Here is a 119051-nt window from a genome sequence, read left to right as displayed (position 1 = left end):
CTTATCGGATTCTAAAATCAAAAAGTTTTACCCAGAATATTCCACTCCTACTCCTGGAGTGTCTATGTAAAACACACGTTCTACTGCATTTCCAAGAGCAAAAGAATTCTTTACTGCTGCTACATTCTTCAGAAGATATCTCTAATACTGAAAAACTAAAGTCCTAAAAAAGAGACAAAATCGATCATTTAAATCAATCAACTTATTTGAACACATCCACATATAGGGTTACTACAGTCACTTGAACCAAATTCAGTGGCAGACAATTTTATTGGTAAATGATACTTAGACACAGATCTTAAAAGCAAACTTAGGGGGACAGCATCAAAGGCCCCACTAAAACTATGTTGCAAAAGGTCATTTGCTGAAGAGTGACAGTAGATAAGTATCGTCTAAATCTTCTTTGAATAGTCTGCTATGTCAGTTACTTCATACACAGTACAAGAAGAGTACACACTGAAGCATGGAAATTAACACTGTATACATAAAAAGAAAGCATTTGCAGAACTGCAGAACTTGACATGGATAGATTCTGTGTTTACACATATACACAGTCAGATGTTTCTTTCCTCATCTTTTTAGAGTATTCATCATTTCTGAAAGTTAAGAGGAATGTGTGTATTTAGGTACTTTCTGAATATCTATGTACATGTGCAAGAACTAAAAGCCATATGATGGTTTCAATTTAGGAAGTGATTTTTCTAGAACAAAAGAGTTATCCTGGCTCTCTCAAGTGATTCTGGGGGAAAAAATATAGAGATGGGCTCCAAAGAGCATGAAGAAGGAGATGAAAACACCAAGTTTTTCTTCTGTGGAGACACTTGTGGCAATTTCTACAATACTATACACAAAACTCAACTTCAAACAGGATTCTTTACCCAGGAGAGTTTGCTCAGTGTGTATTGTTAATGCTCCATGTAATCTCCAGAAGAGGATAAAAGAATAAAACTTTCCTAACTTACTTAATCACAAAATCTGTTTTTCCACAGTACAGCTCTTGGTACTGCTATTGCTGCAGTTGGGGAAATATTGTATTACCCCTATAGCATAAAGTGTTCTCTTCCTATTTTATTTCATTACAACAAAATTAGTATAAGCGGTAGAGAGACCTTATCAGTGGAATACTAGCTCTGCACTGTCCAATATGGTAGCCAACCTACATGTGGCTCTGTATTCCTGACTAATGCAATAAATGTAAAATACACACTGGATTCTAAAGGCATAGTAAAAAAAAAGGTTAAAATCTCATTAATATTTTTATATTATAATTGTATTGAAATGAGAATGGTTTGGTCCAGTCAAATACATTATTAACATTAATTTCACCCTTTTTACTTTTTAAATTTGGCCACTAGAACACTTTAAAATTACATATGTGGTTTGCATTTATGACTCACATTACATTTGTGTTGGACACTGGTGCTGTATTTGTGAAACTCATGGCTATTATCTTCAACAGATGGCAACTAATGGCTTTAACCTGGCAGAAGTTTTAATAAAAAGGAGAGCTTAAGACAGACAACTGGAAGTGTGACTAGGGTCCTTATTAATTGTGTGCAAATTTATTAGAGAGAGCAGTTTGCATGTAGTTAAGACCCATTCATTAAACAATTTACGTTTGAACATTATCTGTTCACTCAGGTATTTCTAATAGCTAAATGTTGGATTTTATTCCATAAGTGACACTCTCCTTAAGCCAGTCTTTTTCCTTACACTGATTATACAGGGGCGGGGGAGGGAGAGAGAGAGACAGACAAGCAGAGAGAGAAACTGTTTTCCACAGGGACTAAGAAAAACCAAAGAGGAAGCTCACAAGAAGTCCTTGCAAACCGTTTTCACAACCCTGGACAGTTATGTTTTCCCCTCTTCTTCAGGATCATGCAAGGAGGAGAAAGGCAAGAAATGAGGATAAATAGGAGGAATTCTTTCTAGTTTTCTATAGCACAATAGGGTCACTTTTGTCTATGACAATTTTGACATATTTAAAAATAACTAGAAGAGACTGATGTTTTCCAGCACATAGAAATGATAAATATTTGAGCAGATCAATGTGCTAATTAGCCTGATTGAATCATTACACATTGTATACACATATTCAATTATTGTACTATCCCCCATAAATATGTACAAATATGTCTTAACTTAAAATAAAAAGAAAGGAGAGGATAATCTGTTCTTTTAACTCATACAAAGCATTGACCTTCCCCCTAATCCAGACAAGAACAAAACTGTAGATAATTTGGCTTTCACTTTAAATGATTTTTCAAATTCAATTCAGAGGGGTAAATTACAGGTCTACAAAGGCAAAAGAAGATACAGGGAATCCTGCAGATAAGGGCCTTCACCATTTGTAAAGGACTCTAGGTGGCAACAACCGGGTTGTATACTTTAAGAAAATGAAAGCAAATACCCTTTTAAATTCTAAAAGCATCATCCATCAGGCTGCAATTCATTAGCACTTTCAATTAAAGAAATGAGAGACTGCACCTCCAGTATAAGATTTATCATCATGGATGAAGCCTAAGCATTTAATATAGCATCAACTTTGGCTTTTTTTTTTTTAACAACAGTAAAAATAAAATGACCTCCATAAAAAAAAATGGAGGAGGGGCAGGACAAATGCAGCTACCATCCTATTCTTATGCACAGGCGCACTTGTGGTGGGCAGTCCTGGACTTGTGATCTGAATACAGAATAGGCCCAGCTCCTGCTGACCTTGAGGTCAGTCCTTCTGTCCAGAGGGGAGTCTGACCTTACAGAGCCTGGAGCTCTTAGCTAAGAACAGACATGGAAGGAAGAGATAAGGAGAAAACCTTCCCTCCCATGAGAAAGGAGGTCACGTGATTAAGCAGACATAGGAAAAAAACATATCAGAGTGAGCTGTTTAAAGGAGAAAGAAGACAAAAGGCATTGGATCAGGTTTAGGATTACAGGACCCAGGAAGCAGTAAAATCCATGGGTAATAACATACTGGCTTTTTGCACCATTAAATGTATGTCCACAACCCACTTTGAGATGTTGAGTTTCTGCAAGCTTTCCCTCCACCACACATACACTCCTTTGTCTGCCTTCTCGTTTGCTTTCCTTGCCAAGTTTAAGCTCAACATTTTAAGGCCTTGGCAAATTTGAGTCTTGGTAGTTTTAACTACTAATTTGAGACAATGTTGAATAAATAATCCAGGTCCCCCAAAGAAGGCCTCAAAGGCTGTTAAAAATGTTTCTATTCTTTTATGTCATGCAGCTCTGAGGCCCGATTTAAAGTGCAGATCAAACTCAATCCAAAATTACCCTATTTACTAGTTCATTTTTGCTCTGTAGAACTGGACTGCCTGCCCCTTTTCTTGAGTTACTGGCACTGTAACCCTTTGTTTCAAATAAGCAAAAATAAATGTTTACATTAAAAGGGAGCTCCTGGGTTAGACCAGCTTATCTTTATGTAGTAAACTGGTAAATCAGAAACTTTGAAGTCACAAACGCAGAAGTCCAGACTGGTGGTAAAATATAAAAAATGTACACTTGTTTTTTACCTATCTAGTGATCCAGATCTCAAGAACTACATTCACATATGGTTATTTCATGTGACTGAAATGTTATTGGAAGTCACAACTGAGCATGATTTTCTATGCATATAGTATGTATAAAAATATAGCATCCTTTTTAAATATATAAAGGACCTGCCCATTACAAACTCTTCTATATCCATTATATCATCGGTGACACTCATGACAACCCTATGAAGTGAACAGGATGATTATTATACTATAGTGGTCCATGGAAATGGCAGAACAAGGCTTTGAGATTTCCAACTCAGGGCATTACTAAATTTTTTTCTTGTAATTGTTTTTCTCTCCCTCCCTCCCTCCCTCCATCCCTTTCTGTGTTGGGGATTGAACCCAGAGCTTTGTGTGTGCTAAGCAAGCACTGTACCACTAAGCTACAAACTGAGTTACAAACCCAGCCCTGTGTATTTTCTCAACATGGATATAAATCACAAACTTACATTTGTTGCACCAAAATTATTGATGTACTTTCTACAGAAGTTGAAATAATTTACATACCACCTTGATTAAAATCTTAAATCATGTTAAATCAAGCTAAATAGGTTGTCAGAGGAGAGCTGAGATTAAGCACAGAACAAGAAAATTATTCTATTTGTTTTCTGAGTTATGAGTAAATGAATACTATTATCTTAATAACACAGTCAATTACATGATGAAGCACAGGAAATATATGCTGTCAAACTTCTGTTCTCAAATATCAAGAGTTGAACAAAGGCTGGCTGCAGTGGCACATGCCTATAATCCCAGTGGCTCAGGAGGCTGAGGCAGAAAGATCCCAAGTTCATTGCCAGCCTCAGCAACTTAGTGAGGCCCTAAGCAACCTAGTGAGACCCTGTCTCTAAATAAAACATAAAAAAAGCTAGGGATGTGGCTCAGGGTTAAGTGCCCCTTGGTTCAATTCCTGGGACCAAAAAAAAAAAAAAGAGTTGGACAAAAATGTAAAAAACTGAGAAGTGAAATGAGATTTGAGTAAAATGTAGATATTATTTGGTGGCTGTGTGGAAGAGAAGACATATAATTGTGTTAATGAAGCAAAACACAGAACTGTAATGGTTTACAAAATGTCCTGTCATCAAAGTACAATCCAGTCTTTCCATTATCAAATGACTTAATGTATCCTCCAACATTTCCACAATTACCTTCAGGGTTCATAATTGTTTGGGTCATATCTAGTAAATAATATTAAAGCTAGATTAGGGCCTTCAAGAGGCAACATACTACATCAAGAATGTTGCTACCTAGAAGAGAACAAGTTGGATAATTAAATAGACAGTGGCATATCACTTTCCTATGACTTAAAGGTCTTTCTTACCCCTTCTTGGGAAAACAAAATTGAATACCTTCCCAAATCTACAATTCATTCCCTTAGGAAAATGAAAAGTTTCAACAATACGTTTAAGTCCTAACAACCTTTACCCTTGTTTCTAATTTACTGAGGTGTCATTTCAAAGACAATACCCGAACATGGACTTTGTTTGGACCTGGCACACAGAAAGGGTTACCTTTCCAGAACAGTCAGCACCACAACATCACAGTCACCCTACCAGATCCTAAAAGGGCATGTAAACAGAAAAGAGGTACAGTTTTTCTAAAGTTCATAGAAATAGAACTGAGGGGATGGGCTTGTCCTTCAGGTTTTAGGTCTCAAAGATGAATGGTGGAAGGATCAGCAAACAGAACGTAGCTTGGCGGGAAGGGGGATTTTGTTCACTACCATCTCACCAGAATCATTCTAGAACACTGAACGGATAGTGAAAGCCTGGGTTTAAATCTTTGTTCAGCTCTCTCCTAACTATGAGATTTTGGAGCAATTACCTAACACATTTCAAAGGGGTTGCTGGATGATGAAAAGAACATGTATTCCTTTAATAAAGCCCTAATCTTGGGTGGTTATTATCGTCAGCTTATAGGGGCCACGCAAAATGATTTTTAAATGAGATTGTGAAAAACAGTCCTATCATGCCAAAAGGAGACTCCACTTTGTAAAAGACATCTTGCCTTAAGACTATCCAAGAGGTGCTTGTCTGTTCCTGAAAGAACTTCTGGAACTCTATTTTGGAAGTGATCTGAAAGCTGCTATTTATGTGGTATTGCCTCAAACTGAGTATTTTCATAGATGAACAATGGAGACCAATTTTGTATGCTTATATCTGAGGACGTGAAAATGGAATAAGTGAAAAAGATGCGTGCTTTTCCAAATCATCTTGTCTTAGGTTCCCCCCGACTGCTGGTACTGGGGATCAGGCTTAGGGCCTTGTTCATGTCTGGGCAAGTGCTCTACATCCCCAGTTCCCCCACCCTTTTATTTTATTCTTTTATTTTGAGACAGGGTCTCACTAAGTTACCCAGGTTGGTCTTGAACTTGTGATTTTCCTGCCTTAGCCTCCCAAGTAGCTAAGATTACAGGTGTGTGCCTCCATGCCTGGCTATTCTAGTTTGTTTTGATTAGTGCAAACATACAAAGAGTCGTAAAATGTACAACTATCAGTTCTTACCTTTCTTTGGTAAGATTCTTAGTGAATCTCTTGAATATTTCCCCCCAAAAGGAGCACTGAATGCATACACTCATACACACACACACACGTACAAACACAAGGATGTGTGCACCTAAACACCCCAACATACATACAAATGCTTTTAGGCAACAGAGTATTCCCTAACTCCTCCCAAAGTCTACCAATGACCCAGCTTAGGAACTACTGAACTACAGAATAAGTGCTTAGGTTTACATGGGGATAGATGCAGCATATATACACGTATATATATATACACATATATATCCAAATATCTAATGACTATTTAAATAATTAAGTCCTATATGGTACAATTTCCTCCTTACTGTGAAATATGAAAATGTCCAGGATCAAATTTTAGGATAGGGGTAAACTCATGCTCTGCAGATTAAAGTGACAAATGCTACTATAGTGTTCTGTAAACCACTATTTACTTGAAGCAGTTTCACAACTTCTATGTGTTTACAGCAGGTTTAATTTGATATGATAACTTGGCTCAATGGGTATTGTAACCAATTTCTAGTGGACCCTGTGTCTTGGAAGGTAAGGTGACCAGCCAGGGAGTTCACTCATCTCTTAAACTAATAGTATAAAATTGAGCAACATTCCTTCCACAATCAACTGGTGCCTTTCTCAGCCTGTGTCTGTCTGTCCCAAGGGACAGAGTATTACACCAAAGGCAGAAATGACACACCTTTGTAGTGGTTACCCTGATCTTTGAGATGAGTGATTTTTACCAAGAGCAAATTTTACAGTTTGACTAATAGCTTTATAGAGATTACATACATAAAGGCATTTTAAAAATTACCAAAAACAGACAATATACAGCTCACACTTGAAATTCAGAAAAATACTTGACAGTAACGCTTGCTACAATTTGCTAGACTATGAGTTTTTCTTCATTTTTATTTGTGGTTCTGGGGATGGAACCCAGGGCCTTGTGCAAGCTGAGCATGCATTCCACCACCAAGTTACATCCCCAGCCCTGCCTGAATTTTACTATTCTAATTGAGCTTTAGGAAAGAAAAAGGAACTAGGAAAAAAGATATTCTAAGGCCTAAGGAAATGTGGAATTTCAGTGTTTAAGTTATGATATGATGTCTTTAAAGTGCTCAGGGCAATGATTAAAAAATATTCATATGCAAATATCTCCATTCAGTAAAAATCATGAATTTCAATAAGTAAAGGCTTAGGACAATCAAAGGTTTTCTTTTATGTCCTTCATCCTGACACTTCATCCCTGCTAACAGTTTTCAGCAGGGCAAATTAATTTTTGATTGTCTATACTTCTGAATTTAGGGGTGGAAAGCACCCACAGAGGGCCAGATTCTCTCTCCAATTGGGAAGGTACTAATATTTTATTGCCATAGTCCCCTTTTCAGTTTTGTTTTGTGTCATCAACTGAAAAATAGATCATTTCTTTTTCCCTTTCCCTTTGATCTCTGGTTTTACACCTATTCCCTGAAACATACATTCGCTACAGTTTTTAGATGAATTGTGGTGTCTTATTTGGCAGTCTGCTATCATGCTGTCTTCCCTGCCTGCTCCCATCCTTCTGGCGGCAATGTTAAGGCTCATGGTCGTGATACCATTGAATGTGGCTTATGTGGAAACTGCCTTGGCAGGCTCAGGAAATCTCAGGGGACTTCTGCAGGGCCACAGTGGGAGATGGAACCTTTTAAACAAAGACGCTGAAGAGAGGGAATTCAGCCTGATTGGGCTGCAGCAGGTCGATCAGAAAGCACACGGTCCCGGAGAAGCCTTCGTACAAGCTGTATATACTTTCAAGGACCCGTGACCCGGCCTTGAATTCCTCGGTAAATAAGAATTGAGCAAACCTAAGAGGAGAAGAAGAAAATATGAACAGTTACAACATGAGCGTTTCCATATCACTGGCCTTGGCTTCTTCCTCCTCTTCTGCTGAATCAAAGTTGGTGTTTTTTGTTTGTTTGTTTGTTTTGTACCAGCAATTGAACCCAGTGGCACTTTACCACTGAGTCACATCCCTAGCCCTTTATTTTGAGACAGGGTCTCACAAGGCTGGCCTTGCTACATTGTTCTCTTTTCAGAGTTATGCAATTAAGTATTTAAGAAAGACTTTTTCTCTAAAAAAAATAAAGAGGATCTGTTATATAATTGTTTTATGTTTCACAACAGATTGTGTTGGCAAGCAAATCCAACCATTTTCAGAGTCTGCAAAAGCAAAGCATTTTAGTATTTTCTGAGGATTTCATTCCTTCTGTCATTCAATAATTAAAAGCAAAAAAGACAGATAAATTGACCTACTTTTATTAATCTTCAATAGAACCAAACTGATATATCGCTGTTCCTTTAAAAACAAGTAAATATGCTGTTTCTGCAGGCATATTATTTCTGAGCTAAGTTTCATTTATATATGACAAAGAGAAGAGACTGTGAAAATAAATGGCCAAGATTTTATACAATCTGTGCTTTGGGCAAACAAAGGAAGAAGATGAATGAGAAAAGGCAAGCAACCTTTTATAATGATGACATCAATAGCAGACTCAGCTACAAGACAGATTATGTTTAAGACACCCCCATTAAAAAAACCACTGGTCTCTAAATTCTCTACGGAAGACCTTTTTTCTTTTGCTTATATTTGCCACAAATTCTATTCAGATTATTGATAACAAATAACATTTTAAAAGCAATTTAGAGCTTTAACTTTCTTTTTTTTCTTTTTTGGTGCTGGGAATTGAATCTGGGGGTGCTTTACCACTGAACTACATCCCCAGTCCTTCTTATTTTTTATTTTGAGACATGGTCTCACTAAGTTGCTTAGGTCCTCCCTAAGTTACAGAGGCTGGCCTCAAATTTGTGATCCTCAGATTCCTGGGTTGTTAGAATTACAGGCATGTGATACAATTCCCAGCTAGCAATTCACATCTTTTAAAATGCCATCATCTATGTTATTTATTTATTTATTTTACTGACTTTCTCTATTCATTCTCATCAACAAAAATAATCACCAGTTCAGAGGCTGCAACACACAGCTTGGTTAGGCCTGAGAGTTGATATTGCCATAAATTTACATTATTGCTACTACACCAGGGGTCCTATGAAGAGTAATTACTTATTTTATCTTTTAAGGGCTCTTGGAATTACTGATGGCAGCTAAAAATAAATCAGCAGGGAACAACACAATTCTGTTTGGTACATTTTTTCTATCAATTGTTTTCTTGACTATGCAACAATTTTCAATGGAATTTTACATTCTAAACAAGTAGAAAAATAAAGCATCCTTAAATAATTCAAAATTTATAGTTATATAATAAAGTCAACTTCATGTTATAGTCAGGGAGGGCCTTTGTCTTTTTAGTGCTACGGATCATTTAGCAGTCTGAGTTTCTCAAAAAAGTTTTCAAATGCATAAAATAAAATACAAAAGATTCCAAAGGAAATTAATTTTATTAAAAGCACATAAGTGAAATATTTATCTTCTTTTTCTGTCTTTCTTCCTTTCCTTCTTTTTTTTTTTTTTTTTTTTTTTTTTTGTTTGTTTGTGCTGGAATCAAACCCAGGACCTGGTGCATATAAAACACATGCCCTGCCACTAAGCTACACCCCAAGTTCAAGTAAAAATATTTAAAACCAAACCATTACAGCTCTGGTTTGTAATACAATAACATATGTATTCTTCATTGAAATATTCAATAACAAGATATAGTAGTGGGTTTAATAATTTCTGACATTTCTAAGTAGCGATGAGAATAAAATATATTTCACAATATCTGCAATAAGAACAGTTTAACCCATTAAGTCCCAAGTTTTCAATTCTGTGACTATTTCAATGAAATTGACATAGGTGCATTAAAATGGGTTGGAAATCATTATCTATGCCTTCTATTACATATGTATGTGTATATCTATCTATACATATATATGTATACATATACATTTATATACACCTATACATATATAATCAAACATCCTAATCCAATCATCTATTACTTTTCTCAAAAGAATGCACCTCTAAAAACAATAATTATTTCAAAGTTACCATAAGTGGTATACTTGTTGCTCAATTTAAATTTTTATAGCTGTTTCATATCTGGGACAGTAGGAAAAAATGAGTTAATATGAAAATATCTAGTATTTCTGTTGGTTGCAGAATTGCAGCTACTGATGATAATTCTGTGACTTACTGTCTACATTCTGAATGGGAAGAAATTATCCTTTTCAATTTAAGATGCAATCTTTTTCTTAAAGAAGTTTACAAACTCCAGACTAAGAACTCCTGGTATAGTAGAAAGAGAAAGAAAAAACTTTGGAGTTGAGATAGATATGCAAACTTGAGACAGATATGCACATTGCTTAATTTAACCTTAAAATGCTGAAATTGCATAATGGCACAGAATTTTCTGTAAAGATTAAAGATATCGTATATCATTTTCTGAGCATGCAGCAAAAATTAGATAAATAAGAAATATTTTTTCACATAAATGTATTGTAGCAGAATATTCATATCACAAAGAAAACCATTATCTCACACAATAAAAGAAACCCAGTTAATTTTGCTCCCTCTTCCAGTCTTTTTCCCCCAAGCACTGGTTTATTTATTTTAATATTAGACATTAGTGATTATTACTTAATATTCTACATGTGTTTACTTAAAATAATATGAAGTTTTCTCTGCTTTTTAAAATAATTTCTAAACAACATGTAGCAATTCATAAGAGAACTAGCAACATATGAGAACAGCAATTCCCCTGTTTTCACACAATATGTGTGTTAATGTTTCCAAGAAATTTTGTTGATATCAAAGTGAAAAGATTGTTTCAAAAATCTACCCAATGATGCAGAAATCAAATTAACAAATTCATTTTTCTGAAACATTCTCAGTCAAAATAGAAGTCAGAATGGCAATTATGAAGCTGAAAAGAATGAGACTGAGAGCATTATACCAAAACCTACTAATTATGACCAAATCTGAAGAAAGAGGAAATTTTTAAGATCTATGAGTTATTAGTATTAATAGGAAGATGGAAGGTTTTCTAATTAAGCATTTTTAAACTCTAGAAGGTAACAAAATTTAAAGAAGCAACTTTAGGAAGCCAAGATACAGACAGAAAGCAATAAAGTAGGAAGCAAAGGAGAAAAGCAGAATTAATAAACAAAACCAAGAACAAGTTCCTTGAAAGGATGAATAAGATAGGAAAAAAGTGGTGATGTGTGTGACCAAGAAGAAAAAGTACTCAGAATGAGAAAGGGTATATAACCACAGATATGGGAAATTAAAAATATTACAGAACTATACTATTGAAGCTCCATATCAAAAATTTTAAAATCCAATGAATGGATGGTTTTGTAGAAATATTCATTACTATAAAGAAGAGACAGAAAACCAGAAAAAATGAATAATCATAGAAGAAAATGAAAAGGTTGTCAAATTTTTTGGTAGCCTTAAATTCTAATCATACTTTAAAAGAGTAATAGGTGATGGTCAAGTAATATTTATTGCAAAGAGGCACACCTTGTTTGACATAAAAGTTTGGGAAATTACCAAAATTAGGGAAGTCTCCTCAATCTGAGCCACATCATATTTTAACTTTGAATTATACTAAATTGAAAATTTCACTATTCTAAGCAATGAAATGCAATACCCAAACTTGACATTGCATAAAATATTCCAATATTACTGGCACACTTTCAGTCTTCTACTTGTTAGTAAGAAATTTAAATTTTCTAAAGATTCCTGGGTCTCAGAATTTTATAACCAAGACTCTGTAAGCTAGGACTGGCCTAGCAGAAAATAGAGGAATTGTTCTGGTACTTTTACATATAATTTCTAGGGCAAGAGAATCTCTGATGAAATTTATCCCATAGGTAAAACCCCTAGCCTACATAAGATCCAACACTACTTTTTTTCTTGCTATATTTGGGAAACAACAGGTTTCTTTTCACCTAAATGGATTAAGGTACCATGAATCAATTTCAGCAGAATTCTTAAAACAATGGAGATTCAAACAGAGGACTTGCAAAATTAGTACTTTTCCTTCAAAGCACACATGCAAAGATCATAAAGGATATTTTATGTGTTGTTTTATTTTATTTTTTGGTACCAGGGATTGAACCCAAGGTTGCTTAACCACTAATCCACATCCCCAGCCCTTATTTTAATGTTTTACTTTGAGACAGATTGTCGCTAAATTGCTTAGGGCCTTGCTAAGTTGCTAAGGCTGGCTTTGAACTTGGGCTCTCTTTCCTCAGCCTCCCAAGCCTCTGGGTTTCCAGATGTGCACTACTGCACCGAGCTTCTATGTTTTATTTTAATATTGAATATTGGATAAATTGGCACTGGACTTTTCTGGGGGGAAAAGATCTGAATGACCTTTACTCAAAACAGGTAGGTGCCAGGAGATAAATGTGGAAAGTGAGCATTACAGGTGGGGGAAATTAAAACTTCAAGGGACTTGAGGTGAAGTGTATCTGGCATCCTAGTGGAATCACAAGGAAGGCACTGTGGTAGGGAGAACCAGGAGAAAGGACAGGAGATGAGATCAGAGAGGTAAAGAGAGGCTAGTTCCTGTGAACCTTTCACTCAGATTTTGGCCTTTACTCTGAGTCGTATGGGAATCCATTGGACTACCTTGAATAAAGGAGTACCATAAACTACCACAATATGCATGATATGAAGTGAATATATAGATGATAAGACAGGAAGCATTTCTAAAATTTAGCATAAAAACAAGGATGTTTGAAAGAATAGACTAGGATAATTAATTTGTTTTGCTGGATTCTTTTGAGTATGATTTTAGTGTTTGTTAGTTTGTTTTGTACTAGAGATTGAACCCAGGAATGCTTTACCACTGAGCTGCATCCTGGGTCTTTTTATTTATTTATTTATTTAGTTAGTTAGTTAGTTTTGTGACAGGGTCTCGCTAAGTTGCTTAGTGCCTCACTAAATTGCTGAGGCTGGCCTTGAACTTGGGATCCTCTTGCCTCAGCCTCCCTAGTTGCTGGGACTACAGGCGTGTGCCACCATGCCAGGCTAAATTTGACAAATTGATTCTTAGGTACATTTGAAGAATAAATGAGGGACAGCAGCAAAGAAAACTTAAAAGTAATGAAATACTGAACTAGATAAACTGAACAAAAGAAAGTTCAGAAACAAACCCATACATTTATATAAATTTGGTTTGTGATAAAAGTGAAATTTCCAAATTTCAAATGATGAGCATTATTGATCAACAGATGCTGTTGGAAAATTCTTCTTTTCAGTCAACAAAGATAGATTCCCATTTAACACCATTTTTAAAAAGTAAGTTCTAGCTAATAAAAATATTAATGTTAGATAATAAAACCACAAAGGTACCAATAGTAGTGTAAATTAATCTTTTGGAATCTTGGAATGGGAAAGGTGTTTTTAAGCATAACACAAAGTCCAGGAGTCTTAAAAGAAAGATGAACAACTTTAAGAAAACTTTTAGTTTTAACAAAAATACTTAAAACTTTGGTATGATGAAAGACCATGAACAAAGTTGAAAGAGAAATGGTAAAGTAAGAAAATATTTACAGCACATTGACAGTTACAATCTTTACTATAAGCATTGCAATAGGGAAAAAATGGGAAAAGAATAATGACGGACCAGTTATATATTGAGAAATACTTATGGAACTAATTATTTCCATTATAAAATTTTCCTACAGAAATGCAGGCACAAGTGCACAGAAATGTACATATTGGATATTTGGGGTAATTTTGTTTGTATTAATAAAGATTGCACATTTGGAGATTAGTTAAATTAATTATGGTATATCCATCATGAATAATATACAGTTAGTTAAAGCAATGAGCTAGAGCTATGCAAACTGAAATGAAGGATGTCCTTTAAAAATTGCTCATTTAACATTATAAGCTGAAAACAGTATGTATAGTATTATTGTACATATTTAACAGCAGGAGCCTACTAAAATATACATAGGGCTGGGACTACAGTTTAGTGGCAGGGTGTGTGCTTAGCATACATGAAGTCTTGGGTGCCATCCCCAGCACCAAAAATAATATATATACACACAAGAAAAAAACATGTACTCACAGATATATAAGCCTACACTTTATGCGTAGAGGAAGTCTGGAAGGATAAAATTCAATTTTGCAATAATAACACTGGTGGAATACTTAATTGCAGTTACTATATGCCACACATTGCATTACTTAAGTTTCATAAGTTAACTCATTTAAACTACCCAATACTGCTGAGGTAGGCACTATTTTCCACATGATGTGGCAGGGCAAGTTAAGTGACTAGTTAAAGGTCATGCAGCCAATATGATAATCATTAGGTGTATTCCTTTGATGGAAACACTCACAGCAGTACTAGGGCTATTCTTGAGCCTCCACCAAGTGACAGCTCAGATGCAAGGGTATCAGACCACATGGGTGGTCTCCCTGGCTTAGAAGACCTAAATGCTACACAAAAAACCAATACCTCCTGTAACAACTTATGGACATAGCTCCAAGTCCCTTGAAGGGAATGCCAGTTTCATGCTACTTGGCATTCAGGGAAGTCTCTATTTGTGCTTTCTATCAGATTATTTATACTTCATTCATAGTCTCTTTAGTCCAATTTACTCAGTTTACCAGTAAGAACTTACTTCTATTAAACCAATGTTGTTTATTATACAGCGGATCTTTCATCTTTATCAGGTTTTCAGGGAATAAACTATAGAGAACAATTTAGCATTATCTGTCAAATTAAAAATACGTGCATTTTTTGGTTCAGTAATTCCACTTCTAGAAATTTAGCTTTTAGGTATATCTATATGCATACAAAATAATACAATACACACAAAATAACATACATTTGTATGCATTTTAACGAAAATAAAATATTTAACAAAATGAAGAAGTCCTTGATATGTTGATTTAGGGTGATCAGTAAGATAGTAAGACACAACCATTTGTATAAAATTAAAAAGGGACAAATTTTTACATATATTCCCATTTGCTTGTATGTACGCAAGTCCTTGGGGAAGATAACCAATAAACTGGTAATAGTGTCTCCAGGGAAGTCAGTTAAATGGCTGGAAGGCAGTGTCAATGTAATCCTTTTTGTACTTTTTAAACTATGTGACTATGCTACCTATTCAGAACATTTAAAATATTAAAATTAAAAAATACATGAGAAGAATGGCTGACCTTTGGGCACGGTATATGTATTTTGAGTTTCCAGTCAGCCGATACAGCAGCAGGAACACATAGGCACTGCCAGCTACACCATGGCAAATCCCTGGCCCCTTCTTCAGCAGGCCCTTCTGCCACGTGAGCTCCCCACAACGGATACATGTGTCCAGGTACTGTGGTTTCTTGGAAACCAGATAAGCTTTGGCAAACAAATAGGCAATTCCTGTGAAAACATCAAAGACATAAGAGGTGACTTTCAGAGCTTATGCTAGAGAGAACTTCTCCAACTGTAAAAGACTCACAAATCACCACACAGATTCTAATATGGTAGGTCTGAGATACTGCATCTCCCTCTGCCCCATGCTGGGGGAATCCAGGGTCTCAAGTGTGTTAGGCAAGCATTCTACTACTGAGCTTCATCCTCAACCCATTTCTAATGAGCATCCTTCCAAGGACCACACTTTGAGTAGCAAAGGCTATAGAATGTTCTTTAAGGGAGTCTTTTTTCCCTTGTGGGATTTAGCTTACATTTTTAAAATTATATTGTGGAAAAAAAATTATATTGTGGGGTTGGTCCCTGGAGAAAGAGCAACATTTTAATTGAAGTACATCAATTGATAAAATCCATAATTTAATTTACAAATGGGTTAATAATTAATGATGCATGCACTCTGATAGGCATTATGTATATCTGGCTCTTTGAAAGGGCTGTTTATAACAGCTTACCCATTCCTCCATAGAAGGTCAGAATATGCAATGTTTAAGTACTTACAACAATACACTTTTTCTTAAGAGCAAAACTGGGAGTCTCTCCAAGAACAACAAGCTCACAAACAACCTAAGCCAAGACTTCTACTCCAGCTGTGAACTGAGACCTTCCCAACTTCATTGTTCAAAGGAAAGAAATGTTCCTTCAAAATTTGTCAACAAAGGTAGTATCAATTACAAAGGCAGGAACAGAAACAAGAGAAGTAACAGCTATTAATAGAAATTATTTCCTCCAGATTCCAAGTTCTGGGTACTTATATTCAAAGAGGAAGTTTGTAACACAAGACCACTCTCCTTTTTGCATAGCCTACCTACACCCTAGATAAAAAGTGGGCAAGGGTTGGGGTTGTAGCTCAGTGACAGAGCACTTGCTTAGCATGTAAAAGACCCTGGATTCCATCTCCAGCACCACACACACACACACACACACACACAATATATATATATATATTTTTTTTTTTTTAATTTATTTTTCTAATAAAGCTAAGTATCTTAACTAGCTCATCCATCCGGGTGATCTCTGCCTTTCATTTCTTTGACCAGGCTATTTTATAACTCTGTAGAGAGAGAAATTACCCTGTAGAAAACCAATAGTAATGCATATGATTCCTGTCCCTAGAAGCTTACATTCTGTCCAGTAGAAGATGACCTGGTTTCTCTCCACCTCTGTGGGAGAAGCCAGTTTTGCATCTATGAAGCAAATACATTTCTGCATTCTTAATGGCTATAAATATATCTGCACTTTGGACTTTCCTTTGAACCAGTTGTGATGCCTTTCTGGTTCTCTTAATCATGAATGAGTTAAATAAAATGATTGATACAGTCGGGTGTGGTTGGTCATGCCTGTGATTGGACTGCATACTGTAGGCAATAGGGAACCACTGGAAGTGTTTTCGTTGTGAACTGGTTGGTTTTTATTTTTGCATAATGATATGATCTTTCTCATAGACGTAATGTACCTGTAGTGCTCTCAGGAGAGACCTCCAGGGCAACGGGATGGTTCAGAGTTGATTATGTAGGCAAAGAGATAAAAATAAAGCTAATAAGAGTTGCCTCACAGTTTGGATACTAATTGGGTATCTAGTATATGCCAGGCACAAGTTTTGAAAAGCCCTTACCTTCATGGCATTTACAACTTAACTGGAGGTATTAATTAGGCTATGTGTGGAGAAATAGAGGCGCACAAAGGAGGGCCCCTAACTCACAGTAGGTGGCAGGAAAGGCCTACTAGAAAGAGTGACACCATCTAACCTGAGTACCGGAGGCTGGGGAGGTGTTAGGTATACTCAATGCTGTGGGTGCCCAGACCGGATCCTCTTTATCTTACTTTGCCCTGTCTCCCAGTTCCTGTGAGAGCTGGCTATTAATAAAGCTCATAGCTGCCCCCTCCTTGGGAGATTTGCCTATAGCTGAATGGAAGCCTATGTTCTGCACCCATCCCACAGCAGATTTTAATCATACAGGGGCACAAAATTTACCTCCCTTGCCTCAAGACAGAACCAGAGTATTGGTGTAATCTGTGCTTCTTAACTTCCCCTCAGAATCAGGGAGAAGCTAGTTTCTTGGTGGGCCATGCTCCACTCAGTTTTTTTCCTTTGCCCTAGTCTACTTGCCTGCTGCCTTTCAGGTTCCTCCTGAGAGCAGGCTCTGCATCCAGACACCCGGCAAAGAACATGTAGAGAGAGGTGTTCCTGCCATGGCAAGGCTAAATGTTTCCCTAATACCCAGATGTATGACACAGAACGTCCTTTGTGATCCAGCTGCTGCTCTGTTCCCCCACCTCTCCATTCTCTGCTTGAGGCTTTTCACTTCAATACAAGCTGAACTACCCACAGAGTTTCCATGACTCTGCGTGCCAATGTTTTCACTCTTGGAACAAGCTTCCTATCTTTCTTGACCCACCTTACCCCAGGCATCACCTCTTCCAGGAATCCCTCATCTGGGGCTCCAATAACTCCCTATACAAATCTTAGCACATACAGAATAGGATTAAAATGATCTATTTCTACGTCTGCCTCCCCTAACAGAGTACAAACCACCCAAGGACAGGAACTGTATCTTACTCATTTCTGGTTCCATCTTCTGTGGCATGGTGTTTGGCACATGACAAGGGATCCATAAATGTGTGTTGACCCCATGATGCCTCATTTCTCACCCCAGCAGAGGCTGACACTGGGGTGGAGATGAGAGGTGTAGAAAGAAGAAGGGCTGAGATGGTACCATTGCCATACTAGGCCATTACCCCCAGACAGCTTAAAAGGTACTGATCCTGTGGTTCCAGCCAAAGGAATTAAAGGACCTGGATCACAGAATCATACATGGAAGGAACCTTGAAAAACTTCTAAGTCTATTGGCTCTTAACCTGACCTAATGGAATTCATGATGAGGCTACTTAATCTAAAAGGAAGGGCTGGGTACATGCCCGTAATACCAGTGGCTGGGGAGGATGAGGCAGGAGGATTGAAAGTTCAAAGCCAGACTCAGCAAATTAGCAAGGTCTTAAGCAATTTAGCGAGACCCTGTCTCTAAATAAAATATAAAATGGGCTGGGGATGTGGCTCAGTGGTTAAGCACCTCTGGATTCAATCCCTGGTACAAAAAAAAAAAAAAAAAGGAAATAATAAGGAAGGAATGTAGGAAATGTAGGAATGTTAGGTCTGATTTGGGTGGGAGCCATATAATTTCTTCATAGGAACACTAGTGTGGATTGATCAGAAACCCAAGTCAGCAACAATTATGTCTTTGCCAAATACAACAGAGGAAAGGACTTGGTTATCACTTAATAAAGATGGTTTGCAAGACAATCTCTGTAAACATGGGATCTAGCAGAGACTTGTGACAGTTGCATTTAGGGCATGTACTTTCAACATACTGGACAATCAGCACCTGGGTCTATTCTGGGATGTGTAATGTTACTGAGGCACTACAAAGCTTAGTGGCAAACCTGTGCTTCAAAAGCTATGTTCTTTAGTTAAAGTCACCTAACTGGACATGGGGGATATAACTCAGTGGTAGAGTGCTTACTAAGCACACACGAGGTCCTGGGTTCAATTCTTAGAATCTCTCTCACACAAACACATGCACACACACGTGCATGTGCACACACACACATACCCACTCTCCAAGTCACCTATGCACGAGCCTTTGTGAAATGAGTTTTAAAAAAATGCTCACACCTGTGTTTCACTCACAGAGTACAGGAAATGCAATGTCAGTGTTACCACAGTAATGATGTAACCTGATGCAGTAGGGAGTTTATTTTAGCCTCAGCATTTGTTTTAATGATTTTGCAAATGGCTTTCATCCTGTATTTCAGAGTCATCAAAGCTGTGAAAGGGTCATATAACCTTCCTGCAATACTTTATTGCATTTAGTGAGAAAAAGCTATATGCCACTGTAGATATTTATAAATGTGGGTGTTTGCAAAGCATCAGGGACATATCCCTCAGAAATGGTAAGGATCCAACTATAAAAGGGGTCTATGGTGATAAAAAGATTGAGTTTCACAACTCCTTCCCAACAAATTCATTTCACAGATGAAACAGTGAGTTTTTTCAAGGTCACCTAGCTGGTTAGTGTTGGAACTACAGTTAGAACCCAGAGTTATTAACCTAGAGTCAAGAACTATTTCTACATTGCATAAATGATAACTAGGGCTGTCAAATGTAGAGGTGAGTTGAAGGAAGATCAATAGGAAACAAAGGGAAAGATAAGGTAGTATTAATGAAGTTCCACATTATGGATTATCTCTGGCAGGTTTTTAATCACAGAATTGGTCTGCTGCTCCAAACCATCTGTGCTATTCATAAATCTACTATGAAAATTTTTTCCTCAAACAAATGAAATTATTTTTCTAGTCATTTCCTATTTTAGAATTTGGGGGGAATTTACTATTGCCAACTTCAGCTAGATCTTGATCATCTTTGACTTGCACTTATCAGACTTCTAGTCACTCTTGAGGCTGTTTTTAGAGCATCTCTTAAAAGGAAGAGCAATGCCCTTGAGGTGGGCGTGGGGATTGGCAGAAATAATGGGCTCCATTTTTTTTTTCATTTGCAAACTGGTTCATTTTTGGTAGTTCACCAAGTACAGGTATTGAATGACTTTGCTTTGAAAACTATGCTTAATCTTCTCAAGACACTTAATATGAATGATAAAGGAGGATAAATAAGGTCCCCAGGGTGATGAATCCTATGCTATACCATTACAGTACATGATTTGCAGACAGATGGTATTTGGTATACAGAAAGGATGGAATAACTGCCCTTCAAGACACCTATATCAATTAACTGGCTCACTCACTCATTTTAGTAGATTATCTTCCCACTCTATTAAGAGCTTTTACTAGCACATTGAGTCCTTTTAAAATATTTTGTATTTAATTTGGGTCATCTCCAAAATTCAAGGATCCTGGGATGATTGGAGGAGATCCAGAGACCATCATTGAGAATGATTAAGGGGAATGGGAAATGGAAGTATTGGGCATAACAAGAAGAAATATAATTTCCCAGGTTGTAAATAACTGTTATGCTTTTTTTTCCAAAAAGGTCACAGTGAGGAGAAATAGGCACAAATTAGAGTTGGCAGGAGTTAGCATGGACATAATGTACAATGTCCTGGTACTGATACAAGCACACACTTTGAATTTCTTTCTGAAAGTAAATGTTGCAGGCAGAGAAAATATGGCAATAGGTTATATTATTCATCAACTCAAAATATACCAAGGAAAAATGGAATTACAGTTGAACTAAAGAAATTAAATAAGGAGAGAAAGGAGGTAATAATCAGGTAACAATGTAAAGAGAAAGCAAATCCAGTCTAAAGCTGTGCTCTTGTGATTGAAATATAGTCTTGAAAATTAAATGCACTTGTAATCCAAAAATTTTGTTATTTGGGTATTTTATTCTCTTCCCAGGTCAACTAAAAAATTTATTTATTTATTTGAACTTAACTTATTTCAAATTACCCCCTCTCCAAAGGCCTAATTAGAAGTGTAATGGGATTTTTAAAAGGTATGTGGAGGAGGTAGGTAATGGGATCTGATAAGTTTGTAAACTCAATTCCACAGCATTAAATGGGGATGGTTTTTCAGTTTTTAAGACTTTTTATTAGATACTACTAGAAATCCTCATTTGAAAAAGAATTTTAAAACATGCATCTTAAAGATGCATACAAATTGACTAAGGATACTATTAAAATACCTATTCTGATTCAGTGGGGTGGAGCCTGAGATTCTGGATTTCTAACAAGCTCTTAGTTGTCCATGCTAGTAGGCCAGGACCACAGTATGAGCTGCCAGGCTCTAGCTCTGCATATTTAATGTAGCTAGTGAGTTTTTGTTTTGTTTTGGGGTCAGGGATTGAACCTAGGGGTGCTGAACAACTGAGTCACATCCTCAGCCCTTTTTATTTTTTATTTTGAGACAGAGTCTCACCAAGTTGCTTAGGGCCTCACTAAATTGCTAAGTCTGGTTTTGAACTCGTGATCCTCCTGCCTCAGCCTCCAGAGTCACTGGGATTAACGTGTGTACCACTGTACACGGTTGCCATTGAGTTTTTGAAATATGGTTGGTCTGAATTAACATGTGATATAAATGTAAAATAGGCACTGGATTTTAAAGATTCAATATTTTTAAAAATGTGAATTATCTCAATTTTTAAATCAGTTTCTTGTTGAAATGATAACACTTGGGGTATATTGGATTATATAATATATATCACTAAAATTAATTTCATACATTTCTTTTTACATTTTTATCTGGGACTACTAAATTTTATTTTTTGTGGTGCTAGTGAATGAACCCAGGACTTCCAACCTGTTAAGTACATACTCTACCACTGAGCTATAATGGCATCCCCTGAAAATTTAAATTACATGTGTGGTTCATAGTATATTTCTATTGGATAGTGCTAGTTTAACAGTATGTATAAAGAAATATGCATTATAATTTTTTAAAAATACAGAATTATTTCCAGGCTTCTCTTACAGATGAAGACACTTTTGGTTTTGAAAAATTTCATCTTTGCCTTCTTCATCTCACATAGTAATGACCTAATGCAAAACACCCTCACATCTCAGAAAAACTCCCTCTGACTAAACTAGATGAAAGGCCATGTTTTCAAACAGCGTGTTCGAGACCTGGAGCACCGTGGCACCAGTGGACCAACTCATTCTCTCTCTCGATAGTCTCGCCGAGCTCAGGTGGCCAGTTGCAATTCTGTTCCTGTTCCATGAGGAAGTCCACACTCTGCCACACCAGCTCCCGATCTGAGGGCTTGAGGTGCTCATGGTAAGAAAGAAGCATCTGGAGAATGGATGACAGGCCATGAGCTGCCCCTGTATGGAGAAACAAAGCACAATTCATCCATATAATAGGGAAGAGAGGTGTTTTGATTTGGTGAAAAGACAATCACAAGACACACACGCACACGCGCACCCACACATAATATTACTTGAAAGCACACACAGTACTGTAACAATTGAGTTGCCAAGTAACTAGGCTATTGACAAACTGTAGCCTGCAGGCCAAATCTAGACCATTACCTGCTTTTGTAAATAAAGTTTTATTGGAACACAGGTGGAGTCATTCATTTCATAATGTCTATGGCTGCCTTTGTGTTAAGACAGCAGAGCTGTATTTGTGACAGAGACCATATGACCCACAAAGCCTAAAATATACGGTCCAGTTTTTCATAGAAAAAGTTTGTTGTTCGAATATGTAACAACAAATTCCATCATTATGTACAAATATAATGCACCAATAAAAAATATAGAAAAAGAAAAAAATTGTTGGCAATTTCTACTTCAGAGATTTTTAAAAACATTGCAATTAACATGTCAATACCTTTTACAAAAATACTCCTAAAGTACTTGACAACAATTTGGTCTAAACATTCATTCATTTATTCACTACCTAAATATTAAGCATCTACTATGTACCAGACACTATTCTAGGTGCTAAGAATAAATCAGTAAACAAAACAGTATAAATCCTTTTTTTCTGTAAACATTATTAATTAGTCTAAATTTACTTAGTTCTTCACATTTAACACTTGTGTATTAGGCATTGTCTTGTCCTGGGATAGAGAGATGAATGTGTTTGTCCCTACCCTTGAAGATTTCCTCATCCAATCCAAGGAGAGAATCAGGTTTATAAATAATTAGAACATGAGATGCTAAGTGCTCTATGATAGGTGTGTATCAGGAGCATGACGATTAATATGTGGCAACTTAACTGGGTCGCATGTTGGCCCAATATTTGGTTAAAAATGATTTCTGAGTGTATCTGTGAAGGTATTTCTGAATGAAAATAATATTTGAATCTATAGAGCAAGTAAAGCAGATTCCCCTCTTCAATGTGGGTGGGACTCATCCAATTCATTGAAGGTCTTAATGGAACAAAAAGGCTAACAAAGAATTCTCCAGCTAGGACATTAGTCTTTTCCCTGTGGACATGGACTCAGACTACAACTTACAACACTGACTTTCCTGGGTCTGGCTTTTTCAGCTTCCATACCATTGGAGCCAATCCCTTTCTGCAAATTATTAAAAGGAATTAGCTCAAGTGATACATACAATCCATTTCTCTGGAGAACTTTGACTAACACAAGAAGCTAAAAGAGACCTCAGAAGGAGCTTAATGTGACCTCAGGGTTGGAGGGGGCCCTGAAGGTTTTGCACAGAATCTTGAATCCCTGACAGTTCTAACAGAGGATCCTGAATTAACAAGCGCCCAAGCCCACTTTTGGAAAAGGATTCAGCTTAACAAAGGGGGAAGGCAGCCCAGTTCCTTAGGAGTTTTCATTCATTAAGAGAGTCTTAATTAGTGGTACTGGGGTTAATATATTCCAAGGAATTGCTATTAAAACTCGGCTTTCTAATTTTAAAACTTTTTCTTTGCATTCATTCACCTTTCACTTTGCCATACTTGGAACTCTCCAGAAACAGTCTTATGGTTGTATCTGGTAAAAAATTCTATTGCTCTTAAAATTTGGTCATGATGTAGTAGAGCATGCCTATAATCCCAGCAGTTTGGGAGGCTGAGGCAGGAGGAGTGCGTGTTCAAAGCCAGCTGCAGCAAATTAGCAAGGCCATAAACAACTCAGTGAGACCCTGTCTCTAAACTAAAAAATAAATATATCAATAAAACTTAAAAGGTCTGGGGATGTGGCTCAGTGTTTAAGCATCCCTGGGTTCAGTCTCCAGTACCAAAACAAAGTGAAAAATTTGGTCATGAAGTTTCAAAGTACCTTTGTTTCACTGGATTTGGAATTGTCAGGAAAAGTTTGCTTTTCAGGAAAGTGTTTATGCTATCTGGTTTGTGCTAGCTACATCAAGGGCCAGAATGCTAATTTTTGGGAGAAATCCTAGTTCTTGGCTGGCAGCAGTGAATGTCTCAAGTATGTAAGGAAAACTTGCAGGGAAGAGCGTTCTGCTTTGGCTACCTAGGAAAGTAAACAACTGCCCCAAGTTGACCTAGTGTTACCAAGGGAACCCGTATAGGAACCTGGTGGTCTGATCCCCTGTGGCACATTGTGATTGGGCAAGAAACCTATAAAATGTATAGCTGTTACTGCAATAAATGAGTTACAGGCTGCTCCCCACAAGCCTGCTTCTACCCACCTCCTGGAGTCTGGATCTTGACTCTGCGCCCTTACCTCAAGTATGAGCTAGCCTGACACAAGAGAATCTACAGCTAATTTCTCTAAAAAAACAAAAATCTCAAAACTGAAAGGAATAGCTCTATCAGGGGACCAGAGCAGACACTATCAATGTCCTGCCATGCTCTCCATTCAAGTACACCTGCCTGCCCTTCCTACTTCAAATACCAATCATTCTGCCTGAGGCCTTCTCTGGCCACAGAGGTATGCCCAGCTCAAGGGACAGGGCAGAATTACTAGGGAATTAACACCTCTGGAGCAGCTGACCAATAAAGTAGGGAGTTGGTGGATGAATAGCAGTTTCCTCAACTCTGCAGTGAGACAATTTCAGAGGCCTGTTCTATACGTTCTCTAAGAATCCCCAGGGGAACTGGGCCTCAGTTGGCCACAGATGCTCATTATTGCACACTCAGTATCCTTCCCTTCCTTGTTTCATGTCCTCACTCCTCTATCCATGCTTTCTGGAATCATCTTTCAAATAAACTTTTTAAACTCAAATCCTTCTGTCTTGGGGTCTCACTGCAGGCAAACTTAGACGGGAACTGAAAGGTGTTTTGAGATAACTCTCATTAAAGTGGTTCATTAGCCACTCATTCATTCATTTGGGTATCCTCATTATGTGCAGGTTCTGTGGCAGAGGTCTAGGGATCACAAAGAAACAAAGTAAGCGCTGGGGATATAGCACAGCATGTAGAATGCTTGCCTGTCAAGCACAAGGCTCTGGGTTCAATTCCCAGCACTGCAAAAAAAAAAAAAAAAAAGTAAGTCAGTCCCCATTCCAGAAGAGGCCCAAAGCCCACTAAGGCAGTTGGACCAGTAAGCCACTAATTACAGTGTAATATGATGAGGAGCCCCAATAAAAGTGTGGGCAGGATGAAGTAATGTTACCCAGTTTGCTTCAGTGGAAAACCTGAAACACATGAATGTTTTTCAACACCCTGTTTGCCTGAAGCACAGAAAATATCTCAACAGATCTCATGACTTTGGTGCAGAGTCTTGAGGTCTCTGTAATAACAGGCAGATGAAGGGGTTGGAGGAAGTGTAGTGTTCTAGGCAAAAGGAACATGCACAAAGGTATCAAAATATGAGGACACTTTGTATGTGGGAGACTGTTGGACAGAAGCTTGAGTCTGGAGAAAGAGGCAAGTGGTCTACCTTGTAAATCTTGCTCAGGAGTGCAAGGACTCTAAAGGGGAGTAACTAATTTACCCAGTTTGTGGCTAAGAGTTCAAAATTACTCCCTGTGATTCAAGAGTCTACTATTAATTGACTAGTACTAAAAACTTCAAAATGTTAATGACCGAATCCCATTTCCCTATGCAGAGACACTACTTGCAGTCAGTGTGAAAATTGTTCATAATCTTTCAGCAAAGTAGGCTGGGCACAGTGGTGCACACTTCTAGGAGGCTGAGGTGGGAGGATCTCTTGAGCCCAGGAGTTTGAGGCCAGCCTGGGCAATGTAGTGAGATCCTGTCTCAAAAAAAAAAAAAAGGCTGATGAGACTTTCAATATCGGGTGAAATTAATTGTTAAAATAGCTCCATTTCTGTCCAGCAGACTATGAAACCAAATACTAAATTATTGTTTGTAATATTCATTGATATCTGCTTTTCTATTTTTATTTGTTCTTTTTAGATATACATGACAATAGAGTATATTTTGACATATTACACATACACGGAGTGTAACTTCCCATTCTTGTGATTGTACATGATGTGGAGTTTCACTGGTCATGTATTCATATATGAACATAGGAAAGTGATGTCCCATTCTTTCCACTGTCTTTCCCATTCCCATCCCCTCTCCCTTCCCTTCATTCTCCTTTGTGTAATCCAGTGAACTTCTGTTATCCCCCCTACTCTTATTGTGTGTTAGCATTCACATCAAAGAGAACATTCGGCCTTTGTTTTTTTGGGATTGGCTTATTTCACTTAGCATGATAGTCTTCGGTTCCATTCATTTACCAACCAATGCCATAATTTCATTCTTCTTGGTGGCTGAGTAATAGTCCACTGTGTATATAAACACCACATTTTCTTTGTCCATTCATCCTTTGAAGGTCATCTAGGTTGGTTCCATTGCTTAGTTATTGCAAATTGAGCTGCTATTAACACTGATGTGGCCATGTCACTATAGTATGCTGATTTTTAAATGCTTTGGGTATATTTGCTTTTAAATGACATTTTTAAGTATTCCTTTTAACGAATCTAGTGATAGTCTATGGCAAAAACAAAACATCCAGTGTCAACATTAGAGACTCCCACTACACTATAGAGGCCTATGCCAACATCCTCACTCACCCAAGTATTCAGTTCCATAGTAAGAATACATCAGGGGGAATGGTTTCCTCTTCTTCGTAGCATATTGCTTCCCTGAGTCCAGAATTGCCTGGCAAAGTGATTTGATCTGTGCCGGGGTCAGTACCTGAGTAAGGAAATAAAGAAGCAGAAGTCAAAGCAGGATCCTTTATCTCCTCAGACATTAGATTTTCTTGCTTCAGAAATCCATCAGCATACGCCCAACATTCTTTCCTATACCTAAATAAGCTCAGACCATTGCAGCTATTTTTTTTTTAACCAGTGAGTCTCCCCTTGAGGTTAAGTTTATCTACCCTCTTCAGAAAATTCACTGTTTTGATGGAAAACACACACCTTTACTGCTGTAGGCTGTTACAAAATGCAAAGACCACCTGATGGCTGTTCTATCATTAATCCTCGTCACAGGAACAAGAATTTGCTCAGAAAAGAACAAATAGTGGTGCTAATGGATCATGCTTAACAAAGCTGTTACTCCTAGTATACAGTATGGTGCAGGTCTAGCTCAATCAGCAGGCCTTCAATTTATGTCATTTGGACTGTGCTTATAAAGCCATGACTCTATGACAAGCTGCTGCATGACAGACTCACTGCAGCCATTTGCATTCCCTGAATGAAACCAGAGCCCAAAGGTGCTAAGGCAAAATAGCTTCTAATATCAAAAGGATGGAATAGACAATGACTAAAATGCAAGCACTTGCAGCGCTCCACTTTTTGTTCCATCTATCCACAGTTTTAGGACTACAGAGGTTAAAATGTGCTCAAGTCTTCAAAGTATCATGGAGGGCATTAAGATTCTGCTCAGGTTCGCACTGCGCTGTGTCCTGCCCTTCCTCAGGGGCAGATTGGATGCTCCCTTTGGCAAGCTCCCATATCACTAGGCCTCTTGCTCTGGTGAAGCACTTACCACCTGCTGTGTTAGGTGTCTCCCACTGGATGATCAGTTTTTTGAGCGCACACGGTGACATCTCATCATTTTGTATCTAATGCAGAACATGAGGGGACCATTGGCAACTGATGAGTGAGTAAGTGGGTGTCAGATTAATTGGTATGGAAAGCAGAGCCCTCCCACCCTTCTTTCCTTCATTCTGTCTCTCCTTCCCTCTTTCTTTCTTTTTTAGTTTTTTTGTACTGGGGATTGAACCTAGGGGTACTTTACCACTGAGCTGCATCCCAAGCCCTTTGGATTTTTTATTTTGAAACAAGGTCTTACCAAGTTACTTAGGGCCTTACTGAGTTCCTGAGGCTGGCCTGGACTTGGCAATACTCCTGCCTCAGTCTCCAGAGTCACTGGGATTACAGATGGGCATGTCCATGTTCAGTCCACAAATATTTCTTAGGCCCCTACTCTATTTCCCAAAGCCTGTTCTAGATATTGGCAATACAATAGTGATCATGATGGAGAATACTCCTGCTCTCATGAAATCAACCTTTCCAAAAGTCAGACTCACAAAGGAAAGGTACTAGTCTGATTAACCAGAATAAAACAAGTCACCTAAAGTTCAGCTTGATCGAATGAATCTGGGATCAAGGAAAAGTCCATTGGATTGTGGTCTCTCTCCTAAGACTCACACATCTCATTTTCCTACCTGAAATGTGGCATGAGAGCCACCAATTCCTTTTGAAATAGGTCCTAATGATTTAAGTCACAACTTCCTTTCTTAATTTACCCAATATTAAAAAGGTAAAATATTCAGGGTTTTTTGGTCCTCAAATATAGCACTTGATTGGGGAAAAAATTACTTGAGGAGGAAACTATTCATTAATTATGCCATATACTTTTATTGAGCTACTATTCTAATAAAACCCCACCTTAGGTATTATGGGGAGATTGTAGAAAGCAGGGGACACATTACCCTCCCGCCACCAACACACACACTCACAACCTACTATCCAGTGATGGAGATGGAATACAGATAAAAGTCTAAAACAGAGGAATTAAAATTCATAAACCTAGAGATGGAAAGAAATAGTAATGTAGGGAATTTAATGTTGACAATGAAATATCGCTCAACTTCACCAGCATTTTATTTTCTCCTCAGTTTTCATCCCTCTGCTCAGAAACAAGTATATCATGGTTTTCCACCTACCATTCTTTTTTTTTTTTTTTTTTTTTTTTTTTTGGTACCAGAGGCGCTTAACCACTGAGCCACATTCCCAAGCCTTTTTAAAATTTCCATTTTGAGACAGGGTCTCGCTAAGTTGCTTAGGGTCTTGCTAAGTTGCTGAGGCTGGGCTCAAACTTGCCATCCTCCTGCCTCTGCCTCCCAAGTCACTGGGATTAGATGAATGCACCACCATGTCTGGCTTGTTTACCATTCTTTTTTTGCTTACCATTCTTGAAGATCCTATCTTCTTATACATCCTCACTTTAAAGTGGAATAAGTCCCAGGTCTTTCCTTAGTCCAATAGCAAACTTCTCCCAAATGATTTCCTACCTTTACTCATTCAAATTCTTACCGAATTTTCATTTGCTATTGAAAACACTAATTTACTGTGCTTTTATCAGGACCAACTCATCTTACATTGAGTCTTACTCTACTTAAAATCTTACATCCTTAATCTCAAATCAACCTCTCCATCCTGTGTAACCTCCTAGAAACCTGCCAGAGCCTTGAAGGACATGCACTTAATAGGATTCTATCCTGGCTCCATCCCATATTTTTCTGGGCAGATAGCTTCCTCTTCCACCGTATGCAGGTCCTGCTTGGCTGATATTGATTTTGAATCCACACGACAGAAGCAGTTTTTGTAGTAGGAAACAGTCACTGAATTTTCAGGATGTACTCATTTGTATTACTAAAATTCTATTTGACTTTCATTCCTATAACTGAAAATTGGCTTATTCTTTCCTCAGTTGAACATTTATTCATACGTTTTCCATGTTCATATGTGTTTGCTTGCTTATTTTTAATCCAGAAAAAAAAAGTCAACTTGTTATTATGTGTTGTCCTCCCCCATTCTTTCCATCCCTGATGCACAGCCCAGAATGGGGAATGAGTTTATAAAATATTATTTCAAAACCTCCTCTGGTCATGCATCATGTCTGGGTGGTTTCCTCTTATCTCTCAGAAACACTGTGAAAAACAAAGAGAAACCGGTGCTTGTTCGGCTGGATAGAGACCAGTTATGCATGCAGTTCTTTATCTCTGGAAACAGACAAGACCTACCCTTGAGTTTATTGATCAGCGAATAAGAACAGAAAATAGTGCTCATTAAAAGTCTGTGTGTGGGGAACACTAAGAAAGAATGTGCCCCTCTTTTCCCCCCTGAACAAACAGAACAGAAAGAAAAAGGGAGATGAGACTCAGGGGTAGGGGCTGGATCTTGTTCTTTCATTTGCTTTCTCAAACATCCCTCCATTTCCTGTTCAGAGCACACAGGAACTCACGCATGAGCACATTCATTCCCTTCAAAACGATGGCCTCCGTGCTTTCAAACACTCTGAGGTCCTGGGAATGAGGGAGTGGCACTTCCTGGGGGTTAAAAGTGACTGCAGATGGCAGAGGGGAGCTCCCTTTGCCAAAACAGGTCCAAATTCTATCTCCTGTGTCTATCCGTGTGTCGATATTTTGGATAGATCACATCCTTTAGAACTTATTTTTTTGTACTGAATTAAACTAAATTAAGAATCTCAAAAATACAAAGCCAATCTGTGGTGCTTTAGTTTAAACAGTTTCATTATTGTAACTGACCCTGTAAAATATTTCTATTAGGCTGATCTCTATGTATGAAGAACCCAGACAGCAATAAAGCACAAGTATGTTTCTTGGCCCTGCCTGAGTCACCTCCATGCAGAGGAGAGTTGACCTTCAATTAAGGAAATGAATAAAATGGACCAAGCCACAGAAAGCTTGCCTCACTGCTAACCCCTTCCCAAGACAAGTGTCCTACCCACAGCCCTCTGGGGTGGCAAACTTTGCTAACTATATTTCTTTTTCTAGGCATCAAATACCTACTGCTCGTCCCTGATCAGTACTGAAGTACTGATTGAATCCACAGATAATGGTAGCCAAGGCCTGGGTGTGCCAGTATCTCAAGGCATACTATGCCAATCGAATTTCTTTCTCAACAATTTGAAATGAGTGTTCAAAAAAAATTATGAAGCTGTCAGCAATCACAGCTGATGGTGAACACAGGTCAGGAGGTGGAGCTGGGTCCATGTGCAAACTGAGGTTTAGTGGGATTAGGCAGGAGCTGAGAGGGGGAATGACAGAGTAAATCACCCAATAGTGAAAGTGAAAGGGGACTAGGGAAGATACACTAAGAGAAACAAAGATACTGAAAGAACTTTAGAGAAAGGCAGCTGGTCCTTAAAGCTCCCTTAGTTACTAACAGTTTAGTGTTACTTCCTTTAGGGCTTCCTGCCAAGTTTCCATACAACACATATCCCTGTCACCTATCCCTCCTCTTCAGTCATTTGAGAAAGTCTTAGGATTTTTGTGGTTGTTGTTTGTTTTGTTTTGTTTTCTTTGTTTTTGTAATAAGAGCCTAACTAGAACAGGCACAGACATAAAGTCAACACTTTCATTTTTGACTCTTCCACCTTCCACATACATATATGAGCTCTGCTACCTACCATGCTATTCTATTTCCACAATCCCACAGTGCTGAGGACTCGAACCCGGGCCTCCAGCATGAGAGGCAGGCACCATACCATGCTATTCTTTCAGCCCAAATAACAAAGATGCCTGCATCAAAGTTCATGAAGGGACTTATTATTATTTATCCTCAAACTTCTGTCAAAAGCCCCATTGAGGTAACTGAGATCTGAGAGGTATCTGCTTCTCAAAATGTGGTCCATGGACCATTAGCCTGGGCATCACCAAGAAGCCTGGTAGAAATGCAGATGTCCAGACCCCAGTTCCACTGAATTTTAACAATATTAGCAAGAGGTATGCATGAACATTAAAGTTTGAGAAGTACTGAACTAAAAATGTTATCTATGAAATCTTAAATTTCCCCAATATTTGGTTAGGTCCCAACAACACTGCATATTTGGATCATATAAAGTTGATTTCCCATAGATTTTTTTTTCTAACTATGGGTTTCCTGGGTTTCTATATGAAGGAAAGGTTGATAGAAGAAATAGACAAATTTTCATTAACTGTTATTGAAGATATTGCTCACCCCATCTAACAAATTGATAAGCTTTGTTTTTTCACACAGGGACAAGCAAGAGTTTTGTCTTAATTGTGAATGCCAAGAATCAGAGTTAATTAGTACAGTGACTTTCTTTAGAGGTTTTCCTATAAACATTTTTCTTCCTAAGCCTTAATCATTGGTTGAATGGTTAATGGTTTCATTGTATTTATACATTTTTGTTGTAAACCACCCCCCCATTCTTTTTTTGGGGGGGGGGGTGGGGAATAGGAAAAACAAAACTAAAGATCTTTATGATATAGGGAATAGGTGTCTTGGGGTGGCAATTCAGGGAATATGAATTATTAGTGTTGTACTACATCTCTCAAGCTATCCTGGCAGCCAAATCCTTACTGAGTCTGAAACAACTGCCAGGAGATTCTAGACTTCCCATCCCAGGTCGTGCTCAACTACCACCAACATTATCAAGCAATAGTCCCCAAAAGCCTCCAGTGCCCATCTACATAGAATGCAGAAAGTCACTCCACTATCACACCAAACACACATGTAACAGACTAAGAATTTGCTATTTGCTTAGGTGTTTTTCTCAAGCAATTTATTTCATCCAATTACTTTTTATCTCTCCATTTTGGTGGTTGTGAAGGCTTCTGCTCAGATAAAGAAACAAGCCACTTGACCACTGATGAACATCTTGATTTCCATGGCAATAGTTTCGAGGGAAAGGCTTTTCAGCTGTAAGAGCCTGGGTATTTTTAGGATTTCAAGTTGATACCACATGACAATAGCCTTGCAGAATATGCAGAATCAGGATGGACATATAAGCTGTTTAAGGTGGGAGGGGTTGACTTGAAAAGGAAGCTGAGAACTTGAAAATCAATGTGGAGTTCCTGTTCCCCTACCTACACCTTTTTGTGCCAAGTCCTAGAAGAAATGCTCTACACCTCCAGACAGGTTTGAGATCTACAGGTAGTTAGGATGTATGTATCCCGCTCCTTCCTAGAACTCAGGAAGATGGAAGCCTCAAAGTCTGGTCTCTTGTCTCAGGGCCTGGGACCAGTAAAAGAAATATCATCATATGGCATGACCTACATGAGAGAGCTCAAGACAATCCTTCATTTTCTGTGGGCACCAGGGTAGAGTAGAATAATATCCCATCCCCCCAAATAAATTTATTTAAAAAAAATTGTCAGTCTAAATTATTGCAAATTAAAATAATGTTAGGGAATTTTTTTTTGCAAAGTCAATGTTCACAAGTGGTTATATTTTTATTTTAAATGTCTCTTTGGGGTTGTAGTTCACTTGGAGCTCACTAGGTTACAGGGAAAAGCCAGACCTTTCAGGACATCTCTAGAGTGGGAGGGGGTTTATTTAAGGCATTAAGAAGACAGAAACTTGGAAGAGCTACTTTAAGGCAAAACATCAGGAGTACAGGAAGTGTGGAGGAAGCTTAGAGAGACAAAATAAGGTTAAGTGAAAATGTTCGAGCAGGAAACGATCTTAATAAACAGAATAATTCTTGAGTCTTAGGCGCAAAGCTTATGAAAGGCACTTTGGAGGTACATGCATTCTAAATAATTAGACGAAGTAAAAATGTGAACCATTTAAATAATGGAACATTCAGCATTCATTTAAATGTTAAAAGCAGTGACCTATAGGAGTAAGAGGCTGGCAGTAAATACTGGGGGCTTCACAAAGGAAAAGAAATATGAACTGAGTTTTGGAGGATGAGTAGGAAGTGGATAAATGAAGCAGTGAGAAGGGTGGGCATTTTAAGCTATGAGATGATGGGGGAAACCCTATGCTAGCACAATGCTTCTCAAATCCCAATGTGTAGGGGAATCATGTGAGGCCAGGATTCTAGTTTCCAACAAGCCCCTAGATAATGCCAAGGCTGATGCTGCTGGCCATGGACAACACTTGAAGTAGCAAAGGATTATGGGAATACCGAGGGTGGCTGCAGCAGGGAATTTCTCTAGGGAAAGGTGAGAAGTTCCCAAAGACAATTGGGGAAGTAAGAAGGAGCACCAGGCAAGAATGTCGCATGCTATAATTTAAAAGATTAGATTCCCCAGAAAGGAGAGCAGCAACAATGGGAAATTCTCTACCAATATGCTGCATGCAGGAGGAAACATGTCCGAATTTACAAACCCCAATGGGAGCTCTCTTAGCCAATGTGGCCAGGTTTGTTATTTTCTTAATTAGTCTCCAAATGGGGCGTGTGTGCTGGTGCAGAATGAGCAAGTCCCTTCCATCTGGTCTTCCTGATGGTTCCTGACCATGATTATGCTGGACTATAAGAAATGGGGGCAGGTTTTTGAGTTGATGATCATTCTTCAGTCATTAAAGGAAGCCAGTGGGGAATTTCAGTGATAAACAGTTGGTCCCAGATACCATTTCACTGTTGTTTCTTTTCCCTCCTCATGTTAAGAAACACAAGCCAAGAAAACAATGGAAACCGGAAAAGAAAAACAGGTTTTACCCCATTCTTGCAAACTGACTGCTGACTTCAAAGACTCATTAGAAGTGCCTGTGCTAACTCAATCCACATAGCACTAGATAGTTTCCTTCTTCTGAGACCCCGCTGTCTGAGGGCCTGAGCTTCCTTATCTACAAAAAGGGGATCACAGCACTTGTCCCACCTATCTCTTCAGGTGGTGGTGAGACTCTTAGGAAAAAGCAGTTCCCAATGTTTGGTTGCACACTGCAGTCACCTGGGGAGCTTTGAGAAATCCTGATGGCATGGCCACACTCCAAAACAAAGACATTCAACTCTCTGGGTGTTGGGATCTGGCATCGGAACCCTTTTCAAGCTCTTCAGGTGATTACAAACTGCAATCAAGGTTGAGAACTACTGCCATGAAATAGTACAGTAGTTTTTCAAAGCAAAGTGATAATAATATAATTAAGATGAGGAGGAGGGCAGCTGGGGTCGTGCCTCAGTGGCAGAGCACTTGCCTAGCATGTGTGAAGCACTGGGTTCGAGTCTCAGCACCACATATAAATAAGTGAATAAAATAAAGGTCTATCAACAACTAAAAAAAAAAAGATGAGGAGGAGGAAGAGGATGACAATGATGAAGAATAAAAGGAAAGACAAACAGAAAATGTCCTGCGTATAGAGAAATGCCTTTGGTGAGAGTCATGGAGGAATGGAAAGGAGATATCAGATGTTCACATGAATGAACATGCCCTGTTAGGTCAGAGGTCCATTAAACACTAGCCAGTGTTTCCAACCCAGGCACCAATGCACATTTTGTGGGAGGGTAATGGGGAAATCACAGAACACAGTAGACAATGCACTAGACTAGGAATCAGGAGATCTGGGCTTGAGATCCAACTTTGGTACCATTACCATAGTTAAGTCATCAGATCTGTTCCCTCATCTATAAAATAAAGGGGCTGGGCTAGAATCTGTTCACTATGTCAGTGTGCGTCTTAAATTTTAATGTGTCTAAAAATCATTTAGTGAGCTTGTTGAAATACAGCTTCCTGGGCCTCGCTCTCAGAGATTCTGGGTTAGAAGCTATGGAATGGGATCTGAGATCCTGCCATTTCTAACAAGTTTTCAGGTCATGGTGGTGCTGTTGGGGAGGAACCTCAAGGGTTGCTCTGTACTAGGGGGCCTCTAAGGTCTCTCTGGGCTCCAAACTCTATGGTTCTCTAAGGTATTGGAGGAGTCTGGCTTTTGAATATAAGAGCCTAGCATAGTGATCAAAAACATGGGTTTTGGAGTCAGATATAGACCTTATTCCAAGATTTAGCTTCACTACTTTCTAGTAGTGTGGATTTGGGCAAGTAGCTTATCCTTTCTAAGCCTCAGTTTTCTCATTTGTGAAAAGCTGTGATAATAAGACCTACCTCATTGAGTTGCTGTAATGATTCCATGTAGACACTTAGTGCAGTTCCTGGCATAAAGCACATGAAAGCACTAGAGAAAAGGGACATCTAAAGTCCAGTAGTGACTCACATTCAACCATACAGCCTTGGAGGTTTGCATTCAGGAGATTTCTCAAAAAATAACTATTATTGCCCACCTTCCTTGCCTCATTCTCCTCCAAGGACTACCTTATGGTCTCCTGCATTCCTAAATTGTGGTAAACCTGTAATTTGAACTACTAATGCAAAGCCCTTCATGTCTGTGTATTTACTTTTATTTTTCCATTGCCACACTTGTAGCCTGCGATGTCCCACTTTTGTCAAAAGCACGTTCCTCTGCTCTTTCAAAATACCTCTCAAGTTTACCTAATTTCTAGATAAGTCTCTGTCACTAGCTAACTATGTGACTTCAGACAAATCAAGCAATCTTTCTGGACCTCAGTTTCCTCTTCGGAAAAAACAAGGAGTTCAACTGAGGTGGTCTTTAATGTGCCTTTGGTTTTAACATTTTGTTATTTAGTGATTCAATATTTTATGGCAAATATTTGCAAACCTACATATACACATTTGGGCTAGACTTCTGGAATGTGATTGTGATAGTCCATTTCAGTGGTTAAATTTCTTAGAATAGGCCAAAAGTCCTTTGCAATGATACTATATCACATGTTTAATTTGTCCTGTTCTAGAACATTTTATTTTAACAAGAGACATATTTTCTTAATACTTTCTTCCTAGTTAAAAGCTTAAAGAACAAGAACTCTTTTGGGTGGGGTACTGTGAATTGAACCCAGGAACACTTTACCACTAAGTTTATATTCCCAGCCCTTCTTATTTATTTTGACACAGGTCTCACTAAGTTGCTGAGGCTGGCCTCAAACTTGTTAACCTCCTGTCTCACCTCCCAAATCTCTGGGATTACTGGTATTTGCCACTGCATCTGGCAGGACCAGAACTCTTTTAGTCTCTTGACATCATTTGTTTAAATATCTGGAATTACTAGTCTTCTGATACCCCCAAAGTGAATGACTACATTACAAACCTGGATGTGTAAGTTGACCATTTTACACCAGACCCTTCTCTAAGCCACTATTGAATCAGTACACCATTACTATATTCTCAAACTATAGTACTATGGTTCAACTTTTCAAGTGCCCACTGGGTGCATGATACTTTGCTAGAGATAATAAAAATATAGACACAAATATTCGCATGTATCCAGATAAATAGTAAATGTTTTTCTTATTTGGAAAGACCAATTCTGATTACATATTTGTGGCTGACGTAGTTGGTGAAATACTCAACATCCATTCTCTTCTTATGCCTTGCTAACCAAATCTCAATTTTATTGGGGTGACAGTTAGATCCAACCCTAAGCTATGGCGATTAGCCATAGCCAAACACGTCAATCCTATTGTTCCTTACCTTCTTTGTAGGGAGTTGGCAATGCAACTTCATTTTGATCAATGGGGAAATCTGCAGGAACTTCATGGAAAGCTTTTTTTTTCATAATAAATGGAAACAATATGGATGGATTTGGCTGTTACCACTCCTTCCTTTTTTGTTGTCTTGAATGTACATGTGAGGCCTGAAGTAGTAACAGCTGTTTCTTAACATGAGGCAATTAGCATGTGGATGATAAGACAACATTCAAAAAACTATGATGGAGGGTGGGAGAGAAAATCCTAGGGTTTGTGGACATCATCAAGCATCTGTAACACAACCAGACCACCCATTTCCAGACCCTTGCTTTGAGAGAAAATGCAATCCCTTTTTTAAAGACATTTTTCATTGGGTTACTTATAGCCAACCTCACATCAACTGGACAGCCATAAGGTGCCAACCTAATAACATTGCAAACATTGCATTTCCCTGCAAAGCAATTTTTCTTTGCCCATGTACACCTCTGTTTCCACAGAAACCTAGCTCTGGAGCTCTTTAAAGTGGGGCTGGCTACCTGAGTGGGCAAATTCAAAAATACAATTTCCAGTTCTGTCTTTACTTGTGATTGATTTTTCTCATTAAGTGCTATCCTAGAGCTCAGAGACAAGAAGGGAAAACACGCCATCACCTTTGCTGCCATTGTCCTGGATGACCTCTCTATTCCTTCCACTTATACTGCTTCAGGTCAGAGACAATGGACATTCTCCAACTATCTCCATGACAGTGGATCTTCAAATCCCCAAAGCCATAGAGGCCTGGGCAACAAATACTGTGAAGCAATTATCTTCTTTTGAAGCAAGGGCTGTCTCCTCAACTTAAGTGACTGCATTACATACTGCCTATTCTGTCATCTTACAGAGTTATTCAGGAAAATGATCCTAGATGAACAGTAGTTGAACAATTTGCAACATCTTAAACTTCAATAGCTCCTTCACCTAGATGCTTTCAACAGATCCAGCTGAAAGGATTTCTTTTGTTGAGCTTTTTTTTTTTTTTAAGTACTGAGGATTGAACCCAGGGGTGCTCTGCCACTGAGCTACAGCTCGTCTTTTTTTGCTTGTTTGTTTTTTGAGACAAGATCTCGATAAGTTGCTTAGGGCCTCGGCAAGTTGCTGAGATTGGCCTCAAACTTGCTATTCTCCTGTCTCAGCCTCCTGAGTTGCTGGGATTACAGGTGTGTGCCACTGCACCTGGCTTGCTATGTTCTTGACATGCACCTGTGGGAATGAAGGTCAGACATGGGAAAGGGGAAGTAAAGATTCTTTAAAACTGCTTGCATCTCTATTCTCCCCCCCCCGCCCCATACCTTCAAATACATTTTAATAAATGTAATCCTCAGGTTAGGGGAAGCAGTGTGATCTAGTGCTACTTTGTCCACAAATGGTACCTTGTGTGTGTGCAAAATGAAACCTAAAGCTATTGGGGGGCAGCTGGGTATTCATGGTAGGGAAATTCCAAACTTCTAGATTTGTCATTATATCATCTTGAGTAAATGATTTATAGATATAGACATGTAGGTATCCCATTCCTTCTCTCTTATTTAAGTATTATAGGTAATCTATCCTTTGTGTGATCCTGTCCAAAGCAATTTTGTTATGGTGACATTATGTTTTCTGGCATTCTAAAGGTAAAATTATGCCAGGCATGGTGGCACACGGAGGTGAGGCAGGAGAATCACAAGTTCAAAGCCAGCCTCAGCAAAACTTAGCAGGGCCCTAAGCGACTGCATGAGGCCCTGTCTCTAAATAAAAAGGGCTGGGGGCGTAATTCAGTGGTTCAGCCCCCCTGGATTCAATTCCTGGTACCAAAAAATAAATAAATAAATAAATAAAGGGAAAATTATTGTAGTTTCTTTTAGGAAACAGTATTAGCCAGGGATCTTTAGGAGAGATAGACAATAAAATTCAGATAGAACCACTTTCTACTTAAAGGACATATTGGAAAAGGAGATCTGAGGTGACCTGAGCATGAAGATGCGCTGAAGTTGCCACCATTATCCCCTGATGAGGAGCCAGGCAGCCATAACAAACAAAAGTGCCTCTGTGGCTGATTTCACTGTTCGTTTTATGCCTAGGGGAAGGAGAAAGGAATAGAAAACTTCCGGAGGAGCTGGCTCTATCACTAAAGAGGAGAGAAGAGTCACAAATTGACAGCTTCTCTCTGTTAAGGGCAACAACTCCCGACAGGCTCTTTCTTAGATTTGAGTTTTCACAAGTTCTAAGTGGTTTTTCAAATGAACAAAGCTGGAGACTTCTGGTCCTTAGACAGGCTTGGGTGAGCAGCTGGAAAATATAACCAGCACTAAGCAAAGCAGGATTTATAAACTGGGGAGTCAGTATCTTAAAGTCCTTGTCTTAGACCGAGTGTTTAGTATGTAAATATTTATTGAGCCCAGCTGTAGCTCAGTAGAACACCAGTGAGCAAAACAGAGGAAAACCCTTGCTATCATGGTGATCTAGTGGGATAGTCTGAATAAATTCATATCCTATTCCATATTTTATTTCCCCAAATATCTCATATTCTGTCAGTCTTCATAATTTTCTATTATTTTAATGGGGCTTTTATTTTCCCTCCCAGTACCTGGGATTGAACCTAGGGGTACTTAACCACTGAGCTACACTCTCAACCCTTTTATACTTTAAGACAGGGTCTCATTAAGTAGTTTAGGGCCTCGCTAAGTTGCTTAGGGCCTTACTAAGTTGCTGAGGTTGTCCTTGAACTTGAGATTCTCCTGCCTCAGCCTCTAGAGCTGCTGGAATTACATGTATGCACCACTGTACCAGCACTAATGGGGACTGAATTTATAAAGAAATCAGTATTAACTGAATCATTAGCCTCATGTCATGTTGCCCAGGGAGAGTTTAGAAGAAGATGAAACACATTCACAGTCTCCAACATTCAACTGAGGGCAATCACCAGAATTTTAAGGATGGACACAGGAAAGAAGTGGCCAGCTGCTATAGCACATAATTACATGGAAATTCTCAGAAATGGAGACCTGGCTCCAGACCAAAGTGTCAGAGGGGTGGGGTAGGACTGAACACTCATAAAACACAACAACAACAAAAAACTCCATTTGTGTTGCTGGGACACGGACACTGTTTTACAGGGTTTTGCATTGCAAATCCAGCACTATTTAGTATTGCAAATAGCACAGGTGGCTGGAACATGGAACACAGCTTAATCTTATGTGGTTCACAGAGCTTGCCTGGATTTATTCCTAGTCACAGACTAGACTTAATAAATACAAACTTAATGCCAGGTACCCTCCATATGAATTCGCTTCGATAGTTGTTACACAGAATACTACTGACCACTTACCACTTCAATTTATTTTATTGGTACTAGGAATTTAACTGGGGGGAAGGAGGTTGTTACCATTGAGCCACATCCCCAATCCTTTTTATTTTTTATTTTGAGACAGAGTCTTGCTAAGTTGCTTACAGCCTTGCTAAGTTGCTGAGGCTGGCTTTGAACTTGTGATCCTCCTGCCTTAGCCTCCTGAGCCGCTGGGATTATAGGTGTGCCACCGTACCTGGCTCACTTACCACTTTGTAAACAAAAGCATGCTTCTCTATGATACTAAGAGAGTAACCTCATGCTTTATATATAAACAGCACAGGTACATTAAACATGTAAATAGTTAAGAAGTACTTACAAAATAAGTACCTTTTATTCTTTAATTATTCTATGAAGGAACAACTCAAAACAAAATTTATCTAGGTTTGTGCATATAATTAAGTGTGTGTATATGTATATATAATTTATATAAAAAGTAAAGATGTTTAGTTTTGACTTCTACTACAGTATATCAGTGTCCAAGGGAATGAAGTACCTAGGTCCACTTGTATAAGAATGTCCATAGGTCCAGTCACGGTGGCCCATGCCTGTAACCCCAGCGGCTTTTGGGAACTTGAGAGGCTGAGGCAGGAGGATCACAAGTTCAAAGTCAGCCTGAGCAACTTAGCAAGGCTCTAAGCAACTCAGTGAGACCCTGTCTCAAAATAAAATACAGAAAAGAGCTAGGGATGTAGTTCAGTGGTTGTGCACTCTGGGTTCAATTCCTGGTACCCCCCTCAAAAAAAAGAATGTCTATTGGGGTACAGCACTTGCCTAGCATGCATGAGACCCTAAGTTCAACTCCTGGCATTGAAGAAAAGAATGAAGAATGTCCATAGTGGCTTTATTCATAAGAATGAAAACCTGAGAAATCCTAAATGTCCACTAACAGGTGAATGGATGAATGAATGGATTGTGGTATTTTCATACAATGGGATACTGCTTAGTGATACAAAAAGCACAAATTACTGATATGTGGCAACAACCTCAGTGGATGAATATGTTGAGCAAAAGCCAGACACAAAAGGGTAGCTGCTATATGATCCATTTATATAAGAACAGGCAGAATCAAACTATGGTGATGGAGGTGAGAAAACAAGTTCACGTATGCGGTAGGGGAGGGCAAGTGACACTGATTGGGATAAAGGAACCCTCTGGATTGATGGGAATGTTCTATATCTTGATCTGGTAATAATAATATTAAGTATGCAGTCAAATCATCGAGCTATACATTTAAGAGTTCTACATATTGCTATATGTAAACTATACTTCAATTCTAAATAAGCAAAAATAAATCAGGGTGTTGAGCATCATATCTGTTAAATGGTAGAGCAAATGGCTTAGCTGTCTTGTTAATACACTTTGTGTGAATGTCAAGGTCCTTTGGCTGTAAGTAGGTAGCACCAACTTTACTAGTTGTCCAGAGGAAGGGCTTTCTTATACCTTTGGGTGAAATAGAAAAAGTGAGCTTCCCTCTGAGTGGACGAAATACACAGAAAAGTACATGACCCCTGGGCTAATGCAGCCCCAGATCAGGGTTTAGTGACCAGAACACTGAAGCAGGATTTCACTTCCCTGCCCATTTTGGCCCTTGTGCACAGCACAACCTTACCAACCACACAGTGCTGCCCCAATTTCTGGAAGGAAGCTGGAAAAGTTCCAGGGATCTGAGAGCAACCAGGACTCAGAAAGACACCAGGAGGCAGGTAGTGTTCACTCGCCCTTTCTTTCAGTTTCAGCAGGATTGTTTTCTTTACTTCTTTATGGCTGAAGGTGACATCCCATCACAACATAACACACACACACACACAAAGATACTCATTCACTCACCTTCCAAGTTTTAACACACCTCTCATTTTTGGCCATACAGCAGTATTAACTTGAAACCCAACTTCAAAATCCTGAGAGAATCTAATTGGCTCCGTCAGGTTTATTTACCTAGTTGTAACTACTCCAGCTGAAGGAACAGGGCCAAGTAGCTCAACATGGATGCCAAGACCCAGAGAAGGAGTGGAACAGTATTTTGCAGAGAAATGAGGTTATTTTGACCTGGGAAGGCATCCTCAGAAGTAAGTGTCCAGAATAGAAATAATAAATAGAATATATGACTTCCACTGGCTTACTCATTTTTTCTTATATAACAAGTCCAGATGTGATCAACTGCTGACATTGTTTAGTGACTTGTGATATCTGACAGGATGATGCAATTCCCTCTTCCTTCTCTCCTGTTGGCACATAGGAACAAAATGGCTGCTGCAACTCCAGATATTATGTTTACATTCAAGGCAGGAAGGAATAGGAAAGGGCAGCACCAGCCATATGCATTCTCTTTTATCAAGAAAGTTAGAACCAGTTGTGGTGGTGCACACCTGTAATCCCAGCGACTTGGGAGGCTGAGGCAGGAGGATTACACACAAGCTTGAGGCTAGTCTCAGCATTTAGAGGCCCTAAGCAACTTAGTGAGACCTTGTCTCAAAATAAAACAATAAAAAGGGCTGGGATTGTGGCTCTGTGGTTAAGCACCCTTGGGTTCAATCCCTGGTACCAAAAAAAAAAAAAAAAAAACAGTAAAAAAGCAAACCAGAACTCCCAAGCAGACTTACACTGCCATAGGGCAGTGGTGTTTGCCATGGCAAATCAAGTCAAAACTTAGAAGTTGGAAAATCAAGTAATTATCATCAAACACTGCAACACCAAATGAGATCTGGGTTCCATTAGTGCTGGCAATGTGAAAAATGGAACTTTGGAGGTTCAGTGTGTCTGTCATCACACTGATAGGAATCCATATTCTCTGAAAATTTACATTAGCTGTTCAGGATCATGTCTGAACACAGGTGATGGAAGGCACATTTAATTCTTTTTTTAATTAATTGCTTCTCACCACACACTCAGCCACTATATATTCAATTTTGCGCTCCACCACCTAGGAGCCTTCATCTAGGATTTGCATTCTATTTCAAAAGCTGTCGTGCAGGTAATTGGTCCAGGAAGGTTTCTCAGCTCCCAACCTGACTATCTAACCACTACACAAATGCCTTTTCTACCAAAGTAATAGAAGATTATAGAAAGCATATTTAAAGGATACTCAGCTTTCTCTAAATATACTGTTATTTCAGAAGTGCTTGAATGATAATTATTTCAATATATGCAAATGGATAGTACTCCAGTTTAAGTCTGTTCCTTACTGTGAAACAGGTGCCAGAAATGAAGGGCGGGGGTGCTGTTTAAGCAAGCAACTGCAGGCAGACTTCACCTTTAAAAGGAATGGGTGGGACTAGATGGCTTCTGGGCACCCCTCCTTACCTGATATTACACTTTCTAAATGGACTGCAATCACAGTCTCCAAATCATGAGGGACATTTCCAAGAATTGAGTCTAGATTAGTGTTCCTTTTCAATCAAGAGTCACTGTATTCTATGAAGTGAGAAAAATGCCATGGAGAAAGACAGAATGTACCTACTTAGATGAAACAGGGAGAAATTCAAATCTTCTAGCTGATTTTTATATATCAGTTAAGATTGGAAGACAATCACTGATCTTTTGTATATTTAAACATTTTATTTCTCATCTGCACATTTGAGGGCAAAATTTGGGGTGGAAAGACCATGCTACTGAGGGGAGATGTTTAGGTATTTGTTTGTAGAGTATATATTCATGTTATGGCATATTTGTCATTTATGTTAATTTTGTCCTTACTTCAACTCAAAGTCTAACTTAAAAATGTAAGGAAGAGAACAAACTTTGCAGATCCCTTTATGTAAGTACCAGGTGCTGCATGGACTATACCACTGAAGCTCCTGAGGGTCCTTTTATAAGCCAGTATGAAAAGGAGTCCTAAATAGCTATAGTTGGAAACTATATTAATTGGCTATGAGTCCTTGGGCAAATTGCTTTGGCTTATAAAGTTCAGTTTTCTCATTCATGATGCGGAGATATTCCAAGGACCTTAAAAGTCCTTTCCTGCTCAAAAGTTCCATGTTACTACTACTCCCAAAGAAGATTATTTAGATCTAGTTCGTTCCAGTAGCATGAAGCCTTCACTTCCAGTTCAGAAGGTTCCCACACTCCCCTGAGTATTTATTTATTTATTTATTTATTTATTTATTTATGGTGGTGCTGGGGATTGAACGCAGGCCCTTGGGCATGCAAAGGAAGTGCTCTACCACTGAGCTACATCCCCAGCCCCCTACCCTGAGTCTTATCACATCTCTTCACTTTATTCTGTGAAGTTTCCCAGTAGTCTGCTAATAATTCCCCCTTTTATTTTTATACATTTTTAGTACATAATTCCAAAGACTTGCAAGAATGGTACAAAAATTCCCATAAACCATCTGCCCATGGTTATCTTTTGTTAATATTCTGCCGCATTTGTATTTCATTCTATTTGGGAGGCTCCTTTATCCAGAACTACTTCAGTATTGTCCCTGAAACAAACACAATCTCTTTACCTAACTACAGTGCACCTACCAAGATCAGGAAATTTGGCTGGGGATATAGCTCAGTGCGTAGAGTGCTTGCCTTGCAAGCAGTCAAGGCCCCGGGTTCAATCCCCAGCACTGCAAAAAAGAAAAATAAATAAATAAATAAATAAAAAAGATCAGGAAATTTAACATGGATATAATATCATTATCTAATATCCATTTTTAAATTTTTCCAATAATCCTGAAGATGTCCCTTGAAAGCTATTTCACTTTCTGCCACAGGAGCCAATCCAGAATCACACAATGCATTTAATTGTCATGTACCTTCAGACTTCATTAATCTGGAAGAGATCCTTAGATTTTCCTTTCTTTCTTCCCCCTGACTGAAATTTCTAAAGAGTATGGGCAATTTGTTTTACAAGATATGCCTCAGTCTGAATGTTCCTCACGATTTGATTCAGCTTATATATTCGGGGCAGGACAACCCTAAAGTGATGCTCTGTCTTTTGTGCAATGCCATATTGGGAGGGATATGATATCTGACCCATATGGGTGACCCTCATCCACCCCTTTGATATTAAGCTACTTTAAGTTGAATCTCTGTTGCCTGCAATTTTAAAAGCTGTGACTAATCTAAGGCTTTTAATACTGAAGACCTATAGGCTTTGGTAAAATACTGCTTCAACAGTAAGATGTGTCATCACTTAAGCCTGGCTATATCCCAGCTGGAAAGGTCCAGAAATTAGGAGTTTGGACCAAAGACAATCAGTCAATAAGTTAAATATATTATGGTAGCCAGATAAGTCAGCCAAGTCAATGGTGGGGTAGACAGGTAGGTGCAGGAAGTCAGAGTCCATGAGGTCAAAGTCAGTAAACCCCAGCCTAAAGGAGAGTCAACTCTGATTTCAGGGCAGGGGCTGTGGCTCACTGCCCAGTGTTATAAAGCTAATGGGTGGGGCTGGCCCTGCGCCCATGGGTATTACTCATAGACCTCGGTGGAATGCAGTAGTAAGACATTCCTGGCTATGGCAGTCTGAGGTGCCAGCACTATTGCCTATCTTAGTGTTGGCATTACTGTGTTCTTTCTCCTTCCTCTAAACCAGTGCTACTCAAATTGTTATGTGCATGCCAATTCCCTGGCAATCTTGTTGGAGTGCAGCATCTGATCCAGTAGGCCTGATGTTTGGCCTGGGATTCTGCATTGCTAAGTAGTTCCCAAGTGATACCAGTAGTGGTGATTCAGACTATCCTTTGAGTTCCAAAACTATAGGAGACCACCATTTTTAGCTATGGTAGAAATGGAATTGCTACTATGGATTCACATAGATTGGAGCCAGTGTTTTTGTGAGATTCCTCTCTATACCATCAGATAGAAGCTTCTATGAATTGCTTAATTCAGAATTCACTGAACACTTTACTAAGTCATTTAAATAAAAAAAGAAGAAGAAGAAGAGGTAGGAAAGGAGAAAGAGACATATATGGAATGCTGCCAAGCCAGAAATAAAATGAAACTCCATGAACATTCCACAATGAATAATGACTTTATTTTGTAAATTAACAGAAATCTCATTTTGATAGTCTTGAGGATGTGCATGTCCAGAGAACAGGCAGTTCCTCATGGCAGGGGAAGTGCTGATTTTGCATTCATCCTCACTTTTTCTATGAAAAATTATAGTCCTCCTACAAAACCTAACAAACCTGGTGACTCAGGATAATTTCCTTTTAGCAAGCACCTCTAAAGAGGCCCATCACAGCCTTCCCATAGTACTCCCAGACGTTCCAAAACTGAGAAGGTTAGAACTGAAATAACAAGGGCATTACTCACAGGAACTGAGAACCTGCTTATTATTAACAATTCACATCTCTCACAAATTCTTTAAATTCGGTGCCTTTGTAAGGTTCTGTTTTGAAAAAATACAAAGTCCCAGTTAGTATTATACTTCTGTGACTGGTAACTTTAGGACACAGCAGCAGAAACATTATACGAAGACAGTCTAGCAATGCAGCAATTTGTTTATTACATTTGCTTTCAATTAAAGGCAAAGCGTCTTTAAGTCTTAAGAACAAGGATGCTAATTTGCTCCAGCAGAGGGAGCCTGTAAGTCAAAATCAACTCTGATCTTGTCAGAATGAATTAAGGGTCATTTGCCAAAAAGAGAGAGAAAAAAAATACAGTTTATTGAAGCATGAAAGCATGAAAATGACCTTGAAATAATGATTCCAGGTATTTAATCAATACCTGCTTAGTGAATAAATGGTTTGCCTCCTTCCCCAGGGAGCCATTGTCTCAGTGACTTCCCATCTACTCATGAACCTCATGGAATGCCAGCATTAAATCATACAACTGTCTTTTGAGAGAAGCTCATTTAGTAAACAATCAGACTTCTTGGGTGGGAATGAAGGGCTATCTTTTGTTGAGGGTCTCCAAAGGCAGATGGCTTATGACTAATCTTCATACCAACCGGGAGAGAAGGGCTCATCGCCAAGTTGAATATGAAGAGACTACAGTTCTGAAAAGTTAGTGACTTGTTTAGATTCACACACCTAGAAGGTGAGAGGCTGGAAAACTATTCAATGACTCCATTCTACTGTACATCCACATTTTTGCCATGTAAACAAGGTGTTTCCCATTGCAGCTGGAGCATCTGTCTCCTAATAATGGTGTTGGTCATGTGAATTGCTTTGGTCAAAGGAATGTTAGTCACATAAGAAGCTTCAAAAGAACTGGTAACATCTTTATTGTCCTGAAGCAATGAAGTTGAGCTGAAACCTACCCATAGCTTGAAGCAGAGCTACCCCTGATGACCTGTGGACCTAATTAGCAAGAAAAATCAATATTTGTTACTGAACGCCATTGAGACTTGAGATTGTTACAAAGCAAAAACTGACTAATACAACTACTCTGTGAATTATACTTAACCTCAATTTGTAGATGGGAACACTGAAGTATTAAGAAGTTAAGTGGTTTGTTCAAACAGGAAATGAAGTTTGAAAGCTCTCAGGGGTATCCAGAAGAGTTCTCCTGATGTCTGATTGGCCAGAACTATGCAACATGGCTATCTCCAGCTATAAGGGAAGCTGGAAAAAAAATTTGGCACTGGGAGCCTCTGCTGTGGGCATTGGGTCCACCACCAAGAGGAGATAAATGTTTTTTTAGTATGAATCCAACAGTGTCTGCCATCCCAGTGTTGTCAGGTTCCTAAGCCCATATCTTTACCAGTACCCTATGTCGTGTTCTATCATGGGCAGGAAAAAAGCAACTTGACCTTGATGAGCTCAATATGGTGTTATGGTTTGATTTGTCCTTTGGAGCTTCTGCATTTTCCATGAGAACATGATTCAGGCAACAATGAGAGTGAGAACACACATGGAACCACTTAAATCCACACAGAGCTGCTCCACAAATGAGAAAAACATTAATGTTTGCTATTGTGAGCCACTGAGATTTAAGGACATTCATATGTATTTAAAATAACAAACAGGCCATAATCCCAGCAATTTGGGAGGTTGAGGCAGGAAGATTGCAAGTTCAAGGATAGCCTCAGCAATTTGGCGAGGCCCTGTCTCAAAATAAAAAATAAAAAGGGCTGGGGAATGTGGCTTAGGGGTTAAGCACCTAATTCCTAATTAGCAAGAAAAATCAACAACAAAACAAAACCTATAACAGTGTTTTAAAGTTCACTCAGGGGCTGGGGAGATAGCTCAGTCAGTAGAGTGCTTGCCTTGCAAGCACAAGGCCCTGGGTTCAATCCCCAGCACTGCAAAATAAATAAATAAATAAATAAATAAATAAATAAATAAAATTCACTCAGTCCCATGTGGTTATCAATTCCAGACTCCACACAAATGGTACAGGTGAGCTTCAACTCAGGGGTATCTGCGCATGACACTGCATGGTAACTACTAGTCAAAGAAACTTACTGTCCATACAATCACGTGGATTTTCCTCCACATGGAGATCGTTGAAAGGTGGCCAAATCCTACATGGGCATCACAGGAAGGTGGTGAATGTGAACTGATACATTTGTCTGGATTACCCAAGGCTGAGCGCGGTAAGGAGGAAGCAGTGGAGACCAGGGTCAAGACTGACTCCTTGACCATCACCATCACCTCCACCACTGTGGCCCAACTGATGATGTCGCAGTAAAGTTCGCTATGATCTATTATCCATCATAAATGGCAGGTTAGAGAATCTTCTCAGAGGAAGCTGGGAATAAGAGCTAAGAAAATGTTGGAAATTTACTACTGATCATATTTTAACCACAGCTGATACTAAATTAATATGTTAGACACTAAGAGTACAACAGCCCCCAAGGAAACTTGGCCTCTGTTCTTACAAGAATTAAAATGAGTTCAAAGGTATTATTTCTATAATAATTTAGTGTAATAAAATAATTTCCAGATGGATAAAATAGTTAAGCATCAAAAAAGTAACCATAAAAGTTGTAACAGAAGAAAACACAGAGGAATGATCTTACATATTTTGACAAAATATATAATAGATGATATTAATATTTAAAATTTCACAAACTAATTAGAAAAAGAATAGCAATTCAATGGAAAAAGACTCAAACAAGGAATGTGCATGTAATGATATGCAAAAAACTTAAACCATATGCAAAAATTATCTTCATAGTCAGAAACAAGCAAATTAAAATGATAGCATTTTTATTCTGGCAGAGTGGCAAAAATGGGTAAGTTAAATTTATAGCAGAGGCAACTGATAGGTAAATGAGCATTCTCATACTCTGATGAGGGAGAGGCAATAGGTGATGCCTTTTTGGACAATTTGGCAACATTGATCAAAAAAAAGGTTTTTTTGTTTTGTTTTGTTTTGTTTTTGGTACTGGGAATTGAACCTGGGAATGTTTTACCATTGAGCTACATTCCCATCCCTTTTTATTTTTTATTTTTGAGACAGGGTCTCACTAAGTTGCTCAGGGCCTCACGAAGCGGCTGAGGCTGGCCTCAAACTTGTGATCTTCCTGCCTCAGCCTCCTGAGTCACTGGGATTACAGGTGTGAACCATTATACCCAACTCAAAAATTATCTTAATATCTCTACATCATGTACAACCACAGAACTGGGAGCCTAATCTGAATAAGATGTACTCCATGTTTGTAGAAATACGTCAAAATATACTCTACTGTCATAGCTAAAAAGAATTTTAAAAATAAATTAAAAATTATCTTAATAATTCCAGTGAATATTTTTCCTCCAAGCATACAAAGATAGTGACTTACTCATGGCAGTGTTGTATACCATGGCAAGACTAGAAACAACCAAAATGCCTGTTGATACAGCACTTATTGAATGAAGTGTAGTGCATCCACATGATGAAATAGTTAGCCATGAGAAGAATAAAGTAGGTCTGTATGTGTTGATGTGGAAAGGTCCCTAATATACACGGTCAAATAAAAAATGGTGCATACAGCATGCATCGCATGCTCCATTCACACATGCATGTTCGTGGATATCTTTAGAATGTTCCTGGAAAGATTCAGAAGAAGTAGGTTGAATTGGTTGCCTATGGAGATGAACTAGAGACTGGGAGTCTGAGGGGTGAGGAAGTCATACCTCTCATTTTACATCTGTTTGTACATTTGGGCGTGTTTTTGTTTTTGTTCTTACCAAGTACATGCATTACTTTTTAAAATGAAAATCCAGTTAATAAAAATAAATCACATAATAAACAAATGACTGGACAGTCCCAAAGGTATACAGGAAAATAAACCCCAAACCTAATAGCCTTCCTATTGCTCTTGAAAAATCGATGCTTTTAAAAGGGTAACTTTTTAAAACAGTGATCTAGAGATTAGACTGGGAAAGGTTGAATTTTCAAGGACTATTGAATTTCACTCAGTGGACAGAGAATGACCTGAAAAGTAAACTGATGACAGTTTTTCAGTTAGTAAAGGAAGTAGGGTTATTTACATAACTCTGAGGACATAGGAAAGATAAGTCTGCATTATGTTCACGGCTCATCTTCTACTGTAGACACTGAAGGGATAAGACCCTCAGTTTACACCTATAATATGGCTGGTCCAGGAGATTTAGAGTGTTCTCAGGCACTGAGCCATTATGAAGTTTCAAAGTAGTCACTTCTCATTGAATTTGAAAAAATAAACCCACAAAATTCATGATGGGGATGTGGCTCAGTGTTAGAGTGCCTGCCTAGCACACATAAGACTCTAGGTTCCTTCCTTAGCACCACGAAAACTAAATAAATAAAGTAGAAATAAATGTATTGCACTTTTGGGGAGGTAAATGCAGCATAGGTACATTCTCAGGGAAGAACTAAACAGTACATTGTTAAGGAAACTAAACTCAATGCAGAAAAATGTCTGTCAAAAGATGCTGTTTCTAAACATCCTTGTTACCCATCAATTAATGAAGAGGTATTTAGTTTTGTTGTTGTTTTGGAGATGGTGGTCTTGCTATGTTGCCTAGGTTGGTCTTGAACTCCTGGGCTCAGGCGAACCGCTCACCTCCTGAGCAGTTGGGACTACAGGAATGCACCATAACACCTGGCTATTTGGTGATTTTTTTTTATATTCTTGAAGGGAACTAAGGAGAAATAGCGCTGTTGATGGGATATGGCCAAGCCTTATGGGAATGTACGTTTGTGAGGACAACATTTGGTCTTAATCTGGTGCAGAACCAGAGACCGAGAATACCCAACCAGAGAAGGGAGAAGTCAGAAAAGGCTTCACACAAGATTTGGAACATAAAATGTGCCTAAAATTAAGGGGAAAAGGTAGGTAAAATGGCATGCACAAAGGCTGGAGCACCTTAAATTGAGCAAATGGGACACCAGCACATCAGATTGTGAAGGAGAGATAATGTTCAAGCTGAACAGAGAAACTCATCCCGTTTGCCACAGGCTTGCAAGATATGAGGAAGTACAATCCACGTGTTAAAATCATGTGTTTACAAAATTCTGTCACCAGATGATAACAGGTAATTAGTAGAAGAAAGGACAGGGAGGTTCTTGTGGTTAAATACTTGGGAAATAGTAGATTTTGAAAGTTTTTTTTTTTCAATGTGGGATTTCTCAGTATAGAATGAACTTCCTAGAGTAGGTTACAATTTGCAAAGAAATTATGTGATGCGAAGTCCCTCTTCTTGCAATATCATGATTAACATGACATTCTTGTTTGGAAGGTGCCAGAGAGGGAACAGAGAATCCCTACTGATTTCAGAGAAAGGAAGTGATCTACAAGTTGGGGGATGTAAAACCAGTTAAAATAGCAACATGAGAACACTGAAAATTCTTCCTTATAAAGTACACAGATTTCTTCTCAACTTGAGCTCCTCCCATGTACACATAATTCTGACACCTTTCCACCATTATAAGAATGATGGGCTGGGGCCAGGCACCATGGCCTACTATGCCTGTGAGCCCAGAGACTCCAGAAGCTAAGGCAGGAGGATCACAAAGCCAACCTAAGCAACTTAGCAAGAACCTGCTTCAAATAATAAAGGAGTGGGGGCTCAGAGGTTGAGTTGAGTGTCCCTGGTTTCAATCCCTGGAGGGTGGGGAGAGAGAAAGAAATGAGTTATGGGCTAGGCATGGTGGTGCATGCCTGTAATCCCAGCAGTTTGGGTGGCTGAAGAGGGAGGATCCCAAGTTTGAGGCCAGCCTTAGCAACTTAGCAAAAACCTATCTCAAAATAATAAGGGCTACAAATGTAGCTCAGTAATAGGCCTCTGGATTAATTCTCAAGTACTGGGGATGGGGGAGGTGGAAAAAGGATTATGGTTCCAGGAAATGCTAAGTGGGGGTAGGGCAAATTTTTGGATAGTGAGGCTCTTAAAAAAGGTAATTAGGGGGTAAGACAGAGAGACTTCGGCTATGGCGTCTTGGTAAAAATGAAGGAAGATAAGAGTCAGCCCAGGTTTCAGAACTTTATACTGTCCTCAGGGGGGTACCTGAGAAACATGTATTAAAGGAGAGTTGGTGCTTTGACCTAAGCTATGGGACCAGGGTCAAGGGTATGCTACCAGTTAAGTGGGGTGGAACAAAAGCTGAGCTGGATCAGAATCAACACGGCTTATTCCATCTCAAGCTTCTAAGTGCCTTCACATCCCTGGGGTATGGTGGTTCATGAAGGTCGACCACATGGAGTTCAAGGTCGACTACCTCATCATAAAACCATAAAGACTCTGAACATTTGGGCCAAGATGAGACGTTCCACGGTTATCTTTCAACAAATTAATATTTTCTGCAACAAAACCAAATCAATTAATTGAAATGGCAGGGTGGAAACAATTCTCAAGGAAGCTGAAGAAAACAGAAAAAAATAACCAACCATTATCAATTTAAGATGATAAAATGTTATTGACATTCTCTTTATTTAGAATGCCAGTTTTAATGTTTTACTTCAGTGAATGTAAAAATACTTGTAATGGGTTGCCATTGATCTGCCAACACTTATTTCCACCATAAAGGTGACCTTTAACTAGAATTTTCTTTAGCAGAGGGATTTTCTGAAACTGAATGCTTGCAGCTACAGAAAGACTTCAGAACTGATGTCCTTTAGAATCAACTAAATATCTTGAAATCACTTGTCAAGAAATAGTATCTGTGTGTCCAGCAGATGCTGCGTAAAGCTCTGGGAAAAAAAAAGTGCATGTCAAGGGATATATAACTTGACAAGAAGGGCAGGACCATACAAATATTATAGGTTTCCTGAGGAGGGAAATATTGGCAGGAAAAAGATAAGGGGAAAAATATGCAAATCTGGATTTGTCCAATTTGGAAAGGATGAAATCTTGTGTTACATGTTTCTTAATTTGGACATAAATGAGATAGGGGTGCTATGGATGCTACAGTAACTAGGCTATGATCTGCACTGAGAAATTGTGACCTGAGAGTCTACTGTCATTTCCCCAATCCCCAGTGTGCTGGGGAGAGGAGAGTGCACGTGACAGTAAAGGGCCTCTTAGTTTTGGAAGGGACATCCCTCTAAGACAGGAATGTGTGGTTCATTGTTAATGAATAGATAAGAAGTCAGATAACTGTTCTGGAGCCAAGACCTCTCTATGAAGTTCCATGTGGCTGCCATCTCTGGGATGAAAGTACTGAGAAAAGTAGCTAAGTCTCCCAATCCTGATCATGATCTCATGGTGAGTTCTACAGTCTTGGTCTTATTTCCAAGTTCCCTGAGGCACTGGGAAGTAAAATAGCCATAGGAGTGCTGGGATTTCTGGTTCTAGAAATGGGGCCACTAGCAATTAAGAACTGCATGATTGGGGTTGGACTTGAGGATATGGCTCAGTGGTTTTAAATTTCATTTATATCTCTAGAGTCTCACTTATTGTTTTTCTCCCCTTGCTTGGGTTTTGTTTCATTGTTACATGAACTGCCTAGCACCTGCCTAGCACATGGAAGGCATGGATTCGATACCCATCCTTGCTAAAAGTAAAAATTAAAAAAAAAAAAACCTGCAGCATGCAGGGAGGAGTCTGAACAGAGTGATGTCCCAAATCTAAGTCACATTGGATTTAAAAGTCTTTGGAACCTCTCTGCAACTTGCCCAGCTTCTGTAACATCATGTAGACTCTGGAGCTGAACCCATTTCCCCAGACTTGTTGGAAACTTGGTATTTGGAATTCATTGCCTCCACCACTGGCTGGATTATCTGTCTCCTTTTACTTAGAAACAGTTTCATCCTCCAGCAGCCCAGTGGTGCCGGTTGTCTTTCCATATTTGAGACCCCAAGAGTCGTCTGCTCTCTTGCCTTGGGTCTTTCCTTCAATGGAGACTTCCATACTCTGTATTTCACCTAAGAAATCAGCTGGGTCTTAGGGGAGTACAGTTCCAGAAAACTCCAACTGGTCAATAATGATGAGCACCTCAGAGATGTTAGAATATGGGGGCTCTGGAGACAAGAGGAGAAAACCAAGCTGTGTCACCTGAGGCTTTGTTTACCTGCCTTCCTAGGGGCTTCTCCATTTTAGGGCTTCCCATGTGTACTCCAGAATTCTCCCTGATCAAGTTTGGAAGAAAGAAGGGATACATTTTGGCAGAAAATTGAGAAGCAAAGGTATTCCAGGCAGGAGTGACAGTGTGAGCAACTGCTAAGTGCTTTTGTGAGGACAGGGAAGTCCACACTGAGGGAGGAAAATATTCTGAGGAAATGAATGGAACTTGTTGACAGACTAAGGTAAACAAAGGAGAGGAGTCAGATGCAGCAAACAGGAGTCTTTGAGAACACAGAGCTGAATGGAGGTTCTGCACAGCTGTTTTCCATTTCCAGGCAAAATGGGGTAAGAGGAAATTTCCACTGAGTGAGAGGAAATAGTCTTAACATATGATCAAGAACAGATTGTGAGCCAGGCTCAGTAGCGCACGCCTGTAACCCCAGCAGCTCAGGAGACTGAGGCAGGAGGATGACAAGTTCAAAGCCAGCCTCAGCAAATCAGCAAGACCCTAAGCAACCTAGTGAGACCCTGTCTCTAAATAAAAAATAAAAAGGGCTGGGGATGTGGCTCAGTGGTTAAGTGCCCTTGAGGTCAATCCCTCAATGCATGGCACCAAACAAAAAAAGCAGATTGTGTTTAATAATAAGGTATATTACAAATTATGACCATATACTCTAAAATAACTTGGTTCAGCTAAATTTTTAAACCCTTCCTTGTAAGTACATTAACACCCCCACACACAATGAATTATGAATTTTAAATTTCATTTTATATTTCTTCAGAGTCTCACTTACTGTTTTTCTCCCCTTGCTTGGGTTTTGTTTCATTGTTACACGAACTCTGATAAATTTAGGAACATTCTGGTTACATCTCTGAATAAAGGGTTTTCTGCAGATAATTTTGTCAGGAAACATTCACAAGGAGAACTTACAGAGCAAAAGTGGATGTCAAAGGGATCTTGATCACTATCAGAGAGGGATGTACTTCCAAATGAGAATCTGTATGCAAGTGCTATAAAAATGGTAATATTGTAATAATTATAATAATTATTATTCAGTTTTGATTCTTTTTTATTCAAACTCAGAATCTCATGCACCAGATTAAATATAGGCATATAGTTTAGTTTGGGTGTCTCTTCTCATATACTGTCGTACACAATTATCTGTTCGAGCAGAATGTGGGGATGAAACTTTTTTTTTTAAACCAGGGATTGAACCCAGGGGTGCTTTACCACTGAGCCACATCCCCAGGCCTATTTCGTATTTTATTTAAAGACAGGGTCTCGCTGAGTTGCTTAGTGTCTCGTTTTGGCCGAGGCTGGCTTTGAACTCACAATCCTCCTGCCTTGGCCTCCTGAGCTACGGGGATTACAGGTATGCGCCACTGTGCCGGCTGGAACTTTTCTTGAAATGATTCAACTTCCCTGCTAAATTCTACTGCAGTTGAGTGTTAAATGACTGAAGCATGGCCTCTGGGATCAAGAGATGGAAAGAAAAGGTTCCAGAAAAGGGGAAGGGAAGGTTTGGAATATGGGTTGAGTTGTGTCCTCTGAAAAAGAAATACTGAAGTTCTAACCTCTAGTATTTGTGATTATGACTTTTCTGGGAAATATATGATCAAGATGAAGTCTTTAGTGAGGGTCTTAATGACTGTCTTACGAAATGAGAAACACAGAGACAGATATACACATAGGAAGTATTTCATGTGAAGATGCAGGCAGAGATCTACAAAGCCAAGGAACTTTGGCCAAAGATGGCTAGCAAAACACCAGGAAAAAGAGGGAACAGATTCTTCTCACAGCTCTGAAGAGGAGTCACACCTGCTGGTACTTTGCTCTTGGACTTCTGGTCACAAGAATCATAAGACAATATATTTCTGATATTTAATCCACCCCCTGCACAGTACATGATACTTTGTTATAATGACACTGGGAAATGAACACAGGGTACCATGGGTAGGAAGTGAAGGAGGTAAGTCACTCATCACCAGGAATAGAACCCTGCTTCATGTGGTTGTTTTCAAATGATGCTGTCCTCAACCCATTTCAGCAATTCAGTGTCAGGAACAGAAATAGAGGCACAAGGCCACATGTGGCATTTGCAAAGAGTGACACCATTAAAACAAACACAAACACCCAACCTGGATCATTATATTTTCCATATATTTCTGTGAAGTTACAGTTTGAGGCCAAATGGGTGACCTTGATAAATGCCTTATGGTCTCCTGTAAGGTGATGCCCCAGAGAACCTTGGATGTAGCAGGGTCAAAGCAGCAAGTTTCTGGGACATTGTTCTTTGGTGTGGCCTTCAAAGAGTCCTTTCTTTTCTTTTTCCTTTTTCCGATACTGGGGATTGAACCCAGGGGTGCCTAACCACTAAGCCACACCCCTAGCCCTTTTTATTTTTGATTTTGAGACAAGGTCTCACTAAGTTGCTTAGGGCCTCCCTAAGTTGCTGAGGTTGGCTTTGAACTCGTGTTCCTCCTGCCTCAACCTCCCAAGTTGCTGGGATTACAGGTGTGTGCCATAGTACTCAGCAAGCATCTGAATCTTAAGTCCCCAGATGATGTTTATAGATTGGTCCAAGGGTCACTCTCTGATGAAACACTGCTCTATGACTCCATGTACCATGTATCATCCTTGTCACATACAATCTCTAACCGGTAACCTTGTTCCTGTTTGTATTGAATCCCCAGTAATTGTGTGAATTCCTTAAGGGCAGAGACCATATTTCATGTTCTTTGGTGCCCCCCAGAGTACCTAGCCCAGTAGCATTCAAAAGCCTTCACTGAAGTGGAGAGTGTTGTTCAGTGGTAGAGTGCATGCTTAGCATGTGCAAAGCCCTGGGTTCAATCCTCAGCACCAAAAAGAAAAAAAAAAAAAAAACTTTACTGAATAACTGAATGAATACATTCATGAAATGAGTACAGCCAGGTCAGCCTTGCTATTCCTAGCAGTGATCAATGAGACAAATCAGTACCTCCCTGACATTTCTGTAGAATGATAGTCAGTAGTAACCAGCCAGAAGTCCTTTTCTTAATATTGGATCCCATTACAATATAGAAACACTAGTATTTCACCCCTGATTTCTGTTAGGTGAAGTCACATAGTTTTAGGAGTTACATATTTTATATTACGCACTTTGTTCCCTCTAGTTCTCTGAACTGGAAGTATCTCTTTAAATAATCTAATAAGTAAATAAATTGTTTTCTAGGCAAAGATTCTGTCACATATATACATTATCTGGTTGGAAAACATTATCCAGAATGGTGGGAATGGGTAGAGTTCTTCCTGGATTATCTATTTATTTTTGGTGTGGTTCTGGGGATCGAACCCAGGGCCTTAGGTAAATTAGGCCATCTTCCTGGAATACTAACACTTGAACTGTTGCAGGGAACCTGACATTTGATTCTTATTTCAATGGGTCTTGTTCTCCTGAGGCCCCTCATGGAGAAAGTCTGTGACCTCAGGACACATTGGTGGTGGGGGAGGGGGGTCCAAACCCAAATCTCGTGCCTTGCACAATTGCTTGAGGCTGGTGATGGGCATATTTCCTTTCACCCCAAAAGTGGAAAATAAATCCTTTTGCTGATGACAAAAACTTAGGTTGTGAAATTATTTGTGAGTATTCTTTCTCTATTTATTGGTATTGCTGTTCAGACAATGGAAAAGGAAATATTCATATGAGCGGGATGCCAGACCTGTGGTACTTTTTCAAAATCAAAGGCAGTGTAAACAGACACACAGAATGATACTGCTAACAAAAACTTGCTGAGCTATTTCCTTTTTGTTCCCTCCTAGCAGCAAGGGTCAAACAACCTGTTTAAGGCCATCAGCAAGAAACCATGGAGAAGATAATGGTTACTACTAGATTGAATTCCAAGATGTAAAAAGTACCGATGAAAGGTATATAATTACTTGGGTTCTATTCATCACATTTCAACCTTTGACTATATGATGGTGGCCTACTGGTCGTGGTGCTGAATGTCAGTTTATTTATTCAACAGCCATTTACCAAGCCCCCAAACATAGTAGTTTAGCAATCATCTTTGAAACCCATCTGCAGGAATTCTAAGCACAGCTACATTGTATGTACTGAGAGAAGTTAGTGAACTCACTGTCCTCTTTGAGTCTCAGAGTACTCACCCGAAAATGAGGACAATAATAGCAATTATTTCAAAGGTTTTGTCTTTGCTTCTCAAAATGTAGTCTTTGCTTCTCAAAATGTAGTCTCAATCTGCAGCAGCCACACCATGTGCAAGCTGGTTAGCAATGCAGGACTCTTAAGCCAACCCCCCCACACACCTACTGAGTAAGAATCTGCATTTTAACAAGATCCCCAGGTAGCTTTTATGCACATTAAAATTTGAGAAGCATGGTTTAGGTGATAAGGAAGTAGACTCTGAGGTTGTACTGCTTGAATCCTAGCTCTACCACTTACCATCTGTGAGGCCTTGGCATTGTACTTAACCAATTTGTGCCTCCATTTCTTTCCAGGTTTTTTGTTTGTTTGTTTGTTTGTTTGTTTGTTTGTTTTGGTACCAGGGATTGAACCCAGGGGCGCTCAAACACTGAGCCACATCCCCAGCACTTTTTATTTTTTGAGGCAGGGTCTTGCTAAGTTGCTTAGGGCCTTGCTAAATTGCTGAGGCTGGCTTTGAACTTGCAATCCTGCCTCAGCCTCCTGAGCCTGTGAGATTACAGGTGTGCGCCACCACACCTGGCCTGTGCCTCAGTTTCTTAACCTATAAAATGGGGGTAATAATAAAAACTAAACTCATAGGGTTGTTGAGAGGGGTAAATGAATGAACACATTTAAAGAGCTTACAACAGAGCATAACAGAGGAATGCTCAGACTGGTGCTGTTATAGTGAGGATTGATTGAGTTGTAAATGCCGAGCAGAAAATACCAAAAATAGAAAGTGCTTGGTAAATGTTAGCTGCAGTAGACAAAACAGATTTGGGCATTGTCAGGAAAAAGATGATTTAAAAAATGAACCCTGGCTGGGTGTGGTGGTGCACACCTGTAATAGGGACTCACCTGGCAGATTGAGGCAGGAATATCCCAAGTTCAAGGCCAGCCTAGGGAACTTTGAGACCCTTAGCAACTTAGTTAGACTCTGTCTCAAAGTTTAAAAAATTCAAAAAAGGAAAAGGATTGGGGATATAGCTCAGTGATAAAGCATCTCTGGGTTTAATCCCCAGGATACTGCCCCCCTCAATGAACTCTGACCTCCTAATACTTGTAACCTAGTGCAGCAAAGTCTGCTTATATGTGGTGTTCACTGTAAAAAGATTACAACCGTTTTTCAGAAGTACCTATTCAATGGTAGGTAAGGCATCCCTGCCACAGTCTGGGGTTTAAACGAGGGACCTAAACTGTCATGCATGATCCAAATTTTAACTAATATTGCTCTAGACACCATGAAACAACTACCATGATAAAAAAGCCACAATCCTTGATGTCCCCATTTCTAAGCAGTTTTCATATAAATTGATCCCTGAGATTTATAAAGTAGACAGCATTTAAAAGAATCCCATCTGATAAGATGTATGGAAACAAACTTGCTCCGCCTGATGAGGGAAAGGGAGTGATTCTACATGTTGGCACTATTTTCTAGAATATGCCATGGCCTGCAATGGTTCTCAACCTTGGTTGCTCATAAGAATCACTAGAGAGCTTTTCAAAAATACTAATACCTGGGTTCTCCCGACCCAGAGATGCTGATTTAATTGCTTTGGAGTAAGGCCCAGGCATGAGTATTTTTAAAAGTTCCCCAAGTGATTATAAAGTGTAGCCATGGTTGAGAACCACTGCTATAAAACACATTAGACCCAAAGGTGTCCCCAGTTAGTGGAGGGAGCTAGCAGAACACCAACAAAAAGCAAGGACAAAAGAGGAAACGAAGGGAAGGGTATCAGAAGGGATAGGGGACCAGCACTCTGCTTCTATGTCCTGGTGTAACCGAAAGCTTGGTCCTTGTCCCCATGCCAATTCAATAATGAGGACATGGTTTTGAGAAAAAAAGAAAAAGTCCTATTGCTTTGCTAGCAAAGGAGGAACACAGGGAACTCCTGTCCCAGAGACTGTGATTCTGCCCATCAGCAGGAACAGGGAGATTTTAAAGAAGTTCTTCAAAGGCTACGTTCCAGGTGTGCCCTGACAGGGGGTCCCAGGGCGCTCTGTTGGTGTGTTAACATTCACTTATTAATTTGGGAGATATTCACTTCCTAGATTCTCTGGCAGATATCTCCTTCCTGTGGAGCACAGATAGCTCAGGGTAATCTTGTTCCCTGCCCCCAGGTTAGAGAGTGGGAGAGGGAAAGGAGAAAAAGGAAAACTTGTCCCTTTTAAAAATAAGCCTCAGAGCTATATTCAAAAGGTGAAGTGGACCACTGTTACACTGGGGCGAACCAGCAGGAATATGGGTTTCCTCCACCACCAGTCCAACTAGGGGTTTTGCTAATTTGGTTTAGCTCCAGGTAGACATCACAGGCCCCCAAATAAATCAGAACCCTTGAGGTAGCATGAAGAAAGGGCACAGTTAGGACTGACAAAATGGAGTAACAAGGAAAACTATCTGAAATAGTTGCCCTCAAATCCATGCCCTTTACTCACACAGCCTTGCAGGAACTTTCTCCAAATCTGTCTTCTGTAATAGCCAAACCTGGAGGAAACCATGTGTGAGTAGAAAGAATGGATTAGATATGTTGCAGTGGGTCTTATAAGCAATGATGAAACAGGGACTGCTCCAACACAGCACATGGATGAATCCCACATATATACTGTTGAAAAGGCTGAGATTTATGAGCATAAACAACATGACTCCACTTATGTGAACTTCAAGAGTCGGTAAAATTAATCAACGACAACAGAAGTCAGAAGACTGGTTATCTCTTGGAGGAGGTCCTGACCAGGAGGGGTCTGCTGGGTGGGTGCTGGAAATGCTCTCTATCTTGGTCTGGGTGGGGGTTAATATGTGTGCACCCATCACCATATTTGTGGGGTCAATACTTCAGGTGGGTGTGTTTTATTACATGCAGGTTATACCTTAATTCGAAAAAAGAGAAAAGGGAAACTTACTATCATTGTTACTCATTTCATAAGCATATATGAAAAGTCTACTCTAAGCCAGGTCACATTCTAGTTATGGGATACTGAGGTATACTAAACCGACAGAGCCCCGGCCCTCCTGGCACTTGTATTCTAATGCAGAAGGCAGACCATAGAAGAGAAACAAACATATGGCACATAATGCCGAGTAGTAATAAGTGCCACAAAGGGTAACCAAGCAGTGCGAGGGGTACAGAGTTTGTGTGTGTGTGCGGGGGGGAGGGATGCTATTTTAGATGACAAGGTCAAAGAAGGCCTTTTTGAGAGGGCAACTTTCCAGCAAGTTCAGGGTATCTGCTTTCCAGTCCACAGCAAATTAGAAGCAGTGCATTAGATGAGGATGGGAATGTCATTTGAAGGAAGACATACTGATAGAAGGAAGGAGTGTCAATTGACAGCAAAGGAAGGACACAGGAACTACAGACTAACAGGTCCAAGCACCTAGTGACCCAGCATGAGAGCAACATACCTTCCCACTTTAAAAGCCTTTAGGACATCCCTGTGGTAAAGCTCAAAACATTTTTCTGTCATGACTTTTACAGTCTTGTCACCATTTCCTGGCCTCTTACATTAGACAGTGAGTCAGCAGAAGGGAGGGATCTGGTTTTGTTCATCTTGGTATCTTTAGTGCCTATCAGAATGAGGACACCTACCAAAGCATTCAATAAGTATCTACCACCTATTTGGCTTTCTGATTATGCTGAGTCACCCCTAAAGTATTGCACCATCATTTCCAGAATTTACTGTGTAAGAATGTGTTACCATTTTGAGTTAAGAATGAATAATATGCCGGTGGGTGTGGTGCACACCTGTAATCCCAGCAACCCGGGAGTCTGAGGCAGGAGGATGATGAATTCAAAGCCAGTCTCAGCAACTTAGCGAGGCCCTAAGCAACTTAGCGAAACTCTGTCTCTAAATAAAGTATATAAAAGGGCTGGGGACATGGTTTGGTGGTTAAATGCCCCTGGGTTCAATTCTCAGTACCCCAAAATAAAAAATAAAAAAAGAAATAATATATCAATTTTAACTTTTGAGATTGGGTGTTTAAAACAAGAGGAGAGTCTCAACCATCTGAAGAATTGACCTGCAGGAAACCCCTCATTTCCCAAAGATTCTGAAGAAATGAAGTGTTACTGTACAAATCGATCTTGTCTTGACTCCACCTGACCTCTCTCCCCGACTGTCAGCCTGGAGCACTGGTGTTCAAACTTCAAGATGTATATAAATCTCGTGCAGGGGTGGAGGGGCCCTGGTTAGAATACTGATTTTTGAGGCTCTGTCCCGTGAGATTATGATCCACTAGGTCCAGTATATGGACTAATAATAATAATAAAGGCCAGGCATGGTGGTATATGCCTGTAATCCCAGTGGTTCAGGAGGCTGAGGCTCTAAGCAGCTCAGCGAGACCCTGCCCCTAAATAAAATATTTAAACAAAGAGCTGGGGATGTGGTTCAGTGGTTAAGCACCCCTCAATTCAATCCCTGGTTCCCAAAATAATAGTAATAACAACATTAATAATAATAATGAAACAACTAACATTACTGAACACTTAGTAATTGACAATCATTCTAAATTCTTTTTATGTTTTATTTCATTGAATCCACAAGACAATCATATGACACAGGTACATTTAACAGATGAGGAAAACGAGGCACAGAAGGCTCAGGTCACTTTCCCAGGACATACAACTAGTAAGGAGCACTGGGATTCAAACTTGAGCACTCTGGCTCCAAAGTTTATGCTTTAAAGCCCCTCAGTCTATTGTTTCTCCATATGTGTTTTCATCAAACCATCCAGTTATGCTGATGGCCTGGGAGCTTCACTTTTAAAATACTGGCCTATGTCAGTCTTTTCCTTCACTTCCTACATCTCCAATCTATAACTAAGGTAACCTTGGCCCTGAGCATTCAGGGAACACTGCCACTTCCCACATCAGAAAGGGACTACAAGCCCTATCCCTAGGTATAGAAGGACAGGATGACTGGGCCCACATCTATGTCAAGGAGGGAATATAATACAAATCATAGTAAGTTAGGAAAGCAAAGGCATCTCAAACCATGACTTGGGATGGGAGACAAATAAAGAAACCACCAGAGCCATGGAACAGAAGAGATGGCCAAGGGAGAATGGAAGGAGAGGGAGTTCATCAGCATTCTGCTTCTGTCTTGGCCTGCCCAGTGGGATCCTCTGGGAGATAATGCAAAGATTGGCACTCTTTATCCAAAGACTTTCCCTGTCTTCAACAGTGCACTTAACCTGGGCCTAGGGCAGGCTGAAAGTGTCAGAGTTGGCACCTTTAATTAATGAGGGACATGAAGTGGTGAATAAATATTCTACCATCCTCATTCTTCTCAGGTGACAACTCTGGGTGTGTTCTACATCATGTATCAATGTCCCCATGGGATTGAGGCCCAGCTGCCCACAGGGGTAACCCACTTATTAGCACATATTTTATTTACTGGCTTTTTTCCCCATCTACTGCTCCCTCTACTCTGTCATTGTCCCTCCTGAGATTACCTGTCAAATAAACTACATGTTTTCAAATCCTTGTCTCAGGGTATACTTTGGAGAATCCCAAAGTAAGATGAAGCATACATATAATAAATGTAGAGCCAGGCATCATGGTGCAAACCTGTAATCCCAATGACTCAGGAGGCTAAGACAGGAGGACCACAAGTTTGAGGTCAGCCTCAGTAACTTAGCAAGGGCTTAAGTGACTTAACAGGACCCTGTCTCAAAATAAAAAATAAAAAGGACTAGGGATACAACTCCGTGGTAAAGCATCCCTGGGTTCAATCTGCAGTATCTAAAATAAATAGATAAACAAATTAATAAGTAAATGTAGAGGCTACTACAGGTGAAGTTTTAAACTTGGTGAACCTCTTAATGTGCCAAGGAAGGCCACTGCTGGTTGGAAAGACCAATGGTTAACACTTGCCAACTTCCACTTCTCTTCTTTAATCCTTTTTTGACCATCTCCACAATATATTTTGTGGCCTGAAATATTTTAAGAGAGCCAACACTGGCCTCTTAAAAAAAGATGGGGAGGAAAAATCAGGATTGTTTCTGGGACTGACCTTTTAGTAAGGGTCAAGCGTTCTGTCTACAGAGAGAAAGGAAGAAAAAGGAGCCAGGTGAGAAAACACTGAGTCGTCTCTTTGACTGTTGTAAACCCTAATTTGAAACCCAGAACATGTAGCCAGGTGTGGAGGCACATGCTTGTAGTCCCAGCTACTAGAAAGGCTGACACTGGAAGATCACTGGAGTCTAGGAGTTCAAAGCCAGTCTGCGCAGCATAGTGAGACCCTATCTTTTTAAAATAAGAAAGAATAAAACCTAAAGCATGCCATAGGTTTCCCGAGGTGGCAGATTGTATTATCCAAAAATGTTCACAATAACCCATCTACATGCTTTTCTAGCAACTTGCCACTCCCCATCCCCATGAGCTTCTACGGTCATTGTGACTACTTTGACAGACTATAGCAGAAGTGACATTATATGACGTTTGAGATTAGGTCATGAAATGTCATGTACTTCTGCCATATTTTCTTTGGATGCAGAAAGGCCAATGTAAGAGGAATCAAGTTTCCTACTCCAGCTGAGTTCCCAATAGACATCCAGAATAGACCTGTCACCCAGGTGAATGAAGCATCTTGAAAATGGTTCCTATAGCTTCAGGTGGAGACCCTCTGGCTGACAATGGAAGCAGCAGAGGTAGGCCTGCTGAATCCTGCCCAATCTGTATATTTTTGAGCAAAAGTAAATGATTATTTTTATTTTTAACTACTAGGTTTTGGGGTGGTTTGTTATGCAGTTGTAAAAAACTACTATATTTGGTTTCCCAAGAATGGAAAGCTAACTCTGAGTTTTTACCAAAAAGCCACAATATATTTTCCTGTTATGAAGTCTGTAGTCTCAGGTTCTCCCCTGAATCTGTATGCCTTTACCTCTCTCACTGAGTCTGCTATAGCAACAGGGAGTTTTGTATCTCACCAACAAGAGCTTTCAAATGATGATAAATCTTTGCTAAATGAGATAAAGCACAGCATTCCTGGTACCCCATCCACTCTGGTTTCCTTGGAAACTCAATTTTCCATGGATTTTCTTGATTCTCTCTGGAAAACAAATTTTATTAGAGTAGAGATTGAGTTTTAGGTATTTTGGGTAAACAATAAATCCAAGGACCCATGTGGCCCAATCTTGGAGCAGTGTCTCTTTTCGCAGCTATAGATAATCAAAAAGCAGCTTTTTTCATTACTTATCTCTCAAAGCACAATAGAGATCCACACCCCCAATAATACTTCCATAGTCCCCTTCCCCATTCTCCAATTCCTTTACCCTCACAGCTGCTTCAGAGCCTTTTACACATCAATGCTTTTTCAAGGCCCAGAATCCATCTGTATTCCTCCCCGCCTCTCCATTTTCTTTCTCTTTCTCCCAAAACCTCTACACCAAACAAGGATTTTTTTTTCCACCTAGGAAGGTAAAAGGGACAATAAAGAGGGATTCTGAGCAAGCAAGCATGGTTTTCTTTTTACAAGGTAGAAGATTTCTGGAAGGGGGTGGGAAGGAAGGTTACTATCACCAATTTACCTACAGATTTGTCTTGATATATATTATAAAGCATCCATTTGAATGTAACTACCTAATGAATACTGACAAAAAGATAAAAACTAGAAATAAGTGAATATAAAATGTATGTTAATAAAAAGAGGTGCTTAGATTCTGCTGTAAGAATTTGGCTCTCAGATATTAATTTAATGTCAGAAGTTCTTCCCATTCTGTAGCACCAAGGAAAGCTTAAAGCATGTTTCTGGCAACAAATTTGTTAACTGGCCCGGATAAACAAAATTTGGGGAAATTAAATTCCTATTTTAAGTTCAGTTTTCTTTGTCAACTCAATTGCCCATTTTTCTTACTTGTTTTCAGTCATTTCTGGCTCTCTTTTTTTTTCCTATGCTAATGTGAATATTACAAATGAGTAAAGACTACCTAAGAACTTCCTGGGGGGGATCTGGGTTCTGAAGAGGTATTTACAATTAACCACTATCATTTATCTTAACATATCTCCTAGTCAGGGATCTCATTTACCTGAGCAATGGTTTGCTATAGTCCCCTTTACTCATTCTCCAGTGTTATGGTTTAGATTAGGTGTCCCCAAAAAGCTCATGTGTGAGGCAATGCAAGAAATTTCAGAGATGAACTGATTGGGTTATGTGAGCATTAACCAATCTGTGCATTAATCCACTTGAATGGATTAACTCAGTGGAGCTGCAGGCAGGTAGGTTGTGGATGGAGGAAGTGGGTCACTGGTAGTGTGCCTTTGAGGTATATATTTTGCCCTGCAGAATGGAGCTCTCTCTCTCTCTCTCTGCTGCCTGGTTCCATGTACTGAGCTGCTTTTCTCTGCCACACTCTTCCTCCATGATATTCTGCCTCACCTCAAGCCCAGAAAAGAGTGAGTCGACCATCTATGGACTGAGACCTCTAAAACTGTGAGACTCCAAATAAACTTTCCCTCCTCTAAAATTATTCTTATCCAGTCTTTTGGTCACAGTTGTGAAAAAGCTGACTAAAACATCCATGTTCCTAGTGGCACACAATTCTGAGTTGGGTAAGGAATTAAGAAGGTATCTATAATGGACAGTAGAAACCTTATTTAGTAGTAATTATAAGTGTGATAGACAAAGTAAATTTACTACCAGACTCTTCCATTTCCTGAGTACTAAGATGTTCAGGACTTGCTCTAATCAATCATTCAATCATTTCCCTTCCCCTATAGGAAACGCCACACAAATATTTAGCTTTCTTATTATTCTCTGGACTCTCTAGACCAGTGGTTTTCAGTATGGTCCCTGAACCAGTGCTACCAGCATATCACTTAGGAACTTTATAGAAATGCAAATTCTCTGTTCCTATCCCAGATGTTTGCAAATAAAAACTCTAGGGCAGGGCCTGACATTCTGTATTATCAGGCTGTCCTAGAAATTCAGATGTCTAGTGGATTGTGAGAACCACTGATTTAGAATATAAAATTGGGCCAGAATGGTACAATAACCCCAAAACTAAAAGACCTTAGTTCTTTTCTATGCTTTGCTATTAGTTTATTGGTCTTCAATTCAGCACACCTCTCATGATCTGTTTTCTCATCTATAAAATGTGGAATTTGGGATAGAAATTATTTAACATCTTTACCTGTTATAGGAAATAACAGTCACCATTACCAAGAGTATTAGCCAAGTACTATAATACCTTGACACATGATTCCATTTTATGTCAGGGTTTTTGGGGGTTTTTTTGGCACTGGGGATTGAACCTAGGGGTGCTTTACCACTGAGCTATATCCCCAGGTCTTTTTATTTTTCGCTATGAGAAAGGATCTTGCTAAGGTGCTGAGAACCTTGCTAAGTTGCTGAGGCTGGCCTCGAACTTGCATTCCCCCTGCCTTAGCTTCCTGAGTCACTGGGATTACAGGTGTGCACCACCATACCTGGCTCATGTCAGATTTTTTAAATATTTCTGAAAAGGCTACCCCAATCTTGTCAAAATGACTAAATACCTTAAACAGCTAGAAGCTGTATTTAAAACATTTCTGTCAAGACCAAGTCATTTGTTCAAGTTGCTGGTGAATGTTCCCTGACAGTTTATCTCTCAGAGAATTTATCATATGTCAGTCAGAAATATTAATTCATCATCAGTCCAAGAATTCTGATATGCAATTATTTTTTTTATTTGACTCAAAAAATAGATTCTTAATCCCCCTTTCATTCATAAAAATATTCCCATACAAAAAAAACTCAGCATAAGTTAGAATGGTTATTAAAATGCCAACTTAGCATATTCTATGGGTAGTAGTATTTCAAGACACTGTTGCAATAATATTAAAACAATTTTGATGACAAATGTTATGTAAGATATGTATTTTAAGACAGTTTTGTGATATTTACTTTGGGAATCATTCATTTTTGTGTTGATAAATTCAATTCAGTATTTTTTGAGCTGAGACCAATATTAAGAAGAGGCACAGAACATGGGTGGGCTACTCTTAGCTGAATTTCAACAAATGATTCATTCTATCAATTTGTCAAACTTCAGAATGTGACAGGCAAACTTACAATGATATAGGTAGACTTTCCAGATGGGATGAAATCCTGACACAAGTAGTTTTGAAATTAGCTTAATCTTTCTATTACTGAGGGAGCAGGGAATGAAAAATGAGTATTTTTTACCTTAAAAAATCACAATAGGTACACTGAAGAGCTTACACAGCCACAATGAAAAATGGTTCAGGACTGGGAAACAGAAAAAGGAGGAAATGTACTTTCTGTGGAAGGAAAATCCTTTAATATGGCACTTTTGCCTTTGAAAATAAACATTAAAGAAGAAACTGACATCGCTGGTATGAATGTCACAACCAGCCCCAGGTAAAGTCATACAGTACATCTGGGCCAGTCTTTAGTCCAAACAAGTTAAGAAATGTTTACAGGCAATACAACATTTACTTAGCACTGTGTCAGGCACTGTGGATGACAAAATACAAATGTGGTGGAGAGGGAAAACAGGATCAAAACAACTGGACCCTCATTAAGCCACTAACTGGGATACTCTGGCCATATTACTCCTGAGCAAATAGACTCTTGAAGGGGAAGGTCCTTTCAGGTCTGATGCAGGATTCCATCATGAGGGTTTGGAACTTTGTTGAGGAGATAGACTTACATGTGAAACCATTAGAGAATTAGATTAGGGTGGCTGGGCTGGTTTGAGGCTCCCTGGACAGGGAGATGCTGGGGTGGGAGATAGGAAAGATAAATTAGACCTTTCCTCTGCTGCATAGAATTCCTGCCAAAAAGTTCACCCAAGGGCCTAGGTCCTGGCTATTTATTCAACAAATATTTATCATGTGTCAGGCACTATTATCAGGGATGCATCATGGAACAAAACAAAGATCTACATCCTCAAAGAGCTCATATTCTTATATGGTGTGAGAAAGAGTTAGTATAGCAGCCCCAAGACTGCTATTCTTACAAAGACCTGCTTTGTAAGGTTACACTTTGGCTGGTGTTTGGGAATGAGGATTTGGGGATCAACATCCCCAGGACAGGTAAAAGTGGTTCACCCTGCCTAAACTGTGCAAACAAAGCAGCATATGTGGAATCCCTGCTTTCCTTCTGAGAGTTTGGAGTGTGGTGGGCAGAAGGGGTGGTTATGTGACCAGTCCCAAATCCAAATCCTGGGCACAGAGTCTCTAATGAGCTTTCCCGGTAGACAACATTTCACACATATTGTCACAACTCATTGCTGAGGGAATTAAGCCCATCATTTTTGACTCCACTGGGAGAAGACACTTGGAAGTCTGTGCCTGTTCCCCTCCGGGGCTTAATTTCATGCACCTTTTCCCTTTGCTGATTTTGCTTTGTATCCTTCCACTGTAATAAATCATAGTCGTGGTTATGACTATATGCTGAGTCTTTTGAGCTCTTCCAGTGAATCACTGATCCTGGGGTGGTCTTGGAGATTCTCAACACACACAGCCAATATGCAGTTTATAAGTGAATAAATTATTGAATATACCAGAAGGTGATTAGTGTTAAAAGGAAAATGTAGAGGAGGGAAGGCAGATGGGGATATTGGGTTGAGGGGTGGTAGTTTTCTTATTAAATATGAAGGTCAGCATTGGTCTTGTTATCTGATCAAAGATCTGAGGAAGCAAGGACATTAGCCAAGGTGACATGTATAGGAAGAGTTCTCTAGGCAGAGGGCACAGCTCATGCCACAGCCCTAAGGTGGGACTGTACCTGTGTGTTGAGGAAGAGTAAGGAGGCCAGCATGTTCGGAGCAGTGGGAGCCAGAAGGGCTAGGCAGAAGATGAGATCAGAGAGGAAAGGAGGAAGGGCTGTTGCCCATCATTTAGGGTCTTGTAGATTTTCATGAGGATAATAAGAAATAAAAACGAGAGTGGGATAACTAAGATAACATCTGGGATGAGGTAAATATACACAGACATGCACCACTGACCTTCATAGTCATTAAATGAGCTGTGTATTCGTTTTGGTCTGAGGGGGTAAATCTCAGGTATTGAGTCACACTATTTCAATCTTAAGGCTGGAATGATGTCAAAAGCTACAACATAATAGCTTAATAATTGGTCCGAATAATCACTATCCATTTTTTGCTTTACACGAGAACAGCAAATAGTAGATGCACATTACTGAACAATACTGCATTCATTCTGGCTTTATTCTGAAGTTACATACTTTTAATACCTATTACTGGCCTTGTGGAGAGGAAGTGGCAAATGATTCATGATACCTATGAAGTGAAGAAAGCTGTTTGGGATTATTTACAGCAGCCCTAATGAGAGAAGATGGATGCAAAACTGCTCTCTACCTGCCACATCCCTTCTCCAGCAAACACACCTTTCCACCCGTCCTAGAAATCTAGAACCCTGAGAGCACATCCACACATCCATACCCAAAACACTACTTCATGCCATCAAATGTTGTGAAAGGCTGCAAAACTTGCACAGTCTCTCCCTCTCTGTATCCTTGCCCTTAGAATTTCACCTTCTACTTCCTCCCATCAAGAGGTCGAGTTCAGTTGTCACTTTTTGAAATGGGATCAGCCATATGACTTGCTTTGTTCAATAGAATGCAGTCTCAAGATGCCTTACATGCATCTTTTTACTCCTACTGTTGAAATTCAGTCACCCCTATCCTATCACTTCAGCCACTGTCAGCTGAACTTTCAGCTTACTGGAGACATATGAGCAAATCCAGCCAAGATCAGTCAAGCCTGACCCAGCTCAGCAGAACCACCAGATGACCTGTGGATTTATTTATAAGCAATAATAATAAATAACACAAAATTCACTAAGTTTCAACATAGTTTGTTATGCAGCCATAGATAACTGACACATAAGTCCAGGCTCAAATGTCTCTGAAAAAGTTCTCCAGATAATAGGAGTTCCAAAGTTAAAACCTCTGCAGACTGTGTCACTGCAACTTTTAGGACAAAGGTAGATCTGACTACCACTTCAAAGCCAGAAGCACTTGGAGGGAGGCCACTGACTTCAAAGATGGGACGCTTCACTTCAGAACAGTCCTTACATTTTGGCTCGAGAGTCCCACAGTTGTCAAGCTGCTTCATTTTCTTTCTCCAGCTCACCAGGAGAAGAGCAATTGAAATGTTGGAAACCTCTGCTCAAGTACAACAAAGGGCGGATTCTCACGTGGTTCAGAGAGGCAGAGCTTTTGGCAAAGCGGGGAACAGCAGGAAGGGCACAGACGCTGGAGTGGCTGAGAAAGAACTCGGTGCCTGGGTGAAATGTCAGCAGGCTGCCAGCAGGGAGGCTGGCATCATTTCAATAGTACAGTCTCATTTTGTAGAGCTGAGATAATATTTTCATCTCAGAAGAATAGCAGAGTTGTCTATTTTAATGTTTGTTTCTTAGACAAGAACGTGTAAAGTGTAACCTGAATGTGCCCATGATGATCATCTTCAACATTTTTTCTCTCTCCCTATCCCTCCACTTTCCCCCCCTTTACTGATGGTGGTTCCCTTTAATCACTCTGCTCTGGAAAGAAAAGGACAAAATATCTCAAGAACTTTTCTGAGTCATACCGAGAAGTCTCTCAACACAAGTTGATTACAAACAGTGGAAAGCAGACAGTGAGAATGTAGGTGTGTAATTCATTTAAGAATTAAGGGCTCTTCATTCGTTCATCAATTAACTGGGCATCCAGTATGGTGGTAATCAAGACAGAACATATCCCTCAGCTTCTGGAGCTTGAGGTCTTAAATCTACCCTCAAAGAGCCCTCAGCCCTGGCAGAGCTCAAGATACAAAATACCAAGTGCTATGGCTAAAGAAAGTTCCAAGTTTTCTGTGCAGACACAGAAGAGGGAGCAGAGCTTACAAGAACATCAACAGGAAAAGGGACACTGATGAGCATAGCGTTCTATTTCAAAGGTCACATCTCCCAAGATCTGTGAGCTCAGCTCATTCCCTCTGAGGTCTATGCAAAATCACCTGAAATGCTAATTTTCATATCTCTGCTACAACTATCCCTCTAGGACCCTGTCCATTCTTTAGACACTGGCACAAGGTATTTTATGCTTTCTTTTGGAAGCAGGAAAGGGAGTTCTCCAGAAAGATCTCTGGATTCGAGATATATCAAAAGAGCCTGCTCATATCTCTTCACAATCACCATTCTCTGCCAGACTCTTTATGGGAACCTGTGAAACGCTTCTATTTCCTTTAGATGAGTGAAACAAAATTAGAATTTGTCTTTTATCTCACTTTTCTCCCCAAATTCTAAAATCTGCACAACACAGAAATCATTTCTTTTCATCTGGTGACTAGACCATAGATAAAAATGTATGAGCTAATTCAAAGCCAAAAAGCACAGAGAAAGAGGATTAAACGAGGCAATCACCTTCAAAATGTTACAAAGCCATGCTGAAAAGCCTGATTTTGACCATACATACTGTTTTTAATTGAGAAAGGTGGAGGTATGTGTGTGCATGTGGGGGAAATTGCCTCTCTGACCAAAATTGCATTTTTCTTCAATTTCAAAAGAGGAGTTAACTCTTAGTGACTCAATTATTTTAATAAGGTTAGATGAAGATGAAGGGAACAAAAACAGTTACCCGGGCTCAACAGTGTGAAAAATCCAAGTCTAATGCAGGTCTAATTAACTTTAGTTACTGCAGAAGGTCATCTAAAAATTAAAAGCAAAAATATACCAACATTATTAGAACATTTATTATTCAAAGAATCAAGGTACAAAGGGCATTTTAGAAAGGAATATACTCCCAAGATCCTCCCTGTTCCATGCCGGATCCTTCTTTATCAAAAGACCTTATTGATTGCTCTTTATCAAGAACTGAATCTTGAAGCACCCAAGAGGCATTCTAATTATAATTAATAGTACAGGGTTTTCTTTCAGAATCATTAGGGATTCATTAAGCTGACAACATGAGCTGTTTAATACTTGAACTTTTAAAAAAGACTGCAGGATAAGGGGTGCCACCATAATTATGATTTTGGAAATTCTGCTGTTGAATTTGCAAACTGTTATGAATGCACCATATGCACGATGTGAGGCCCACCTGCCTTTCTTTCTTTTTGTACTCAGAATTTGTGCCTGCAGAACCCCATATGTATATGTATCTCAGTGAAGAAAACGGAGGTGAGTTGGGATGTTGAAAGGTTATTTGACCTTTGCTTCTTCCTTCCACCAAACTTCCCCACTGCCTACAAACATACTATTTCCCACTAATAAAGACTGCATTTTGCAAAGGAAAGAGCAAAGTTGAATCGTAGTAGGCAAGGCAATTTTATTTCTAGTTACTTTTGGTATGGCACGTAGTTGCATACCCAAAAGCCATTTCTGCTTTCTTTCTTAAAAGCTAATTTGTTCAAGGTAACCCAGCTAAATGCAAGTTTTTCCAGTCTCCCTTATGTGGTCGTGTAATAGTTCTGGTTCTAGATCTAAGGAGAATTTGCTGGAGATTTCTTGGACAGTGGTTTTTTTTTTTTTTTTTTTTTTTTTTTGTGGTGCTGGGGATCGAACCCAGGGCCTTGTGCTTGCAAGTCAAGCACTCTACTGAGCTCTCTCCTTAGCCCGATTTCTTGGACAGTTTTGGCTTTCCTAATACATTCAGACTAGGTTGGTAAGTTCACAGCCTTCCCTCTTCTTCTTCCTGCCTTTGAATAAAGACATGGTATCTGGAGCTTCCATGCAGCCATGAGTCAGGAGGGGCAAAGAAGTGCAGACACTGGCCTTGACATTGTCAACTCACAGAACAAATGCCAGCAGTTGGCTACTTGCAGACTTTTTATGCATTAGAAAAATCACCCTATTTTAAGCCACTGTAAGACATATTTTCTACAACTGTAACTGAAAGCATGCTCACTGATAGATTAAGCTATGAAAGGAATCCAGCATTTATCCTCAAATCTGAGTTGATTTCATTGTTTAAAAGAATCCCTGTTACTTTATTTCATTGTTTAAAAGAATTCCTGCTTTAATAGAAACACACTAGGTGTCATAGTGTATGAGGGTCACACACAAGCTCACTAGTGATATCTCTCAGCACTCCTGTTTCACCCAAGACCAAAGCAAACAACGACGTTATCATTTTATTAAAGCAGTACTCATCTCATGCACCATTGATCAGTGATCACAAGTTGTAGCCTTCATCAGGATATCATTAAGTAGCACATCATAGAGTCTGCATCTTCTGTTTTTCCTCAGTTTGTGGGAAGTTTTCTTTCACACTATGCTATGGAACTATCTTCAATATGACATTCATGACAACCCTTCCCCCAACAGAATTTTCTTTCTTTTTTTAATTGGTGAATTACAATTATATGTAATAGTGGGATTCATCATGCCATATTTGAGCATGCACATAATTTGATCAGTAGTTTCCCTTTCTCTCCCCCAGCACTTTCTCAACTTTACTGATCTCCCTTCTTATTACTGCTATTATTATTTTAATTAGCACATTATAATAAATATACATATATAAAAAATATATATATATATACACATACACACACACACACACACACATAGATATATAAGTGGGGTTCATGGTGGCAAATTCACACATGGCATAGCACAACTGGGTAGATTTCATTCCCCAGTACTTCCCTATGCCCTGTCCTCCTCCCTCCCTCTTGATCTCCCCCTCTACTCTATTGATCTCCCTTCTATTTTCATGAGATTCCTTTTTTATTCTCCCCACTCCTCTCCAGTTTCCACAAATGAGAGAAAACATTCGACCCTTGATTTTATGAGTCTGGCTTATTTCACTTAGCATGATGTTCTCTAGTTCCATCCATTTGCCACCAAATGCCATAATTTCATACTTCTTTATAAATGAATAAAACTCCATTGTCTATATATACCACATTTCTTTTTTTTTAAACTGGGTGATTTTTTTTAATTCATTTTTATTGTAAACAAATGGGATACATCTTGTTTCTCTGTTTGTACATGAAGTAGAGGCATACCGTTTTTGAAATCATACATTTACCTAGGGTAATAGTTTTTGATTCATTCTGTTATTTCCCCTCCACCCCTCCCACCCCTCTTATCCCTCTATACAGTCCCTCCTTCCTCCATTCTTGCCCCACTCCCACCCCCCATTATGTATCATCATTTGCTTATCAGAGAGATCATCCGTCTTTGGTTTTTTGAGATTGGCTTATCTCACTTAGCATGATATTCTCCAATTTCATCCATTTGCCTGCAAATGCCATAATTTTATCATTCTTTATGGTGGAGGAATATTCCATTGCATATATATACCACAGTTTCTTTATCCATTCATCAATTGAAGGACATCTAGGTTGGTTCCACAATCTGGCTATGGTGAATTGAGCAGCAATGAACATTGATATGGCTGTATCTCTGTAGTATGCTGATTTTAAGTCCTTTGGGTATAGGCCAAGGAGTGGGATAGCTGGGTCAAATGGTGGTTCCATTCCAAGTTTTCTAAGGATTCTCCACACTGCTTTCCAGAGTGGCTGCACTAATTTGCAGCCCCACCAGCAATGTATGAGTGTACCTTTTTCCCCACATCCTCGCCAACACCTATTGTTGCTAGTATTCTTGATAATCGCCATTCTAATTGGGGTGAGATGAAATCTTAGGGTAGTTTTGATTTGCATTTCTCTTATTACTAAATCAACAACTGGGCTAAGGAAATGAACAGACACTTCACAGAAGAAGATCTACAAGCAATCAACAGATATGTGAAAAAATGTTCAACATCCATACCACATTTCTTGATTCATCCACCTACTGACAAGCATGAGGGCTGATTCCAAAATTTGACTGCTGTGCTGCAATAAATACTGATGTGGCCATATCACCATCCATTTGTTTATGGGCACCTGTGCCTATTGTGAATTACTCAGCTACAACATGTATCACCAACATTATGATAGAAATAAATTTGATATGTTTTTTGTTTGTTTTTGTTTTTGGTGGTGCTGGGGATTGAATACAGGGCCACGCATGTACTCTACCACTGAGCTATACTTGCAGTTCCTAAATTTGACAATTTTAACAACCAAGGTAGAAAGATCTCAAAGGATATAGAATGCTAAATGTTTAACTGTGTGAACATAAGGATGTAGGCAATAACTGTTTTGGGTGACCAGGCTGTTTCTGGTGAAGGGCACACCCATGTTCTTCTTGCTAGTTCTCAAAAGGGAGTGCCCTGGGCTGGGGAGATAGCTCAGTCAGTAGAGTGCATGCCTTGCAAGCACAAGGCCCTGGGTTCAAATCTCCCAGCACCACAAAAAAAAAAAGGGAGTGCCCTGTGAAAGCAGTTGGTTTAGCACCTTGCCACTGGACATGTGGTCCTTAGATCAGGAACAGTGGCATCAACAAGGAGATTAGAAGAAATGCAGAATCTCAGGTCCCTTCCCAGATCTCTAACAGGTCCTTCAGGCATATCAGATGCATTGGAGTTTGAGAAGCACTGCTTCAGAACTCTAAGAGCATTCATTCCTAGCAGGTTTAACACCTGGAATTAGGAGACAATAATCATTCCAACCCAGTGAAAGGCAGGCTTCATCTAATATTCTGTGGATGTTGCCTGTGGACACTGCAAAGATTTGCAGCATTTGCCACAGGGGCATGAAGGAAGGTTATTCAGCTTATGGCACCAATGATGAATTTTCTCCTAAAGGTCATTTTATCAAGGTCTCCAAGGTTAATATATATTCTTGAAGATGACAATGACAACAGATGCTGCTGGAAAGCATACCGTAGATATGCATTGCAGATCTTTCACAGAGAATCTGCCTACTGTCACTTGCTTTCACAGTGTGCAAATATCTCAGAATTTTGATATGCTGTCTGGTTTAAACCACAAAAAAAGGGAGACCCTGGGCATTTGTGGTACTTGGACAGTCAGAAACTCGAGAATGCTGTCAACAGATTGTCTACAATGTTCTCTGAAGAATCAGGAGCTTATTTACACCCAATCGTGGCACCAGTTCCCTAGAGAGGTAAAACATGCATTTTGCTCTTTTAAGAAGAACCTCTAAACAAACAAGATCACATACACTCTGCAGCCTACATTGATTGTGTCAGTTCTGAAAATGAGTGGTGTTCTGAACTGTGCTCCAAGAAAAGATTAAACAAACTAAGGTTTAGAGAAGTTACTTTAACTTCACTAAAGGTTAAGAGTAATCACTGGAAGAAGAAATCTTCCAAGAGAGCATCAGAATTTCTTGTCCTATAAACCAAAGAGGAAATTCTTGGCATAAAATTTCTGCAGCCAGAGTATGGTAGTCTTGGACAGTGGTTCTAAAGTGTGGTTCCCCAGTGCATCAGCATCACCTTGGAATTTGTTAGAAATGCAAATTCTCCCACTTCATAACCTATGTAATGCCCAGCAATCTGTGTGTGTGTGTACCATGGATTGAACCCAGGGAGCTTAACCACTGGGCCATATCCCCAGTCCTTTTATGAGACAGGGTTTTGCTGAGTTGCTTAGGGCCTTGCTAAGTTGCTGAGGTTGGCCTTGAACATGTGATCCTCCTGCCTCTGCCTCCCAAGTCACTGGAATTACAGGCATGTGCCACCATTCCCAGTGCAATCTGTTTTAATAAGTCCTCCAGCATTTGAGAATGTCAGCATTTGAGAACCACTAGAATCAATACTACTCAAAATATCATTGGTGAAGGACTAGTCTTATTTCGTTCACTATATTTCTAGTCCATCATGGACTGCTACTCTTATAAAATAACATATTGTTACATTGCCAGAAAAATGAAATAAAAGATACACAAAATGCCAGTCCCAATACTGTATTATGAGACTCAACTGACAAAGTTACCCAGACTAATTGCTCAAAGATTCTTATTCCCAATTTCTGGACTTATATCTTCATAGACTTAGGAACATATCTGCACAATGACACTGTACTTCAAGCCACACTTTGAATAACGCTGGTCTACATATTGAGAAGGACCTTTTCTAAAACAAAATAACTATAGTACATAATTTTATCAATTTTGATGTACTTTTTTATGACTTAACATCTCTGAAATTGGAATGCATCTCAAAAATCACTATTAGGAGGCAACAGGACCTAGCTCTGACAGACTGTATGCATGCATCGAAACCTTAAAAGTGGTTGTTAACAACGTGGAAAAAATCGCCAGAGACAAAGTGGAACATTTTTTTAAAAAATGCTGCATCACCACAGCTTTTTATGGCACAAAGGATGATACTTTGTGGAAAATCATGGACACTGGTGACTCTGAGGAGAAAGTGATACAGGACAGTAAGAGTCTGAATATGAGAAAGTTTTATAAATAGTTTAACCAATTTATTTAGCTTATATTTTTCCAGTGGGTATATTTGGGGATGATATGATGACAATCAAGGTCTACATAACTCTAAAAGAGATATTTCAGTAAGTATAAAATCCTAAGTATCCTGTCTGTTTAATCGACATTGTTTTATTTTTCTCTTACTGGTACACAAAAATGTACCTTACAATAGATAGAATATTATAATCAATTAAATATTATCTATTCTTTATAAAGCTTATTGACCAATACATAGCTAGGTTCTAAGAAAATAGGGAAGCTAGGCTATGCTTTCTAACCCTAGAAATTCACAAGGCTGAGGCAGGAGGACTGCAAGTCTGAGGCCAGTCTGGGCAACTTAGCAAGTCCCTGTCTCTCAAAATTAAAAAAAAAGGACTGGGGATGTAGCTCAGTAGTAGAGTATTGTCTAGCATCTGTGAGGCTTTGGGTTCGATTTTTCAGTATCACAATTGCACACATTAAAATAAATAAATAAATATATGTATATATGTATATGCATATATATATACAGAAAGGAAGTTCCAAGGTCCCATACTAAAGAAAAACAAAAAATTTTGTGCAGAAGTATATATGATAAGCAAAGCACAGCTGTCCTGAGGGCAAACGTTGATATCCCTACATCAAGCTGGGAACCAGGAAGAATGCTAGAGTGGTCCAAAGCCAGCATTATCCCTGGCTCCCAAAACCCACAAATACAAATATTCTCCATAGGGAAATTTGCTCAATTTAGGCACCACATATTGAACCTAACCAAATACGTGTGAACAGTAAGAGACTAAGACCCAAGGAAACAAGTCATTCTGATTGACAGTCTGTAGAAACAATGACCAAAAATTTAGAACAAGAACGTCCAATATGGAAATTATCAGACAAGGGATTTTTAAAGAGCATTAAATACTGCAAGAAAAAAAAATGGTAACATCATTGAACTTAGGAAAGAATGTGAAACCAGGAAAAAGGAGCACCTGGAACTTACAGAAAAGAAAACCCATGATTGACAAATACAAAACTTAATGGATGTGTTAAACAGCAGATAAAACACAGCTCAAGAAAGAACTGGCAAGTTGGAAGATATATCTGATGATGTTACCTAGAATGTGGCACAAAGCTGGAAGAAAATGGAAAATGTAAGAGAGGATAAGCAATAAAATTAATTAAAAAGTTGTAATATGTATTCATTTGGAATCCTAGAGGGATATGAAACAGTGTGCTACTTTGGTTGCCAAATGGAATCACGTGTAGAACTTTAAAACTATTGATGCCTATGAGATTCTTTTTCTCTTTTTCTTTCAGGTTGGAAATTCCAAATTACTTTTTCACCATATTTTCTTTTTGGTACATTATAGTTATACGTAATGGTGGGATTTGCTGTTACATATTCATACATGTACACAATATAGTGGTATAATTTGGCCAACATCATTCCCTGGTTGCCAAGGGAGATTCTGATTTAATTGATCCCTAGTATGGCTTGAGCTTAAGGAATTTTTAAAGCTACCTAGGTGATTTTAATGTACAGCCAAGGTAGAGAAACACTAATATAAAAAAAAAAAAAGACTACCATGAACTCGATTTAGACAAGATCTTCTGAGATATGACATCAAAAGCACAAGTGACAAGATATAAAGTAGATCAAATTGGTAAAGTAGATAAAAATTAAAAAGTTGTGCTTGGGGAAAAAACTATCAACAGTTAAAAGACAATCCACATGATGGGAAAAATATTTGCAAATCATATTTCTGAGAACTCCTATCCAGAATATATAAAGAACTCTTAGAACTCAATAACACTAATGATAAAAACAATTCAATTAAAAAGTGGTGCTGGGCCTAATCCCAGAAGCTCAGGATGCTGAGGCAGAAGGACTGTGAGTTCAAAGCCAGCCTCAGCAACTTAGTAAGGCCCTAAGTAACTTAGGGACACTCTGTCTCAAAATAAAGTATAAAGAAGGGGCTGTGGAGATGTGGCTAAGTGGTTAAGCGCCCCTGAGTTCAATCTCCAGTACCAAAAAAAAAAAAGAAGTGGCAAATATTTGAATAGACATTTCTCCAAAGATGTACAAATGAATGATAAGCTCATGAAAGGATCCTCAACATCATTATCATCAGGAAAGTGTGTATCAAAGTCACTAGATACCACTTTGCACCTACTTAACAAGAATATAGTTTAAAAGCCTGACAATAACAAGTGTTGGTGAGAGTATGGAGAAACTGGAACCCTCATACATTGCTGGTGGGGATAGAAAATGGCACAGCTGTTTGGAAAACAGCCTGACAGTTTCTCAAATTGTTAAACATAGAGTTGCCACATGATTCCTAGGTTTACACCTTAGAGAAATGAAAGTAAATGTCCACACAAAAACTTGTATACAAATGACCATGGAAGCCTTAGTCACAATAGCCAAAACCTGGAAATAACTTCAGTGCCCATCATCTGTCAAATAGATAATAAAATGTGATACATTCATACAATGGAATATTATTTGACAATAAAAAGGAATGGAGTCAGGCACAGTGGCTCACATCTGTAAACCCAGCAACTCAGGAGACTGAGGCAGGAGAATCACAAGTTTGAGGGCAGACTCTGCAATTTAGTAAGACACTCAGTAATTTAGCAAGATCCTGTCTCAAAATAAAAAAAAAATAAAAAGGGCTGGGGATATAGCTCAGTGGTAAAGCACCCCTGGGTTAAATCCCCAGGAACAAAAGAAAAAAAAAAAAGAATGGGGTACTAATATACATGTTACAAGATGGATTGACCTTGAAAACATTTTGCTAGGTGAAAGAAGTCAATCAATCACAAAAGACCACATATTTCATTATTCCACTTGTATAAAATGTTGCGAAAAGGTAAATCCTTAGGGATAAATCTAGATTAGTGATTCCTAGAACAGCAGGGGTAGCCAAAGGGGTTGAGAGAAATAGAGAAGCAACTGCTAATGGCTTCAAGGGTTCTTTTTGAGATGAAAATCTTCTAAAATTGACTGGGGTCATGGTTGTCCAATTCTATGAACATATTAAAACCAATGAATTGTATGCTTTCAGTGAGTACATTGTATGGTATATGAATTACGAAGTAAATTTGTTTACAAATGAAGAGGCAATATTTGAAGGGACAATGGCTGAGAATTTTCCAGAACTGAACAAAGATACAAACCAACAAACACAAAAAGCACAACATATAACAAATAGGGTATTTGAAAATTAAATCTATGCCAGACACACCACAGTAAAACTAGAGAGGCAAACCAAAGAAATCCCTGGCAATTAAAATTCAGAGGGCAAAGGGGAAAGCAAAAACATTACAGTATCTTAACTGACAGAAAACAGAACTTCAGAAGAAGGGAAGACCCAGAAAGTACCACTTGGCTTGAAATCTCTAGGAAAAAAAAATATTAGACGGTAACAGAAATCAAAACAGTATTGTTCTGCCTTTGATTCACATTTGGTTTGTCAGGATGGGAACACAGCTTGCCTGATGGAAAACATAAAATCCCTCAAGCTTGAACGCTAAATGATAAAAGCCATTTGACACAGCAGTTTTAGTTAGAACCACTAAGTTACCTGCACCAAGGGGAGGAATTGGGGACTTTTCTGTCTGCTGGTGATACTGATGGATAGTTACCTATTAGTCAACGGCTTAAATCAGAAACAACTTTGCCATACAGGGTGCCACCATGCTAATCAACAGCTCATGCTACCTAAAATGGAAAAACATTAAGTCAGAGTGTGCTTCATAAAAATTCTGAAGGTCCATTTTTCCTTCCAACTTCTGATTTAATTATCTCTTCAGACTGTTTATTCACCATGGGAAGAATGTGATTAGGTATTCATTTCTTAGCTACGGTAAAAGTAAACTTGCTGCAAACCAGCTTTGATTCTCTTAATCTTATACATACAAGATTCATAAATATTTAACAACTGTTTGGAGGGATAGTATTTTAATATGAAATTAAAGTGATAGTGTTCTATGTTAAATCCTCCTTTCTTCTTTACAGGAAAATCACGAGTCCTTGAGAGCAAACAAACAAGAAATTCTAATAGCTGATGAAGTGCTTAGATTTGTCAATGTTCAATTTATTGAGAGTGAATGCAAGATTTAAACAGAAGGAAATAAGGGTCCAGAGACATAGATTTTATCACCTGCATGAATATAAAAGCAAGGGGGGTTATTTTAAAAAGCAAAGAGAAACCTTTTTAGACGTCAAGTATTGTACAAGTCCAAAATTATAGTTTCCTAAAAGGTATCTTTAATGTTAACAATCACAGAGCTCTATTTGTCAGCACCGAAAGGCGTAAGTGGATCATTCTGCCCTGTCACAGACTAGGCATATCTCCCATTTTGTAATGTAGAAGTGGTAGAATTTTACCATCATTCGGCTGTTAAAAGGCTGACTGTCTGTGAAAATATGACAATATTCACGACTAACCAAGTATCCTGTCCTTCAAATACATAATCCTAAGTGGCTCTGCTGTCATATCCATAAGAGCAAAAACACATTTGGGTAGGAGCTTGTAAAGACCTAGTTTTAGAATGTGGGCTATCCTTTCTTGAGACTATACTTGGGCCTCAAAGGCAATTATTGGCTTCAGGAAATTAAAAACATTTCATCTGTCTTCCTTCCTTCAGTAAACATGCACCAAAAATCTTTTGTTTACCAGGAGGGTACCCACCGTTCTGCTCAGTAATAGTTAAAAAAAAAAAATCAGTGGCAATAAAGAGTGTGGGATTGTCCCAGTTATGCTGCAGGAAAGGCTCCCTGGGAAACATGTAGCATGAAAACAAATATGATATGTGCAATGAACAGTACACACAAAAGGGCAGCCAGGGATACCAAGGAAAGGGATCAAGAAAGAAAAAAGGCTTGGGAGAAAAACAGCAGAAGAAACTCAGGGAACAAATATGGTGTTATAAACTTTCTGCATATTGATCCACCTCACCATTTGCCATTTAATTTCAGTCCATACACAACCATCCATTCCTGTCTCCCCCTCTATTGCCTTGTTTTATTCAGAAATCTCTTACCCGTACCCTAATGCCTCCCAGACTCCTTCCATCTATGATTTTTCAAGATATTTTGGTATGTCAGAAAAGTGACCAACTAATTCAGTCCTGAATCCCCAAGACAACTTTAGAAGCTGTGCATAGAAACTTGAGGGAATGCACAGAAAAAAATTATGTCATTTGGTCAACGTTTATTGGCATATTTAAAGAATGGGGAATTTTGCTTAACACTAATGGTACAACCAGACCAAAGGAGCAGGAAGGTCACAACTCTGCAGGAGAATTTGGGTTCTATATTAGGCTCAATCCCTTATCAACTGAGGGCCACAGATCTGAGCATTCAATCTTGGTTTTCATCTGTTGTTTTAGATTCCCAACTGGTTGATGCCTGTCAAAAGTATCCTGCTTGGGCAATAAATGTTATTATTTTCCCATTTCTCAACCATAAATTCTTAGGAAAGTTACTTAACCTCTTTGCAATATTTTCCATTCTGAAAATGAAAGCAGTAATAATATCTTAACTTGAAGAGATTTTGTGAGAATTAAACAGGGCAGCTCGTGTAAAAAGTACTTGGCAACTCAACTTTCTAGATAATTATTAGTTATTCTCAATTGGAATGACTTGGAAGCATCTCAGGATTTTGAGCACCTCAGACCCACTGCCATGAAACACTTTCATTCACACTCTGCTTTACATAAATGGTTCAACCAGTCTTTATTGTTTTCTAACCATCTATCTTTTCATTTTTATTTTAACTGGGTCTTCACCTCCTCCTCCCTGGGCAGAAGCTTAATATAGTTCTCATTCTCATGATTTCACTTAATAATTTACTAAAGAAGACACAACGCTTTACGTTAAACCATATGAAGATTTAAAGTTTAATGTTCATAATAGCTCAATTCACAATAACTAAGCTATGGAACCAACCTAGATGCTCTTCAACAGATGAATGGATAAAGAAACTGTGGTACATATACACAATGGAATATTAGCCTAAAAGAAGAATGAAATTATGGCATTTGAAAGTAAATGGAAGGAGCTGGAAACTACCATGCTAAGTGAAATAAACCAATCCCTAAAAACCAAAGACCAAATGTTTCCTCTGATATGTGGATGCTGACACACAATAAGGGAGGGGGAGGGAAGAATAGAAGTACTTTGGAATAAACAAATGGGAATGAAGGAAGTCAGGGAGGATGGGAATAGGAAAGACAGTAGAACGACTTGGACATAACTTTCCTATGTTCATATATGACTACATGACCAGTGTAACTCCACACCACATACAACCACAAGAATGGAAAGTTATACTGCATGTATACATAACATATCAAAATATATTCTACTGTCATGTATACCTATTTTTTTTTGTGGTGCTGTGGATTGAACCCATGGCCTTGTGCTTGACAGGAAAGCACTCTACAAACTGAGCTATATCCCCAGTTGATGTCATGTATATCTAAAAAGAACAAATAAAAAAAATTTAAAAATAAAGTGAAGAGCTATTTGACCATTCAAACTAATAAAATGTTATCATTTTAACTAAATCTTAATTTAGTATGACTTATAATAATATAAGGGATGTATTAAGCTATATTCTGATGGGAAATATTTGTTGACAAAACTTATCTATAAATAACCACATTATTTCATAAATATTCTCTAGGAACACTGTATAATCATTGGGCAGATACAAAGAAGATATGTCGGATGAACAAGTCTAGGAAGCCAATGCACATGAGGAATATAGATAATAAAATTGTACTGTATTTGAGATCCATGCTAAATCTAAGTGAGTAGATTTTAGTTGGTTTTTGTTTTTTGTTTTTGGTATTGAGGATTGAACATAGGGGCACTTTATCACTGAGCTACATCCCCAGTCCCATTTTTTTTTTTAAGTTTTGAGACAGGGTCTCACAACTTTGAGACAGTTACTCAGGGCCTTGCTAAGTTGCTGAGGCTGGTCTTGAACTTGTGATCCTTCTGCCTCAGTCTCCTGAGTCGCTGGGATTATAGGCATGCACCACACCTGCTGCTAGATTTTAGCTGTTCTTGCCATAGAAACAAAAAAATACAAAACTTATGAGATGAGGAATATACTAATTTTCTTCACTACTATAACCTTTTTACTATCAATATGTATCCCATAGCATTGTTAAGTACCTGAATTATATGCAAAAAAATTTATTTAAAAAATTACTGTCCTTATAGGGTAAATGTAAAGGACAAAACAGACTGTGGACATCACAACCAAAAAGAACAGACAAGGTCAATAAAGAAAAAGTGTCTTTGGATGTTCATACTTCTCAAAGAAATATATGTGGATAATCTAAAAGTCAAGAGTTCCACAAAATAATAGTGGGCCCCACCTCTCTCCACCCATATTCCAACTTTTTTTGAGGCAAAACAAAATACTTTTAACTGTACAGTTAACTGTATAGTTTTCTAGTGACTTACCTCCATATTTAAAAAATGGCTTCCTTATACAACTATTTCTTGATTTTTCCATTTATGCATCATCTATTAATCTGCTAATGTGAAAGATGAAAATTTAGCTCTTTTATAATCTCTCCATATGTGCTTCTCCTTTCTCACTCAAAGTAGTTTCATCACAGTATTTGACTAAATCAGTATTCATTGGGCAATACGATGTGGGATGATGACCTTTTTCCTTCTCCTACTTTTTCTCCCTTGTCATTAATATCTAGCTGTCATACTGGACGGTCTTTTACCACCACTTTAGAAGTTTCCTGTAACCCCACCTATATGGAGCCTCAGGTTTTGTGATTCCCACATTTTCCTATTTCTTAAGTCATTTCTCTTTTGGATGGATCAAAAATAAAAAACAGTTTTGATTCTTTTGGAGAACTTGGATGTCTAAAGATATTTTTCTACTCACATACATTTTTGTATGCTTGATAATTTTGGCAACTACAAACTTCTAGTTGAGAAATAATTTTCTCTGTGAATTTTGGAGGCCTTGCTCCATTATCTTATAGCTTCCTAAATTGCTATGAAAAGTCTAGTGCTAATCCCTGCATGGAACCAGTTTGGGTTCTCTTTTTGGAAGCCTTTACAATCTATTTTTTTTTTACCATTCAACATATTGATGGGCCCTTTAAATCTAGCCACCCATAACTTTCAAGTATAAAAATATTCTTGATTTATTTTTCCATAATTTCTCCTTTCATCTACTTTGCTTTTTTTTTAAATTGGGACTGACTACTAGACACAGGTCAGACTTCCTCTAATTAATCTTTTCTCTTTTTATGAATCTCATTGTCTTTTTGGTTGAACTCTCTGAAACATTTATTCAACTTAATATTCTAATCCTTCAAATGAATTATTATTTCTGCTATCACATTATTAATTTCTGAGATTTCTTTTCTGCTGTCTGAACATTCCTTTCAAAAATATCCTGATTTTATGTTTTTAATGCATGTTTTTATTGGTGCATTATAGTTGTACATATTGATGGGATTTTTTGTGACATATTTGTAATGTGCATACAACATAACAATATAATATGACCAATATCACTCCCCAGCACTTTCCCCCTCCTTCCCTTCTTCCCACCCCTAGGTCCCTTTCCTCTACTGATCTCCCATTGATTTTTAGGAGATCCACCCCCACCTTTTCCTAGAGAGCTTCTGAATAGGAGAGAAAACATACGATACTTAACCTTCTGAGTTTAACTTATTTTGTTTAACATAATGGTCTCTAGTTCCTTCCATTTTCCTGCAAATGCCATAATTTTTATTTATGGTTGAATAAAACTCATATATATCACTTTTCTTTATCCATTCATCAGTTGATAGACACCTAGGCCAGTTGCATAGTTTGGCTATTGTGAATTGTGCTGCTATAAACATGGGCTGATTTTATTTCTACATGCGATCATTTTCCTCTCTAACAATATCAATTTTGGCATTTGGGAAGTTTTTTTTTATGTTCTCTGTTTGTCAGCTGTTATGGTAACAAAATACCTGAGATAATGTGACATAAAAAAGAAAAAAAGGAGCTAGGTGTGGTGGTGCACACCTATAATCCCAGTGGCTCAGGAAGCTGAGGCAGGGGGATCACTAGTTCAAAGACAGCCTCAGCAACTTAGCGAGGCCCTAAGAAATTTAGCAAGACCCTGTCTCTCAATAAAATATAAAACGAGCTGGGAATGTGGCTCAGTGGTTAAGCACCCCTGGGTTCAATTCCTGGTACAAAAAAAAAGTTTTTATGCTCTCAGTTTCAGAGGTTTTAGCTCATGGTCACTTGGCCTGTCTTTTGGGGGCTGTCCTGAAGTAGCGCATCATAGTAGAAGCACATGGCAGAGGAAGTCCTCACCTCATAGCCAGAAGTGAAAGGAGAGAAAGAAACTGGCATCCCACAATCCCCTTTGAGGGCACACTTCAATGACCTAACTTCCTCCCACTAAGCCCCACCTTCCAATAGCATTAACCTGGGGACCAAGCCTTTAACACGTGGATCTTTGGAAGACATTCCAGATCCAAACTACACATGTTTCCAGTATTATCTGTTTCTTCCAAGTTTAGTTTTCCTATTTGTTCATTTTGTCAGGGTCACTGCTCTTCATATCAGATGCTTTCCTCAGATATCTTTTCCCTGACAGTTCCTATTTAAGTCTCACCTTAAAAAGCTCAATGGGAAATCTGGTTGTGGGAAACAGCTAACCAACTGGTGGGTTTTTCTGTAGGGTGACAAGACAATGCAACTATTACATTGGGATGGATTATTCCTCCAAATATTAATATCTATGGCTCTTTTTTCTTGGGTCGATCTGAACATCATAGACCCTCCTTTAATTTACTGCTGCTGGAGAGTGGGCTGCCAGTGTTCTGAGAGTTGATGTGAATGAAAGCCTATGTGTGTGTTTGTTAGGTATGGTGGGAACAGGGAATTCTCATAATTCAGCATGTAAACTTACATGGGATGTCATCCCATGTCATCCTCTTTTCTTTTTTGTACCAGGGATTGAACCCAGGGGAGGCTTAACCACTGAACCACATCCCCAGCCCTTTTTACGTTTTATTTAGAGACAGGGCATCGCTAAGTTCCTTAGGGCCTTGCTAAGTTGCTAAGGCTGGTTTTGAACTTGTGATCCTCCCGCCTTAGCCTCCCAAGTCCCTGAGATTATAGTGGTGTGCCACTGCATCCATCTAATCCTCCTGTTTTTAGTGAACTACCTCATCTCTGTCCTTGACTGTGCCTTGAGCCTCAAAGTTCAGTTTCTCAGATTCTGTCTGTCAAGAAAGTGAATCTCCAGGCTTCTAAGGTCTGGAGGGCCTGAGTAGAGGAACAAATGGTAGGTATTCCTACTGAACCCCCTCAAGTGCTTCTTAATGGTTCTGACTTCATGTCTAAAGTGTTCATGTGCTTTGTTTCTAACAACTTTCCAATGCAACCATGTTCTACAGCCCTACTTTGGGGCTACAATAGTCACTTTGGCAGCATACCAGGAGAGCTGGTAGTACCTAGAAGTTTACGTATTCTGACCTCCCCATACCTGGAGCTAATTATTTGTGTAAGAGAGTGTCTCCAGCCTAGAGTATAATTTTCACTCCAGAGTTCCCCTACAGGATGAAACAGAGGCTGGAACTTAGCCTAAAATTTCACCCTTGCTTGGCTTCCTACACATCACTGCTTTCTTCTTCACCCACTCTTCTATTGCTTTCTCCATACAAATTCACATCTCAGCGTCAGCCTTTGGGAAATGTGGTCTAAGACCATCATCTGGATTTGAGAAAGGGTCTGGGAGTTTAACTTCTCTATCAAACTCGCAACTAGTTCTGTTTTCAGGGCACACTTCAATGTCTAGTGGTTATGAAGCTGAGACATACAGGCTTCTCGAAATTTGTAACAAATAAAAGAGCATCTTCTCATATTGTTATTTTTATTCACTTTTAATGGACACCTCAGAAACTTTGATAGGAGTTGAGTTTAGGGTTTTCTTTCAAACGTCTTGGGGTAAAAGTTCACATTCCTCTTAGAAACGTGTGATTTTAGCTGGGTGCTGAGGCATGAGGATCACAAGTTTGAGGCCAGCCTCTGTAACTTAGTGAGGGCCTAAGCAACTTAGTGAGACACTGTTTCAAAATAAAAAATAAAAAGGATTAGGGATGTAACTCAGTGGTTAAGCAGCCCTGGGTTCAATCCCTGGTACAAAAGAAGAAGAAAGGAGGAGGAAAAGGAAGAGGCAGAGGAAGGTGATTTAGTAAAACATCATGCAGAGTTTACCTGACTTAAATCTATTGAAGTTAAGGAGCTTTGTAGTTAGACAAATATAGGTTCAACTACTTTACTAGCTATTGATGATGGTAAAACTTACTGAACCTTACTATGTTATAATTTTTTCATCTGTAATAGAAAAATATACTTATCATAGTGCCTGCCATATAGTCAGTCCTATCCTTAGAATTATTTTCTGGTGATGAAAATAAGTTTGTCGTGCTACCAAAATATGCCTTCATATAGTTCCAATATTTCAGAAATGTTTGGCTGAACGTAAGGGTATAGGCTAAGGGAGAAGTTCTCAAAGTGCATTCCCTAGACCAGCAGCAGGAGTACTGAAAACTTAAGAGATCAAGTTTTCAGGCTCAAATATAGACCTACTGAGTCAGAAACATTGAGGGTAGAGCCAAGTCCTATGTACTTATTTAATAAGTACTCCAGAGATTCTAATGCATGCTCAAGTGGGAGAAGCACTAGCCTCTCTTAGAGAAAAATAAAACAGACCAACATGGCAATTAAGGCCAAAATGTAGACCTACTTGGTGTGGTATTGAAGATCATAAGCAGAACTAATAAATATATATGATACCTCATTGATTATAGATAGGAGAAAAACAACAATTACTGACTATTGGAGTAGTATAGTTGTTAATATTAAAAACAAGATGTTATAAATGAATATAATAAGATCTAGGTGCTAAAGAGCAAAATGCAGATTTAAGTTTGTAAAATTTACAGTGAGCCTTTACCACACAGCTTTCAAGTACAAAGAGGAAAGTACATTAATACAAGACAAAATAATTTCTGTCCCCAGAAGTTGAAGAAACACTTGAAAGATTCATTAATTGTAATAATCCTTTTCTGAAACAAGCTACCAAATGTACATGATCTGGAACACTTGTGGAGGAAGACTCATTTCAAGTTGTCACTTCAACAGAGACACAACTACTGATGTTTCTCTGAAATTCTGAGTTCATGTCATGCAAGCAAATGATATTTAGAAGCAAAGAGGAGAACTTCAGAGCAAGAATAAGTTTGACTCCATAAAAATAAAGGAGGGAGGACAGAGCAAGAAATAAACATTCCAACATCTTCTGCATAGCAATTTACAGTAGATTTAAACCAATCAGATCATTTACTCTGAGGAGTATAAATCAGAGACATAGGAAAGCCAGTTCCTACATTAAGTCTGCAAAGAGTCTAAAGTTTTTTAAAGAGAAAAGAGGAGCCCATTCCTTGGAAGAAGTGCAGAGAGCAACTCACATAGGTTTGTGTTTCAGGGGTGATACCAAACCGCTCAATTTGCTTTGACACATAATCTGTGTGAGTGGCTCAGCTTAATCTCCTGCATGGCAGGGCAGAAGATATTTCCCTCCAGTCCTTCGTGGCCTCTGTGTGAACATCTCAAAGCTCTGCTGATACAATAGGGACATAAGCAGCTATGAAAAGCACCACAGGGAATATTAGACAGACTGGCTGAATGTCCAAAAAACATACCTATGCTCTTTAGTCAATGCAGGGTTTCACTTCACATTAATGATAATACTCATAATAATAAAGACTGACATAAAGAATCCTTTCTGGATGCCTAAGGGACCCACGGCTAAGTACAGCACATGCACATTCTCAGTGGCTCTTCATAGTCACCTAAGAGGTAGGTGCTACTGGACTGCATTTTGCAGGTGAGAAAATTAAGCCTCAGAGATACTAAGTAACTTGCCTAAGGTCAACCAGCTACTAAGCTAGTGCCAGGATTCCATCCCAAGGCTACTCAAACCTAAAAGATCTGTTCTTAACCGCCCTGTTTTATTTTGTTGGATTGGTGCTTTATAACTATACATAATAGTGAGATTCATTATCATATTCGTACATGCATATAACAAAATTTGATCAATCTCATTCCCCAGTATTTTTCCTTTCTTTCCTTCCTCCCTCTCCCTGATCTTGCTCTACTCTGATTTCCCTGATCTCATTATTACTATCATTTTAATTAGTACATTATTATTATATATACAGGTGTGATTTATTGAACCATCCTGTTTTAATGCCTTTGTTGAGACTCCCAACCTATTTCAATTGTTGCAATTTGTAATATGTGTGCAACTCTTTTTGCCTGACAAGGAAAGAATAAACCAGATTGAAAAGCAAAATTGCATTGCTGAAATGTGCATGAAGACAATACTTCCTGTCTGGCTGGGCATTGGATCTCTTCTGCTTGGATATCTGTAAAGTCTGTTAAGAATGTGGCTCCTTCCTAAAGTCATTGTGTGAGTGGAGATTCAGTTGGTCTTCACAGTGCTTGCTTTGAGATGGGTGATGCTTTGGTTGCCATGGACACCAGATTTCAACACATCACTGAGCACGGGGAATCCATTCCATGCAAAGCAACCTGAGCCAGCAGAAGGGCACAGTAACATCTAACTGCACATTAATGCTGTGGTCAATATTTGTTTTGTCACCTCTCATTTAGATGATGTTCTCACCAGTGAAGTCTGTAAGACTTTCTCTTTCATCTGGGAAACAGCTTCTTTATGGCCCAGATAGCAATACTCACACTTCAATGTGTCAGTCATTCATTTGTCTGAGTTGTTGAATGGTTAAAGTCATTCAGAAAGGGAAGTCTGATCTTTAACAAAACACTCCTTTGTTCAGCTCGCAAAAAGAAAGAACGGATTAAATGATTTCTTGAAAATTGAGTTTGTTCAAGTGGCTAGTACCCCCAAGAATAAGAGGTCTGTTAACTTGGTAGGTTTCCCTAGTAACGAAATCCATAAAGAAAATAATTAGGAAGAGATAAGTGGTACTTAGATGTATATAAATAATGCATGAGACATGTTTTTACAAGACAAGTTGAACATCCAAGGCATTGTACTTAATTAAAGACTGTAGGTCAGAGATCAAATTGTGAAATTGAATCATGAAGAGAAACACTTACTTGGACACATTTGAGACTGTTGGGTTGGTTTACCATGAGACCATCTCCACTCCATGCAGGAATATGAAAGGACCTCCCTGTCACTTGAAAGAAATCTACTGGGTATTGTGTAGCAGCCAGCCACATAATAAATGTCACTCATTAAATTAACCAGCAAAAATGAAATTAGCCAAGAAGTTAACAAGAAATTAATACAACTTATCATTTTCATATTCAGAGGTCAATAAATATAATAAAATTCCACTAAAACAACCTTCTTATAGAACACAGCAGTTAAAGTCATTGGTAAAATAATCCAGGACATTTAAAAGAATTTTTACTGTGCTTATTTCCCCAATTTATTTATTCAGTAACAAAAAAATTATGAACTATGCTCTCTTCAAATAATTCCAATATAAATAAATAATATGTTGGGATTTTAGTGTAATATATACATTAATAGATAAAAAGGTATAAATAACTTATATCTAAAGCTAAGTAGAGTATTTTGAGTATGTCTATTAAATCACTATATCCGAAAAGATTTTAAAATAAAAAGGAAAATGTCTGATCATTATCAATCTAAATTAATTTAGAGTTGGGGAGAAACACTACTTTGTGTGATACAGGTAAAATTAATTGATTCTAAAATGGGAGTAGTATCAAGCTTAAGCTTTCTATTTGATCAGGGAATGATGTACTAAAGTGTCTCCTGTATTATCATGAAATAGTTTTAAAATGCTGGAATGTACTGGATGCAGTGGTGCAGGCCCTGTAATTCCAGCAGCTCAGGAGGTTGAGCAGGAGTATCTTGAGTTCAAAGCCAGCCTCAGCAACTTAGCAAGGCCCAAGCTCTTAGTGAAACCCTGTCTCTATATAAAAAATATTAAAAGGGCTGGGGAAGTGGCTCAGTGATTAAGTGTCTCTGGGTTCAATCCTCAGTACTTAAAAAAAAGTTGGAATATAGCTGGTTTTGATTTGGGCCTTTAAAGAAATTCTAAAAACCTCCTGTGTACATTGCAAGATTACATTTAGTAAGAAAAAGAAATCCATGCATCCACTCATTCATTCAACATGTTAACAGAATCCCTAAACTTGCCAGGAGATATGCCAGGTAGTGAGTCTTTCCTTCAGGATAAACTACGAATTGGAAAGCTGATATTCTGGCAGTTGGTAAAGAAATCATTCATAATACAAGGACAAAATGAAAATGGTGAAGTGTGGAGGATTGGTCAAACTTTGATGAGAAATCTCATAAAACTGAGAAAAATAGCAATTTAGAACTTTTGTACTCAAGTCTACTCAATGGACCAGCAGCAGCATCACCTGGAAGCTTGCTAGAGATACAGAATTTGGGGCCTCACCCTAGACCTGCTGAACCCAAACCTGATTTTGAGCAAGATCCCCAGGGCTCACATGCATGTTCAAGTGTGAGGAACACCAAATGCAAGTACAGATTAGGTGACAGAACCCCATCTCTGCCACTGAGCAGCTATGGGATCTGGAACTAATTTCTCAACCTCCCTGTGCCTCAGTTTCCTCACTGGGTATTATGAAGATAGTAATGGTGCCTATGTTATAAGGTTATTGGTAGTATTAACCTACATAAATGCAGAATGCAAAAAAAGTTAAACTTACAGAAGTAGAATGGTGGTTACTAAAGATGGGGAGAGGGGAGGAGAAATAAATCAGTCAAGATGAATACATTCTGGTAATCTAGTCTACAGCAAGGTGACTACGGTTAATAGTAATGTATTGTATATTCCAAAATTGCTAAAAGTGGGCTGATTGTTCTCCCCATAAAAAAGTAAGCACAAGAGGTGATGAACATAATTCACCTAATTTGGTCATTCCCCAATGCATACATGTATTAAAACATCACATCGTACCCCATAAATATATACAATTATTATTTATCTTTCAAAAATAAACAAAATAAAGTTACACTTAAGTACATGAAAAAAGTGACATAATACATGTGAAGTGCTTACAACAGTGAGTGGAAATAATGATCAATCACTGTTAGTTCCTATTATATCCTTTTAGCATTCATAGGACTCTGGGTCATAAGTGACAAAGGACCCAAGCTGTGGCCTATAGTTGTGTCCCACTCTCTGGCAGGTCTATAATCAGGCAATGAGGAACTGGACCAAGTCTATAAAATTCCAGGTTCCCCAAGCCTGCTGTCATTTCAAGCCAAACTTCAGGATTTAAGTAGGTAGTGTGCAACACACGCCTACTTAAAAACTGGGGACTGCTCAAGCTGGGCACGGTGGCACACGCCTATAATCCCAACAGCTCGAGGCTGAGGCAGGAGGATGGTGAATTCAAAGCCAGCCTCAGCAAAAGCGAGGCCCTAAGTAACTCAGTGAGACCCTGTCTCTAAATAAAATACAAAATAGGGCTGGGGATGTGGATCAGTGGTTGAGTGCCCCTGAGTTCTATCCCTAGTACTCCCCCAAAAGTAAAACAAACAAACCAGGACTGCTCAAATCTAAAAACTAAGTGAAATCCTGCAAATGCATTTTTTTGGTATCACACATTGAACCCAGGGACACTTGACCACTGGGCTATATCCCCAGACCTCTTTTGTTTTATTTCTTTTTTATTTTGGAGACAAGGTCTTACTAAATTGCTGAGGGCCTCACTAAGATGCTGAGGTTGGCCTCAAATTTTCGATCTTTCTTCCTCAGTCTCCCTAGCTGCTGGGATTTCAGGTGTGTGCCACTATGCCCGGCTTGCAAATTTGTTTGATAAGAATCAAAATGAACAGTAAGGGAACTCATTTCATACCCTAGAAACCTCCATCCTCTTTTTCTACTTATCATTTAGACATACACTTAAGTATGACAGAACCCACTGTTGAAAAGAATGTTAGGGGCTGGGGTTATAGCTCAGTGGTAGACCTCTTGTCTAGCAAGTGCAAGACCCTGAGTTCAAACCCCAGTACTATGAGCGAGAGAAGGAGAGAAAAGAAAAGAATATTAGAATATAGGAATTCCCAAACTCTTGTGAATGGACTAGAAATTGATGTAACATTTTTGGAAAGCAATCTGAAAATCTCTATCAAATGAAAAAATATGGGTAAACTTTGACCCTGCATTGTGTCTTTAAAATTTTATCCTGCACATGAACTTGCAAAAGTAGGCAAAGATAATATATAGAAAGACATATGTATATACGTACATATTATGTATATGCATTGTATATATATATGTGTGTGTGTGTGTGTGTGTGTGTGTATTATACGTATTGTGATTGTATTCTTTATGGCATTATTTGTGATAGCAAAAAAAGAAAATAAAACTTGAATCAACCTAAATGGTCATTGATAAAGGTTAAATCATGTTATAGTCATTCAGTGCAAGTAGGATAAAGAAAGAGACATCTCTCTATGCAAAATGTGCAAAGATGTCCAAGGTATATTAAGCAAGAAAGCAAACTGTGGAGTACACATATAATATGGTCCTTTGTGCAAGTGGATTAAAAATACACTATTTCTTTAAAAAGAACAAAAAGTAACTGTTAGCTCAAAGAAGGCTCATTTTCTATCTTTTGAGTTTATCTGGTAAGTATGACAGTAATAATTTTGAAGAAAAACCATGAAAATGCAAACAGTTGCTACCATGAAATATATTCCAATATTTACTAGCTTAGATTTTAATAAAATTGATATCTTAGCTTGTATTTGATTGACAACTAGTTGGCAGTATAAACAAAACACCCTGCGGTTTGCTCATGGGACATGGAGGTGACCTGGAAAAGGAAACACCAATGGGAGGACAAGTGAATGGATAAAGGAGGTGGAAGGTCACAGACAGATCTTGCCAAGGGACGCCAAAGAGCAGACACTTTGGTAACCTCCCAACAGTCATTTCTCTCTCCCTTCTTTCTTGTCAGAATCTGTGTCCAATTCTAAAGGTTAGAAATGAAAAACACTATCCTTCCCAGGCTTCCCTGAAACTAGGATTGGCCAGGGACCAAGTGCTAAGCAATCAGTCAGAAGGGACATTTTTCTAGGATATAGCATTCTATATGATAAAAAGAGAAGCTGGAAAAAAAAAATAAAACCTCAGACCTTCCTTTTGTACTTCAGTCATATAAGAACATGATGCTTGAAATGGTAGTAACCATCTTGAATACTGAGGCTGATCCAGCTCCCATATTAGAATGGCAGGGAAAGTATCTGGAAAGGGTGTGGGTTCTGATACCTCTCCTGAGATGCTGAACCAATCCTGGAATCCCCTCACTGTACACTCCTTGTTAAGGGAAATAATAAATGTTCCCATTATTTCAGTCATTTTTTGATTGCTTTGGCAAGGGGGTCGCGCTACGTTGCCCAGGCTGGCCTCAAACTCCTGGGCTCAAGTGATCCTCCTTCCTCAGCATGTGCCACCACATCTGGTTTTAATCACTTTTTATTAGACATTCTGTTATCTTCCACTGAAAGCATCCTCACTTATACAGCTGCTCACCACCTGCCTTAGAAATGCACTGAGGACCCAATTAACAACTCTGTGATTTTTAAAATCACAGCAGGAAGATAGATAATCTTGTGTCGAGTATCATTTTCTATCTGATGTTCAGAATTACCTTGATGTTCTGTTACTAGGAGTGAAAAGGGCTAACACTGACTTCATTAAGCAGCTACTATGTGCCAAGTATTATGCTAGGGATTTTATCTAGCGTTGGTCACAACTTCTAAATCAGTCCCTCTTGGCTGGGAAAATAGAATCACATCTATGGTTTTCACCTTATGGAAACAACTAAGCATGTCCCTTTATTACAAATGTAGACCACAACCACCAGTAGTACTTATGACTTTGTCAATTATAGAAATCATAGACAGGGGCTGGGGTTACAGTTCAGTGGTAGAGCTTAGTAGTTGCCAAGTTCAGTGCTTGCCTAGCACGTGTGAGGCACTGGGTTTGAGCCTCAGCACCACATAAAAACAAACAAATAAAATAAAGGTATTACGTCCATCTACAACTAACAAAAATTTAAAAAAAAAAAAAGGAATCACAGATATATGCATATCACACTGTAGGTGTTGAAGATATCTCAAAATATCACTGACCCTCATCACTGTCTCAAAAGTACCATAATCATTAGGCTCTCTGCAAAATCTTATTTAATGTGTTAATAAAAAAGCAGGCATACTACTGCAGCACACATTTGTAATATATTTAGGTAATTGAATTGCAATATAACCTTCCTTTGTAACACTATGTGTTTTACTTTATGCATTTAAAAATGTTATTCTGGGGCTGGGGAGATAGCCCAGTCAGTAGAGTGCTTGCCTTGTAAGCACAACACCCTGGGTTCGATCCCCAGCACCCAAAAAAAAAAAAAAAATGTTATTCTAAGAGGTCCTGCAGGTTTCAACGACTGACAAAGGGACAAAGGAATCTTTAGCACAAGAGGTTTACACCCACATAACCAGTTCCCCTTATGATCAGGGTGTGTGTGTGTGTGAGAGAGAGAGAGAGAAGCAGGAAATTGAACCCAGGGCCTTGTGCACACTAATGTACACAGTCTGCCACTGAGCTACACCCCAGTCTCTCATCATTCTTAATATTGTCAATCCACTCTCCAAATAGAAAACCAGGGTGATCTTTTTGAAAGGTAAACCAGATCAATATATTCCCTCAGTGAAACATGAGACTCCTGACTTTGATTGACCTGGCCCTGCAGGATCTGATCTTAGCCAGTTTCCATCTCCTTCTGTGGTTCTGAACTCCTGTCTCCCACTCTCTGTTTCGTTCATGCTAGCCTTTTACTATTTCTTTGAAATGTCCAAGCCATTTCCCACCTTGGGGGCTTTGTCCTTGCTCTCCCCTCTGCCTAGAATGCCTGCTCTTAGGATAGCCACTTCATTCTCATGCTCTAGTGATGAGCCATGACATCCCTTCTAGAGACGCCTTCCTCCCAACCCATCCCAAGCAGCAGCCCTACCTCTCCCACCTGCCCCCAGTTAGATCCTGTTTACTACCTTCAGATCACTCATCATAACCAAATTATTATTTTGTTGTTGTTCACTACAAAATCCCAGTATTTAGTAAGGTACCTGGCAGAACAGGGAAACCTAAAATTCACTGAATGAATGAATAAAGGGCAAAATAATTCAAAGAAGAAATACTAACACATTTACAAGTGAGGAAACTGAGGCTCAAGGATGTTAAATTATTTGTCCAGGACTGGGGATATAGTTCAGTTGGTAGAGTGCTTGCCTACTAACATAAATAAATAAATAGAGTTTAAAAAAAAAAAAAAAACAGAAAAAGGGGGCAAAGCCAAGGGGTGGGTTGCAATTTTAAATAGGGCACACAGGAAAGGCCTCACTGAGGAGGTAAAGACCTATACAAGGTCACAGAGCCAGCTATAAAAATATCTAGGGGAAGAGTTCCAAGCAGAGAGAACAGAGAATACAAACACCCTGAGACAGGAGAATGCCTAAAACAGCAAGAAGCCAGTGTGGATGAAGAAGAGTGAGCAAGAAGTAAAGTAGGTATGCAGGGGGCTGGATCCTGTGGGCCTTGTCAGCCATTTTAAGTATTGTAGCTTTAACTTTGAGACGAGAAGCCATTGGAGAAAAGGTAATAAGGAGGCTCTGCAGACTGTCGAACAGGGAAATGACATAATGAAAAGTGTTTTTAAGAGAATTGCTTTCTTAAAGTTAGATGGAATGGCTTAGTGAGAGTACAATACACTAATCCCAGTATATAGTGAGTCATTCGTTTCACTATTTATTACATGGCAAACGTGTCAAGTGTATGAGGAGGATCTAAACTAGGGTGATAACCAAGGGAACTTCCAGATGAAGGTGGATAAAAATGACATCAGAAGAAAGGAAACTTGGGATATAATGACAGATTATTTATAAAGAAATGACACACAAGTTGGAAATTCAATTTTATCAAGGTTTATGGATCATCCACTGATCCACAAAGGCAAAGCCATGTACTGGTCAGGACTTGGGGATGAGGGCAGCATGATTAGCCCCTGCCCTACACTTTTCAAGACTGAATTTCTGGATTGCTGAAGCTGAGCCTACTGGAACTAGCTGATCTAACAGATTAAGAACCGGGTTTTTATTGTTATTTTTTAATCTTCAGAGCTTGTTCTGTCTCTTGGGAGCAGAAGCCAAAGCACCTCAACTTGTTTAGTACAAAAAGACATATCTGGTTTGGCAGGAGGGCAGAAGAAAGGTCTTAATAAACGTCTTTGTGGATCAGCGTTGCAGATTGGCTTTGGACCACCAGTTTGGGGGCAGAGTTCTTCTGGTCTGCTTGCACATGCGACTTGAAGGGTCTTCCAATCTGTCAGTCCATTCTGGAGAAAAGGACCCAAGGCATGGGAAGGGAAAGAAGCAAGCTTAAGAAAAACAACTGGAAAAGAATTTGAAAATCGCCTGCCACCAGACTGCAAGGTCTGAGAAGCAGATGCAAATGCAATGCAAATGATATGTAAATAGCTCTGTGGCCTTGTAAAGGGTTTTATACAACTGGAAGGGCCCTTGGGAAACTGCTAGCAGATAACAGTGACTCAGAAGCAGAGTGAACTATTTCAAGACAACTTTGTCACACAGACCTTTGCTGCCCTGCTAGCACACTGCACATTCTTTAGTAATCTTTTTATTCTCACTTGAATCAACCTCCACTGCTATAAATAAAAAAAAAATCAAGTCTGCTTCTGTAGAGGTTATCTAAGTTAATTACACTTTTAAAACACACTGTATACTTTTAATTTTTCTTCAAACGCCTTTCTCACCCAAATAAAGTCAAGTAAAATGTGTCACTTCCTTCCTAGAACAGTACGTGGCTTGGGTGAATTATGAATGAAAGTGCCTCTCTTTCAGTTTTAGTTACTATGATCTTTTAGTTTCCACCCCCCCTCTACCCCACAGGAATTGGCACATTCTCTTCCAATACCACATTCTGTATTCAAAGTGAAATCATATGTATATATCCATACACACCACACACACACACACACACACACACACACACACAAATTCCCCAATTCCCTTTCAGGAGTCACTGAACAGCTATTCATCAAGAAAAGCTGCCCTGTCAAGAAAGCTGTGGACTTGATCATCCTGAGTACACATTTTAAAATGAAAAAAAAAAATGTACACTTAACCACGGTGGGGTACATTTTTACCTACGTTTATGTATTTAAAGGGAGGATTCTCCCATCAAATATGCGTCTAATGAGAGCCATGGGATGTACTGAATTCTATTAAGCAACATAGTAAGCACAGCAGACCTACAGCTGGCCATTTATTCTTCGTCACACACCCAGGGGTCCTGAAATAACCCGCCTCCGCATGGGGCCCCTATTCCTTCCACTACTTGTGCAATACTCTAACATTCGAGGGGGCCTCAGCTCTTGAAGGTAGGGTCAAAGGAAAGGAAATCCCTTCTATTTTGAGTTTTAAAAATCTCACTTAAAAGGGCCACTGTCAGCCTTCAGGAAGCTGTTGGGCAAAGAGGCGCCTGGGGCGAAGCCACGTTCAGCTTAAAATAAGAGCAAAGCGCAAAGACCTGGAATCTCCACAAACGAGAGGGGGAAAGACTGACAAAAGCAGAAGAGAAATCTCAAGTGGCGGAAAAAATGAAAGCGCCAGACAAAGAGTAACAAAGAGAAATGGAGGGGAACAACCGGAGGCGGTGCTGCGAGGGTCAGGGAGTCCCGGGAAGCGCGGCGGGGCAGGGCCGGGCGGGTGGCGAGCGCCCTCCCGCGGCCGGGGCTGCCTCTTACCTCCTGGGCGAGTTTCTGCTTGAGCACCAGCGCGGCACACAGGTAGCCCGCGCGGCCCACGAACAGCTCGTCGGAGCCGCACTCCAGGAAGGAGACGGGCGCGCAGACGGCGCACAGAGCCCGGAACTTGCCCAGCGGTTGCACGTAGTCGGACCGGCCCAGGGCGTGGTACACCAGCGTGGCCACAGCGTACACGCCCGCGCCCCCGAGTAGGAAGGCGGCGCGGGTGTCGGCGTCCTGCTCGCCCCACTCCTCGGCGCGGGCGCACGCGTCTATGAGGCGCTTGGCGGAGCGCAAGTAGCGCTCCCGGGCCGCGGCGAAGAGGGGGCTCTGGGAGACGTGGTAGAGCATGTAGGCCACCCCGGCCACGCCGCTGTACAGCCCACCCTGGCAGACGCTGGCCCCGGCCGTCGCCCCCCGGGCCTCAGCGCCGCCCCCAAGTGGGGGCAGCTCCTGGAGGATGCGCTCGATGGTGGCGGTGACCAAGGGCGCCACCGCCTCCTCGCACTGGCCCGCCAGCAGGCTGCCCTGGTAGTCATCGAAGCGGTTTGCGAAGCAGCGCTTGGTGTCCATGCTGTTGCCCGTGCCCCCCAATGTCGAGCTGGGGACCGCTTGAGGGCGCGCCCTGCAGCCCCGCGCACCACCTCCGGCTCTCTGAGGTACTCGGATGTCGATGTATGCGGCGGGGACGAAGCGAGAAGGGTGAGACGGGAGGTGACAAGAGGAGGCGGGCGCAAAGAAGAAGCACGGAGCGGATGGCCAAGTGGGGCACCGGGCTGCCGCGAGGCTCCCGAGTGGCCCGGGCGAGCGCGGGGGATGCGCGTCGTGCGCCCCCCTCCCAGAGGCCGCGCCCTCGCCGAACCCGCCCCCTCCTACGCCGCCGCAGCTCGGCCGCCTCTCCAAGGGGCCGAGGTGATCTCTGCCAGGACCCACGCGGGGCCCGCGCCACTCCTCCCGCTCCGCCCTCGGCTCCTCCCCTCCCGGCGGAAGACCAGGGACGTGCGGGACACCGATCCGGAACGCTGAGACTGGCATTAGCACACCTGGCAGCGGAGGCGACGACCTCAGAGTCCCTTGTATACTCAAAAGTGTGCTCCTCAGGTCAGAGGCATCAGCATCACCTGGGAGCATATTAAAAACGCAGCACCCCAGGCTTCACCCCAGACCTATTGAATCAAAATCTGAATATTTAGCAAGATCTGTAGGTGATTGGCATGCACTTTAAAGTTTGAGAAGCCTCTGAACTAAAGCACGGCAGGGTTGGGAGGGAACTGGGAGCCCTCCCCTAAGCCTGTTTTTCATCTTGACCACTATGGAGTTCTCATTCTGAATGTTTCAATTTCAAAGACTGGTGGGTCCGAGTACATCATGTTAAAAGGTAAAATGCCCCATGTGGAAACTTATTCTTGTCTTTGTCGCTTTTGTTTGTTTTGTTTTTGGAGTATACAGGAGTGAAAAAGAACCACATCTGGTGAAGACAAGGGAATGAGATCTCCCCTGTCCCCTGCATATATAGTAAGAGGCCAGTAAACATCCTGAGGCCATTAACTGGTTAATACAAGGACAAATGCTGAGTGAGAATTTAATTAGGCTTTTGTTCATTCTGCTGTGTCCTTGGTTTTCTCCTTCCCTTCTTTTCTTTGTTCCCTTCTATTTTCCTTCCACAGGCATTATTGAGGGTCTCCTATGTGGCCTGGAACCTGGAAGTAGATGTACGAGTAACACAGGCTTGATCCTAGATCCCTTGGAGCTTACAGTTCTGTGGGAAAGACAGAAAACCAACAATTACACAAACTAGTTGCTTTTCTTGTCTTCAGCTCTTCTAAAATAATTTCCCAAAGTGTTGACTCTTGAAAGTTAAAGAGGTCACCTCTTTCAGGGGGGGTTGTATTTTGATAGAGATTTTGTTCAAAACACAAAAGAATAAGTGACTCAGAAAAGTTTCTGGCACTTTGTAGGGAGAGCAGCTACTTCACTTACTTAAAAGGCCAGTTTTGTTTGGAAGCATTTTTTTTCCGTCAGAGGTATTAATTGTCACGATGAACTCATCGTGATTAAATAGTTTGCCCTCCATCCTTGCTGGATGTAGTCTGGTAAAAGACTTCAGTTTGCCAAGATTATTGCCAGGATAGTCATATCCACATCCAGGGACAATATGGTGGTCATCCTCCTCCTATGCTACCAAAATGGGTGTACTTTTACTAATAATTAAAATAATAATAAAGCTAAGTCCACTTTACCCAGGAAGCTTGTTAAGTTGAAGGAAGAAAGGGCATCAAAGGAACAACTGGAATGTTTAGCCTTGAGGCTTTCTTCCTAATCCCGCAATTGTAATAGACACTAGGAATGACATTTGTCCCCTCAGACATAGAGACAAGATACAAGCCTTCACAAGGCAGAAATGAAACTCTATCTCTCCCTGTCATGAATCCAGAAGCAATATTGTTAATTCTGACTTTGATTATCTTTCCACACATCCCAGCCCAGGGGTGCCACCAGCAGCAATGACAGGGATCTGTAGTAACTAGTACTGTGAGCATGTTACCAAGAGAGGAGTTCTGCTTTTTCCCAGTTGTGACAGTTTTCTGTTGACCTGAAATGATGCATAACAACCACAAAATCTCCTAATATCTAAAAATAACCTGATTGTTCAAGTATCTGGAATCTTGGCTGGACTCATTCATGTGTCTGGAGGTAGACTGGCTCTTGCTTGGGGAGACTGAGCTAACAGGGCTCTGGTCCACATGTCCCTTGTCCTCCAATAGGCCCACCCCAGCTTGCTTGCTTGGCAATGGCAAAGGGGCAAGAGCAAGAACAAAAATATGCAAGACTCCTTAGCTTTTAGTCTAAAACTGACATACTCTTTTCTGTCTTATTCTATTGGTATCATGTAAGGAAACAAGGTGTCATTATGAATTCCAAAGTTACATGACAAAGGTGTGAATACAGGGCAGGGGCTCTTAGAGATTTCTTTTGAACGTTAATGCCATCATGAAGAACTGGGGTCATAAGACGGATATAAAACAAATGATTTGGGAGAAGCAAGAGGTTAATGATATTAAGAGCCTTCTTGAACTCACAGGACAAATGGACCCTTAGCCTACAGAATGCTTTCCCAAAGACCTCACTTCTTTGCTGCAGAATCACCTGGCAGAACTCCAACCTAAAACTTCCTCTAGGGCAGAGCAAGCTATTTAAACCACACAAAGTTCTACTGCTAATTGTCATTGACTTAATTTGCAAGCAGTGTTATTTTAATATTATTCCATTAGAAGACACTGTCCATGAGGGTAGGACTTTTTTGTTACATTTATTTACTGATATGCACCAAGAGCCTAAAATAGTCTCTATTTTTTTTTATTACTACATGTACCAGGTACTCACTAAAGTCTATGAAATGAATGAATTACCATAAGAATGCTGCTGTTGCATGACAGGGTGGTGCACATCTGTAATCCAGCAACCCTGGAGGTTGAGGCAGGATGATGTCAAGTTCGAGGCCAGCCTGAGCAACTTAGCAAGACCCTGTTGCAAAATATAAAAAATTAAAAACAAAAGAACTGAGAGCATATTTCAGTGGTGAAGCATCCCTGGGCTCAATCCCCAGTACACCCCCCCACACACACGTACACTCACAGAGTGTTACTATTAAGATACCCTGGAGTGTAGAATACAAAGTGAGGCCTTCATTGAAACCTTAACCTGATTTGTTTAATCTCCTACAGTATTCTTGGATCCTATTGCTCTTATAGATGCAAAAATGTAAACATTCTGCAGTTTCTACCTCCCAAATTTGTTTCTTCATGAGATTTGGTGACCTCTATACTTTACCTTGAATTCAGTGACTTCACACATTCTATTTTTACTAACTAAGCCTGTGTGACAGATATATTTTCCAAATATGGCCACAACAATTTCTATTAGGCCACATGCTCCTCTGCAATCGATGTGACCTTGACATTCCTCTCATAAGGAGGAAGGTACATATCACCTCCTCTTGAATTTGGGTAGGCTTGTTACTCACTTGTAACCAATAGACTGATGAAAATGTCACTGTAAGACATCCAAGGCTAAGTCATAAAAGGTGATGCAGCTTCTATCTTACATGCTGGAGTACTCACATTTGGAGCCTTGAGCTGCTTTGTAAGAATCTGATTACCCTAAAGCTGCCATATTGTGAGGAAGCCCAGACAAAATGAAGAGGCCATTGGAAGGTGCTTGAGTCAACAGCCCAGCTGACAGCATCAATGACAGCCTATGAATGAGCCATCCTGGATATGCAGCCAGGTAGAAACTTCAAGTAACTTCAGCTCCAAGTGAGAACCACTATCTCAAGCCCTTACAGAATTACTCATCCACAAAATTATGAGCAAAAATAAACTGTTACTTTAGGTTTAGGATTTAGGTTTAGGTTTAGTTTTAGGATAATGTGTTCTGTAGCAATGGTAATTGGAATATCCTGCTAGCTTCCTATCATTCAATGACATAGAAGTCCCTTCTGATCAGCAGTGTCCACTCAACAGGGCAATAAGCAGTTGGAAAGAGAAATATTTCTGAAGAATCTAGAAGATGGAGAAGTATGCATGCACCCAGAAAGTTGTGTCCCAAAATAATTATTCTAGTTGAATTTTTTGGAAGTAGTGATGACCCAACAAGAAATGTGCAGCCTATACAAAATCTTGCCAAGGCCATTTATTTTACCCTTATCTGCAAGATTTGTCCTGATATTCATGGAATTTCTACCAGCATTTGCTGACAGGCAGCTCCCAACACATGGTTTCTGTGATCTTGCTGAATTGCTCAGTTCCTAGTTCTCCTCAGTATATCCTTATTATGCAGATTATGTAAAACTATGGATGGAAAATAGTTTTAGTGGTTTCATCAAGTAAATCACATAAAAATTATGCAAAACTACCCACAAAGAAAGAGTATTAAAATCAAAGTGCTCCTTTCATGCAAATTATTTCTCTCTAATGGTGAATATTTTTAAAACATCAGTAATACAATAACTATCAAATCTCACCCTCAAGGTTTAATACACTTTATTTGCTAAACCACCTTAAAATGCCTTCAGAAAATTTCCCTAAGTTTTTCTTTAAGGATGTATCCTGGAAATGGTTGAAATAACTGAATTGTGCTATGCCAGTTTTTCTAGCATGTCTTCTGTGGCGATGCATCCCTGATTCATTAGATTAACAACCTAATGGAAGACTTCTCTGTTCTTTTATGTTCTACTTCCTTCTGGCTCTTCTCAAAACAGCAGCCAGAATGATACAAATCAGATCCTGTTTTTTATATGTAAATATTTCACATATCCCTCAAAGGAAAGTATAGAGTTCAAAGGATGGCCTGCTAGGCATGCTGACATTTGGTCCTTATTTTCTAGAACCTCTCCTCTTGTTCTTCTTGCTCTTGCTCCTTCATCTTCAGCCATAATGACTACCTTTCATGTTCCTCAAACATACTAGTCGTTTTAACTCAGAGTTCCCTTTACAGTTTCCTCTTTTTAGAGTACTCTTCAAAAGGTATATTCATGACTTGTGTCTTCACCTCTGTCAGTGAAGTTTTCCCCAACATATTATTTTAAATAACAATCCCTCCCCAATTGCTAGTATCTAACAATTATATACTTTTCTCACCTGTATTCATTCACTAGAATGTAATCCCCATGAAGACAGGAATTTTTGTCTGTGTTGTTTCCTGTATCCCTAGTATCTAGGTCAATGCCTGACACACAATATGCACTCAGTAGATATTTCTGGATCTCTGTGACCATAATGTCAAAATCTACTCATTGACAGCTGAGCTTTACTATCTGTTTTCTTGACCAGTTTCTTGATTGTACTCTTCTGCCACAAGCCGTCATAAAAATATGCATTTTAAACATAGGATTTGATTCTTTTTTTTTGTCTTTTTTTCTTCTACTCACATATTATCAACTCTAAGCATTTTGTTAGTTAGCCATTATAGGTTGATCATAACCACCATTACACAACGTAATTGCAGAATTAAAAAACAGAAGCAAGCAAACTGGCATTCACTGCTCCACCTGAAGGAGGGAGGGGCAGCCCAGTTTGATTGGTTCTCTTGGCCAATAGCAAGTAATAGTATACCCTGGCTTACCAGATGTGAGAAAAAATGTATTGATGTGTGATTTGAATCTACTGTGATAGTACATTGTTATACAGAACAATGCCAAAACATGTATTCCTCCATTTTAACCTGATGAATCTGAATAAGGCACCTTAAATTGGCATGTGGGGATGTAGGTGTTCCTTTACTTAAATTGTTTAACTTAAAAATTATAAGAGCGTTCTACATGTAGTCATTTCTAAGGTTTACTCCAGTAGTCAGGATGTTAGAAGGAAAGGAGTGATTAAGAATCCCTATGTTGATACAGTTCAACAGCTGTTAAATAATAACCTAGTAATGATAATGTGTAAACACACCTGCTTTTTGTCTTGTGGTAAGCCAATATTTCCACTTCTACCTCCATGGTTCTCATTGTTGTAAGAAGTTCCAATGCCAAAAATACAAAATAGAATTTATTCTCTGATATAGTCCATTTCTAGATATTTGAATGAATGCAAGAGATTGTAGTTAAAAGAGCAAACATGTCCCAAATAATTGATATTGTTTATGATTCTGGAATGCCCATGTCCACATTTCTCCAGTTGTTCTCAATATGACATGACTGCTCAAAATGACCCAGAATTCCCATGAGATAAAATAAAAGATAATATTCAGAAAGAACCTGGGTCTCAGCCCATAATCTAAAAGGCAATCCATTACCAGATGATCAAACAGAGCTAACTGCTTTAGACTGGCAAGGATTAACAGAATCATGGTGCTAGAAGGATCCAAGAGATCATCAATTTAAGCCTTTCCTTTAACAATGAGGAAATGAAGTCTATGGAGGTCATACTATAGGGAATCACTGAATGGGTATCAAAAGGAGAGTCATAGAATCATATTTGTGCTTTAGAAAGATCAATTTCCTCAAAATTGAAAGCTATATTTGAAAGGAGGCAGATTTGTCAGGTGTAAGTAGAATAAGAAATGAGGAAACCTCAACTAGAGCAATACCAAGAAAGATGGAGAGACAAAGAGTCAGGAGATATAAAGCTGGCAGGATATACAGGGTTTGATGGCCAACTGGATGTGGATATAACCGAGGAAAAGAGTCAAAGATTACATCTGTTTTCTGCTGTGGACAAATGGACCAATGGAGGTGTATCCACCAAGGCAACGAATACAAGCAGGGGAGAGGTGTGGAGCACAAAGGAAAGGACAATAGCTAATTGGGTTTTGAAACTTGAATGTGACATTACACCCTTTCCCCCCTCCCTTAGGCATATAAACTATTTGTTAAAAGAGAAGGTCTACAGACACATTTCTTCTTGAACACACCTATGGACCGTATGGTCACAGCACTCTGGTCTTGGACACAAAAGTCCCAGAAATGGTATAGCAACCATGGGCCCTAATCTTCAGACACTCCAGACCCTCAAGAAGATTGTTGTGTAGACCACTGGCCAGAACCTTGCTGTATTTTTCATCTTCTACATCATACTGTCTGATCAAGAATCAGTGTGGGATCTTGTACTGTCATGAATTCTGCACGATGGTGATCACACATTCAAGCTCATCCTTGGTGAGTCCTCCAGTACCCTTGGTGAGGTCAATATCTGCTTTCCTCAATACCACATGAACATATCTTTGCCCCACACCCTTAATGGCAGAAATGGCAAAGAATATTTTCCACTGCCCATTGATGCTGGTGTTGAGTTCAAGCAAATGTGCTTGAACTTCTCAGAGACCACTAGAAACATGTGGCAGCAGCAATGGCAGCATATAGGCCTCTTGTGGAAACAATTTTATAGACTTCTGACAGAAAAAGATATAGATATTGTTGGGGGCTGTGCCAGCCAGAACGGCGCCTGATCACATAGGCGGTGGGGAGGTTAATTAACATAAGCACACACAGGTGATTTATCACTGGCCGTATTCAGTTAAGTCCACATGCACAACGCGTGCACAGGTGTTCCCGAGTGCGCCTGCTTGGGCCTGCTTGTTTTAACCATTGCCGTGATGGGGCAGCTGGCTCCTCGCCTGATCACAACTGGCGTGGCCCTGCCCTCCACCTCCTGGAGGGAATATAAGCGGGCAGTGGGCGGGGGCGTGAGAGTAAGGAGCAGCAGCAGGCAGAGAAAAGTGGCAAGAAGAAAAGAAGCAGCGAGTAGAGGCAGCAGCAAGCAGAGAGAAGCGGTGCACCTTTAGCACATACTCCTAGCATGCACCTTTAGTTCACAGGATGCAGGACGCACCTTCAAGAAGCAGCAGAACTTTAAGAAGAAATAGATCTCTGATAAGCGTAGAAACCTCTCTTTCTCTAAAACTTTCTCTCTAAGTAAAGTTTCTCTTCCTGATAAGCAAAGTTTCTCTTCCTCTAAGCAAAGTTTCTCTTCCTCTAAGCAAAGTCTCTCTTCCTGATAAGCAAAGTTTCTCTTCCTATAAGCAAAACCTATCTTTCTCTCAAAGTCTCTCTTCCTCTATAAATTAGTGAATATAGGAAAAATAGTTTATTTCCAGGCCCCTCCAATAAATACCTGCGCAATTGTTGCCACGGGCGGCGACAAGATATATCATTTAAAATATGTATACATATATGTATATTTAAAATGATACTTATCTACATATATATATATATTTTAAAATTTTATCTTCAGGACATATGTATTGAAATTACATATACAGATATATATTATAAATGTATACACACACACATATAAAATCTCAATACATATGTCCTGAAGATAAAATAAAAATTCAATAAGATTGATTAAAAAAGAGGCCGATAGAGATGAGCTTTGGAAATGGCTCAATATAAGGATAGTATGGGAAAAGACAAGTGGCTAGACTTCAGATTAAAGAAATTTGCCTACCCAGATTGCATTCCGTTCTCTTAAGAGCCATAGCTTGAGTTTCCTTTGAGAAACACTATCTCCCAATCCAAGAACACATAGTCTGAAAGGAGCTAAACCACTCTTTTGTGCCCAAGGGTAGGTGTGCATCCTAGGTTTGCCCAAGGAGAAGTAATCCTGAGCTTCCTTGGCTAGAAACATTGGGAAAGCTGAGATTGTTAAAGTCATAGGACTAAACCTGTAACTACTGGTAACTGTCTGTATGACTGCAAGGAGAAAGCATGCTGAGAATAAAGCCACACAAAGGAAAGCTGAACTGGGTAACAAAAAGACGACAAAAAGTGTGACCTGATAACATTGTTAGAATGCCTACATCTGACATTACCTGAAGGCCTTTTCAATTAAAGGATCCTGTATATTCCTTCTTTTGCTTCAGCGGATATCTGTCACTTGCAAAAGAAAGCGCTCTAGATTCATTCAGGTTTTTGTTAATTTGAAGTAGTTTGCTGTGATTTGTTTGGGGAAGTTAGGTACCTATGGAGGAATACCAGAAGAATGTCTAAAAAGGTTGTTGAAGTCAAGTTTGAGGGAATTATTGAGAACAGAGAATCTCTATAAGCAGTTGAGCAAAGTGAAGGTACTGAAATGACACCTGATGTCAAAGTTCTCCATCAAATCTAGCTGTGCGACCTTGGGAAAGTTATCTAATCTTCCTAATCGTGGTTCTCTCATCTGTAAATTGGCAAAGGTAATGGAATCTTTCTCATAGGATGGTTAGGATAATGGCTATAAATGATTTAACTTGGTGTCTAGCTTTGAACAAATGTCAACATTTGTCCAAAACCCTTATCATTCTGCATAAAGTTGCTTCAAGAAATAGATTACCACGGCTCACTCACCACCTAACCTCTTGCATCTTTATAAGTTGGTTCTCCTTAGAAAAGTCATGGGGTTTATGCTTTTTGTTTGTTTTGCTTATTCTTTCTCAATGACTCTTAAATGTGTTCCATTTATAAGCCTACAGATTTTTTTTAGTGTGACAAATTCAACTTCTAAGGTGAAAAAAGAAACCATGCTGGGTTTTTCAGCTTTTATGTGATTGCTGGTAATAAAGATTCAAGTTGACAAATTTTGTTGCTGATGCATGAGACAGAATAAAATTAATCTTTTTCAAGGCTATCTGGTTCTGCAGCAGTAAAAGTAGGCAGGAAAGTAAAAACATATGACAGAAAGCTATATGGGTGAGCAGATCTGTAAAGAAAGGATAAGCAGAAGAGACAGGAGGGAAGACTCTTGACTCAGTAGTTTTCAGTCTTTTAAGTACTCTGGAAACTTTCCACAGTTTGTCCTTGCTCTACCAAACTTTCCCAATTTTGAAAAAAAAAATCCTACAAAATGTCTTATGGTTTTTGATTATTTGAGCTGCTTCTAGAAAAATTGAGAGAGAAACTTTGTTCGTTATTGGCTAGAAGTTGTTAAAAGCTAAACTTAGCTTAAAAAGTAAAAATTGAGTTTCTTTAGCTTCTAATTATATTTTCTTTCAATTAAAATGTTCCAGAAAACTGCTTAGCATGGTGGTGTATGCCTGTAATCCCAGCAGCTTGGGAGGCTGAGGCAGGAGGATCATGAGTTCAAAGCCAGCCTCAGCAACTTAGTGAGGCCCTAAGCAACTTAGCAAGACCTGTCTCAAAATAAACAATAAAAGGGTTGAGGATGTGGTTCAGTGGTTAAGCACCCCTGTGTTTAATCCCCAGTACCAGAAAAAAACGGTATAGAAAATCATTAATATTATGTTTCTATTCAACACACAGGTGGGTAGCTTATATTTTCTTGAAATTGACAATTAGAACTTTCACAGAGCTGAATCTCCAGGCCACCACCATGGGTAGTGGTTTATTCAGATAGTGACTTTTAGCCCCCCCCTCTTTTTTTGGTCAAGAATATTACACACTTGGCTTTGAGTTTTGTATGACACATATGAAATTGGAATTCAAAAATAGAGTACTAGCAGATGCAGAGGATCTATGTAGGTAAGTACATGTAAGTGACAAGTCTAAAAGCATTTGAAAAATGAATGGGCCTTCTAAAAATGGGAGCCTGGAGATAAGTCAATGAAACAGAACATAATGACAATCTAATAGGCCGCTGCCGCCAGATAAATGTCATGGAAAAGTGGATATATTTATCTCATCTCAACATTTATTTTTAAATCTGCAGTCTATTATCTCTTCTAATGACTTTATTTTATTTACTCAATGACTAAATATAAATAAAATGAGACCATTTATTTAGTACAAGATAATTCTGGTTTCTGATACAGGCTAAGTATCCAACCCAAAGAAAGATATAGAGTTTGAGGTTAGCCCATGGGCTAACACATGTAGACATGTCCTCTGCTCTTCCTAATTAACCAAAGTAGCATGAAAGCAATTGTTTTCCTATGGTTAAAAATAAAAATAAATCAAGAGGAGAATTTGCTTTCTTGGGAAGCATTTGTAGATATTCCCATTATTTTAAAAAATTTCTTCTTTCTCATAAAATATTTGGGAGAAGAAAACTACATTGACTCTGAGATTTATATACCTTAAATTTGTAAAGTTTTAATTTCTCATCTAATATCATCTGCCACTCAAAGCAGGCATCCATCCCTTTTTATCCATTAGGATAAGGTTGAGTCACATAAAAATAAATATACATTTAAAAATCTAAGCACAGTATGAAAGCAAATGAAAAAGTAAAAGAAATAGAGACAGACCTGCTTTACTAAGCAATGGAGGGGCATATTTTCGAGGGGAAAATGGTGACAGGCTATAACAAAGTCTGGGTTTTATAGGGCTTAGCAGAGCCAGGTCACAGGAGGAGTTGGTCGGTTACTTTTGACTGGCTCTTTTAGGGTGAGGCAGGAGGGTAGGTAGGGAAGTTCCCTGGGGCCTATTGTACTGGGGACCTCGGTTCAGCTTGGTAAGGGCCAGATGTGAGTTACTTTTGTGTTCTCCCCATTTTCCCTTCCTGCCTTCCCTCCAGCTGAGGCAAGGGTTTCTAAGAAATTTACCACAGACATCTCCCCAACACATGGCAGGAAGATAGGTAGGGGAACAGCTGTAGATAGGGGAAGTGCCCTGGGACCTATTCTCTCTGTCCTTCACAGTATAGTTTTATTTCTCCTATTTAAAAAAAAAAAAAAAGAAAAACAAACAAACAAACAAACAAAAAAAAAAAACAAGGTACAGAGAAGAACACCAGCAACACAGCAGAATAGGAAACCCCAAACTTTCTTTCTTTCTGTGGAGACACAGATTCAACAAAAATGCATATGAGAAATTCAGAAACTAATTAAGGGGCCCCTGCATACTGAAGCCAGAATTAAGGACAGGTAGTTAGTGTAGAAATAGGGGATCAGGTCAAATCGAGAAAATGAAGCCATGAAGCCATCTGCCTCTAGAAGTTGGAGACTGCCCCTGGAAGAATGGAATGTCAAGAATCTCCGGAGTCCATTGATTACCAAATTTACCTGCCTTTATCAAGGACTGCAAGCACGGAGCTACTAATTAATGCCCCCGGGCCCTTATCTGCCTGAATCACCTTGGCCCTCCCCCTGCCCATGGCTTCTCACTTAATGCAAAACCAGGCCTAGTCATGTAGGCAGGAAGGAGAGATAAGTGGGGAGAGGACTGCAGAACAAAAGAGACTTTAACCTATAAAGAATTTAGGGTGCACTCACTTCTTGGGACTTTAGAACATCAGCCACGGACCCCTTCTTTCTGCCGGAAGAAGTCTGTATTATTACCTTTAAATAAAACCTGCTTAATATGCTTGCCTTGGCGTGCTTCTCTAGTGTTCGATCTTCAACATTAGAAGGAGCAGAACTCGTCACCGGTAAACGGCGGTATCAATACCACACAATCACAAAACCAGTCACATCAAAGCTTGTGGGAAAACTTGTGGCTCCCTCATGCTATAGTCCCCAACCCCCTCGCTTTCCTTGCTATCTGATTGGAAGGAAACTCCCAGCTCTCAGTTCCTGGTTTATCCCTGGGGAGGGAAAAGATGGGGCCATATGTCGAAAGTTTTCACTTTCAAGGGACCTGACTGAGGGACTGGCTTATGTCTTACCTGTCTGAGAGCACTGATAAGAATCAGCACACGAGATACCTGGAGGATATTGATAATAAAAAATTTCTGGGCAGCATGCTGTTGCTACACAGGACTTGTCCAGCAGATAGAGGCTGATAGAGCTTGCTAGCATCTCCCTTTGGGAAAACAAAAGATTGGAGCATGTGTCCAACATCTGGCTTTTGGGAACTGCCTGAGACACTGGTTTCTGATGAGCTTGACTCCGGGAGCTGACAGGACCCAGCATACTCTAGATGGCTTGGGCTTTTGAGAACAAAAGAAAAGTTGGGAGGAGCTGGATGGCAGGCTGCTGTTTCAGATGACCAGTAGTACAGCAGACAAATACAGAGAGAGCATCAGATTATGAGCTCCTGAAAATAAGTAATTGGCAAATCCAAATTAGGAATCCATACACTCATGTCACATTCACACACACACAAAAAAAAGGCTTAACGAGGTCCCCAGAATCTGTACCCATGCTGATTGGATAAGGTCTTATCTTTCTGAAATCAGTCCATAACAATTAGGAGAGGTGGCTGTTCTTTCAAATACACAAATACCAACATAAAATTACAAAAAGCCCAAAAACACGGAGATATGGAGCAACTGAAGGGAAAAAACAAATAAACAAAAAACTGCTGGAAGCTGACCCTAAAGATAAATAGAGGGATATGAATTACCTGAAACAATTCAAAATAACTGTCATAAAGATGCTTAATGAGATCCAGGTCCAGGCACAGTGGCACAGGACTATATTCCCAGTGGCTTGGGAAGCTGAGGCAGGAGGATTGCAAATTCAAAGCCAGCCTCAGTAGCTTTGTGAGAGACCCTAAGCAACTCAGTGAGATCCTGTCTCTAAAAATACAGAAAAGGTCTGGTGGTTCAGTGGTTGAGTGTCCCTGGGTTCACTTCCTGGTTACCGCCCCCCCCCCAAAAAAAAAGCTTAATGAGCTCAGGAAAATGATACTTGAACAAAATGAACATTTTAACAAGGAGACAAAAAGTTCAAAAAGGGAACTGATCAGAAATTTTAGAGCTGAAGAATGCAATAACTGAAATGAAAAATTTGCTAGAGAAATTCAACAACAAAATAAGGACTCAGTGAATTTGAAGATAGGGTCATTTGAAATTACCCAGTAAGAGGAACAGGAAGTAAAAGGAATGAAAATGAGTGAACAAAACCTAAGTGATTTATGGGACACAATTAAGTGGACAAAAAAATGCATCATAGAGATTTCAGGAGAAGAGAAAGATGAAGAAAGTCTAAAGAAATAATATCAAAAAACTTCCCAAATCTGTGAAAGATTAGACATCCACATTCTAGAAGGCCAATAGATATTGAATAAGGTGAATTCAGAGAAACCTGTGCCAAGGCACATTATAATCAAATTGTCAAATGTCAAAACCAGAAAACTTTGAAAGTAGTAAGACAAAGGGGATTTGCTACATGCAAGGGAATCTCCATAAGACTATCACAGATTCTCAGCAGAAACCCTGCAGACCAGAAAGAAGTGGTATGATTACACAGACACACAGACACACACAGACACACACACACACACACACACACACACACACACACAAATGAATTGCTTAAAGAAAAAAGAAAATTCTATATTTGGCAAACTGTTTTTCAGAAATGAAGGAGAGATAGACTTTCCCAAATAAGTGCACACTGAGGGAATTCATCATCATTAGACTTGTCTTATAAGAAGTGCTAAATGGGGTTGTTCAAGCTGAAATTTTAAAATGCTAAACAGCCCTAGTACCATTATTATAGGTATTTGATGTAATTCCATGGTAATCCAAAGAAAGTACCTATAGAAGATGATACACAAAAGAAAATGAGAGAACCAAAGCATGTCATTGCAAATAAATGAAAGACAAAGGAAAACAGTGAGAAAAGTGACAAAAGAGCTATAAAAAATACAAAATAATTAACCAAATGCCAATAAGTTCTTCCCTATTACCTTAAATGAATAAAGAATAAACTCTCCAATCAAATGACATAAAATAGTTAAATGGGCCAGTCCTGATGGCACACACTTGTAATCCCAGCAGGCTGAGGTATAAGGGTTGCAAGTTCAAAGTTAGCCTCAGCAACTTAGTAAGACCCTGCCTCTAAATGAAATATAAAAAGGACTGTGAATGTACCTCAGTGGTTAAGCACCCCTGGGTTCAATCCTCAGTACAAAAAAAATTGATTGGATTAAAACATAGCCAATTATGTGCTGTCTACAAGAGACCTTCTTTATATTTAAAGGCATACACAGGCTGAATGTGAAAGGATGGAAAGAAATGCTCCATAGAAATGGTAACAAAAAGAGAGCAGGGGTGATAATATTTATATCAAAGTGGACTTTATCAAAAACTTCATAATGGATTAAGAAGGACATCATACAACAATGAAAGTATCAATTAACCAGGAAGATAAAGCAATGATAAACATATGCATCTAATATCAGAGCATCTAAATATGTGAAGCAAATATTTATAGGCTGAAGGGACAAATGATAGCAACACAAGAATAGTACGAGATTTTAATATTATACTTTGAGTAATGGGGAGAGTATTTAGGACAAAAACATAGGACTTAAACAACACTATTAATCAAATGGACCCAACAGACATGTATAGAACAATCCACCCAACTGCAGCAGACTGTACCTTCTTCTTAAGCACACATGGAGAATTCTCAAGGATAGATCATGTGATCACAGAACAAGTCTTAAAACAGTTAAGAAAACTGAACTCATACCACAACTTTTCCAACCATAGGACTGAAACTAAAATTCAATAGAAGGAAAACTGGAAAATTCACAAATATATGGAAATTAAACAACACACTGCTAAATAACCAATTGGTCAGAGAAGAAATTAAAAGGATATTTGAAAATATTTTGAGACAAATGAAAATCAAAATACAACATATGGGGCTGGGGATATAACTCAGTTGGTGGAGTGCTTGTCTTGCAAGTATAAGACCCTGGGTTCAATCCCCAGCACCACAAAGCAAAAAAAAAAAAAAAAAATGATGCTGCAAAAGCAAAAATAAGAGCTGAGTTTATAGCAATAAATGACTGTTATAAATATCTCAAATAAATGATCTATTTCTGCACATCAAAGAACTAGCAAAAGGGCAAATTAAGTCCAAAGTCGCCAAAGGAAAGAAATAATAAATATTAGAGCAGAAATAAATGAACTACAGAATAGACAATAGAAAAACATCAGTGAAAGTAAGATTTGATTTTGTGAAAAAATCAAAAAAATTGACAGACATTTAGCTAGACTAAGAAAAAAAGCAGATTCACATAAATAAATCAGAAATCAAGGAGGTGAAATTAACAACCGATGCCATAGAAATAAGAATTATAAGAAATTACTAAGAAGAATTATGCATCAACATATTAGAAAACCTAGAAGAAACAGATAAATTCCTAGAAACATATAACCTACTAAGTCTGAATCATAAGGAAATAGGAAATCCAAACAGATTTATAACCAGTAAGGAGATTAAATCAATAATCAAACACCTCTCAACAAAG

General features: G+C 39.3%; 1 protein-coding gene across 1 annotated transcript; it reads right to left on the bottom strand.

Moving 5' to 3' along the window:
- Positions 1 to 4498: 4498 nt before the first annotated feature.
- On the bottom strand, positions 4499 to 103330 carry Lancl3 (LanC like family member 3). The gene is made up of 5 exons (XM_047536171.1): positions 102470 to 103330; positions 26949 to 27072; positions 22128 to 22325; positions 15237 to 15444; positions 4499 to 7911 (listed from the first exon to the last, which is right to left on the bottom strand). Exons 1-5 carry the CDS (start codon positions 103040 to 103042, stop codon positions 7752 to 7754), a joined length of 1263 nt encoding a protein of 420 aa, XP_047392127.1. The 5' UTR covers positions 103043 to 103330; the 3' UTR covers positions 4499 to 7751.
- Between the last annotated feature and the right edge of the window lie 15721 nt (positions 103331 to 119051).

Source organism: Sciurus carolinensis, chromosome X (assembly GCF_902686445.1).
Source record: "Sciurus carolinensis chromosome X, mSciCar1.2, whole genome shotgun sequence".
In the NCBI taxonomy this organism is placed as follows: domain Eukaryota; kingdom Metazoa; phylum Chordata; class Mammalia; order Rodentia; family Sciuridae; genus Sciurus; species Sciurus carolinensis.
This window is presented reverse-complemented; position numbering and strand designations above follow the sequence as displayed.

Coding starts and splice junctions, on each gene's coding strand:
- Lancl3 (XM_047536171.1), bottom strand. CDS start 103,042: ATGGACACCAAGCGCTGCTTCGCAAACCGCTTCGATGACTACCAGGGC. Junction 27,073..102,469: donor AGCAGAAACTCGCCCAGGAG/GTAAGAGGCAGC, acceptor TTCCTTACTCAG/GTACTGACCCCGGCACAGAT. Junction 15,445..22,127: donor CTGGTGCCACGGTGCTCCAG/GTCTCGAACACG, acceptor ATGTTTTCACAG/GAATTGCCTATTTGTTTGCC.